The sequence below is a fragment of the Dipodomys spectabilis genome, unplaced genomic scaffold (assembly GCF_019054845.1).
Source record: "Dipodomys spectabilis isolate Male_0828 unplaced genomic scaffold, ASM1905484v1 ptg000210l, whole genome shotgun sequence".
NCBI classification, from domain to species: domain Eukaryota; kingdom Metazoa; phylum Chordata; class Mammalia; order Rodentia; family Heteromyidae; genus Dipodomys; species Dipodomys spectabilis.
This window is the reverse complement of record NW_024870887.1, coordinates 3685556-3796007: the sequence shown is the minus strand read 5'-3', so window position 1 is coordinate 3796007 and position 110452 is coordinate 3685556. Positions and strand designations below refer to the sequence as shown.

At 45.1% G+C, this 110452-nt stretch overlaps 5 protein-coding genes and 2 long non-coding RNA genes across 11 annotated transcripts; 4 read left to right on the top strand and 3 right to left on the bottom strand.

Moving 5' to 3' along the window:
• Positions 1 to 12115: 12115 nt before the first annotated feature.
• On the bottom strand, positions 12116 to 39097 carry Gckr (glucokinase regulator). Its single transcript, XM_042696689.1, has 19 exons — positions 38895 to 39097; positions 38220 to 38375; positions 37987 to 38055; positions 36910 to 36978; positions 35884 to 35957; positions 35116 to 35182; positions 34925 to 34978; positions 32831 to 32925; positions 29630 to 29735; positions 28031 to 28149; positions 27030 to 27128; positions 26737 to 26834; positions 26321 to 26397; positions 25612 to 25708; positions 25329 to 25426; positions 25153 to 25236; positions 18501 to 18650; positions 13300 to 13434; positions 12116 to 12515 (listed from the first exon to the last, which is right to left on the bottom strand). The coding sequence occupies exons 1-19, from the start codon at positions 38952 to 38954 to the stop codon at positions 12345 to 12347; spliced, it is 1878 nt and encodes a 625-aa protein (XP_042552623.1). The 5' UTR covers positions 38955 to 39097; the 3' UTR covers positions 12116 to 12344.
• On the top strand, positions 25203 to 28765 carry LOC122122556. Its single transcript, XR_006150168.1, has 3 exons — positions 25203 to 25283; positions 25472 to 25473; positions 28631 to 28765. It is a non-coding gene; the product is annotated as an uncharacterized LOC122122556 (long non-coding RNA).
• Positions 39098 to 41317: 2220 nt separating the features above from the next.
• On the top strand, positions 41318 to 44619 carry Fndc4 (fibronectin type III domain containing 4). 3 transcript variants are annotated; one of them, XM_042696688.1, is made up of 7 exons: positions 41318 to 41599; positions 41853 to 41997; positions 42084 to 42199; positions 42423 to 42627; positions 43098 to 43187; positions 43806 to 43930; positions 44122 to 44619. In XM_042696688.1, exons 2-7 carry the CDS (start codon positions 41877 to 41879, stop codon positions 44155 to 44157), a joined length of 693 nt encoding a protein of 230 aa, XP_042552622.1. In that variant the 5' UTR covers positions 41318 to 41599; positions 41853 to 41876; the 3' UTR covers positions 44158 to 44619. The 3 variants fall into 3 exon arrangements, with proteins under 3 accessions (XP_042552622.1, XP_042552621.1, XP_042552620.1); XM_042696687.1 differs by having other exon boundaries at positions 41318 to 41688; positions 41851 to 41997; XM_042696686.1 differs by having other exon boundaries at positions 41318 to 41693.
• A 2115-nt stretch (positions 44620 to 46734) lies between these two features.
• Positions 46735 to 87172, top strand: Ift172 (intraflagellar transport 172). 2 transcript variants are annotated; one of them, XM_042696792.1, is made up of 48 exons: positions 46735 to 46880; positions 49852 to 49995; positions 50188 to 50300; positions 50958 to 50997; positions 51293 to 51358; positions 51723 to 51802; positions 52013 to 52100; positions 53736 to 53950; positions 56030 to 56153; positions 56538 to 56633; positions 58644 to 58805; positions 59136 to 59189; positions 59660 to 59763; positions 59937 to 60022; positions 65870 to 65982; positions 66722 to 66889; positions 69023 to 69159; positions 69658 to 69765; positions 70949 to 71033; positions 71303 to 71395; positions 72500 to 72577; positions 72798 to 73046; positions 73228 to 73306; positions 73529 to 73649; positions 74289 to 74433; positions 75093 to 75182; positions 75477 to 75574; positions 75723 to 75858; positions 75940 to 76056; positions 76384 to 76526; positions 77432 to 77525; positions 77656 to 77720; positions 77915 to 78095; positions 78320 to 78429; positions 78539 to 78668; positions 81253 to 81351; positions 81524 to 81633; positions 81996 to 82059; positions 82266 to 82352; positions 82591 to 82707; positions 83473 to 83583; positions 83748 to 83867; positions 85315 to 85410; positions 85584 to 85643; positions 85727 to 85825; positions 86068 to 86221; positions 86743 to 86834; positions 87035 to 87172. In XM_042696792.1, the coding sequence occupies exons 1-48, from the start codon at positions 46842 to 46844 to the stop codon at positions 87122 to 87124; spliced, it is 5250 nt and encodes a 1749-aa protein (XP_042552726.1). In that variant the 5' UTR covers positions 46735 to 46841; the 3' UTR covers positions 87125 to 87172. The 2 variants fall into 2 exon arrangements, with proteins under 2 accessions (XP_042552726.1, XP_042552727.1); XM_042696793.1 differs by lacking the exon at positions 85315 to 85410.
• Positions 87173 to 87260: 88 nt separating this feature from the next.
• On the bottom strand, positions 87261 to 88797 carry Krtcap3 (keratinocyte associated protein 3). Its single transcript, XM_042696796.1, has 7 exons — positions 88689 to 88797; positions 88370 to 88554; positions 88236 to 88295; positions 87916 to 88122; positions 87686 to 87820; positions 87474 to 87586; positions 87261 to 87369 (listed from the first exon to the last, which is right to left on the bottom strand). The coding sequence occupies exons 1-6, from the start codon at positions 88714 to 88716 to the stop codon at positions 87479 to 87481; spliced, it is 723 nt and encodes a 240-aa protein (XP_042552730.1). The 5' UTR covers positions 88717 to 88797; the 3' UTR covers positions 87261 to 87369; positions 87474 to 87478.
• Positions 88798 to 89007: 210 nt separating this feature from the next.
• Nrbp1 (nuclear receptor binding protein 1) lies at positions 89008 to 103054 on the bottom strand. 2 transcript variants are annotated; one of them, XM_042696794.1, is made up of 18 exons: positions 102940 to 103054; positions 99894 to 100123; positions 99437 to 99559; positions 99161 to 99262; positions 97947 to 98036; positions 97759 to 97799; positions 97297 to 97391; positions 95778 to 95861; positions 95549 to 95607; positions 95306 to 95404; positions 90939 to 91071; positions 90689 to 90794; positions 90499 to 90549; positions 90263 to 90398; positions 90028 to 90081; positions 89882 to 89945; positions 89637 to 89692; positions 89008 to 89555 (listed from the first exon to the last, which is right to left on the bottom strand). In XM_042696794.1, exons 2-18 carry the CDS (start codon positions 100101 to 100103, stop codon positions 89451 to 89453), a joined length of 1608 nt encoding a protein of 535 aa, XP_042552728.1. In that variant the 5' UTR covers positions 100104 to 100123; positions 102940 to 103054; the 3' UTR covers positions 89008 to 89450. The 2 variants fall into 2 exon arrangements, with proteins under 2 accessions (XP_042552728.1, XP_042552729.1); XM_042696795.1 differs by having other exon boundaries at positions 99894 to 100125; positions 102943 to 103044.
• Positions 94586 to 94983, top strand: LOC122122545. Its single transcript, XR_006150166.1, has 3 exons — positions 94586 to 94621; positions 94719 to 94721; positions 94922 to 94983. It is a non-coding gene; the product is annotated as an uncharacterized LOC122122545 (long non-coding RNA).
• Positions 103055 to 110452: the final 7398 nt, after the last annotated feature.

Here is a 110452-nt window from a genome sequence, read left to right as displayed (position 1 = left end):
ATATTTCAAAACTATTCTCCTGAATAAGGTCAAACTAAAGAGTTTGCAGCTATAAAAATTGAAGCGGAGAAGAGACAGAGAGGGAGTAAAACTGATTAGAATTCATCATAAACATGTGTGGAAATGTAACAATGAAATCCTTTTCTTTTTCTTTTTTTTTTTAGGTCTGGTCATGGGGCCTGAACTCTGGGCCTGGGCGCTGACCCTCAGCTCTTCAGCTCAAGGCTAGCGCTCTACCACTTGAGCCACAGCGCCACTTCCAGCTTTTTCTGCTTATGTGGTGCTGAGGAATCGAACCCAGGGCCTCATGCACACAAGGCAAGCACTCTACCACTGAGCCACCTTCCCAGCCCACAATGAAATCCTTTTCTATATTACTAATGTAAGCTAAATTTTGTTCATCCTCCATCCTTTTCCCTCTCCCCTTTCATTTCTTTCATCCCCCTGAACAGTCCCATAGAATCAGTGTGTGTGTGTGTGTGTGTGTGTGTGTGTGTGTATTTATATGTGCATATGCATATGCACATGTCCATGTTAGTAAAAATATAATATTTGAAAGGGTAATGAATATTTTTTTTTGTCGGTCATGGGGCTTGAAGCTGGGCCTGAATGCTGTCCCTCAGCTCTTCAGCTCAAGGCCTGCGCTCTACCACTTGAGCTACAGTGCCACTTCTGGTTTTCTGGTGGTTTATTGGAGGTAAGAGTTTCACAGACTTTCTTGCCTGGGCTGTCTTTGAACCGTGATCCTCAGATCTCAGCCTCCTGAGTAGCTAGGATTACAGGCGTGAGCCACCAGCACCCGGCTCAAATGAATTTTTTTTTTTTTTTTTTTTTTTTGTCGGTCATGGGGCTTGAACTCTGGGCCTGGGCGCTGTCCCTCAGTTCTTCAGCTCAAGGTGAGCGCTCTACCACTTGAGCTACAGCGCCACTTCTGGTTTTCTGGTGGTTTTATTGGAGATAGGAGTCTCACGGTCTTTCCTGCCTGGGCTGGCTTTGAACCGCGATCCTCAGATCTCAGCCTCCTGAGTAGCTAGGATTACAGGTGTGAGCCACCAGCGCCCGGCTTCAAATGAATATTTTTATATGTGACAGAAGAAAGTGGTATTATGGAGGACATTACAGTTTTGTTTTGTTTTGTTTTTTGTCAGTCATGGGGCTTAAACTCTGTGCCTGGGTGCTATCCCTGCCCTCTTCAGCTCAAGGCGAGTGCTCTACCTCTTGAGCCACAGCGCCACTTCCAGTTTTCTAGTGGTTTATTGGAGATCAGAGTCTCACGGACTTTTCTGCCCAGGCTGGCTTTGAACTGTGATCCTCAGATCTCAGCTTCCTGAATAGCTAGGATTACAGGTGTGAACCATTGGCGCCCGGCCAACATTACAGACTTCTGAAAAGAATTTTCCAAAACATGTAACATTTGCATCTTTTATGTAGTCTTTGTTTTTCAGTTAATAGCTAGGAACTTTCTCAAACTGAGAAATCTAGAGATTTAAGTCTTAGATGCAAGAAACCTTATAAATCCAAATAAGACAAAAACCAAATTTAAATATACTAAAGAGTAGTGACACTGGAGATATGGCTCAGTGATAGAAGCAACTGATTAGCAAGCGTGAGGTCCTAAATTCAAACCCCAAAAATGAAAAAAAAGGATAATCAAAGATATGTATACCATGCTTGATTGGTCTGTTTGCTAGAACTTCCAGCACACTATTGAATCAAAGTACTGAAAGCAGGATTTATCCCAATAATGTAAGACCATTCAATGAAAAAAATCAATATAATACACAATATTAATAAGATAAAGGAGAAAAATAGGCATAGTCATAGCAAGTGATGCAGAAAAGTTTTGACAACATCCAAAACACATTCAGAATTTTTTTTAAAAAATGGTGGCATTGGCGGCTCATGCCTATTATCTGAACTACTTGATCTGAGAATCACAGTTTGAAACCAGCTCATGCAGGAAAGACACTTATCTCTAGCCAGCCAACAAAAAAGTCAGAAGTAGAGTTGTGGCTCAAGTGATGAAGTTTTTGCTGTTAGCAAAAAACTCAGGAAGAGTTCAAGCAAAAATGAACAGCAGCAAATTGGGAATAGAAGGGCATCACCTCAGCATGATAAAAGACATTGGTAGTTGGCCCTTGTTTATGCCCTTTCATTTATATGTTGAATTCCTAGCCCTCTAAAATACAGGTATTAATAGATAGGTATAGAAGGAGATGATTAGATCACAAGGTACAATCAGTACCTTTAAAAGAGAATCCAGCCAGGCACCAGTGGCCCACACCTGTCATCCTGGCTACTGAGGAAACTGAAATCTGAGACTCACGATTAAAAGCCAAACCAGGCTGGAAAGTCTACAAGACTCATATCTCAAATAAACTACCAAAAAAGCTGGGAGTGGAACTGTGGCTCAAGTAGTAGAGCACTCAAGACAGCACTCAAGCCCTGAGTTCAAGCCCTAGGATTAGTGGGTGGGTGTATGTGCACACACACAAGAGATCCTAGATATGTCCCTCAGCCTTCTGAACACAGAATTCAGGTGGGACCACTGTGCAAATGGAGCTAAAACTACTTAACATTGTATTAAGAACTTCTAGCCAAGAAATTAAGCAAGAAAAAGAAATGAAAGACATCAGATTAAAACTACCTTTATTCACAGATAATGTGTATATACACACAATTGGAACTAATAAACCCATCTCCTTTATTAGCCTCAAAGAGAACATCAAAAATAATAAAATACTCAAGGATAAAATTAACCAAGGAGGTACAACACATGTATAGGATGATCTATAAAGCATTGCTGTAGAATGGAATGTAAAATGAAAAGCACCCTTGCTCATAATTAGAACATTGAACATTGTTAAAATGATAGTATTTCCCCAAGCAAGTAGAGATTCTGTGTGATTCCTATCAAAACTCTAATGGTCATTTTTTTACAGAAATGAAAAAGCTATTTCTAAAATTCATATGGAATTACAAGGTTCCCTGTATAGATAGAAAAATCTTGAAAAAATCTCTAAAAACTTTCCTGATTTTAAAACTTTTTTGACAAATAAAAACCCAGTTGAAGTACTGGCATTAGGATAGGCATGTCAATCACTGGACTAGAATTGTCAGTCAGAAAAATTCCCCAAGCCCCATGACAGACAAAAAAGGAAAGAAAGAAAGAAACCCTCACCAAAACATTCCCTAGGGGCTGGGAAGGTGGCTCAGTGGTAGAGTGCTTGCCTTGCATGCATGAGGCCATTCAATTCCTCACCAACACATAAGCAGAAAAAGCCGGAAGTGGCACTGTGGCTCAAGTAGTGGAGTGCTAGCCTTGAGCTAAAGAGCTGAAGGACAGCGCCCTTCAAGCCCATGACCGACAAAAAAAAAAAAAAAAAAATGCCTAATGCTTATAACAATTGATTTTCAGTAGGAAACTATTCTTCCACAAATAGTACTGGCATAACTGAATAGCCACATGCAAAAAAATAAACTTGAACTCAAAATGGAGCAAAGACCCCATGTATGTACTGAAACTATAAGACATGCAGAAGAACACATGATTGTGATGACTAATTTTTTGGTATCTTTTTTTTTAATTGTTTTTTTTGGGGGGGGTCCGGTCGTGGGGCCTGAACTCTGGGCCTGGGCGCTGTCCCTCAGCTCTTCAGCTCAAGGCTAGCGCTCTACCACTTGAGCCACAGCACCACTTCCGGCTTTTTTCTTTTTTTACTTATGTAGTGTTGAGGAATTGAACCCAGGGCCTCAGGCATGCAAGGCAAGCCCTACCACTGAGCCACCTTCCCAGCCCCAAATTTTTTGGTATCTTGGCTAGGCTAAGGTACTCAGTTTATTCATGTGCTGATCAATTAGACTTACCTATGAAAGTAATTTTTAGATATAATAGAAACAATATGCTTTAAAGCAGAATGCCCTCCATAATATGAGTTAGCATCATTCAATCAGCTCAAGAGCCATCATTTCCTCCTTAAGAGCAGAGACCAAAATTTCCTAAAGAGGAAGGAGTTTTTCCTCCGGACTACAACAATAGAAATTGCCTGAAGGTCTAGCCTGGTCCACATATTTTTGGATTCAAGACTTGTTAACACCAATGCTTACCTAGCTTGCTCTATGCATTTCAGAAGAACTTTGGAAGCCAGTTCTTTAAAACTCAATCCCTTACATGTGCTTGTGTGCACATGCATGCATATTATTATCAAGAATAATATGGTGTTTGTTCCAGGTACTTATCACAGAACTTCAAAAAACTGTGTTAGGGGTATCTGCCACCCTAATTAAATGCAAATGGGATTACTCCTGCTCCTCCTTTAGGAGACTGGAAAAACCTTGATTCTAAAATATGATTAAGAACTTACTAAGCAGGGAAATTTCAGGTCAATGTCTTTCATGGATATAAATACAAAAATCTCAAGCAAAAGGTTAGCAAACTAAATCCAATAATGTATAAAAAGTATTCTGAACTACATCATGAATGTTTATTCTATGACTTCACAGTTAGCTTATTATTATAAAATCTCAAGAGTAATTCATCACATTGATAGAATGAAGAAAATCTTGTCTATTTGAATAGAGGTTAGAAAAGCACCTACGGAAATTTAGCACCCCAAATTTAAAAATACAATTTAAAAATTAAAACCAAAAATAATATCCATTTATACCAAAACATTTAGCAAAACAATAAAAAATAAAAGGGACTTCCTTCATTTGATATAAATAATATTTCAAAACTCATACAGCAATGGGCTGGGAATGTGGCTCAGTGGTAGAAAGCTTACCTAGCATGCATGAAGCCCTGGGTTCAGAAAAAGCCAGAAGTGGTGCGCTAGCCGTGAGCAATTGAAGCTCAGGGACAGTGGCCAGGCCCTGAGATCAAGTCCCACTACTGACCAAAAAAAAAAAAAAAAAAAACTCATTATATAATATAGAAATGATGAGTTAGTGACAACTTTCTTCTACATATAAAAGAAGATTGAGAGTCAGGAGCCAGTGGCTCATGCCTGTAATTTAGCTATTCAGGAGCCTATGAGACACTTATCTCCAAAACAACTACCCTCCCCCAAAAAAGCCAGAAATGGAGCTGTGGCTCAAGAGGTAGAGTGCTAGCTCAAGACGCTCAAAGAAACTCAAGGACAGTATCCAGGCCCTGAATTCAAGCCCCAAGACCACACACAAACACACACACACACACACTCATACACACACGATTATGAAGGAAGGAAGGGAAAGAATGGAAAGATGGAAGGAGGGAGGGAAGGGGTGAAGAAGGGAGCAAGGGAGGAAGAGAGGAAGGTAATATTGTCCTCCATTCAATAGTGGCAGCATTCCCTGGGAGGTTGTAAAAAATGCAGAATCTCAACCCTGTGCACCCCAGGCTTCATAAACCTGAATCTGATTTTCAACAAGACCTCTTACACTATAAGTTTGAGAGGAGATACTTAAAGTGCAAGTCTAAATACATTCTTAGCTGGTTCTAAAATCCTTCCTGCCTTTCAGTTTCACACAGAATCATATTCAGCTTAACAAAGCCCTCAACCATGTGACCTCTGCCATACAATGTGACCCTTTCTCTGAGTGCTCTGATTTCCCAGACCATACAGCCTCATCTCACCTCAACATATCCAACATACTTCTTCCCAGGCTTTCCCCCAATCTATTTCTTCCTTTTGAAAAATCTACCATAACCCTCTATCCACACCATTCCTCTTCAAAATCCTACCCTTCCTTTGAGCAAAGCTCAAACCCTGATCTCTCCCAGAAGGCATTTGATAGATCCCTTATACTCAGTGCACATTTTCACTCATTTGTAGAAACTAGACTCAACAAACATGCATTCCCATGGGCATGTACATACACACATATGTATGCATAATTATATATATGGATAATCATAGAACATGAATTTAACTGAAGGACTACTTAGGAGAAGGGAAAGGAGAAAGGAAAAAAGAGTGAGTAACTTTAAAATATATTGCAACTGGGCTGGGAAGGTGGCTCAGTGGTAGAGTGCCTGCCTTGCATGTATGAGTTCCTAGGTTCGATTCCTCAGTACCACATAAGCAGAAAAAGCTCAAGTGGTAAAGTGCTAGCCTGAGCTGAAAAGCTGAATGACAGCACCCAGGCCCAGAGTTCAGGCCCATATATATATATATATATATATATATATATAGCAACTATATGTGGAAACAGCATAAAGAACCTCAATGAAAGCTCTTCAGTAGGAGGTTGAGAGGAGAAACAAGCTCTGCTGGGAGCAGCACTGGCAGACGGAGTTGAGCTAACCAGGAAGATGAAACAGTAGTGTGTTGGCATATATGAAAACTGAACTATGAAACCTGTTGGAATTATTCTAGTAATCCAGGAAGGGGAAAGGGGATTTATTGGAATATACTATAAATGTATGGAAATGCCACAACGAAATCCCTTCCTGTATAACTGTATAACAGATTTTTTTTTTTTTGTCATGGGGCTTGAACTCTGGGCCTGCGTGCTGTCCCTCAGCTCTTCAGCACAAGGCTAGTGCTCTACCACTTGAGGCACAGTGCCACTTCTGGTTTTCTGGTAGTTAATTGGAGATAAGAGTCTCACAGACTTTCCTGCCCAGGCTGGCTTTGAACCTTGATCCTCAGATCTGAAAATTTTTTAATGCAGAAGAAAAAACAATATTTTTTTGTGTATGCTAGTCCTAGGACTTGAACTCAGGGCCAGATTCCTGTTCCTTAGCTTTTTCATTTTAGATTGGTGCTCTACCATTTCAGCCACAGCTCGACTTTCTGTTTTTGGCTAGTTAATTAGAGATAAAAGTCTCAGGGACTTTTCTTTCTTTTATTTTTTTTTTGGGTCCGGTTGTGGGGCCTGAACTCTGGGCCTGGGCGCTGTCCTTCAGCTCTTCAGCTCAAGGCTAGCGCTCTACCACTCGAGCCATAGCGCCACTTCCGGCTTCTTTCTTTTTGCTTATGTGGTGCTGAGGAATCGAACCCAGGGCCTAATGCATGCAAGGCAAGCACTGAACCACCTTCCCAACCCTCTCAGGGACTTTTCTACACAGGCTGGCCATAAACTTTGATCCTAAGATCTCAGCCTCCTGAGTAACTAGGATTATAGACATGACCCACTTTCCAAAAAAAAAAAAAAAGATTCTTTCAAGCTGGATGCCATTCAGAGATAGAGTTGTTGCCAAATATGCCTGAAGCCTTGGTTCAATTCCCAATACTAGAAAACACAAAGTTAAACCTCCCTACCTCTCACGTCTTTATTAGTATTCACACCTATTTTAACTCATCACATTCTCTTTCCAGATGTCTTATCCTCAAACTCTTGAGAATGGGGATGGTGTTTTATCCTTCCTCCGTGTCTAGTTCTTTCTCAATGGCTGTTCTATAAAGGTGCTCAAGTTTCTTGAAATGAAAAGGCATTCCAGAGGCCCATAGGAAGATATCCATGGGCATTCTCTCAGTTCCCTGTTCCCCTCCCCCTAATTCCTCTGATGATCTAAGTTTTAAGTGTTTGCAGGCTTCCAACAGCAGGGAGTTTCAAGGGACACTCATACACATACCTCTGAGTCTGTCTTGGCTCTTGCCTGCCCCCAGTTCCAATAACTAGAAAACAGCATCCAGACCCCACAAACAAGGGAACCAAGTAATGGAATAAGGCTGAGATATGATGGCAATGGGATACCCAGCTCCCAAATTGGAGCCATTGCTCAAGCCCATGCCCCTCTCAGCCAAAGAGTTTTCTGCCTTTAGACTGAGACTCCATATGACATCACAATGGACACTGCAAGGTAAACCTGACAGGACCCAGCCAGTGTGCGCCCTTGGACCCATTTGTGGTCATGCTTGGGGGAGAGCTCTCTTATGACTCTTGCAGAGTTGGAATGGACACTTTATCATTAAGTAGCAAGTAAGCAGACAAAGTTTCAAAGGAGCAGGCCTTCAAAGTTGACTTATTTTGCCTATGAGCATTTTCTCTTGAACCAGTCAAAAGCAAATGGTGCTCCCAAAGCAGATTACAAGTGAATGTGCTTAATTTAAGTAATAAAGTCAAAGTTTTAGATATGTTGAAAGGCAGGGTGTCTTTATGGGAGGTTGGGTGGTGTCATGAGAACATGAATCATCTACAGGGTACTACTGAACCTGAAACCTTGTGGGTTTTCTTTAAAGTATGCCAATCCATTTATTAGTGGAGATCTTTTCTTTCTTCTTTATTTTGTTTCTTCTTTCCTTTGTTTCTTTGTTGCTTCTTCTTTTTCTGCTCTGGGTATCAAATCCAGAGTCTCCTACATACCAGACAAGCACTCTAACTTTGAGCTTCACCCCTAGCCATAATGGCTGTCTTTTAAAATGCTGAATGCATATATATATATATTGTCGGTCATGGGGCCTGAACTCCGGGTCTGGGCACTGTCCCTCAGCTCTTCAGCTCAAGGCTAGTGCTCTACCACTTGAGCCACAGCGCTACTTCCAGCTTTTTCTGCTTATGTGATGCTGAGGAATCAAACCCAGGGCCTCATGCATGCAAGGCAAGCGCTCTACCACTGAGCCACCTTCCCAGCTCCATGAATTTTAACTTATCAATATTTAAAATAATCAAAACTCCTAGCCTCTTACAGATAATCTGAGGCACTTTCAATATTTTTTTTTCTTTTTTTTTTTTTTTGGGTTCGGTTGTGGGGCCTGAACTCTGGGCCTGGACACTGTCCCTCAGCTCTTCAGCTCAAGGCTAGTGCTCTACCACTTGAGCCACAGCACCACTTCTGGATGTTTTCTTTTTGCTTATGTGGTGCTGAGGAATCGAACCCAGGGCCTCAGGCATGCAAGGCAAGCACTCTACCACTGAGCCACCTTCCCAGCCCACTTTCAATATTTTTAACTTCATGAACTACATATTAATTGTTGTTGTAGTCAGGAATTTTACTTGTAAATTAAACTTTATTTTGGAATAATTTTAGATTTCAGTATATTCAGCTTGAAATATGTGCAATATTTTGATCCAGCAAATAGAAATAACCGGAAGTTATTGCCTTCATCTTACACTGTCCAATGTAGTCTTCTAGGCTGGGCCCTTCAATCACTTCAGACCGTTTACTGTCTTGCATTGACAATGTTACTTTCTAGTTGGTTTTACCTTTGGATGTTTGCTTTCTCCAAATAATGTTAAAAGTTGCCACCTTCCTTTTTCTTGCTTTTTTTTTTTTTTTTTTTTTTGCTTATGGTGCTAAGGAATTGAACCCAGGGCCTCGAGCATGCAAGGCAAGTGCTCTACCACTGAGCCACCTTCCCAGCCCACCTTCCTTTTTCTTAAATTCTAGCAAAATCTTTAGCACTGTCTAGAGCACAGGTTCCACCAACAATGACCTAATTCTCTGATATAAGATTCATATAACAGTGCCACTGTGCACACATTCTCAGATTTTCTTCAGCTACTCATACATCCTCTCCTCGCTTCACCCCCACCCTGCCCCACAACCTTGGTTCCTCCCTTGATTCTTGGCTTAACCTGTAATCTCCCAGAATAGTTCTGGCAGCTCTCTCTAGCCAGCTGCCCTAAGCCACTTCAGTTGTCTTGTACTAGAGTTGCTTACTTGTGTCTATAAGTTTCTAGGGGATAGTGACCTAACCTTGGTCATCTTTGTCACTTCTGAAATGACAGAAGTATATCTAACCTCGAATGCTTCTTCCTAACTCTACCACTGAACATGGCTGAATCTAGATGAGGATGCTAGGCCCTCTGCTTCTCCTTGCCCATTCATTGGACAAATACACTGAGAGGTAGAGGGCAAATACACTGGGGCTTGAACTCAGGGCCTAGGCACTGTCCCTGAGCCTTTTTGCTCAAAGCTAGCACTCTATCACTTGAGCCACAACACCACTTCCAGCTTTTTCTGAATAGTTTATTGGAGATAAATACCTCATGGACTTTCCTGCCTGGGCTGTCTTCAAATCCTGATCCTCAGATCTCAGCCTCCTGAGTAGCTAGGGTTACAGACTTGAGCCAAAGACACATGGCAAAGAGACAGATATTTAAAACACACACACACACACACACACACACACACACACACACATATACACACACACACATGTTAGCTGGGCACCCATGGCTTATGCTGTAACACTCAGGAGGCTGAGGATCAGGATCATGGTTCAAAGCCAGCCCAGGCAGGAAAGCAGCCCATGAGACTCTTATCTCCAATCAACCACAGAAAAAGCTGGAAGTGGTGCTGTGACTCAAGTGGTAGAGAGCTAGCGTTGAGCAAAAGAAGCTCAGGGACAATGCCCAGGCGTTGAGTTCAAGCCCTAGGACTAGCAAAAAAAAAAAAAGTTGGAATAATTTTAGATTTTAATATATTATGCTTAAAGCATAATGCAATATGCAAATATCTTCCATCCCATCATCTCATTTTTGGTCCAACACATGGTAAGCACACAGAAGAGTCCATTTGCTCAGTGAGAACACATAGAAGGGAAACAGAGGGTCTCTGCAGCATCCAGGCCTAACTTCAGCCAGGTTGAGTGGTGGGTTAGGACAAAGTGTTTGTGAAGAACAAATACTCAAAGGTGAAATACTCAAAGTGACTGAGAGTGGTGTTGGAGACAAGGGAGTTGGGTAAAGATCAGATACAGGAATGTAAGATGTGGAATAGGAAGACAGCTCAGAGACAGGCTGGAGGCCCACAGATGAATGGAGGGGCCCTATGGCTGCTTTCAAAAGGTTGATTCTCCTCAGAAAACCAAAATCTGGATCCTTAGCAGTCACCCTCCTGCTGAAAAGTCTCCCTGGTCTTCTTCATAGGAGGTTTTGTCTCCAGGAGTGTTTCTGGGTGTCTATTACGTGGACTTTTCTCTGCCACAAGGGGGAAGCATCTCTCTACTGCTGGGTATCATAGTCACAGACACTGAAGAACCCAGCTGAGCTGAGCCAGGGTGCCTTTGACTCGTCAAAACAAGCGACAGCTCAAGTTTAAAAAGTGAGACTGAGCCGGTGGCTCACACCTGTAATCCTAGCTACTCAGGAGGCTGAGATCTGAGGCTTGCGGTTCAAATCCAGCCCAGGCAGGAAAGTCTGTGAGACTCTTATCTCCAATAAACCACTCAGAAAACCAGAAGTGGAGCTGTGGCTCAAGTGGTAGAGCGCTAGCCTTGAGATGAAGAGCTGAGGGACAATGCCCAGGCCCAGAGTTCAAAACCCAGGACCAACAACAACAACAAAAAAAGTGAGACTGAGCCAGGTGACTCATACCTGTAATTCTAACTACTCAGAGGGCTAAGATCTGAGGATCATGATTCAAAGCCAGCCCAGGCAAACACATACACATACACTAAAAACAAAAACAAACAAAAAAAAACCCCAAAACAAAAAAACCCATGAGACTCTCATCTCCAATTCATCAACAAAAAGCTAGTAGAACTGTGGCTCAAATAGTAGAACATTAGCCTTAAGAACAAAAGCTCTGCGGGGGGGGGGGGGGGGGGGGGCAGGGAGATGGGAAGGGATGGGAAGGGGAAACAAAGGAGGAGGCAACAATGCTTGATAAGAAATGTACTCATTATCTTGCCCATGTAATTGTAACCCCTCTATACCATATTTTCACAATAAAAAAAAAAAAAAAAAAAGCTCAGGGTCAATGCCCAGGCCCTAAGATCAAGTACCTCCACCCAGTGTAATTTCTAGTGTTATTGATCTTACTACCGAGGGTGTTCAGTACCCGCAATGTTCCTTACATTCCTTCTTATAAATACGAAGCTGGAGAGATTGCAAAGGCCTCTGACCTCATGTGTGGGTAGACATGTCATTCATTCTGGTAGCCAGAATGAGAATCTATGAATGTTGTATCTAATCAGGATCACCTTCCTCTGGTGTCCTATGTTAGATACACAGCTTCTTCCCTCTTCCTGGAATTCTCTAAAGTCCCTGCATCTCGTGGGCTGTCTGTGTGAGCATCTTTGTGTGCATGTGTGCATACCTTTGTACCTGGAAACTACAGAGATGCCAGAATAAGGTTTGGGTCAGAGGGCAATGGAACAGGGCTGGGGAGACAAAGGGGCGGGGGACTCTGCTGCTGGACCCACATCTGGTCTACTGTGATTTACAGACTTCGGAAAGTTAATTTTTTCCAATACAGGACATTACATTTTATTTCTGAGATCAAGATAGGCCAGTGAAATTTAAAGATGAAACAAAACTCACTAAATCAAGTGCAAGAACTCTCCCGACACCCTGGGATGTTGGTGCCCCTGGAAACTGGGCTTCTCCCTCCCACCTCCTGTGCTGCTGGCACGAGTCTTAGGCTGGGTTAGGCAGAGCTGGGACCCCCTCTCATTCTCATCAATACCAGTTCACTGCACAGCAGGCTGTAAGGTCTCCAGAGTGTCGGCGCTGCGCTTCTGTCCTGGCCCAGCCAGGGCGCTCCTGATAACCTCACAGACTGAAGGAGCTGCAGCCAGGTGTGACAGAGCCTCGGGGATGGAGCATCGGAATAGGAGGCTCAGCAAGGCTAAGGGGATCACCTGTGGAGAAGAGACAGCGAGAACTTGAAGGCTGAGGACGTATGAGAGAATCCTGGAGGAGCTTGAGCACTCAGTGGGAGAGCCAGGTTGGATGTAAGAGCAGAAGGTGGTTATCTAGATTAAAAAGTGGGTGCCAAGCCGCAGTGGCGCGTGACTGTAATCCTAGGTGCTCAGGAGGCTGAAATCTGATGGTTGTGGTTTGAAGTCAGCCCAAGCAAAAAACTCTGTGAGACTTTTATCTCCAATTAACTACCAAAAGGCCAGATGGGGAGCTGTAGCTCAAGTTGTAGAGCACTAGCCTAGAACAAATGAGCTCAGGGACAATCCCAGGCCCTCTGTTCAAGCTCCAGGACTGAAAAAAATAAAATAAAATGGGAATAAAGGTGGGTTAAGAGCAGAAAGAAACTGTTACTCTGATCCATTGGAAAACTCCTGCTCATCCTTCTAAACCCAGTCCATTCAGATGCATTATACTTCTAAACTGACATGTTGCATTTAAACCCCATTGTACAACTACTTAAAGATCATAAATAAAATACCAAACCCAGTCCAAAGACCCTTTCTCACCCTTCTCCCTGACCCCTTTCCAAGGCAGAATGGAAGATTCCTTTTTTGGTACCTTTTCACACCTCTGTGTGGCCACTTGTCACAGTTCATCTCTCTCATGAATGGGGAGTTCCTTCTGGGCAGAATATCACCGGGCTTTGTGAACCCACTCAAGCAAAGTTCCTGATACATTGGAGGCACCCAGTAAGTGTCTGTTGGGTGACAGTAGTCAGGATACCTTTTCTTTCTCATGTGCAATGTGGACATGGCGGGAGATGGGAGCAGCTCGAATTTCATCTGACAGCAGCTGAGGAAAATGGATGGCTTGGAGAAGGCTTTCAAAGCATCGAGCCTTGGACTGTCCAGAGAAGCGCTGTGAAAGATGTGATGAACGTTTTAGTGTCAGGCTAGAGGATCAAGGGAACTGTGGAGTCAAGATCTGAGGGGCTGTGATGCTAAAGGCTGGCTGGAGATTCTGTAAAGAATTTGTCCTTTTAGGCAGCGCCATTATGCTAAAATAGAAAGACAAATGGTAAAAGGGACAGGTGGCTCATACCTGTAATCCTGGCTATTTAGGAGTCTCCCATACTTTGGGAGAAACATTCGCTAGACTTCATTAAAAAAAAAAGTCAGACAAAAACAGCCAGGATGAAGGTGTGGTTCAAGTGATTCAACACCAAACAAAGAAGCTGAGCAAGGACCAGGGTGCTCCTGCACCAGTGGGTGTTTGTTTGTTTTTTAAGGTTGGGTTGTGGGCCAGGATTGCATGATGACTGTGTAATACTACAGTTAATAGCAAATTAATCAGATTTTCTGATCATGTCCCAACAAACCCATAGATTAGTAAATTTAGACTGAACTTCCTCTCTCCAGTTCCTTTCTAACCACAGCCATCCTGCACACTGCTGTCAAGACAGTTGCAAGAGCTTCTTCCGTTTTGTCAGTGTTCTTTCCTCTGGCTAGCTCAGCACTGTCCATAAATACAAAGCAAGACACATATGTAATTTTTAAGTTTTCTAGTAGCTGCATTAAAACATGCTGAGCCAAGCATGGTGGCATATGCCCATAACCCCAGCACTCAAGAAGCAGCTGTGACAAAAGGATCATGAGTTCAAGATCAGCTTAGATGACACAGTGAGAACTTACCTCAAAAAAAAAGAGTCAATGGGGCTGGGAAGGTGGCTCAGTGGTAGAGCGCTTGCCTTGCATGCATGAGGCCCTGGGTTCGATTCCTCAGCACCACATAAGCAAAAAGGAAAAAAGCCGGAAGTGGTGCTGTGGCTCAAGTGGTAGAGTGCTAGCCTTGAGCTGAAGAGCTGAGGGACAGTGCCCAGGACCAGAGTTCAGGCCCCACGACTGGACACCCCCCCCAAAAACAAAGAGTCATATTTTTTTGGGGGGGGTCCGGTCGTGGGGCCTGAACTCTGGGCCTGGGCACTGTCCCTCAGCTCTTCAGCTCATGGCTAGCGCTCTACCACTTGAGCCACAGCACCACTTCTGGCTTTTTTTCTTTTTGCTTATGTGGTGCTGAGGAATCGAACCCAGGGCCTCGAGCATGCAAGGCAAGCGCTCTACCACTGAGCTACCTTCCCAGCCCCAAAGAGTCATATTTTATGAATAGATTTAAAGTTAACCCAATAAATTCAAAATATCTCAACCAGTAATCAGTATTAAAAACTATGAGGGAAGCCTGGTACTAGTAGTAGCTCATGCCTGTAATCCTGGCTACTCAGGAGGCTGAGATCTGAGGATCACAGTTCAAATCCAGCCTGAGCAGGAAAGTCCATGAGATTCTTATCTCCAGTTAACCACCAGAAAACCAGAAGTGGAGCTGTGGCTCAAAGTGAGAGAGCACTAGTCTTGAGCAAAAAAGCTCAGGGACACAACAGTACCCAGGCCTTGAGCTCAAGCTTTTGACTGACAAGATAAACAACTAAACTAAAATAAACCAACTATGAGTGGATGGGAGAGAACAACAGAAGGATGATATTAATCAAGATATTCATTGTACTCAAAAACTCATATGTTGGCCGGGCGCTGGTGGCTCACGCCTGTAATCCTAGCTACTCAGGAGGCTGAGATCTGAGGATCGCGGTTCAAAGCCAGCCCGGGCAGGAAAGACCGTGAGACTCCTATCTCCAATAAACCACCAGAAAACCGGAAGTGGCGCTGTAGCTCAAGTGGTAGAGCGCTCGCCTTGAGCTGAAGAGCTGAGGGACAGCGCCCAGGCCCAGAGTTCAAGCCCCACGACCGACAAAAAAAAAAAAAAAAAAAAAAAAACTCATATGTTGAATTGAAGTTCTTTTGTACAACTACTTAAAGATAATTTTGAAAAATTTAAAAATTAAACCGAGTGAAGCCAGGCATGGTGGTACATACCTGTAGTCCCAACTTGGAAGGTTGAGAGTGAAAGATTTCAAGTTGGAAATTAACAGGCGCCATAGGGGTTTCAGGACAGCCTGAAACAGTGAGATTGCCTCAAAAAAAAAAAAAAAAACCACCCAAAAACAAAAACAAAGACAAGAACAAGACTATGAATCAGATGGTTACAATATTTTTATAGTAAGTCTCTGAGATCTGCTATGTGTTTTATGATTATAGCATACCTCAGTTTGGGTGCCTAATTTGCAATGTTGAAAATGCAATCTTATAACCCGATTTGTTAAATTGAAGCCCCTTTCTACAACTACATAAAGATAATTAAATTTAAAAAAAGTTTACTTGTAGATTTATAGGTACAAATGAGGGAAACTATGCAACCTATGTTTCTTTGGGTCTGGGTTACTTCGCCTAATATAATTATTTCCAGGTCTTGCCTGGAAAATGATATCCTTACAAATGATATAATACCATTCTGATGGAAGAGTAGAATTCTATTGTGTATATATACCACATTTTCTTGATCCATTTGTCTACTGAGGGGCATCTGGGTTAATTTCATATCTTGGCTATTGCAAACAATACTGCAATGAACATAGTTGTGCTGGTGGCTTTAGTGTGCATTATTTATGTTCTATTGGATAAATGCCCAAGAGTGTAATTGCTGGGTCATAGGGAAACTCTATGTTTAGTCTTTTGAGAAACCTCCATACTGCTTTCCAGAGTGGTTGAACAAGTGTACATTCCAAAAACAGTGTAGTAGAGTTCTTTTAGCTACATCTCTACCAGCATTTGTTATTAGTTTTCTTAAGGGTCATTCTAACTGAGATGAAGTGGAATCTCCATGTTGTTTTGAGTTGCATTTCTTTTATGGCCAGATAGGTTAAACATTTCTTCCTGTGTCTACTGGTCATTCTTAGTTCTCTTCTGAGAATGTGTCTATAAATCTACAAGTAAACACACTGAATGGTTAAAAAAATATACTGGGATATGATAAATTATACGTATCTCCAGATATTCACCCAGTGAGACTAAGGGATCACAAAGGCTTAGTAGCTATGTGCATATGATCATATAAAATATTTACTGAAATGAACTCCAAGAAACAGAAATAAGAGATGTTTTTGTTGTTATTACTGCTTTTTTGTTGTCTTTCCTTTTGTGTTATTGGTTAGTTTGTCTTTGGTAGGGTAAGGGGAGAACAGAAAAGGTGTGACAAAGGGTGAACAACACAACTTGCGGGGAGACAGAAGGGAAAAACTTGGAGAGAGTGAGGGAAGGGGTGACATGGTCCAAAAAGGAATGTACACTTTGCCTGACTGATATAACTATAATCCCTCTATAAATCACCTTTACAATAACAAGAAAGTATGTTCTTTAAAAAAAAGACATTAGAAGAAAAGTTGGTTAAAATCTGAACTAAAGTCTGTAGTTTAGGTAAAATAAATAAATGAATAGTTGAAAAAGCAGCCCTACCCAGACAATAAAGTTGTATTTAATGAGAAAATTCATTCCTTTAGTTTTTACATACAAAAAACTTCAGATGCTCCAATGTTTACCGGCTCCATGTGGCTTGTTCATGATGGTACAGATCTGTCTGCACTTACCAAGTCCAGATTCCTGCCCTCTTCTGTCACAGTTTCTTTCCTTCCTCTTCTCCCCCAAATCCCCCAGTGCTCCCAGAAATGGCTCTGCTCTAGTCAGACCTGTGTCCACCCCTTCTCATGCCTAATCTTTCTGGGCTTTGGCAAATGGTCTAACAGGAACACCCTCTGTCTTTTCTCTAACCAAGTGATTAACACCAATCCCAGGTAAAATACCACAGATCTGTCACACCTTCTGATTGCTCTAGTGCAGATGGACCCCACCCACTTTCTTTATAGTTCCGTGGACTTTAGGAAGGTCCTTCCATTCTGAGAGGAGCATGATGGGTGCCCACTTATTGTGCACAGACCGATGCTTTTCACATACGTTTGCCAGACTGAGCAGATAGAAATAAGACAAGTTACTTTTGAATTGCAGATACATACTGAAAAATTGTTATATGTCTCAAATGCTGCATGGGACATGCTGATACTAAAACCGTGTTTCTTATTTATCTGAAATGCAAATTTAACTGAGTGTCCTATATTTTTGATTGCTAAAAATGGCACCCTTGAAGTCAAGGATAACAATCTCCAAGCCCATCCCCCATGCTCACGTCCCTTCCTGCTCCTCCTGCTACCAGTTTCATTTTCCTCTGAGCAACTCTTGCTTCTCCATGCGCAGACATAAGACTTGACTGAAGATCATGTCCCAATCCTTTATTAAACACTGCTTCTTATTAATTTTTTTGAGACAAGGTATCACTAAGGGATCTTAGCTAGCCTGATCCTCCTGCCTCAGCCTCCCTAGTATTGAGATTACAGGCATCCACCACCCACCCTGGCCCTGGACACTCTATTGAAGGTAAAACATAGGAATCAGGTGAGGCAGAAAATTATTATATAATTAGGTGAGGATAATGTAATCAGGTGAGGCAGATTATTATTATATAATCAGGTGAGGATTATTATTGTTTCAAGGATGTGTACTGTGACCCATCAAGCCAATAACAACTCTGCCCCCCTCAGGCATATTCAGGGAATTACAGAGATAGATAATCTACTGAAGTTAATAGGGGCAGGATGACAGGCTGGCACTACATCTGGGCCAATTTGCCACATCACACAGAAAATCAGCCTGGAAAATGAAGTCAATGATTAAATATACACATTGAAAAGGTCTGAAGGGGCTGAAAAGTTCTAGATTTCATCATCAGTGTGTCAGGCTGCCCAAGAACTGTTCCCAAGGCAATCACTTGACTTGTTTAGCTTTAACCAACAAGACCTTGTAGTTTTACAGAGACAACCTCCCCATGTGTTCAACACACAGACAGTAGGGTGTGGCTGGTAAGAGGAGGAGAGAGGCACAAAGAAAAACAGCCCATCCCTTACTTTTCTCTGCCCCAGCAAAAGGCTCTCCCATGGCATCCCAGGCTTTGTGGCCAGTTGTAGCTAGACCTACCAAAGGTGTTCCTACCTGCAACATGGCCAGTGCCCGCCAGAAGAGCTTGGAGTTGGCAATGCGAAGGTCTAGCATGTAGTTGTGTAGGATCTTCCCCAGAAGCACGTGGGCCCCGGTGCTCACTGTATTCAGTACCCACTTGGTGCTTAGCTCACGTTGGAACTTCTAAAAAGGGCAGGCACATAGGAGTATGAAAAATCAGAACATGGGAGCAAGCAGAATAGAGGGGCCCCATTATCAGACAGGAAACAATGGTGACAACCAGGGACCAAAGTGTAGACATCATTTGTTTGGCCAGCTCAAGGACCGCGTTACATAGGGCAGTGAAGGTGACCAGGGCTGTCCCAAGCAAGCCTGGCAGCTTCACCCCATTGTGGTTTTGACCCCTGGCTGGACAGATACCTTTGCTAAGTCCTCTTACAATAGGGCTTTTTTGTTAGAATTTTCTTTATGTTTCTTGGATACCGGACAAGGGAAGATGAGTTCTGAGACTCATCCACTAAACTGCAGGCAACTTAGGGCAAAGATGCTGTCTAATTCTGCTCCAGTATCCTAATCCCTTAAACAATGACTGACCCATAACTGTTCATCGGTATATGAGTTTTTATTTGAAGAATGAATTATTCTTTATTTTTGTAGTTCCTAGGTCTTGAACTCAGGGCCTGGGTGCTGTCTCTTTGTTTCTTTTTTCTTTCTTTTTTTTGTGTCCGGTCATGGGGCCTGAACTCTGGGCCTGGGCACTGTCCCTCAGCTCTTCAGCTCAAGGCTAGTGTTCTACCACTTGAACCACAGCGCCACTTCCGGCTTTTTTCTTTTTGCTCATGTGGTGCTGAGGAATCGAACCCAGGGCCTCAGGCATGCAAGGCAAGCGCTCTACCACTGAGCCACCTTCCCAGCCCTCTTTGTTTCTTTTGTTTAAGGCTAACACTCTACAACTTCAAGTCACAGTGCCACTTTCAGTTTTTTCTGAGTAGTTTATTGGAGGTAAGAGTCTCATGGGCTTTCCTATCTGGGCTGGCTTTGAGCCACTATCCTCAGATCTCAGCCTCCTGAGTAGCTAGAATTACAGGTGTGAGCCCAGTGCCTGGTTTTGAAGAATGAATTTTATGTAACCTTAATAACACCTCTGTGGAATAGTTAACTTAAAAATATATACATTTCTTTATTTGCCATAGTACCATGACTGGAATGAACAATGAGATGTTAAGCAGATTCTCTTAACCCCTCTTCCAATCTTCAGGATAGGTTTTCCTATTCTCATTTCTACTTAGGAGGAAACTAGAGATCAGAAGAAAAGCCCATGTAAGATCATACAAGAATGAGACACAGAACTAGCCCTGAAATCTAGGTTCTTCTGATCCATGATGAGACCACTTCCTACCCTGCCATCATGATCTCCTGCATGAATTTGTGAAAGCCTGTTGGAAATTAAAACGTTATATAAACACAAGGTACTGTGAGTGTAATTGCCACCTGACCCTGCCTACCTTCCCCACGTTGCAGCACTTATAACATCTACTATTGTGCTAACAGGCTAGCATGGGTCTGCTAAAGGTGTTGAGGGGATTCACGTGGTCCTTCCAGGCTAAGAACACACCCCACAGTCTAATGTGGGATTTATGTCATTACTCTGGAAGTCCTGAAAAAACTGTTCATCTAATCCCCAGGAGCCGTGCATCTTGAAACCATTTCACAAGTGCATGGCAAGGACATTGAGCGGGAGAACAGAAATCTGACCAATCAGCATGAATCTGGCTGTTGTGCAGTGTGGATGCTCTGAGCTGAGGGTCACATAGCACTGCAGGATCGAGAGCCATTAGATTTAGGTTGTATCACTAGCTATTTATACACTATCATCAACACAAAAGTATTTTAGTTTACACAATTCATTTTGAAGTTCATATGAAAAATAAAACTCCAATTTTAACCAGGAAAATTCTTTCTTTTTTTTTTAGGTCAGTCATGGGGCTTGAATTCAGGGCCTGAGTGCTGTCTCAGAGCTTTCTCACTCAAGGCTAGTGCTCTACCACTCTGAGCCACAGCACCACTTCCAGTTTTCTAGTGGTTAATTGGAGACAAGAGTCTCAAACGTTCATGCCTGGGCTGGCTTCAAACTGCAATTCTCAGATCTCAGCCTCCTGAGTAGGTAGGATTACAAGTATGAGCCACCAGTACCTGGCTCTGAAAAATTCTTTTTGTTGTTGTTGTTGTTGGTCCTGGGGCTTGAACTCGACCTGAGTGCTGTCCCTGGGCTCTTTTGCTTAAGGCTAGTACTCTACAACTTGCAGAACTTGAGCTACAGTACCACTTCTGGTGCTAGTTTTCTGTGGTTAATTGGAGATAAGAGTCTGACAGATTTTCTCACTTGGGCTGGCTTCAAACTGTGATCCTCAGATCTCAGCCTCCTGAGTAGATAGGATTATAGGCATGAGCCACCAGCGCCCATCAGGAAAACTCTTAAAGTACAATGAAAAGGATTCTACAACTATCATAAAGCCTCTATAACTAAACATATAGTGCCAGAATATCAATATCTTAGCTAGGTTAGTGGTACAGAATAGAAACTCTAGAAATGACCTAAAGTACACAAGGCCCTGTGTTCAATCCCCAGAACCATCTCTCTCCCTCTCTCCCTCCCTCCCTCCCTCCCTCACTCCCTCTCTCTCTCCCTCTCTCTCTCTCTCACACACACACATAAATGCACTGATGTGAATAAATATTTAGTGGATAACACATCTAGCATCCCAAATCATTTGGGGGTTGAAGGTGTGGCTCAGATGGTAGATCACCAGCTAATGTGCAAATGCAAGCTTCAGATACCAGTTCAAGTTCCAGCCTCAGACAAAATCTAAAAAATAATAAATAACTGAAAATGATAGGCTTAAAAATATATTAGGATGATTGGATAATCACTTGTAAAAACATATAACAGGATCCATGTCTTACCCCATTACACAAAGATAAACTCCTAATGAATTAAATACCTAATTTTTTTTTAACTAGAACAACACAGGTCATAGTCTGCTATTACAGCCTGGGGTTTGGGGGACAGGTAGTAAAGTTCTCTGAGCCTCAGAATCCAAATTCAGTAATGGAAAACTTGATAAACTCAGCTTCAGAAAAATTAGACTTTTCTTATGGTTAAAACCCAAAGAAAATAAATATAACAAAAATAGAAGGATAATATCTTTATAAAGAACTCAAAGACAAGAGATAAAAACCAAACTAAACTAAAATCTTATTAGAAAAACAAATAATCAAAAAGAAGACAAATAAGAAGCTGACTAAAGCCCCTGAATAAGGTGCAAGATGCCAGCTCCTGGGTAACAAATACAAGCTAGGGCTACAGCTTATCTGGAGAGCACTTGCTTAACACATGGCAGGTCCTGGATTCCATCCCAAGCACTGAAATTATTTTAAATAATAAATTCAATAAATGCAAATGAAAAGTACACAGAAGCATGGAGCATGGTGGCAGGCCTGTAATCCAAGCACCTGGAAGATGAAAGTAAATGAGTTATATGAGCTTTGAGGCCAGCTTGTAATATATAGCAAGATCCTGTCTTCCCCCTGCCTCCACAAAATAAAGAAGGAAGAAGAAGACAGAGAGAGGGAGAGAAGGAAGAAGGAAGGGAAGACAGGAAGGAAGAGAGAAAGCTAAGAAAAAAGAGAGGGAGGGATGGAGGAAGAACAGAGGGAGAGAAGGAGAAAAAGTGAGGAAAGCAGCAGCATTTCTCATCTATCAAGTTGACAGCTCTGAGCAGTACTCTCAGAAAAGCTGTATGGACCAGTGTTCTCATATATGCTGATATTAGAAGCAAAATGGGGGCTGGAATGTGGCTTAGTAGTAGAGTGCTTGCCTAGCATGCATGAAGCCCTGGGTTTGATTCCTCAGTACCACATAAACAGAAAAGACCAGAAGTGGGGCTGTGGCTCAAGTGGTAGAGTGCTAGCCTTGAGCATAAGAAGCTCAGGGACAGTCCCCAGTCCCTGAGTTCAAGCCATAGGACTGGAAAAAAAAAAGAAGCAAAATGGTACAATCCCTATGAAGGACAGTTTTGCAATATCTAACAAAGTTACACATGTGTTCACCCTATGATCCAACTCAAATGCTTCTAAGAATTTATCCCAAAGAAATACTTTTAACATTACAAACATAGGCACATTCATTGCATAATTTCTGGCAAGAGCAAACAAATGCCTTAGGAGATTGACCGGGTAAACTATTGGACATACGTGTGTGTGTATGTGTGTGTGTGTGTGTGTGTGTGTGTGTGTGTGTGTAGCAATGAGAAAGATCTGTGATTTGCAAGGGAGTAATTTTCAGAAATTCTTATTAAGCAAAACACACAAGATGTTCTATTAGTCTTTGCCTGAGGAGGAAGGCTTTTGTTGTTGTTTTCCCCCCTTTTGCTTTTGTTTCCTAAAAAGAAACACAACAAACAGTGTTCAAATACAAATGCAAATATGTCAGAGGGGGTCAAATTGAATGAGCTTTCCTTCTGAGCATCAAAACAAAGAATGAACAACAAAGAATGACAAGAATGTATAAAAACACATTGAACAACAACAAACTCATAAGCCCATAATGACATTAAACAAACAGGCAGATGGGGAGAGAGTGGAAAGTTTTCCTTACCAAAAAATGTCAATTAGGGAATGCAGCTGGAGGGATAGAAATAGAAAATCATCAACATAAAACCACCATAGCAGTCACTGATTCTACCCAGAATCCTTAATGGCTGCTTTGTAAACAGGTGAAAGATTGCTAAGCAGTAGGATGTGAGGAAATCCAATACCTTCACCCTATGACCAACAGTAGCCTCATGAACAAAGGAACTAATATCATTTCCTCTTGATGCCACTGAGCTGTTCAGGGCTCAGCCTCCCCTATGCTGTACTCTTGCCAAGAAGTTTAACCTGAAAATAATGGAAAAAATAGGCAAATCCAGAGTGAAGCACATTCTAGAAAATCAATTGGCCTAGACTTCTAAAATATCAATGTCATGAAAAGGGGGGAAAGGATCCAGGAACATTGACACCAGAGACAGGTGAATTCCAGTGGCTCATACCTGTAATCCTAGCTACTCAGGAGGCTGAGATCTGAGAATCACAGTTCAAAGCCAGCCTAGTCAGGAAAGTCCACAGGACTCATCTCCAATTAATTACCCAAAAGCTGGAAATGGAGCTGTGGCTCAAATGATAGAGTGCCAGCCTTGAGCAAAAAAACCCAAGCAAGAGTTCAAGGCCCTGGCTTCAAGCCCCAGTACCAGAATTTTTTTAAAAAAGATACTAGAAAGAGAATGGAGGGCTAGGAATGTGGCTTAGTGGTAGAGTGCTTGCCTAGTATGCATGAAGCCCTGGGCTCAATTCCTCAGTACCACATAAACAGAACAAGGTAGAAGTGGCACTGTGGCTCAAGTGGTAGAGTGCTAGCCTTGAGCAAAAAGAAACTCAGGAACAGTGCCCTGATCCTGGGTTCAAGCCCCAGGAAAGAAGAAAGAAAGAAAGAAAGAAAGAAAGAAAGAAAGAAAGAAAGAAAGAAAGAAAGAAAGAAAGAAAGAAAGAAAGAAAGAAAGAAAGAAAGAAAGAAAGAAAGAAAGAAAGAGAAAGAAAGAAAGAAAGGAAGGGAAGAAAGAAAGAAAAGGAAGAAAGGAAAGAAAGAAAGAAAGAAAGAAGAGAGGGAGGGAGGGAGAGAGGGAGGGAGGGAGAGAGGGAGGGAGGAGAAGGAAGGAAAGGAAGGAAGGAGAAAGAGAGAGGAAGGAAAGGAAGGAAGAAAGGAAAGAAGGAAGGAAGGAGAAACTCATCAGGGAGAGAAGGTCGTTAAGGTAGTGTGCCAACTGTGCCTGGTCACCATCCTAAAATTCCCAGTTGGAACAATGGATGAGGAACTATATCTCTTTAGGGAAACTACACAGTCCTGGGTCTGTCCAGAAGGGCAAGCAGTTGATGGGTGAGAAAACCAAGGCCCAGTTGCTTTGCCTCTTGGACCACATAGCAGAAGTAGACTAGCAGGGGGAGGGAAGGGATAGTAGGAGAAAAACAAAGGAGTGGGTAACAATGCTGGACAAGAAATGTACTCATTACCTTATTCACCTAACCCGTAACCCCTCTGTACAGAATCTTTACAATAAAATAAAATTTAAAAAAAGAAAAAAAAAAAGAAGTGGACTTGCACCAGATTTCCTGATGCTCATTTCTAACTAAGCTGCAATAAGCACATGAGCTGGTCATTATTTCTATGATTATGAGTAGTGCTTGCCCTGAATGGCAATTTCATTATTGAGCAGGGACTAAATCACTGGAACATCTGCACTAAATTCAGCGTAGCATTGAATGTCCAAAAAAGCATTTGAAGCTTTTGGATAGTGCTGATGACAATAGCATTGACCACTTTAACCTGTCCCAAGGGGCACAAGAGCATCTGTTAGAAGACTGATAGACCACCTTTCCCTTTTTGCATATCCCCAGAGAGAGCTGAACCCAGTATCCTGTTGCCTTAGAAACTTAGCTAATGACCTGCTAACTCAAGAACTTGCCTGGCTGGTGTAGTAGGGCAGGGAGCAAATAGTCAAGTGTTCTCTCTTCCAGCCTGGGTTTTTTTTAATTTCAGAAATCCCTCTGTCTTGGCCTCTCACTACAGATTTTACCTTCTCCTTCCCCATACCTGAACGAAGGTCCCTTCATATTCGAAGAAAAGCAGTGGCCACATGATGTGGATGATGGAAGGAAAGAGCTTCTTCAGAGGGAGCTGAGGAAAAAGGAAAGCACATGAGTGGCGTGTCCAGGAAGGCCTGGGTCTAAGGGCCACCCAGAGTCCCCGCCTCAAGGCTGCACCCTCACCGGCAGAGATTGCCCCACAGTGCTGTGCACCAGGGCCTGGATGTTGGCAGTCTTCTCTTTCACCTGCTCCACCAATGTCTGCACCTCTGGGAGGTTGTCTGGGAGGGAGTGGAGGATGTCAGAGTTGACAGGCCACAATGCAGCTGTCTTTCCTGTTTCTTGGCATCCAGTCAGGACACTCACCCCTGCCCTTCCCCCTGGGTACGTATCCTAAGACTCAGGAAAATAACAGCTCCTCTGAGTTACTCCACTGCCTTCCCATCGCTCCCATCCTTCCTCTCACCATCCAGGGTAAAAATGAAGATCACAGTGTCAATTTCCTTGAGGGAGGGCAGGATGGAGGTCAGGAAATCCTCCTGGGAGAAGGAGAACTGGGGACCCTAGTACAGAAGAAAATGGGAAAGTCTCTCTCAGGAGAGCACTCTATAGTAGACATATATACTAAACAAGACCTTAGGAGACATCATTTGACTCCAGATTTTTAAATTCAGAGTTCAAGCCAGCATCAGTGGCTCAGACCTATAACCCTAGCTACTCAGAAGGCTGAGGTCAAAGTTCAAGCCAGCCTGAGCAGGAAAGTCTATGAGTCTCTATCTCCAATTAATCACCAAAAAGCTGGAAGTGGAGCTGTGGCTCAAGTGGTAGAGTGACAGCCTCAAGCAGAAAAGCTCAGAGACAGTGCCAAGATCCTGAGTTCAAGCCCCAGGACTGGCACAAAAAAAATCAAAGTTCAAAAAGTAATATTCTGCCCATAATGATGTGGCAAGTCAGTGAACTGAAGCCAAGTTTTTTTTTCCCCCCCTTGGGTGGGGGGGGGGGTATAAATCCAGTGTCATCTACAATCTACTATCCCAAAGCCTTGTGACCTTTAATCCCCGCCCTATCTAAATTATTTATCCCATCATACTTTTCCATCCATCTCTACCTTCACCTCCTCTCCCACCCCTGTACACCAGTGATCTTCACAAGTTTCCCAAGTCCTGTCCTCCAACCTGATTTGTGAGCTCAGCCTTCTGGTTAAACATGTCACTGTGATCACCAATGAGAAAGCCACGGATGTCTCGGAAATCTGGAGTTAAAGAAAAGGGAGAGGGGAGTAAATGAGCTTTATAGGCATAGAAAGTTCTAGGCATTGGGGGCTGTCAGGGAAGTAGAAAATGGTTGTGGGGGGAAAGCACTAATCGACGTGGGAAGGCATAGCTAAGCATGGGAATGGGATGGAAGAGATCAAGGACTGAGTTGGGATGTAAAGGAAGAAACATCTAGTTCAAGTTCTAAGCTCTGAAATGCTGAGTTAGTTGGGGCAACATAAACATGGAGGAGCGTCCATAGGTGGAAATGTTTGGAGGGTGAATCCATTGGTTGAGGTCAGTTAAAATCAGGAAGAATGCCTGGTCTGGGGTCTCACCAGCACCAAAGGTGTGGATGCACTCTACTCCATCCATGATGGCAATGATGCCAAGGGTCTGCCAGCCAACCAAATACACTCGGCCTTTCTTCTCCAGGCTGAGAATAGATCAGAGGTCAGGAGACCAGTGATTACCATGACACTAGTCCAGAGAAGCACATAGAAGAGCACATGGGTAAATAAATCAGAAGCTTCCTGTGGCCCTTCAACAGATAGACCTATTGCCATTGCCATCTTACTACATCTCTCAGTCTCCCCTGCTGTCAGAGTGTCTCCCATGCATATCCACATACCTGGTGCTGACTTGCTTCATCAGGGTGGCTATCTTGGAGCTTTGACTGTAGGTCACCTGATGAGCTCGCTCAAATGTCCGAAGGATTTCAAGGAGGTATCTGGAAGAAAAGTCACCAGCTAGCCGAGTATAGCTGCCCATACCTGTAATCCCCAAAGTTGGGAGGCAGAGGCAGGGTGATCGTGAGTTCAAGGCCAGTCCTAAGGTACTTATGGAGTGACTTTGTCTCAAAAAACTGGGGACCGGCTGGGAAGGTGGCTCAGTGGTAGAGCACTTGCCTTGCATGCATGAGGCCCTGGGTTCGATTCCTCAGCACCACATAAGCAAAAAGAAAAAAGCCGGAAGTGGCGCTGTGGCTCAAGTGGTAGAGCGCTAGCCTTGAGCTGAAGAGTTGAGGGACAGCGCCCAGGCCCAGAGTTCAGGCCCCACGACCGGACCCCCCCCCCAAAAAAAAAAACAAAAAACCTGGGGATATTGGGAAGTAGCTCAATGGTTGAGTGCTTGCCTAATATAAGCTAGGCCCTGGGTTTTATACCCAGTGTGCATGTATGCTTGTGCATACACACACATACCCCAGCTCCTGGGGAGGCCCAGGGCCCCCTTAGAGTAGATGCCTCTCACTCTTAGACGGTAAGAGAAGGTACAATTCCCTTGAAACTAAGTTCTGCTGCTCTCTGGTGGACACATGGATGGAAAGTAGGGCCAGAAAGGCAGAAAGCAGGAGCAGAAAGGCTTCAGCAAGAAGAAAACTGAAGAGCAGAAAGAGAGCCTTGAGGGAGAATGGGATCTGAGTGTAGAGGAGAAGATACATGAACAGTGTGGAAGCTAGGCTAGAGGCCCTGGATATGGACAGAGGTCATAAGAGGATGGGCTTCAAACCTGTATGACCTAGACCATGTCCAAGCCAAGCTAGCCTGAGGCCATCCCAGCTTGAATATTCCCCCAACCACTCTACCCCAGCCCCTGCCAGACATGTCTCCCTCTGGTCCATTTCCTCCCTACCTTTGAGAGGTTGCAATACCCTGGTCCACAGTCTTGTGAGCTGCTAATAATAGGGTTTCCAGCAGGATCTTCGTGGCACTTCCACCTTTCATCCGGGAACTGCCACTCAGACCCTCAGGCTGAGGAGGCAGTGAGGAATCAATGAGGAATTGAGAGAAGGAGAAACAACCAGAAATTCACCAGTTAGTGACCCCTGGACATAGAATATGGTTGGTGACCTCTGGGCATAGAAGGTGGTTGGTGACCCTTGGGAATAGAATGGGGTTGCTGACCTCTGGGTACTCACTTGATTAGTGAACTCGCTATGTTTGTTCTAGTTAGTGAGCCCTAGGCAATACCTTGATTTGTGAGCCCTAGGTATTTTCTGATGATAATGGTGGGCCCCAACGTACCATGAGGAGGAATACTGGAGTGGGCATAACGAAGTCCACCCCTGGTCAGCTCTGTGCTACATTCAGGACTCTGAGAGTAATCACAGTGACTGAGTCTCTTGCCATTTGGGTCAAGGTTTTTTGTTTGTTTGTTTGTTTGTTTTTAAGAGAGTGTTCTTTCTGAGAACTTTCTCCCTGCCTCCGTCCACCCCCATGTTTTGTTTCACAGGCTTTGGCCAGACCCCTGGAGCAGCTATTGCAATGGTACAGATTTGTAGCACAATCTTTCCAAGATGACAGCAAAGAAAATGATTTTTTAAACAGTGACCAAGAAAAGAAGATTGAAAGCAAACAACTTACAGAAAGGATAGAGGGCTGGGAAGGTGGCTCAGTGGTAGAGCGCTTGCCTTGCATGCATGAGGCCCTGGGTTTGATTCCTCAGCACCACATAAGCAAAAACAAAAAAGCCAGAAGTGGCTCTGTGGCTCAAGTGGTAGAGTGTTAGCCTTGAGCTGAAGAGCTGAGGGACAGCGCCCAGGCCCAGAGTTCAGGCCCCACAACTGGACCAAAAAAAAAAAAAAAGCAAAAAGGATAGAGATATGAGAATGTGGGTGAGGAATCAACAGAACTCTTTCATAATATGGAATTTCCCCTGCCTATATCAAAAAAGGAAGATCAAGGAGGAGATAACAGATGTGCTCACCACTGGCAGAGGGAGGCAGGGGAAGTGCTTTTTGGCTAAGGAGAAAGTAAAAATAGATGTGCATAGTGAGACATAACTATAACCCAGAGGTGAAGAAAGGAGCAGTGGCCCCCAGCGGCTAAGAAGGCTGACCTTCTTAGATGGAGAAAGGCAGAAGAATGAAATCTCCTTCCATATTTTAGTCCCATATTTGAAATTTAAATGCATTTTTTAAAAGACTCAATGAGATATAACAATGGCCAGTCAAATCTGTCAGTACACAGATGGAAAATAGCTCACTAAACAGAGACTTCCCCAGGGCCCAGAAGTGCTTAATGATGACTGATTTGACAGACAGGGTGGGAATGATAGAGAAAAAAGGATTTCATTTAAAGCATGTTAGTTGCCACATACAATGCCATAGGAACTCCAACGAAATGAACAGAACCTAAGATCAGAGGCCCTAAGCAGGTGGCAAGTACTTCCCTCCCACATGCCTTCCCAGATGCTTGGAGGAGTGCGTGGAAAAAAGGAGACAGTCCCTACCCCAACTGCAGGATTGAGCACAAAAGCTTCCTGCTTCTCTTGCATTTTCTTCATGCGCTCTGCTACTTGCCGAAATGTTGAATTCCAGTCTTCAATGGGGTCATTTCTGGGGTACAGAGAAACACAGGAGTGCAATGATAGTCTGGCAGGATGTAAAGGAAGGGCTTCCTTTGGGAATCAGGATCCATGACCACAATGAGATCATGGTCAGGGGCCAGTAACTTCATAGAGGGATATGTAGTGGAAGCTCATAAGCCAGTGTGTCACTGAGCACCAAGGTTGGTGTTATAAATACATTCAGTGAAGTAATCCCAGAGCAAAGCTAACACTCAAGATTAAAGTTCCACCCAGAGTTCAGGCCCCACAACCTGATTAAAAAAAAAAAAAAGATTAAAGTTCCAGCCAGAGACCAGAACTTGATTGAATCCTGGTCCTAACAGATGCGCTTCTGTTGTGGTTGCACGAGCCTTGCCTTCTACAGGCCCTCAGGGGAACGCCTGTTATCCAAATGTCAAAATTGCCACTGTATTTTCCATCCTAGAACCCTTTAACAGCCCTTCCCAAGCTGGGTGCTGGTGGCTTACATCTCTAATCCTAGCTACTCAAGAGGCTGGGATCTGAAGATAAAGGTTCAAAGCCAGCCCAGGCAGAAAAGTTGATATGACTCTTATTAACCACCAAAAAAACTAGAAGTAGAGCTGTGGTTCAAAGTGGTAGAGCACTAGCCTTGAGCAAAAAAAGCCCAGGGATAGTGCCCAGGCCCTGAGTTCAAGACCAGTGCAGGTACGCAGGCACATGCGTGCGTGTGGGTGTAGGTGTGGGTGGATGCATGCCCACGGGCATGCGCATGCAAGCGCATGCACACGCGCGCATGTGCGCGCGAGCGCACACACACACACACACACACAGAGGCAGGGCATTGGTGGCTCGTACCTATAATCCTAGTTACTCAGAAGGCTAAGATCTGAGGATCCTGGTTTGATGCCAGCCAGGCAGGAAAGTCCATGAGACTCTTATCTCCAATAAACTACTCAGAAAAAGCCAGAAGTGGCACTGTGGCTCAAGCTGTTGAGTGATAGCCTTGAGCACAAAGAGGCTCAAGGACAGTGCCTAGGCCCTGAGGTCAAGCTCCAGGATTGGCACACAAAAAAAAAAAATCCTAGCCAGTTGTCAATGGTTCATACCATTGGCTAAGATTGGGAGGGCTTCTGAGGGCAGCCGGGACAGGAAAAATGTTCTCAAGGCTTCTGTCTTTCTTAAAGAAGAGCTGGATACAGCAATGTACACCTGTTATCTTAGCTACAATGGGAAGCACCTAAAATAGGCAGATTTCAAACCAGGCACTCGCCCAGGCAGGAAGCAAAAGCCTCTCTCAAAAATAACCAGTACAGAAAAGGGCTGATGATGTGGTTCAGCAGCGGTGCTGCCTCACAAGTGAAAGGCCCGAATTCAAACCTCAGTAATGTTGATAAAATAGAAATAACATGAAAACCAAGATCCCCAGACTTCTCTGGGCATCAAAATCTCCTAGGTTTTGTTCCTTAATAACCATCCATTTCCCAGTCTCACATTCACCCTGAAATTCAGATTCAGCAGTTCTGGAGCAGAGCCAGAAAAAAAAAAAAAAATCTCTGTTTTTTTAAAAGCTTCTCAGACGATCCTGAGGATGAGCCAAGTTAGGGAGCCACTGATTTAAGGAACAACTGGAAGATCTCCATGCCTACATTGTTTGGAATTCTTCATTTCACTTAGTCACAGGGACTGAAATTAGCATCCACTGCACAGATATATTTTTGGTTAAAGAGAGGCCTCTTGAAAATGATCAGATTTACACCTGTGTATCAATCAATCTATAAGTCTAGAGTCTGGAACTTGAAAGAGTAGTTCAGAACAAACCCAGCTTACCCACCTCTCAAAGACCACTGCTACCTACACAAAACTGCCTAAAACAATCAAAAAGCCTTCTTAGAAATCCCTCTAAAGACAGGAAACCCTCAGTGTCTTCAGGTAGTCTACTCAGGGGGCAAGTCCAGGCAGGAAAGTCTATGAGACGCTTATCTCCAATTAACCACCAAAAAGCCAGGAGTGGAGCTGTAGCTCAAGTTATAGAGCACTAACCTTGAATGCAAAAACTCAAGGACAATTCCCAGGCTCTGAGTTCAAGCCCCAAGACGCACCCCCGCACCCCCACCCCCACACACAATCTCCAGATATTTTTTTTTTTATAATAGATAGTCAGGACCACAACAAACTAACAAAAATATTTGGTTAACAAACTTCAAGCAACTCATACATAGATTTATATCTGTACCTTCTGAGATCATTTAAAAAAAGAATAAGAGGGAAGTGATCTTGTGGCTTGGGGCTCTCAGAAGGAAGGAGAAGCCAATTTGAGTAGTCAGAAGGGAGCAAAAGCATGTCTGGAATGATGGACAAAAAGAGCATGAAAGTACAAAGAGGAGTAGGTGGCCACTGGGGTACTCATTGATACTACTTTTAAAAGATTTTGGAGGGCTGGGAACATGGCTGAGTGGCAGAATACTTGTCTAGAATGCATGAAGCCCTGGATTCAATTCCTCAGTACCACATAAATAGAAGAAAGCCACAAGTAGTACTGTGGCTCAAGTAGTTGCATGCTAGCCTTGAGCAAAAGAAGCTCAGGGACAGTGCCAGGCCCTGAATTCAAGCTCCAGGAATGGCAAAAAGATATTGGAGACTAATGCCTATAACCCTAGCTAGTCAAGAGGCTAAAATCAGTGAAGCCAACTCAGGAAAGTCCATAAGACTCATCTCTAATTAACCACCAGAAAGCCAGAAATGGAACTGTGGCTCAAGTGGCAGAGCACTGGCCTTGAGTAAAAAAGCCAAGAGACAGCACTCAGGTCCTGAGTTCAAGACCCAGTACTAACACAATAAATAAATAAGCAAATAAGTAAATAATAGAAAAATGCTTGAGGATCACTCCAAATGAAATCACAGAACTTTCTGAAATAAGGAAAGGATTTTTTTTAAGTAAACCAACTAACCACCACCACCAACAACAAAAAAGCAGAAGTTTAAAGGGCCCCCATATTGAACTTCAATAGTCTCTGAGATTCAGCAAACAAAACTATATTTGTCATTTACTTTGTGATCGTACTGTAGGCTTTGACATGTCTTCTACACACTCTCGGGGCTAGCACATCATTATAGAAGGCTCACCTGGCCATACTCACTGGATTGAAACCGACCAGGACTGGCAAGAAGACAGCTGTGTTATCCATACAGTAGTCCATCTGGCCTGCTACAAAGGGAGCCTAATGGTAACCCAAAAGAAAGGCATGATGAAAAGGTTTATTCTGAATGCTGCAAAAAAGCTCATGTGTATCAAAATCTCTGGGAAGATTCCTGCCTGGCCCTAGTGGTTCATTCCTGTAATCCTCCAATAATTAGGAGGCTGAGACTGTAGTTTGAAGCCAACTCAGAAAAAAAAAAAAAGGTTGGGAAACCCTATCTCAACAAAAAAATTTGAGCCTGGTAACATGCCTGTCATTCCAGCTACAGTAGGAAACACAAATAGAAGGCTAGCCCAGGCAAAAAGCCCAGGCTATCTCAAAAATAACCAGAGCATAAAGGGCTAGAAGTTGTCTGGCTCACATGCTAGAGTGGAGTCAACTTAGCAAGCTCAATTGAAGCCCTGTCTTTAAACTCTAGCACTGCAAAAAAAAATGGTATCAGTATCTAGGCCCAATTAAGACGTACTGGGGGATTGAAATGTGGCTTAGTGGTAGTGGTACAGTGCTAACCTTGAGCAAAAGAAGCTCAGGGACAGTGCCCAGGCCCTGAGTTCAAGCCCCAGGACTGGTAAACAAACAAACAAACAAAAGATCCACTGGGTCCAAATGAGAAGCAGAAACACACTTTTAGTAAATACCCCAAAGGTAATACATTTCAAATAAGTTTCTCCAAAGAAATCCACTGCACAATAAAGTTAAAAAAACTATGGAACTAAGCCGGGCGCTGGTGGCTCACGCCTGTAATCCTAGCTACTCAGGAGGCTGAGATCTGAGGATCGCGGTTCAAAGCCAGCCCGGGCAGGAGAGACCGTGAGACTCCTATCTCCAATAAACCTCCAGAAAACCGGAAGTGGCACTGTAGCTCAAGTGGTAGAGCGCTCGCCTTGAGCTGAAGAGCTGAGAGACAGTGCCCAGACCCAGAGTTCAAGCCCCACGACCGACAAAAAAAAACAACAAAACAAAACTATGGAACTAAATGGCAAGTCCCTTGAAGACCAAGTCTCCTTTTCTTTCCACATCATACACTGCTGCCATCTAGATTTCTACTCACTGAATTCCTAGAATCAGAGAGCTATGGAGCTGGACAGGAAATGTGGGGTCACCTTGCTTCTCAAACTATTTGAGATTCTTGTTAAAATGAAGATTGAGTTTCAGAAGGGCCTAAGAGGCTGCATTTCTAAAGTCCCAGGTGATGCCAATTCTGTGGGTGCAGGGATCCTAGTTCAAGTGGCAAGGAATTCGTTCAGGGGCCTGCTTCTTGTGCAATGGGTTTGGTATGCCTAGGATTGAGTAAAAGAGAGGCCATAGACAGTCTGTGAACACACATGTCTATGTGCCAGTGAAACCTGATATACAAAAACAAGCAGATGGCTAGGTTGGCTGCCAGCATAGTTTGCTGACCTCTGAACTAATCTATCATAGTTTTGATGGATCGATACACAGTTATTAAGATAGGAACCCTTCCTCTTCTCCCTACATCCGAACTGGATTCAAATGAGTGGAACTAAAAATAAAAATTCCTGTGTAAATTCTCTGACTTTTTTTCTTTAGAGGAGGAAAGCAATGCTGAGGTTTGAACTCAGGACTTCATGCTTGCTAGGCAGATACTCTGCCACCAAACCATGCACCTAGCCATACTTTTGCTGGTTATGTGTTGTGTGTGTATGTGTGTGTGTGTCCCAGAAATAGGGCCTTTCTTCTTGCTCAGGTGTGTTCCTGGATTGCAGTCGGCCTACTTTAGGCTTCCTCTAGTTATTGTGTGATCACGGGGACATACCTCCATGTCCAGCTTCCCTCTGGTGAGATTTTAAAAAGTCTCTTGGACTTTTCTGCCAGGACTGGCCTTGAACAGAAGTCCTCCCAATCACAGCCTCCCAAGAAGCTAGGATTACCAGTTCCACGGATGTCCAGAAAGTTTCTCTTTGCTAACATCCTCTTAATTGATTGGCTTTCTATGTTGTTCCATTCTCATTCATGTCTCCTTGTAAAGGGAATGCTGTCAACCCAACTTCACACTTACGGAGAGTCCCACTGAAATGCCGATGACAATCACCTTCTTCTTCCCTGCAGCTACCTAGGAGAAGAGGATAGGAACAAACCTGTGTGTGAGGGCAGCAGGGCCCGGGGGAGGCACAGGCTTGGCTGAATATTGGGTCTGTTGGGGAAGGAGGAGACAAAGATCTCTGGATGAGCTTAGTGTAATGAACAGACCTTCTTCAGTTCCTCAATCCCATGGAGGGCACTATCTTCAGTCCTCTCCCTAGAAGCCACTACAGACCTAAGAGGGCAGACACAGAGTCAATGGCACTGGCTAGGAAGCAGGCACTTATAGTTCATTAGAGAAGGTCACACTGAGGGCTGGGAAGGTGGCTCAGTGGTAGAGCGCTTGCCTTGCAAGCCTGAGGCCCTAGGTTCGATTCCTCAGCACCATATAAGCAAAAAGAAAAAAAAAAAAGCCGGAAGAGAAGGTCACACTGAGAAGAGGGAATGAAGGAAAACCACCATAAATGAGCATCTACTGTTTGCTGGGAACCATGAGAGATACTCCATAGAGTTGATCAAAACTCAAGTACCTACAAAGGCCAGTTAGGAAACATGACTATAGGAAGGGGGCCTAATGTAAATCAACAAAGAATGGTGGGAGGGCTGGGAAGGTGGCTCAGTGGTAGAGCACTTGCCTTGCATGCATGAGGCCCTGGCTTCGATTCCTCAGCACCACATAAGCAAAAAGAAAAAAAAAAAAAAGCCGGGAGTGGCCCTGTGGCTCAAGTGGTAGAGCGCTAGCCTTGAGCTGAAGAGCTGAGGGACAGTGCCCAGGCCCAGAGTTCAGGCCCCATGACCGGACCCCTCCCCCCCAAAAAAAAAGAATGGTGGGGACTGAAACATTTTCATTATAATCTTTGTCCAATTCAGTTTCCAAAAGAAGAAAAAAAGTACATATTCAGGCCAAACAAAACATTCACTGTCAAGCTGACTTACCTATCACCTCCCGCAATGAGATAGGTGTAAAGAGGTTTTTGTCCTAGGCCTTTCATTAGCTGGTTAAAGGAGACCTGTAGAGAGGGAGATGTGAAGAGGAAATGGCAGTGAAGGAACAATTCTCTTGATGATCAGTTCCTAGGGTAGAAGTGGTATAACGAATTAGGCAGTGCTTTACCCAATTGTACAAGGAATCTGCCACTTGAAGATGCACTTGGATTCCATGCTGTTTACTTGCAGTGTACAAAACTGTTGATATATAGAATAAACTGTGTACTGCAACAATAAAGATGAGATATACCAGCCAGGCACCAGCAGCTCACACCTGTAACCTACTCAGAATCCTTTCCTGCTACCCCATGCAGGAAAGATCGTGAGACTCTGATCTCCAATTAACCACCAAAAAGCTGGCAGTGGAGTTATGGCTCAAGTGGTTAAAGTGCCTTGGGCAAAAAAGTTCAGGGGCAGCATCCAGGCCCTGAGTTCAAGCCCCAGGCCTAGGGGGAGGGAGGGAAGATGAGATGTACCAGGCACTAATGGCTTATACATGCAATCCTACTCAGGAAGCTGAGATCTGAGGATCAAGATCCAAAGCCACCCTAGGCAGATAAATTTGAGAGACTCTTATCTCCAATTAACCTGCAAAAAGCCAGATGTGTGGGTGTGGCTCAAGTGGTCACTCAAGTGGTCGACTGCCAGTATTGAACGCAAAACCCCAACAAGAATACAAGGCCCTGAGTTCAAGCCCTGAAACTGGCACTAAATAAGTCAACAAGTAAATACACAACTTGAAGATGATTCATTAGGAATGTGCTAGGATGTAGAGATATAAGCAATCAAGTGGTAGGATTCCAAAAGGGTCAGGAGAAGTAGAACTCTACAGTGGGTTTTAGAGGAGAGTGTGAGGCATGGAGCCCAGGTCTAGTAAACAGTAGACTTGGGGACTTATGAGGGTAAATTTTTGATTGGGGGGGGGGATTAGTTATAGAAGGGGGAAGGAGGAAAATAAGCTATCAGTGTACTCACCGACATAAGGAATGCCATGCGTCCAGAGGTGCCCCCTCCACTCAGCACCACCAGCCCCCCATCTGGCTCCTGAGGAAGGAAACATGTCTGTTTCACAGGCCCAGCTCAGGAGGAAGGAATCACGTTATTCATTTTGTTGGTAATGGAAATTGATTTGGAGGGAGTCCAAATCCTCCTCCATCACAAACTTGAAAGAGCACAGGCCGTGTGATATAGCAAACCCAAAGACTTCAGTTTGACTCTCATCTCTGATTTAGCTACTTATTCAATCCTTTCCTGATTTTAGGAAGGATGAACAGCCATTTTATCAACTAAATAAAAATATACAATAAAAGCAGCATTGGGCTGGGAAGGTAGCTCAGTGGTAGAGCACTTGCCTTGCGTGCATGAGGCTCTGGGTTCGATTCCTCAGCACCACATAAGCAGAAAAAAAAAAGCCAGAAGTGGCGCTGTGGCTCAAGTGGTAGAGCACTAGCCTGGAGCTGAAGAGCTGAGGGACAGCACCCAGGCCCGGAGTTCAGGCCCACGACCGGACTAACACCCCCCCCCCCCAAAAAAAAGCAGCATTATCTAGGTACATTTGGGCAAGCTACTGTGATTAGCCTGTTTTCATGGTCAATTATGAAGTATTATGCAGTTTTATATCCTGGTGCTGGTGCCTCATGCCTGTAATTCTTAGCTACTCAGAAGGCTGAGATCTGATGATTGAAGTTTGAAGCCAGCCTGGGCAGGAAAGTCCTTGAGACTCTTCTCTCCAATTAACCAATTAAGTGAAGCTGTGGTTTAAGTTGTAAAGTGCTAGCCTTGAGCAAAAACAAAAACAAACAAACAAAACCCCCAGGGACATTGCCCATGACCTGGGTTCAAACCCCAGGACAGGAGCATGCGCGCTCGCATCACACACACACACACACACACACACACACACACACACACATTATTATAATTATTATTGATGGACCAAAAAGAGGGTGTAACAAAGGATGGAGAACAAAAGAGAAGGAGAGAGAGAGGCAGGCAGGCAGGCAGACAGATAGACAGGAGAACACAAGCCAGAAGCAAATAGGAGATTGTTACCTTCAGCACTTCCTGAACTTTCCCAGCCACTTGCATCATGGTGGTCAGAACTGATTCACTGTACAGTCGCTGTAGGAAACAGGCAGGACTCAGAAGCAAGAAAAGCAGGATGGTTGATTGGGATGGGAGAGGAGAGGACTATCGGGGCTTCCAAAATCAGGAGCCATGGTCTAGGAGAGGAGAGGTGTGGGGGGAATGGGGTTTGCAGTGTGCAGGGGACCGGGCTGAGTCACCTGGTATGCAGGTATGGCTTGCCCTTCCTCCTGGAAGATCTCAGCATCACACTGCCCCAGCAATTCAACAATTTTCTTAGCATCTGCTTTGTCCAAGTCCCGAGTCAGTGGATTTGACTTTTCTGTGATTGGTACAGCTGCCTCATACCCAGATAACTAGAAAAGAGGGGGGAACATGATTGGGGGCAGGAAGCCAAAGGCTGTTTCATGCTTCCTGAACCGGAGAGAGTGACGGGAGGCACATTGTTTGGACACTTGCCACCACTACACCACCGCTCACATACCACAGCCTTAGTACGCACTTGGGAAGGAAGACCATGAGAGAGGCTAAGAAGGAGGAAGGAGGAAGCAGAGACCTAGAGTGAAAAGAAACCTAACAAACAAAATGACTCTAGGAATCAAGAAGCAGCAAGTCCAAGCATCGTAGTTCATGACTCTCACCCCAGTTATGTGGGCACTGGGCAAAAACAGGAACTCTACCTGAAAAGTAACTAAAGCAAGATAAGGCTGAGGCTTAGGTAGTAGAGAGCCTGCCTAGCAAGCTCAAGGCCCTGAGTTCAAAGCCCAATTGGTCTCCATTAAGGAGACTGAATCAGGAGGATGATGAGTTCAAAACCAGCTCAGGGTACATCCCTGTCTCAAAAAATAAAACAAACAAAAGAACGGGGGTCTCACCTCCCACTCGCCAGGCTCCGGAGTCTCAATCACATGTTGAAATCGCTTTGTGCCAGGCATGGTCCTGTTGTACTGTGAACACACTGTCCTGTCTGCTTCTTCAGCCACACAAACTCCTCTGGACTCTGCTTCCAGTTGGCAGGGCCTTATCTGAGCCACAGAGATGATTAACCCAAGTACCCAGGCTTCTCTGAGTACCACCCCCCACTAGGGGTCACCAGGACCCCTCTCCCCCAGGCCTCCAGGGAGCTGCCGTCACATCCTGACTTAACAGCCTCTGCTTTGATCCCTAAAGAGAAGGAAAGGAGGTTAATTGTTGTCCTTCAGGCACAGGACTCTCTTCTCTGGAAGGCTTGGAGCCTGGAAGGGTAGAACAACAACTAAGGCCAGTGAGAACCTCTGGGCAAGAGTGCTGTGGAACTTGGATGCTCCAGGTCAGAGATCAAGGTCCTGGGGTCAGTAGAGGTCAGAGGACCCAAGTCATGACTTGATCACATGCTCAACACACATAGTCCCTCCCTGCCCCACTGGCCTATTTTACCCTTAGAAAGGAAGGCCTCAGAAGCTTCAAAGGCCCGAGTGTCCATACACTGAACTGGCTATCACACAGGAAAAACGCTGCAAAAATAGAAGTCCTGCAGAAAGAAGTAGAACCAAAGAATCTGCCCTAAATAACAATGTTAGCCAATATTCATTCTGAGCCAGATAATTTTCACATACAGTATCTCATTTTATACATCAATACCAAAAAAGTCAATCTTGACCACCTCATTTTTCAGGTGATGAAACTGACACAAAGATGTTAAGCTCGTTGCCTAAGATCAGACATGTGGCTGAACTGGAATTCACATCCTATTTCTTGAGATTTCAGATTCAGTCAAAGCATGAAGTAAGTACTTTATATTTACTGAAGGAGTGCAATAACTAGTAAGTTGTTGTAAAATAACAAGCATTCATTCACTTAGTTGTGTAAGATCCCTTATAAAGAGTAAAATAACAAGCATTCATTCACTTAGTTGTGTAAGATCCCTTATAAAGATCCTTCCGCATAAGCAAGGGAACTACACCGCCTGTGGCTTGAGCCTATAATCCCAGCTACTCAGGGGGCTGAGATCTGAGGAGGGTGGTTCAAAGCAAGCCCAGGCAGGAAAGTCTGTGAGAGTCTTCTCTCCAATTAACCACCAAAAAAAACCCAGAAGTGGAGCTGTGGCTCAAGTGGTAGAGCACTAGCCTGGTGTACCAAAATTCAAGGACAATGCCCAGGCCCTGAGTTCAAGCTCCAGAATGCCCCCCTCCACACCACCCCCCATACACATCCTCCCCAGGATTGTTTCCCTTCACAGGTGGGGAAACTGACACAGGTTGGGAACTTGACACAGATTAACCAATTTCTCTAAGAAATTCCACGGAAGTAAATAGAGAGCCAGGGCCACAGGTTTTTGCCCTCTAATTCTCGCTGTAAACCTAACATTCTCTTTTTTTTCTTCTTTTTTTGTCGGTCATGGGGCTTGAACTCGGCCTGGGCGCTGTCCCTGAGCTGAGTCTCCAGGCGCCGGTGGCTCACATCTGTAATCCTAGCTACTCAGGAGGCTGAGATCTGAGGATCCTGGTTCAAAGCCAGCCCAGGCAGGAAAGTCAATGAGACTCTTATCTCCAATTAACCACCAGGAAACTTTAAGTGGCGCTGTGGCTCAAGTGGTAGAGCGCTCGCCTTGAGCTGAAGAGCTGAGGGACAGCACCCAGGCGCAGAGTTCAGGCCCCATGACCGACAAAAAAGAAAAAAAAAAAGTTTCACGTACTTTGCTTCCCCGGGCTGGCTTTAAACTCTGATCCTCAGATCTCAGCCTCCTGAGCAGCTAGGATGACAGGCGCCCGGCCCAGACCAGCATTCTTAATTGCGGCTGCTCCAGCTCCCAGCACGATGCCAGGCACACGGGAGAGGCTCGGCGAATGCGTGCGGGACACGTGAAAGGGGTCGGAGGCGAAGCGGGTTATGAATGGGAAGCCGACTTCCAAGCTGACGCAGTCGACACGAGATTGTCAAAGCGACGAGTCTCTCCATCACGACTTCTCCTGGCCTCGGCCCCTCCCGCCTCCGAGGTGTCGGTCCTCCTCCCAACTTGGCCGATCCCCTCCCGCAAGGAGGGGCTCTCCCGGTGCCCCGGGACCCTAACACACGCCTGCGGCCTTTCCCCGCGGGCCCGCCGGCTCATCGGCTTGAGCGGGAGACAGAGGGGGACGGGGCTGGGTTGGAGGGGGGGGGGGAGGTAGCATTGGGAGGAGGGGCGTGGGAGGAGCCGGGAGAGAACCCGCTTGGGGGTGCGGGAGGGGGAGGGCGGCGCGGCGCGAGCCCCGGCGGGGCGGGGCGGGGCGGGGCGGCCGGCGCGTCCCGGCCCGGCTGCGGCGGAGCGCGCGGGGCCAGCTCTGCGGAAGGCGGCGGCTGCGGGCCGGCTGGCCCGGACGCTCACATTCCGCTGCAGGGACGGGCTCTGGCAGCCGCACTGCCGGTGGTGGGGGGACCCAGGCCGGCACCCAGCTTGCGCGGGCAACGCCCCCCCCATCCCGGCTTTGGGGACAGATCGCGCGGGCCGAGCGCGCTCTGGGGGACCCCCGCAGACCCGCGGCCCGCGCCCGCCGCGCCTCTGCCCTCCCTGCCCGCAGCTCGGCCCGCGCTGCCCGCCTCGCCGGGCCCGCGCAGGGATGGGGTAGGGCAGCACTACGGTCCTGGCGATGGGCCGCCCGCTGGGCGCCGAACAGCCCCCCGAGGCCTGACCGACCGCGAGGACCGAGGGGGGAGAGGTGGGTATGGCCAAGGGGGAACCGCGCACAGGGGGTGCCGGGGTTAGGCTGGGGGCAAGGGAGGAAAAGGCGTTGGGGGGGGGGGGTGGAATGGGCTGCTGGGGTCCCACTGAGCGTTCCGGGCAGCTCGTTGACCTCTCCAACTCCTGCCTCCTTCAGGAGCCCCGCCCGGATGACAAGTGGATGCCCCAGTGCCCACCAGCGGACTCGGTGGGGACCATGGCTTCGCTGATGCCCCTCTCCCCATATCTAAGCCCCACGGTCCTCCTGCTGGTCAGCTGTGACCTGGGCTTCGTGCGAGCAGGTGAGTGCAGAGGATGGCGGGGGGGGGGGGGGGGGTCAGCCGGTGTTGGAGGGGGGTGAAACCTGTTAACACCCTGGCACCCACAGACAGACCTCCTTCTCCTGTGAATGTGACGGTCACTCATCTTAGAGCCAACTCGGCCACGGTGTCCTGGGACGTCCCAGAAGGCAACATCGTCATTGGCTACTCCATTTCTCAGCAAGTATGAATCACCCTGTGCTTCCCCAACCTGTGTCCTTGGAGCTCTGAGCATGCCTTAGCCTTCCCTCGGTTCCCTTCACCCCCTCAACTCCCTCCTGGGGGGGGGGGGGGGAGTCTGATCTTTTTTTTTCCCCCTCTGCTCCCTTGGATGCTCCAGTCTCGGGTTGAGCCTGTGGCCAGGGACTGGGCCAAATCTGTTTTCCTCTCCTATCGTCCCACTGCAGAGGCAGAATGGCCCCGGGCAGCGTGTGATCAGGGAGGTGAACACCACCACGAGAGCCTGTGCGCTGTGGGGCCTGGCTGAAGACAGCGACTACACAGTGCAGGTCAGGAGCATAGGTCTCCGGGGAGAGAGCCCTCCAGGGCCCCGGGTGCACTTTCGAACTCTCAAGGGTTCTGACCGGCTGCCTTCCAACAGTTCCAGCCCAGGTGAGGGTGTGTGTTTGTGGAATCTGTGTCACCTGGCTTTGAACCTCTCATTCATACTCCTTCCCCCTCCCCACCCCCACCCCCCAGGCAAAGCATCAGTCTAGCTTAGATGAATAGAAAGATGATTTAATTCATTGTACTGCCAGAAAAGGAAGGAAAAACAGGTGGGCAGAGGACCAGCTATAGACAAGCTGCTAATGAATCTTCTGGGGGAAGGGCTTTTAGCTTCCTTTCACCCTGCCTCATATCACATCAGCTGCAGCCTGCATGAGTGAGTTCTGTTCGTGCCTCTTGGTTTCTAACCACTTGTCCACCAAAGGCTTCCTCCCTGAGAAGGGCTACCCTACAGCTTCAGGGGTGACCCTCTGATGGGTTTAGCCTGACTCCAATCTCCAGCATCTCCATCCTGCATGTGATATTGCTCTCAAGCAGGCCTCCTATATCCCAGCGTGTGTCTCTTCTCTTCTCAGGTGATATCACAGTGGAGGGGTTGGATGGAGAGCGACCACTGCAGACAGGGGAAGTGGTCATCATTGTTGTGGTGTTGCTCATGTGGGCTGGTAAGAAACTGAGAACTCAGCCGGGTGCCAGTGGCTGATCCTAGCTACTCAGGAGGTTGAGATCTGAGGATCACGGTTCAAAGCCAGCAGGAAAGTCCGTGAGACTCTTATCTCCAATAAACCACTGGAAAACCGGAAGTGGCGCTGTGGCTCAAGCAGTAGAGCACTTGCCTTGAGCTGAAGAACTGAGGGATAGTGCCCAAGCCCAAAGTTCAAGCCCCACGTCCAACCAAAGAAGAAAGAAAGAAAGAAGGAAAGAAAGAAAGAAAGAAAGGCAGGCAGGCAGGCAGAACTTAGGGAGTGGGACTGGGTGAAGATGGGAGATGGTGAAGGAGTCAAGAGAAAAGAGAGTGGGGAGATAGTTGTTGGGGAAGTGTGATCAAGACAAATGCAAAGAGAATGAAAGAAGGCTGCTGAAAGGTGGCAGAGAGAGATTGCATGCACAACAGAAATTCAAAGATTTTCTTCTTGGCTTTTCTAGAATTTGTGTGAGTATCAAGATTAAGGCTTGGGTTGGGGATTTAGCCTAGTAGAAGAGTGCAAAGTCTAGAGTTTGGTCCTCAGCTCTGGGAAAAAAAAAAAAAGGATTAAGGCTCAGGTGGTATTGTTTTCTTTCAGCTGTAATTGGACTATTCTGCCGCCAGTATGACATCATCAAGGACAATGACTCCAACAACAATCCCAAGGAGAAAGGGAAGGGACCCGAACAGAGTCCTCAGGAAAGGCCAGTGGGGACAAGACAGGTGACAGGAGGAGCAGTGAGGGTGGGAAGGGTAATGGAGGCAACGGAGCACTCAGGGGATGGGAAAAGACCAAAGAGGGCCAGAAAGAGGGAGAAAGGAAAAGCTGGGATGGAGGAAACCAGAGAGGAGCCACCGTGGCACCTATTACCTTGGTAGAATTAGAGACCCAGGCTGTTTTCTTTCTTTTGCAGAAAAAGTCACCATCCATCAACACCATTGACGTTTGAACAAACCAGAAGAGAAATGCACTAACAAGCTGGGGATAGGGATGGGGTCAGGGAGAGCCTAAGATGGTGATCTGTTCAAGACTCCCCAAGAGTACTGCACTCCCACAATCTCAGGCTGGTACCCATCCTCTTTTTCCACTGTGAGCAGGGCCAGAAGGTAGGTCTGTTAGGGACTGCATCCCTGGACCTAGAAGTGGATGTCAGATGGAATAGCTCCCCTCACCCCCCCAGGTCCAGGGGAAGTCACTTGTTCAACCTTATCCCGTTAGGTCCCACAAAGGGGCCCCATTTCACCTACATCAGGACTCTTGGCATCCCCAGATGTCCCCATGTCTTGCCTCTGGGCCTCAGAGAGGGTGGGTACTTGCCCTCCTCCAGTGAATAAGAGGAATTGCCTGGGCCTGGGGGCAGATGCTGCACTGCACTACTCCAAAGTCTTCCACGGAGCCTCTGGTGCTCCCCTGTCACTTGGCAGCCCCTCCAGCTGCTGGTGATCTCACCCCTCAGACATTTTTCCAATAAAGGTTCTTGGACAAACTGGAGCTGACTCTATGGTATGCTGAAGCCATCTCCCCACCTGTCTTTCCCTAGACTTTCCAAAGGCCCCTCACACCACCAACAACTTACAGAAGCAAACTCATTGTCAGGTATTTGTGTCAATGCATCAGCCTGAAGTAAGCGGAGATGGTTTAGGAAGAAGGGACATAGAAAACTGGAGCCCTAGTTTCTTTTACTTGTTGAGGAGGAGGGAGATGAGAAGAAAGATGTTAAGTTCGTCCCATGGAAAACCAAGTTGTAGCACATGAGAAGGCCAGTAGCTTTTATTTTTTTAATCTTTACTGCTTACTTCATTGGCCCAGCTCTTCATCAATAATTCTGACTCCTCTATCAACCTGGGCAAATGGTCAGAAAAGGAATGAGGAGCGTCTTGGGAACTCAGGAAACAGCAGCTACACTAATGGATCCCATTGTGTCGTGTGCTCTTATCTTGTGCATTCTTGTGTCTCTTTTCCCTGCTTTTATTTTCCCTTTCACGTTGCCTCTCTGTCTTTCTGTTCAGTCAAACTCAATAATAATTGTAATGCATAAATGAATTTATGTTCACATTCTGTCAACACGTCCAGAGGAAGATTCTGAAAATAAAACTGAGGGGTTGGGACTCCCCTGACAAAAGGATTATAATTTGAGCTCTGAGACCTATTTGTTTCCTGTGGAAATAGAGACTGCCCTTTACTCTTTCCTAATTCCCAAGAGGGAGCTGGTTGACAGTGAGAGAAATACCTATTTACTTTAACAACCACTGCAAAAGAGAGGCTACAGGACACAGGATCTGGAGAACACATGCTACACTCTCCAGAGGTCTTCTCAACCTTAGATCATTCAATAAGAGGCTTGCAAATAACTGTTAGTTTTTTTGTTTTGTTTTTCCGGTCATGGGGCTTGAACTCTGGGCCCGGGCGCTGTCCCTGAGCTCTTCAGCTCAAGGTGAGTGCTCTACCACTTGAGCCACAGCACCACTTCCCGTTTTCTGGTGGTTTACTGGAGATAAGAGTCTCATGGACTTTCATGCCTGGGCAAGATTTGAACCACTATCCTCAGATCTCAGCCTCCCAAATAGTTAGGATTACAGGTGTGAGCCACTGGGGCCCAGCTTTTTGTTGTTGTTGTTGTTGTTTTTGCATTTAACCTCTCTGGTATGTTACAACCAAAAATTCTGAAAGGAACCCCAATCCAAAGAAAAAACGAGACTAGTCTCAATCAAGTTCTAACCCCAGGAATCACAAGACTTAAATCAGGTGAGCCAGACTCTGGTCTGTCCTTGGCTCTGACCAATAAAATCATCCTGATCTAAGCAAGCAGTCTTAAACTCACCATTCATTATCCAATGTCCAAGTAGGGACAATTAGATAATCCTATGTTAGTGGTTCTAAAACTCTCCTTAGACTCAGAAAATCATTCTTGGACAGGAGTGTTACAAGGAGCATTCTGGCATGGAAATAGTGAGCTAAAACATAAGAAGAAAGATAAAGAGAACTCAAATTACCAGCTCAGGGTTGAATCCCAAACAACTTTTGTGTTAACTTGTTAGCTTGTGCTAACTTGGACAACTGGCCCTACTAATCTTGGCTCTTTTGTTATATAAAATGGGACTAATAACGATATGCCTTCAAAAAGTGTTTTGACATTAAACAATACAAGGCGTGCATAACACTTTGCATACTGCCCCGCAGACAGATACAGAGTATCCACTCGATCTCTCCGTATTAGCTTTGTGGTCCCAAGCAAGTCATACAACATATTTGCCCTCCTTCCTCCCACAGTTGGAAGCCTTTAAAGAGAGTGCACTCCATCACCCAAGGGCTAGAGAGATTTAGGATTTTCCTCCTGTAGGTCCTGGAACGTGCCAAAGACTTGTGGGCGAGGCTTGGTCTGGGGTTTGCATACAGCCGCGTGATTGGCCAAGGAGAGGATTCAACAAGCCCTCTGGAGGTCCGCCTTATATCGCACTGCGCTTGCGCACGTCCTGTTTGCTCCGCAGCGAACCTACGACGTGACCCTGGTGACGTGTGTTGTGCTCCCGTCGCGTGTGCGTCAGCGACTCGCGCCGCCGCTGCTTGGCGGGTTGTCCGGGTAACCGCGCGAGTCGTCGGCGTCTGGTAGCATCTGAGAGACAGGTGTGCGTCATGCAGTTGAAGCACCTGAGGACCCTGCTGAGCCCTCAGGTGAGGAGTCGGGTGCCTCTTTCCTCCCGCAGCCGCCGAGCGTTCCAAGAAAAGTGAGGGAACCGAAGTTTACATTGGAGGGCGTCCACTGTGTGCTAACACTGAAAGATTACAGTCAGGATCCGGACTCTCCTCGGTGGACCCCAATCTCAGTAGGCGAAATTGACCACTAATGACCGTAATGTTCATTACATTCCATCTAGCAGTCGAGTACCGGGCCCCGTGACTTTCCCTGCCTTCAAGAGCCTCCGAGGGAGAGACGCACCTGTGGGCAACGAGCATCAATCTAGAGAATGGAATAAGCTCTTGGGGTGCAAGCCCTAAAGAGGGAGGGAAGAAGACTGAATCTTCATTCTGATGAAAACCCATCACCAGATTCCAAAGATCTGGGCACTAGGAGAGGACCTGGAACAGGGTGCAGAAAGGGTGGGCTCTGAAGGTAGAACAGAATACAAGTCCTCCCTAGCTCCACCACTAATTTGACCGTAAGAACCTGACGTGTCTCTGAGCGCTCTACCCTGTAGCAATTTTATGAGACTTGGGGAAAAAATGAAATGATTTTTTAAAAATCGTTAAGTGAAAAGCAGTATGAAAATTGATGAAGAAGGGATAGCATTCGAAATTACCTAGCTAATAAAAATATCTACCATGATTAAGTGTATAATATATTACCAGGGCAGTATAATTAAAGATGTTAGGTCTGTGATTTATGGAGTTAGACAACATGAACTTAAGTTTTGGTTCTGCAGCTTACAAATTGTGTATGTAAATGTAGGTAAATTACTTAACTCTTTGGTGCCTTAAAGTTTCCCCATCTTTAAAGGAGGCACCTCCAAATTATGAGATAAATGAGATAATACATGTAAAGCACGCATCAAAATGCCTATTCTAAGGTGACTGATTGTTAAAGGTTAGCTGCTATTATTCTAATCCTACCTAATTTAGTCCTTATGACAGTCCAGTGCAATGTAACCTGTTTGAAAAAAGGACCATTAGTTGATTATGGGACTCAACAAATGAGAATGTGGTATTTTGAGAACAGAACAAAATCCGAACAAAAGAGTTGTGCTCCTTGCTTCAAACGCTGCCCCAGAAGTCTCTTAATTTTAAAATTTCCTTGCCTTAATGGAAAAATTGGAACTGGTATTCTTCAGTTTCTCAAAATAAGATGATGTCATGTTGCAGGAAGGGCCAGATACCCAAGGTTGGGCACTGCTATGAAGGAAGATGATTAGTCAAGGTGGATGACCTCTCAATCCTTTTAGCCTAATTTCATGGAGGATAATAGGATGGCACTGTGGTGGTATAACTATTTTCTGCTCTAGATTGAGGATTTGGGCAAAAAGCCTTTTGACTTCTGACTTTGGAGCTAAGTGGATTAAGAGTTAAATGTGACAATGTCTTAAGTCAGTGTTAGACCACAAGTAATTAATCAAATAATTGGAATGGAAGCTAAAAGTTTTCATTTCAAGAGAGAAAACCTTGAGAGCATGACTCAGGTGGTAGGATACAAGCCTAGGAAGTGTGAGGACCTAAATTCAACCCCTCGTCAGGAAAGTGGGGGTGGGGAGAGCAAAACCATAGAGGACTGGAGTTTGGTGGTAAGAAGGACAGCCATATAAAAATAATTCATTACGTTATGATCACTTCTAACTTGGACTTCTAAGAAGTGGGGAGTTAAGGCATTATTCATCTTAAGTCTCAGCTCTGCTTTACTCCCTATCTCAAACTTTCACTGTCTCTCCTTTCCTGCAAAATAAGTCAATACTCCTTATCCTGGCTTCAAAGACCCTTCCTGAGCTGGCCCTAATCAGTTTTTCCTGCCCTACCTCCTTTGTTCTATTCACCAGGCAGTTTCAGCTAAACTGAATAACTCTTGACTTGAACTTTTTTTTTTTTTGACACTTTCTTGACCTATTTTAGCTCTGGCTAATTCTACCCCAGGTAACTTCCCACTGGCACCTATTCTTCAAAGCTTAGTTATGATCACTTAGGCATAAAATTCTTGTGGGCTTCTCCAGATTATTATCTCACTTTGTATGTACTTCTCATGTGAGACTTCAACTTTGTACCATCTTATTAGGTACTGAAAAGGATCTGTTTTACTTCTTGTTTCTCTTTCAGTTCCTGCCCAGGTCTCCTTTCTTCAGTACCATATTAACTATTCACATATAAACTACTTGAAAAGATTAATTGAATGAATTACTAAAAACTAAAATGTGTCCAGCTGGGAAGGTGGCTCAGTGATAGAGCTTACCTTGCATGCATGAGGCCCTGGGTTTGATTCCTCAGCACCACATAAGCAAAAAAAGCCGGAAGTGGTGCTGTGGCTCAAGTGGTAGAGCACTAGCCTTGAGCCAAACTGCTGAGGACCAGCACCCAGGCCCAGAGTTCAGGCCCCACGACTGACATAAAAAAATAAATAAAAATAAATAAATAAATAATAAATGTGTTCAGCCAATTGAGTTCATTTAAGTATCAGGCCTGGGATATAAGAGAACAAGAAGGTCATTTCAAGGATATATTGGTACATTTTTTTTTTTTGAGGGGGGGTCCGGTCGTGGGGCCTAAACTCTGGGCCTGAGTGCTGTCCCTCAGCAATTCAGCTCAAGGCTAGTGCTCTACCACTTGAGCCACAGCACCACTCCTGGCTTTTTTTTTTTTTTTGCTTATGTGGTGCTGAGGAATCGAACCCAGGGCCTCAGGCATGCAAGGCAAGTGCTCTACCACGGAGCCACCTTTCCAGCCCCTATTGGTACATTTAAATCATGAATGTCTAAAAGCACATTGTTTTCAAGTTCAAGATCTGATGGCCTTAAAGACTAATGTGGGTAACAGCCATCTTTTTGCTTTAAGGAAAGAACTGTGACAGGCAGAAAGTAAACCAATGTCACATTAAAAGCAAAGGAACTGGAAATGCTTTTGGCTTTTTAGACTAGCACCTGCATTTATTTTATCCCTTTCACTGCAGGATGGAGCTGCAAAGGTCACCTGCATGGCCTGGTCACAAAACAATGCCAAATTTGCAGTCTGCACAGTGGACCGAGTAGTACTGCTGTATGATGAACATGGAGAGCGGAGAGATAAATTCTCCACCAAGCCAGCTGACATGAAGGTGAAGAGCATTTATATCTATTTAACCAGTTGATGAGTCCTTAGAAACCTGGAAAACATGGAAACCTGTCTCCTAGCCATGGCCTACTGTTTCTTTTCTCAGTATAAATTTGTTGGCTTACTAGAGTACATGTGTATTTTCTTCTCTTTTTCATGTATATTCATTATTTCTTCCTTTTGTTTTTATTCCTAGTATGGCAGAAAGAGCTATATGGTAAAGGGCATGGCATTTTCCCCTGATTCCACTAAAATTGCTATTGGACAGACTGACAACATCATCTATGTCTACAAGATTGGAGAAGATTGGTGAGAATAGAGACTGGGGGATGGGATGGCCCAGGGGCATAGGAAATGTCTCACTTGGGGAGACATTCTGTTGTCTAAAGTTAGCAGAAGGGCTGGGAAGGTGGCTCAGTGGTAGAGTGCTTGCCTTGCATGCATGAGGCCTTGGGTTCGATTCTTCAGCACCATATAAGCAGAAAAAGCCAGAAGTGGCACTGTGGCTTGAGTGGTAGAGCACTAGCCTTGAGCTGAAGAGGTGAGGGACAGTGCCCAGGCCCAGAGTTCAGGCCCCATGACTGGCCAAACAAAACAAAACAAAGTTAGCAGAGTGTTCTGAGAGCTTGAGCACCATGTGTATATAATCCCAGCACTCAGGAGGCAGAGGTAGAAGGATCATTAGTTCAAGGCAGCCTAGATTATATTATAGGATCGTGTCTCAAAAAATAAAAAATAACCCATAAGGCCCCCTGGAGATTCTGGATGTAGTTTCATGTTTCATCCTTGCTATTGTTGGCTTCTCAGGCTTCCTCTTAGGCTTCTTTTCAGGTTTGCTACAGAGGGATAGAAAACACTAATGGTCCAGGAAAGGTTATCTGGTCTTTGTTCCCTTCCCTCAGCATCCTTTAAGAACCTATCTACAGAAGTGGTTTTTAGTATGCTTTCCCTCCTTTTATTTGGCAGGGGTGACAAGAAAGTCATCTGTAACAAGTTCATCCAGACGGTAAAGTTCAGACCAGACCCTGGGAGCTTAAGATGATCAAATATGTATCAGTGTAAATGGAACCAGGAGTTACATTTTCTCACATCTGAATCTAATTTCTCCTACTGTAATGATGGAGTTGCCTGACTTCTCATCTTCATCTGCTTTCCTCCTAAGAGCCTAGTTGTGTCCCCTCTTTCATTCATTCATTCCTTATAGAAAACAAGGGTGGTAGCATGTGGTGGGGTGTTTTAGTTGTTATAAATCCAATCCCACACAGGTAGGATTATTCTTTTCACCATTTCTTTTGGGACAGAGTGCTGTGACTTGTCTGCAGTGGCCTGCAGAATACATCATAGTCTTTGGACTGGCTGAAGGCAAGGTAAAGTAGGGAGGGGAGACACAGGAGAGCTAGTAGGTAAGGATAATGCATATGGAAAGAGAAATATGGTTCATCTATCTTCTCCTTTAGGGAAAAACTGTATACTTGGAAGAGAATGCATAGCAATTTGATTTATGTGTTTTGAGTTTTTATTTCTTTGCTAAAGACCCAGATAAAGTTGAAAGTAGCTTAACTAAGCCAGATATGGGTGGTGCATACCCATAATCCCAGGACTTGGGTGGCTAATTCAAGGCCAACCTGGGTTATATAACAAGACAAGAGAGAGAGAGAGAGAGAGAGAGAGAGACAGACAGACACATACAGAATGGCCTAACTAAACTTGTGTCTATTTTCCCATTTTCAGGTACGTTTAGCAAATACAAAAACTAACAAATCTTCTACCATCTACGGGACAGATTCTTATGTAGTAGCACTGACAACCAAGTGAGTAAGGAAGAATGTATCACAAGGGCTTGGAAAAAGCTACTAGGGACTCTGGACTTGGAGTCCATAGTAAAAGATGGGGAGGCCTGGTAGCAGGAAACCCACAGGCTGGGTAGAAAGGAAAGGAAAGGAAACTTTATATAGAGATAGAATAATCTCTTCCTCTATTTTTCTCTTTTCCTCTTTATTTTTTTTTTTTTACTTTTTTAGTTGTTCGGGGAAAGGGATCCTCTCTGGTCATGCAGATGGTACCATTGTTAGGTATTTCTTTGATGATGAAGGCTCTGGAGAGTCCCAGGTATGAATAAAGGATGCACTGGGATGGGTCAGGGAATTCTAGAAGTCCTCATAGAAGGAGTTGGAACATCTAAAGCGTTATGATTGAGGCACTAGGAGAGGAGACTGAAAGAAGTGAGATCTCAAGGAGGGAGACAGTTGAGAATTTGTGTTTAGAAGTCCAGAACTTATTCATAGGAAGGAATGGTTCCAGTGAAAGGGACCTTGAGACACAAGGAAATAAAGAGACTCTGAGGAGAGCTTTAGAAAATTATCCCCAATTATGTAAAATTATATATGTATATATATATATATGTAGAGAGAGAGAGAGAGAGAAGGAGATATGTGTACATACATGCCAATTCATAGAAAAAAGTTATTTACTCTGGAAAAGGAAAACCATGAACATAAAAAGGAAACTTGGATGTTTTACTGTGTATAATTCCATATTGTAATTATTTACATTACAAATCACTGGTAAAACAATTAAATTTAGCACTCCTTAAAAATAAATCTTGGGGGGCTGGGAAGGTGACTCAGTGGTAGAGCGCTTGCCTTCCATGCCTGAGGCCCTGGATTCGATTCCTCAGCACCACATAAACAAAAAGAAAAAAAAAGCTGGAAGTGGTGCTGTAGCTCAAGTGGTAGAGCGCTAGCCTTGAGCTGAAGAGCTGAGGGACAGCACCCAGGCCCAGAGTTCAGGCCCTATGACTGGACCCCCCCCAAAAAAAGTTAAAATAAATAAATAAATCTTGGGGTTGGAGGCATGGCTCAGTTGGTAGAGTGAAAGCATCAGGTACCCAGTGCAAGCCCCAGTCTTAGACCTAAAAAAAAAAGAAAGAAAAATAAGAAGTCATATGCTCTCTGTTAGGCTAATATGGGAGATATTCCCCTTGGGATGGCTTTAATGTGCATCACTATTTCTTTTTTGGTGCTGTTCCTGGAGCTTGAATTCAGGGCCTGGACACTATCCCTGAGCTTTTTTTGTTCAAGGATAGTACTTGAGCCACAGCTTTACTTCCCGCTTTTTGGTGGTTAATTGGAAATAGGAATCATGGATTTTCCTGCCTGGGCTGGCTTCAAACCATGGTTTTCAGATCTCAGCTAGGATTACATGTATGAGCTATCAGTGCCTGGCTTACTATTTTGATGTTTCTCTATAGCACAAAGTCAGCAAGTGCAGCTATGTCGTGGGGGGGGCGAGGTTTGCGCGTGCACACATGCAAACATGCACACATGTACACACACCCACATGTTCTCATAATACAAAAGGTAATTTGTGCAGTCTTCAAGATTAGGATATCGGGCTGGGAAGGTGGCTCAGTGGTAGAGTGCTTGCCTTGCAAGCATGAGGCCCTGGGTTCGATTCCTCAGCACCACATAAGCAAAAAGAAAAAAAGCCGGAAGAGGCGCTGTGACTCAAGTGGTAGAGCACTAGCCTTGAGCTGAAGAGCTGAGGGACAGTGCCCAGGCCCAGAGTTCAGGCCCCACAACCGGACCCAAAAAAAAAAAAAAAAAAAAAAGATTAGGATATCTAGGTGGGAAAATGTTAGAAGAAAGATTTATACAAGGTGGTTGGAGTAGGTATATTAGGTACTAAGAATGAAGCATTTCTGGGACAGATTACTTGAAATGTGATTGAAACCCTCTATCTTAGGGCAAGTTGGTTAACCACCCGTGCCCACCCTATGCCCTAGCTTGGGCAACCAACAGTATCGTGGCTGCTGGCTGTGATCGGAGGATTGTGGCCTATGGAAAAGAAGGCCATGTGCTGCAAACTTTTGATTATAGCCGTGACCCTCAGGAACGGGAGTTCACCACAGCTGCAGCAAGTCCTGGGGGCCAGTCTGTTGTACTGGGAAGTTACGACAGGTGGGTATACTTTCCAGCTTCATCTTCTGCCTTCTTTCCCTTGGATCTCTGCTTTAGCCAAGTTATTATAAAGCAGAGTGGAAATCTGGATAGATTCAAGTGCATATTGAAAGGAATTCTCAGGTAGTAATTCATGTGCTTTATTCTTCATACTTCTGCTGTCATTGGCCCACTGGCTGCTCTAAAATACTTCATGCTCTTGTCTTATCTCTGTGCCTTTCCTTGGAATCCCACAGCTGAATTAGTCTGTATTTTCTTTGGGTTCTTAGACCACTGACTTAGAGTTGGTTTTGTGTGTGTGTGTGTGTGTGTGTGTTTGTCTGTTTGTGGGTCTTGATCTCTGGGCCTGGGCACTGTCCCTGAGCTCTTCAGCTCCAAGGTGCTCTACCACTTGAGCCACAGTGCCACTTCCAATTTCCTAGAGGTTAATTGGAGAGAAGAGTCACACAGACTCAGGCTGGCTTTGAACTGCTGACCCGTCCAGCAGGTTCAGTTATTCGTTAAGCTCGAGGAGGCACCTCCTAAAAACCAATGGGGGCGAGAGAGAAACGAGACCAAGCGCATAAAGAAAGACAAAGTCCGTCTGAGTCACGTCAAGGTCTGCTTTATTAAAGTGAGGCAGGGTTTATATACCCAAAAGGACAGGGGAAGGGAGAGAATGAAAAAACTTTGCAGAAGCAAGGGTGAGAAGTCCCGGGGTCAGGGATGGGTCGTGCTTATCCTTTGGCCATTGTGCTAATCTTAAAGGTACCTCCTGTAGTTTCTCTAGGAGACATTTATGGTTAGCCAGGCGCCGCTTGCTTAGGGCTGGAGATAAGAGAAATGTTTATGGTTAGTCAAATGTTGCCTGCTTAGGGCTGGAGGAATATTTATGGTTAGCCAAATGTAGTTTGTTTAGGGCTGGAGGAATATTATCTTTCCATACACTTTCTTGGCTCCCAACAAACTGCGATCCTCAGATTTCAGCCTCCTGAGTAGCTAAGATTACAGGCGTGCACCACCAGCCCTGACTTAAGAGTTGTCACAGTATATTATACTTGTTGCTTCTATCTGGCTATATTGAAGAGTACTTGAAAAGATAGCTGATACTTAACTTTTTATCTGCAGTGCCTAGATTGGCATGAGGTATATAATATATACTCAATACTTGGCCAATTAATGAATGAGTGAACAATAGAACTGCAAATATACACTAGTGTTTGGTCCCTCACTTCTTTGGAACATGCCTTACCCCATCTTTGTCTTGTCTTCTGTCCCCTTCAGTCTAACATGGCTACACATGTTCCCTTCTTTTTTCTCTGATTCCTACCATTTTGTTTTACTTTTTTCCATATTTCTGTCCTCCTGACAGTTCATTTGGCTTGCCTGCCCTAATCTTTTCTCCCATTAATCTTTTTTTTTTTTTTTTTTGGGTCCGGTTGTGGGGCCTGAACTCTGGGCCTGGGCGCTGTCCCTCAGCTCTTCAGCTCAAGGCTGGAACTCTACCACTTGAGCCACAGCGCCACTTCCGGCTTTTTTCCTTTTTGCTTATGTGGTGCTGAGGAATCGAACCCAGGGCCTCAGGCATGCAAGGCAAGTGCTCTACCACTGAGCCACCTTCCCAGCCCCTCTCCCATTAATCTTAAACTATTTAATTTTGCCTTTATTTTCCCAGTGTCCTTGGCACTGTTTTGTTATCCCCTGCTAGACTGTCTAGGTTACTTGTCTCTTGTATTTACTTCCTTCCCTGATATAGCAAGATGAATTCCCTTCAGTTACTTATTGTTATGTGTGTGTATCTATGTGTTTTTGGGCTGGCTCTGGGGTTTGAAGTCAGGGCCTGGATACTGTCCCTGAGCTTTTTTGTTCAAGGCAAGCTCTCTACCACTTAAGCCACAGCTCCACTTGCAGCTTTTTGTGGTGGTTAATTGGGGATAAGAATCTCATGGACTTTCCTTCCCCAGACTGGCCTTGGACTGTGATTCTCAGATGTCAGCTTCCTGAGAAGCTAAGATTACAGGTGTAAACCACCAGCACCTGGTTCTAACCTATTCTTTAATCAGCTTTCATCTCTTTTAAGAGCTAAATATCTTATTTTAGACTTCGAGTGTTCAACTGGAGTCCACGAAGAAGCATCTGGGAAGAAGCAAAGCCCAAAGAGATCGCCAACCTATACACAGTCACTGCCTTGGCCTGGAAGCGGGATGGCTCACGACTTTGTGCTGTATGTTACTTGTAGTTCCTGTCTGGATTGATAACAAAGTCCTGCCTATCCCAAATCACTCTCCCATGACACTAGAAAATCTCTTTCTTTCTGACTCCAACCTTAAAATCTGATGTTAAAGGCAAGAAAGAGAGGTTGACACTTTATTCGAAGTCTAAGGGAGGGGGTTGTATAGGTAGGGCTGATTTTTCCCTTCCTATTCCAACATATGAGGTGCTCTGAGTCCTGTAATTACCACCCCTTTTCTTCTGAACTTTCATCATCTGCCAACACTCTTATTGTTAGCAATTGTATAGATTCTAGAGCCTAGTTAAGGATATCTCTGCATAACCTCCCTGTGCCAGTATATTGTGTATTATTTTTATGCTGTACTTTGCTTCCAAGGGCACACTCTGTGGTGGAGTGGAACAGTTTGACTGCTGCCTCCGAAGGAGTATTTACAGGAACAAGTTTGAGTTGACATACGTGGGACCTAGCCAGGTGAGTAGCTGAGGGTCTGCTGCCCTGAGATCCTGCATGGCTCACTCATTTTTATAACACAGTTCTGCCTACTGGGCCCAGCTGCAGTGTCAAATTTAACCTTCATTCCTCTGGCAGAGCTGTTCAGGTGCATGGAATGTGTCAGAGATATTCCCTGGCAACTTTCCTGCCACAGTTCTTCCATCCTATTGTAAGAAACTGTTTAAGTAACAGGTTTAAGGAGTATAGATAGACATTGCCTCTTATATCTTCCTGGTTTAAACTCTACTGCCATCCACTGTCCATTGAGGATATTGATAAATAGGATTGCAAGTGAACTCTATTGTTTTAGGACATCTGAAAATGCAAGCTAATATCTCAGTTCCTGAGCCCATTTTTTTTTTTTTGGGTCCAGTCATGAGGCCTGAACTCTGGGCCTGGGCGCTGTTCCTCAGCTCTTCAGCTCAAGGTTAGCACTCTACCACTTGAGCCACAGCGCCACTTCTGGCTTTTTTCTTTTTGCTTATGTGGTGCTGAGGAATCGAACCCAGGGCCTCATACATGCAAGGCAAGTGCTCTACCACTGAGCCACCTTCCCAGCCCCCCATTTTTTTCTTTTCTCTATTTCTTTCCTTATTTTCTTCCATTTACTAGTCATTTGTTCTTTCATTTTTTTATTATCTTCAGAAACACCATTTCTCTATCATATGTTAACACTACAAGGAACAGAGAGAACAAAGATAATTGTGTGTTAGCCATTGCTAATCAAAGTGATTAGCATTAGCAAAGGACATAGATAGTTTAAAAAGTAATAATAAAGGCTGAGTATTCACTCAGTAGTGAAGCATTTGCGAGTCTCTTAACACTGAAAAAAAAAGAAAAGAAAAGAAAATCCAGCTAGGTGCCAAGAGTTCACACCTATAATCCTAGCTACTACGGAAGCTGAGATCTAGTATTTCAATTCAAAGCCAGCTCAGGCAGACAAATCCAAGAGACTTTTATCTCCAACTTATCAGCAGAAAGCAGAGGCATTGTAGAGCACCAGCCATGAGCAGAAGAGCGGAAGGGGAGTACAAGGCCCTGAATTTAAGTCCTGCCCCTGCCCCTCCATGCCAGCAATCAATCAATAAATCAATAAATAGAAAAAAAAAAGAAGGAAGTCCAGCTTGTCACAATAGTTTGTGCCTTTAATCTCACCACTTGGCAAAGTGAGGATCATGAGTTTGATATAGGCCATGAATTCTAAGCCAGCCTGGACTACATAGCAAGATTGTCTCAATAAAATAAAACAAGACAAAAATGAAATAAGCTTGACATACATAATACCTTGTACCTTTAGCCTATCTGGGATTGTGGTTCTAGGCCAGCCTCAGGTAAAAAGTTCAAGAGACCCCATCTCAACAGAAAAGCCTGGGCATATAGCATTTTCCTGTCATGTCAGGTACATAGGTAGTATAAATAGGAGAAGCACAGTCCAGACCACTGTGGGTTAAAATGAGACCCTATCTAAAAAATGACCAAAGCAAAAATGGTTGGAGCTATGGATCAAGAGGTGGAGGACCTGCCTAGTAAGCATAAGCCTCTTAACTTTAAAACCCCAATATATCAAAAGAAATAATAATAGTAGTATTTAACTCCCACTTCCTACATAGGAAAAGAAACTGTATCTCTCTCTTCTCCATTTCTCCCTACTTTAACTTTCACTAAAATAAATATTTGCTAAGACTTCAAAAAAAGACATAATAATTATTAGATATAATATAAAGAGCTAAGGAAATATAGTGCATATTTGGCTTTATCCAGTGGAACCTTCAGATTCATGTATTATAAGCAGCAAAAGAGAATATGGGAATGTATTTCATTAATAGTAAAGTCCTCTGTAATGTAAGGCATGTTGACAGTGTCCTAGAACAAATGAGTAAACAAGGTATTAGCTGTGTTCACTAGTGTGGAGGTAGGCAGAGGGCTCGGCACATTCACATTCCTTTGAGCTGTAGCAGTCTAAGGAAGTCATATTTGTTCCTTACCAAGGTAATTGTGAAGAACCTATCCTCAGGGACCCGAGTGGTGCTCAAGTCACACTATGGCTATGAGGTAGAAGAGGTGAAGATCTTGGGAAAGGAACGTTATTTGGTGGCTCATACATCAGATACACTGTTGCTGGGAGACCTGAACACCAACCGCCTTAGTGAGGTAAGAACCAAGAATAGAAAGGTGGGGAATGAGGCATATTGGCTTGCTACTAGTGGGGACCCAAAATGCCTAGGCATAAAACCTTCACAGGAAGCCCTAACATTCAAGGGTTGCTTTCAAGAATGAGAGGTTTAGAATCCTGGGGTATGAAACTCCATAGTTGGACTCTTTTTATGTCATCTCCCAGAAACATAAGGATCAAGGCAAAAATCTGACAGTGTCTTTTTGATGCACTATAAAATTGATCTTCCTGACTTCCTATTGACATTCTCTTAGCCTTTTCTTAGATAATTATTCCTTTTCCTATGGTTTTCCCTCCTCTCTATACAGATAGCCTGGCAAGGATCTGGTGGCAATGAGAAGTATTTCTTTGAAAATGAGAATGTGAGTACAACTTGAGTCATGGTCACCATTTTGATGAGCCCCTTTCCTGCTTCTGTAACAGAAGGAAGGCAAAGCCAGGCACTGGTGGCTCACACCTGTAATCCTAGACACTCAGAGGCTGAAATCTGAGGATCACAATTCAAAGCCAGCCCTGGCAGGAAAGTTTGTGAGACTCTTATCTCCAATTAACTACCAGAAAACTAGAAGTGGTGTTGTTCAAAGTGGTAGAGTGCTAGCCTTAAGCACAAAATCTCAGGGACAGTGCCCAGGCCCTGAGTTCAAACCCCATGACTGACAAAAACAACAACGACAAAAGGATGGCAAATGGCAAGGGATGGGAAGATAGCAGATGAAGAAAGGGGAACGTGGGACAGATGGAGAACAGAATAAGAAGAAAAGTGAGAGTCACCTTGATCTATAGCACCCCTCCCCGCACTGTTTTCCTTGCCTTCTTCCCCATTCTTCCCTAGGTGTGCATGATCTTCAATGCTGGAGAGCTAACCCTGGTGGAATATGGGAGTAATGACACGTTGGGTTCTGTACGCACTGAATTCATGAACCCTCACCTCATCAGGTAACTTCACAAAGTTCTCTGAATCTTGAAAAATACAAAAAAAAAATCCTTTTGGGTTTTTAGGTCTAGTGTCCCCAGGTTAATCTAAAAATTTCACCCCGTATCATAGTACAGAGCCCTCAATAGCGACTTTAGTTCATTTTGCCTTACTTACCTCAGCCTTTGTGTTTCAGTGTCCGTATTAATGAGAGGCGCCAGCGAGGAATGGAAGATAATAAGAAATTGGCTTATCTAGTTGATATTAAGACTATTGCTGTAGGTAAGACTCGTTATTTTTTTTTAACAAAATGCAAATACATAACAAAATGTAAATACATAACAGGATGTGTTCAGTGGGGAATACAAGAAAATGAGAGGCACCAGGTGAGTATATATCCCCACTCTTACAATAAATATATGAGATATTTAAGCCTATATGAGTGTGCCCATACCTAGACATCAAGGTGTAGATATATAGATGCATATTACATAGGTCTGTCCAGATAATTATGTTCACTTAGGGCTAATGAATTGTGAATAGTAGAAAAGAATTATTAGCAAATTTATGAATTTTCCTGTTTAGATTATAGAATCATACTCTTTAGAACTGTTTGGGTATAGTTTACCATCAGTATCATCAATTTTATCTTTATTTAACATGATCAATTTTCCCTTCCATATTAGTTTTTTTATCATGAAATATTTCAAAGAGAGAAAAATAACAGAGAATAGCTCAGTATTCTCTAAAAAGTCTAGGGACTAACTCATCCATGCGGTGTAGCAATAAGAGTGGGACTCTGCAGTCAACCATCCCATTATATATTAATATCAAGTACAGAATGGTTAATGCTCTATTTGCTACCTGTGAGATCTTTCCTAAGTTACTTAACATTTCTATCCTCCAATTTCTTCATTCCTACCTTAGGGTAACAGAAATAGTATCTATGATACATGACAAGAACTTAGACTAGTGCCTCGTACATAATTAGCACTTAATAAATATTAGCTCATAATAGTAATGATACTCATTTCTAATATTTTGTTATGTTTACTGTGGATTCTTTATTTCTCTTCATTTTTTTTTTTTTTGGTTGGCCATGGGGCTTGAACTCTGGGCCTGGGCGCTGTCCCTCAGCTCTTCAGTTCAAGGCGAGCGCTCTACCACTTGAGCTACAGCGCCACTTCCGGTTTTCTGGTGGTTTATTGGAGATAAGAGTCTCATGGTCTCTCCTGCCCGGCCTTTATTTCTCTTCTTGATGGCATGTGACATGTTGATTATCTGCTTTTGAAGCAATTCCATTCTCTAAGGTTTATTATGTAGAATGAAATTGCTGAATCATGAACGAAATGTTTGTTTGCCTTCAGCTTCACTAAATATTTCCAAATTACTGTCCAAATGGGTTGTGTCAATTCGTACTACCTCAGCAGTTAAGAGTTTCCATTATTCAACATTCTTTCCAATATTTGAAATTACCTGACTTCATGATTTGGCTTACTGATGTATATGAAATGATATTTTATTCTATTGTATTTCATTTATTTATTGAACATTTGGATTTCTTCTGCAAATTGCCAGTCCCTATCCATTACCCATTTTAAACTCAAGCTGTCTCTTGTTATTGATTTGAAGTTCTCTACATATGCCTTTGATAGTTACTTGCATTGCGGATATTTTGCCTCAGCCTGTGGCTTTTATTTTTCTTTCTTTGGCATCAATAATGTTCAGAATTACTTTTAGTGTTATCTATTTTATCGCTTTAAAAATAATTTGTGATTTTGAGGTCTTATTTAAGAAAGTCTTCCTTATTCCCTCTGATACTTAACATTTTTTGCAATTTTGCTTTCCACCTGGAATTTATTTTTATATATAATGTGGGTAGGGATTTAATTATATTTTCCATATGTTTAACTTTTTATAAAGTCAATTCTTCACCCACTAATTTTTTTTTTTTTTTGTCGGTCGTGGGACTTGAACTCTGGGCCTGGGCACTGTCCCTCAGCTCTTCAGTTCAAGGCGAGCGCTCTACCGCTTGAGCCACAGCACCACTTCCAGTTTTCTAGTGGTTTATTGGAGATAAGAGTCTCACAGACTTTCCTGCCCGGGCTGGCTTTGAACCATGATCCTCAGATCTCAGCCTCCTGAGTAGCTAGGATTACAGGCATGAGCCACCAGCGCCTGGCTTCACTCACTAATTTTTAATGCCTTCTCTGTCATAATCAAGTTTCTGTATTCCATACACATACACACAAACACACATACACAAAAGCTTTTTTTTTGTCGGTCATGGGGCTTGAACTCTGGGCCTGGGCACTGTCCCTCAGTTCTTCAGCTCAAGGTTGTTTATTGGAGATAAGAGTCTCATGGATGGGCTGGGAAGGTGGCTCAGTGGTAGAGTGCTTGCCTTGCATGCATGAGACCCTGGGTTCGATTCCTTAGCACCACATAAGCAGAAAAAGCCACAAGTGGGTCTGAGGCTCAAGTGGTAGAGTGCTAGTCGACAGCTGAAGAACTGAGGGACAGCGCCCAGGCCCAGAGTTCAAGCCCCATGACTGACAAAAAAAAAAAAAGAGTCTCATGGACTTTCCTGCCCAGGCTAGCTTTGAACCATGATCCTCAGATCTCAGCCTCCTTAGTAGGATTACAGGCATGAGCCACCAGCGCCTGGCTCATAAAAGCCTTTTTAAAGATAGTTTTATATTACATATCTGAGCATGGTGGCATATGTCTGTAATCCTAGCTTCTGAGGAGGCAGAGATCAGGAGAATTGCGATTTGAGGTCAGCCCAAACAAAAAGTTTCTTGAAACCCCATAAAAACCAATAAAAGCTGGCAATGGTTGCATGCACCTATCATCCCAGCTAAACAGGAAAGATAATTAGGGGAATCCCAGTCTAAGTGAACCTGGATATAACCTTGAGACCCTACTGGAAAAATAAAAGCATAAAGATCTGGAGACATGCTTCAAGTAGTAAAGCACTTGCAAGTATAGGCCCTTAGTTCTAAAGCCCAGTGCCACTAGAAAAACAGTAGTTTTATATTATATGCATATTATGGTTTGCATAGGGTAAAATTTAGGCAATGGAGGTGATTCAGAAATGTAAGTATCTGAAACAAAAGTCTGAAATCCTAGTAATAATAATAAACTAAAAGACTTTAGTCAAAATCATTCACTCTGTCAATCATATTTTTGATGTTTGTAAAGTAAGTGTTCTGTTAGGCAGGGGTGCCAGTGGCTCTCACCTATAATCCTAGCTACTCAGGAGGCTGAGATCTGAGGATCACAGTTTAAAGTCAGCCCGGGCAGGAAAGTTCATGAGACTCTTATCTCCACCAGAAAATCAGAAGTGGCACTGTGGCTCAAGTGGTAGAGCACTTGCCTTGAGCTGAAGAGCTTGGGGACAGCGCTCAGGCCCAGAGTTCAAGCCCCATAACTGACATAGTGTGCATAGACATATATAACTTTGTGTAGTTTCAGAATTCACAGGGGTAAGGTTCTTGCAGCTCTAGCCTTCTATGATTCTACTTATAGTTAGGCATTAAAACATAGCTAGATCACTTTGCTTTTTGTTGTTGCTGGGCTTGGATTCTGGGCCTGGGTGCTGTCCCTCAGCTCTTCAGCTCAAGGCTAGTGTTCTACCACTTGAGCCAAAGCACCACTTCTGGTTTTCTGGTGGTTTATTGGAGATAGTCTCATGGACTTTTCTGCCCGAGCTGGCTTTGAACCATGATCCTTAGATCTCAGCCTCCTGAGTAGCTAGGATTACAGGCATGAGCCACCAGCACCCGACACTTTGCTTGCTTTTTAATTAGAAAATTCAGCTGGGTGCTGGTGACTCACACCTGTAATCCTAGACTTAGGAGACTGAGATCTGAGGATCACAGGTCAAAGCCAACCTGGGCAGGAAAGTCTGTGAGACTCTTATCTCCAATTAACCATAAAACCAGAAGTGAAGCTGTGGCTCAGAATGGTAGGGTGCTACCACTTTGAGCAGAAGAACTCAGGGACAGTGCTCAGGCTCTGAGTTCAAGCCCCATGACCAACAATCAATCAGTCAATAAATAAATACATGTTTAAATTTGTCTTATCATTTATAGCTATTAGCCAACATTTGGTCTCTCTATAATGAAGTCAAGCACCTTATATAACAAAGCCAGGCACATTGCCCATTAATGATTTGTATCAATAAAAAGGTGCAGATGAGCTTTGATCAGGAGACTACCTGAATGCATCCAAGCCAATCTTGATAGTCTACTTTAAGTGTAACCATTTCTCACATTGTCTCCCAAGATTTAAACCATATTTATCCTTCACATGGACCAACTTTATTCATGCAGTTGTATTTATTTAGTGCTGGTCCTGGGCTTGAACACAGGGTCTGGGGCACTGTTCCTGAGTTTTTTGGCTCAAGTCTAGTGCTCTACCCACTTGAGCCAGAGCTCACTTACAGATTTTTGGTGATTAATTGGAGAGAGTCTCATGGACTTCCCTGCCTATGCTGGCTCCAAATCATGATCCTTACAGATCTCAACCACCTGAATAGCTAGGTTTACAGGCATGAGCCACTGACACCAGATCTTCATTTTTTATTGTTATTTTAAATGTTATGTACAGAGAGGTTACAGTTATGTAAGTCAGGTAAAGATCACATTTCTTGGAGGAGGCAACAATGCTTGATAAGAAATGTACTCATGGGCTGGGAAGGTGGCTCAGTGGTAGAGCGCTTGCCTTGCATGCCTGAGGCCCTGGGTTCGATTCCTCAGCACCACATAAGCAAAAAGAAAAAAGCCAGAAGTGGCACTGTGGCTCAAGTGGTAGAGCACTAGCCTTGAGCTGAAGAGCTGAGGGTCAGCACCCAGGCCCAGAGTTCAGGCCCCATGACTGGACCAAAAAAAAAAAAAAAAAAAGAAAAGAAATGAACTCATTATCTTGCCCATGTAACTCCTCTGTATGGTGTTTTCACAATTTAAAAAAAAAAAAAAAAGATTACATTTCTTTTTGGACAATGTCACTCTGCCCCTCGCTTCTTCCCAGTTCTGGTCTTTTTTAGCCAAGGCTAGCCTTTCATCTGTGGGCTTTCCTGCCTTACCTTCAGCCTTTCAAGTGCTAGGGTTACAGGAGTGGGCTACCATTCAGCCCCACCTAGCTTTAGTCAGAAACTTAGAGCTAGGAATGTAGCTTAATGGTAGAGTGTTTGCCTAGCATGCATGAGGCCCTGAGTTCGATTCCTTGGTACCACATAAACAAAAAATAAGATTTCAGCTGGGTGTCAGTGGCTCATGCCTGTAATCTTAGCTACTCAGGAGGCTGAGATCTGAGGATCTTAGTTCAAAGATCTTAGTTCAAAGCCAGCCTGGGCTGAAAAGTCCCCATGAGATCTTATCTCCAATTAACCAGCTGAAAACTGGAAGTGGTACTGTGGCTCAAAGTAGTAGAGTGCTAGCCTTGTGCAAAAGAGCTCAGGGACAGCACCCAGGCCCTGAGTTCAAGCCCCAGGACCAACAACAACAAAAAAAGAACTTGTTTTGTCTGTGGGCCTTCCCCACTCCCACTGTGCAGTGCTCTTACACCATAGGCACTCAACTGTTCAGGCAACTCTTTGGAAGGAAGATGATCATCAGGTCACTTTATTTATCAACTTTCTCTCACTAACATGCAGCAACAGGCTTATCCTTAATGTGCTAAGTGCTGCTTTTCAGAGAATTTCATGAGTAGCAAAAGCCATTTGCTCAGAACTTCTCAGCATCAGAGGCAAATGCAAGTTACAGAGAGGAATCACATTTCTTGATAGGGCTGGACTTTAGTATACTACATGATTAAACAAAGCCACCTACAATTCTAGATAAGACCCGGTTTTCTTACAAATCCTAGCTGAATTATTATATATTTCCTGCCCTACTGATACACTCTGGACTGGTACAGCATTCTTAAAGCCCAACAATGATGTGGGGGGAGGGGAGGAGTATGGGAAGGGATGGGAAGGGGAAACAACGAGGAGGCAACAATGCTTGATAAGAAATGTACTCATTATCTTGCCCATGTAATTGTAACCCCTCTGTACGGTATTCTCACAATTAAAAAAAAAAATGATTGCAAGACCAAACCTTTCTTACCTTCTCTTCTTTCTAGTGGATCTGATGGGTGGCTACAACATTGGTACCATCAGCCATGAGAGCCGTGTGGATTGGTTGGAACTTAATGAGACTGGGCACAAGCTCCTCTTCAGGGACCGGAAACTTCGTGTAAGAAGAATTTCAAGCCTTAAGCCCTGTCTAGTCCATAAAGGATGTGAGACAGCTGTTACCAGGATTAGGGATGTCAACATGGGCATCATTTTTTGGCTCTATATGTCTTTGGCATAGCAGAAGGTACAGAAGGATCAATATTCTTTGAGTCTAGTATCACAACATGTCCCCTGATGGTAACAAAGCAAGAGGAGATTTTGAAAGTTGATTTCTCTTTTACTATTAGCAAGTCTGTGTCCTCGTGCAACATCCTCGCTCTGCTGTCCTTCTCGTGCTTAGTTGACCTTTGCCCAGAGCTGTTACTCTTCAGTGACAGTTACCTGATGGTATTGAAGCTGGCTTGAGCCCCTTTATTGATTCTCAATATGGTATTGCCAAAGAGTTTAACCTTGGAGTCAAAGAGAAGTCTAATGATTGCTCACAGTGAAAGTTTATCACAAGTCTCCCGACCATCTAATTTGTCTAGGGGCCTTACATAGTAATCCAAGTTGGTAACTCAGGTCCAAAGTTATTCTAAGAATGAAAATCTGGACTTCACTTAACTTCAGTTGCTTCAATGTGTACCTTTGCTATTTTTAGTCATCTCTTGTTTGGCCAGGGTACAAACTCACTATAAACTTCAAAGTTTGCAGGTGAATAAGCTTTGAAATTCAGCATGTCCTGACTGCTAGGAAGTGGTCTCAGTCATAAGGTACCCCTACTTCCTTCTCATTGTGCTCTCTGCTTCTTTCTTCAGTTACATCTGTACGACATTGAAAACTGCTCTAAGACAATGATCCTCAACTTCTGCTCCTATGTGCAGTGGGTTCCAGGAAGTGATGTGCTAGTAGCTCAGAACCGGAACAACTTATGTGTCTGGTACAACATTGAGGCACCTGAGAGGGTCACCATGTCCTCTATAAGGGTATGTTAACCCAGGGGACCTCAGACATGGTGCCAAGCAAACTACAGCCCTTAGGGAGCCTGAAGGTTCCTTGATTTTCTCTGTCTACCTCCCGTATTCTCTGTAATGGAGTTGGCAAGTGAAGCTTAGACTCCTTCCCCGTGGTGGACTAGACTCCAGAATCATCTTTATTCAGATTCCTAGAATATGAGTAACCATTCTAGTGGTCCTAGGATTTCATTGAATCCTACGTAGAGTTCTCTCTATGCTGTAAGATAGGTTCTTGGTAGGAGTGAGATTCCATGCCATATTCACTGTTAGAAGCCACTCAGAATTCCTTTTTTTCTCAGAGTGCAGATGACACCCTCTGTAATGTGCTTGCTTTCTCTTCCTTCCTTCCTTCCTTCCTCCCTTCCTCCCTTCCTTCCTTCCTTCCTTCCTTCCTTCCTTCCTTCCTTCCTTCCTTCCTTCCTTCCTTCCTTCCTTCCTTCCCTTTCTTTCCTTCTTTCTTTCTTTCTTTTCTTTTCCTTTGCCTGTCTTCCCTCCTGAACATCGCTTTTCCTCCCCTATTCTCTGGTCTCCATCAGAATTCTAACTACACACATGTTACATTTTTTAATCTGTCTTCATTTCCCTCTTTTTTTGGGGGGCGGGGTGGTGGGAGTGCCTGTCCTGGGGCTTGAACTCAGGGCCTCTTGCTCTCATTTAGCTTTGTCATTCAAGGATGGTACTCCACCGCTTGAGCTACACCTCCACTTCTGACTTTTTTTTAATAAGTTTTTATTGTGAAAATACCATACATCACTTCTGGCTTTTTGCTAGTTAATTGGAAATAAGAGTCTCTTGGAATTGTTTTCCCCAACTGGCTTTGAACCAGGATCCTCAGATTTCAGCCTCCTGAATAGCTAGGATTACATAAGTAAACTACCAGTGCCCAGCTTTTCATTGCCTTTTTAATTTCTCCTACATATTTCAATTTTTTATTCCATACTACATTCTGAATAATTTATTCAGCTTCATCTTTTAGTTTTTAATTTATTTTTCATCCTTGCCTAATCTACTACTTAAATCCATTGAGGCTTTACTTCAAAATTTTAATTTTTCATTTTTTTTTGTCAGTTGTGGGGCCTGAACTCTGGGCCTGGGCGCTGTCCCTCAGCTCTTCAGCTCAAGGCAAGTGCTCTACCACTTGAGCCACAGTGCCCACTTATGGATTTTTCTGCTTATGTGGTGCTGAGGAATCAAACCCAGGGCCTCATGCATACAAGGCAAGGACGCTACCACTGAGCCACCTTCCCAGCCCTGATCTTCCCATTTTTAAGACTCCTGCATAGCTAGGATTACAGGTGTGAGCCACTAGTGCCTAGCTCTTTAGAATATTTAAAGCCTAAAATAGACATAATTTCCACCAGAGTTGGTTCATGTTCACTTTAGCAGGAATCAAACTCTTGTTTGTGCTGGTCCTGGGGCTTAAACTCAGGGCTTAGGCACTGTCCCTGAGCTCTTTTGCTCAAGGCTGTTGTTCTACCACTTGGAGACACAACTCTACTTCCAGTTTACTGGTACTTAATTGAAGATAAGAGTTTCATGGACTTTCCTTCCCAGGCTAACTTTGAACTGTGATCCTTGTATCTCAACCACTTGAGTAGCTAGGATTACAGGCGTGAGCCTCTGGTGCCGGCATGAAATCAAAACATTTTAAGGATCCATATTTCTTGGTAGAGTGCTTGCCTAGTATGCATGAAGCCCTGGGTTCAATTACTCAGTATCACATAAACAGAAAAAACTCAAGTGGTAAAGTGCTAGCTTTGAGCAAAAAGTTCAGGGACAGTACCTAGGACCTGAGTTCAAGCTCCACGACTGGCCAAAAAAAAAAACAAAAAACCTATCTATGCTGGTACTAGAAGAAATGGATTTACACTTTGTCAGTGTACCCCAAAGCATTGTTGCTGTCATAGTTAAGAATATACTTTAACCCTAGAACATTGCCACAGATGAGTTTTTTTTTTTATCTGCTTGAGAGAAACCAAGACTCAGGGAAACAAGGCCTCAGTGTATGAGTGCTAGAGTCAGGTGAGGGTAAGGTCTCTTCTACACTGATTTGGTAGAAACACTAATTTGGAATTTGGGTGGGGTGGGAACTGACTTTTACAGGGTGATGTTGTCGGTCTGGAGCGGGGCGGGGGAAAGACTGAAGTGATGGTCACAGAAGGTGTGACTACGGTTGCCTACACACTGGATGAGGGCCTTATCGAGTTTGGAACAGCCATTGATGATGGCAACTATATCCGGTGAGCGGCTGCTAATAACCATTGCAGGAATGGGTGAGTCGGGGTCTGAGAGAGGTGCACCTGGGTGGCTTATAAAACTAACTATATGCCGGGCGCTGGTGGCTCACGCCTGTAATCCTAGCTACTCAGGAGGCTGAGATCTGAGGATCGCGGTTCAAAGCCAGCCCGGGCAGGAAAGACCGTGAGACTCCTATCTCCAATAAACCACCAGAAAACCGGAAGTGGTGCTGTAGCTCAAGTAGTAGAGCGCTCGCCTTGAGCTGAAGAGCTGAGGGACAGCGCCCAGGCCCAGAGTTCAAGCCCCACAACCGACAAAAAATAAAAAAATAAAAATAAAAAAAAAATAAAACTAACTGTATGTAATCATAGTCAGGTGGGCCAGGGAGATGACTAGACAGTTGTCTGGCTCCTACCTTTCTCTTTGACTAGCACCACTATTCCTCTGTGTCTTCCAGACCCTGCCCTCATTCCTTATGCTTTGCTTTTCTCCCTTTCCAGGGCAACAGCCTTCTTGGAAACCCTGGAAATGACCCCGGAAACAGAGGCAATGTGGAAAACCTTGAGTAAACTGGCTCTAGAGGCAAGGCAGCTACACATTGCTGAGAGGTGAGGCAGACTTGTAAAAGTGAGGTGCCAGGCAGCTAGGAAGGCTGACCTGTGAGTGGCTCTTTTGTGGGCTGTTCCTATTCAGTGTTTAGGCACGGCTTCCTTTCCACCTGCCTGAAATATGAAAGCCATGGTGCATGTATTCCAAACACCTTCCATCCTAGATCACAAGAGTCTTCTACTAATTTTGTTTCCATTTCTTGCAACTAAGTCCTCCTTAAGAGGTTTTAACACCCACTCCCTTAATTCTATATATGGATGTGTACATTCCATGGATGTGATACAAGACTTAAGTTCAAACCTTGGTTCCACTTAACCAACTCATGTAACCTCAGAGATGTTATTTGTCCATTTCAAATCTGAGTTTTGATTTTATCTGGGTAAAATAACAATAGTAGTGTTTACTTCATGGGATGGCAAAGAAGAATGGAAGTGATAGATAGTGAAGAACAAGTGAGAGAATCTGTACAAAGAACATAGGATTGTAAGTTCCCCACATGTAGACTACAGAAAGTCCTAATGGCTCTGTCTTCAAAACATATTCCTCACCCTACTGTCTGCCCACTAGTGCAGACCACTGTCATCTCCCATTTGCAGTAGGGCAAAACCTTTTAATTAATTTCACTGGCGCTAGTTTTGTATTCCTACAAGCCATTCATCCCAAAGCAGACAAGGAAGTTTTTTAAAAAATTAGATTGTATCATGTTGTGCTCCAGATCTACCAGTGGCTCATTGCAAGTATTTGGCCTCCTCCTCATATCAGTTTTCTATATACCCATTCATCTCAGCCACACTGGCATCCTCGGGCCCTTGAGCATGACTTTTCCCTACCTTACCATGACTGGCTCCTTCCTGTAGTCAGGTCTTGACTCAAACATTAGGTGCTCAGAAAAGCCTTCTCTGACTACCAACTTAAATGGGCCCCTCTGTCACTGATGACAGTATCACCATGGTTAATGTTACTTTACATTCTACCACATTACCTTTGTTTACTTCTGTTTGTCTCTACTAGGATGAAAGTTCTCTGAGAGCAAGACCCTCTTTCTTATTCCCTTTTGGGTCTCCAGTGATAAGAACAGTGCCTGGGACAGTAATAAATGCTCAATGTATATTTGCTGAACCAATCACTTAATGCTGTTCCTATAATAATGTCACTGTTGCTGTCATTGCCTCCATGTTATAGGTGCTTTTCTGCTTTGGGCCATGTAGCCAAAGCTCGATTCCTGCATGAGACCAATGAGATTGCAGATCAGGTGTCCAGGGAATATGCAAGTATCATCCTCTTAACTCATTCAGTCTCCCAAGCTGAGATTTCTTTTAGTATTACTTCCATGTTTCCTAGTTTTCTACCCATTCCTAGTGTCTTCTGCTTGCCTACCCCTCCTCTTCCCACAAGTTGGAACATTTTTTACTTGCTTGTGAAACTCCAGACCTCTACACTCCATAAAAGCTTTTAGCTTCTCAAGTCTATTAGCTTTCAGTCCCTATAACCTTCTTGTCTCGGCCCAGAATAGCCAGATGTCCTTTTGCCTTGAAGGGTGGAGAAGGAACAGACTTCTATCAGGTCCGAGCACGTCTAGCCATGCTGGAGAAGAACTACAAATTGGCTGAAATGATCTTCTTGGAACAGGTAATAGAGAAAGGCAGGATAAAAGAGAGAATCTGGGAAGAAAGAAGGAAAACTCAGAGGATGAAAGAGCACTGGTCAGCTGAGCTTCTAAAAGTTGGAGGAGAATCTTGGTAAAAGTTTGGGGAGTTAGTTTCTCTCCTTCCTTAATTTCCTTATCCTGTATTAGTGTTTTTGTAGGCAAACTTCTTCCTTTGGGCTTCAGTTACTTCTTTCTTCTATTAACAGCTCCCTCTGCTCCACAGTTTCTTTTGGCAATTCCTTTTTTTTTTTTTGGCTGGTCGTGGGGCTTGAACTCTGGTCCTGGACACTGTCCCTCAGCTCTTTAGCTCAAGGCTAACGCCCTATCACTTGAGACACGGAGCCACTTCCAGCTTTTTTCTGCTTATGTGGTACTGAGGAATCGAACCCAGGGCCTCATGCATGCAAGACAAGCACTCTACCACTGAGCCACCTTCCCAGCCCTCTTGGCAATTCTTGTAAATCTGGTTCTGTGGAGTCCCAAACTTACACAGTCTGAGGAGCCTTCTTTAAGAAGAATTGCCTTGGGCCAGGCATCGGTGGCTCACACCTGTAATCCTAGCTAGTAAGGAGGCTAAGATCTGAGGATCACGGTTCAAAGCCAGCCCGGGCAGGAAAGTCTGTGAGACTCTTATCTCCAATAAACTACTAGAAAGCCAGAAGTGGTACTGTGGCTCAAGTGGTAGAGCGCTCACCTTGAGCTGAAGAGCTGAGGGACAGTGCCCATGCCCAGAGTTCAAACCCCATGACTAACAAAAAAATGAAGAAGGAGGAGGAGGAAGAGGAGGAGGAGGAGCAGCAGCAGCAGCAGCAGCAGCAGCCTTGGAAAAAAATTCTCTCTATATATAAGAGCCCAGAAGCTTAAGCTTTTTTTTAGATTCATGTAAACCACTTCTGGAGGTCAGTGGTAGAGCATGTGCTTAACATGTGTAAGGCCCTGGGTCCAATACCTGGGCATTGCAGAAAAGGAGAGAGACAGAGAGAATGATTGGTCTACCTCTGTGCAGTAACTAAAGGATGAGGCTTCTTCACCATGCTGAGCAGGGCTCATTGACTTGATTCTCTGTCGTCTTTCCCTCTGTCTAGAATGCTGTAGAGGAGGCTATGGACATGTACCAGGAGCTGCACCGTTGGGATGAGTGCATTGCTGTGGCTGAAGCCAAGGTACTGCTTCTGTCTTCTCCATACTTGTCCAGAATTTAGTTTCACCAAGAGGTTTTGACTTCTTATCAAGGAATTGGAATACGTCTAGGACCTAATTGTTGAGGAATTAGGATGACGGTGACTTGGGAAGATCCACTGTTTCTGAGGGATTGGAGAGGCAGGGTTAACAGAAGGGCAAGGAGGAGGAATGTGTGTCCTGGCTCTCTCCATGTGTGTCCAGGGACACCCATCCCTGGAGAAGTTACGCCGGGATTACTACCAGTGGTTGATGGACACACAGCAAGAGGAGCGAGCAGGTGAACTACAGGAGAGCCAAGGAGATGGGCTAGCAGCTATCAGCCTCTACCTCAAAGCTGGACTCCCTGCCAAAGCTGCACGACTGGTGCTGACCCGAGAAGAATTGCTAGCCAACACAGAGCTAGTAGAGCACATTACCACAGCCCTCATTAAGGGGGAACTGTACGAAAGGGTATGGCTAACTTCCTTTTCCTAATCCTCATCTCCAGGGCTTTGAACACCTCTCCCACCCACCTCCAAATGAGTCTTTGAGTGTATAGCCCTCCCTGTCTTCCAGAATTCCTTCTTTTTTAAGAACTGATTCTTGATTCTTTGTGTTGTAGAGGTTTCATTGTAGTAATATGTGTTAACAGGCAGGTGATCTCTTTGAGAAGATTCGAAATCCACAGCGGGCCCTTGAATGCTATTGTAAAGGCAACGCATTCATGAAAGGTACGAGCTGCCCCCAAGCCATTTTTTTTTTCTGTTGTATACTTTTGCTCAGTCAGCCCCCATACCCCCCAAACTTCTTTTTGGGTATCCATTTAGGTTGACTGGCTTTAGTTTTCCTGCAATTCTCCACTTCTCACCCATTCTCTATGCTTCATTTTCCTCTGCAATTATTCTGAGTCCCATCCCTGGAATTCTGAACCAAGTGCCTTCTCTGTCTGGCAGCGGTAGAGTTGGCTCGATTGGCCTTCCCAGTAGAGGTGGTGAAACTGGAGGAGGCCTGGGGGGACCATTTGGTGCAGCAGAAGCAGCTTGATGCAGCCATCAATCACTATATTGAAGCCAGGTATGGTAGCATGGAAGTATAATTGAGATTTGGGTGTGATAAGAGAGGTGGAGTCAAGAGAGGACACTTCAGCTTAATACGGGGCAGAAAACATCTGGCCTATGGCCATAGAAAGCCTGAGAAATCACTTAATATGTGATATAATAGATACTTCTTGTCTGTTGCCTGTGGTATCTCTGTACTGATAACTTTTTTTTTTTTTTTTTTTTTTTTTTTTTTGTCGGTTGTGGGGCTTGAACTCTGGGCCTGGGCGCTGTCCCTCAGCTCTTCAGCTCAAGGCGAGCACTCTACCACTTGAGCTACAGCGCCACTTCTGGTTTTCTGGTGGATTATTAGAGATAGTAGTCTCACAGTCTTTCCTGCCCGGGCTGGCCTTGAACCGCAATCCTCAGATCTCAGCCTCCTGAGTAGCTAGGATTACAGGCGTGAGCCACCAGCGCCCGGCCTGTGCTGATAACTTTTCATGGCTCTAAAATGATGTTATAAATGTACAAAATGCTCTTGGTAGAAAAAAAATTTCCCTAGCCCCAGGCCTCAAGAAGAGATCTCAAAATGTAGATTGGAGTGTGTTTAAGGGGTCTCTACATCCATTCGTCTTCCTCTTTCCTCATACATATTTATCTTTCCTAACTATGCCAGGTGCTCCATTAAAGCAATTGAGGCTGCCCTGGGTGCCCGCCAATGGAAGAAGGCAATTTATATATTAGATCTACAGGACCGGAACACTGCATCTAAATACTATCCTCGTGTGGCCCAACACTATGCATCTCTGCAGGAGTATGAGGTGAGCAAGAACCTTCTCTGCAGCATGAGACAATGCAATTCAGAATAGCAAGGAGAGAACCCAAGACAGGAAGTGGAGGAGATTCCAGAACAGCCAGCTCACCAAATTCTCTCTGAAATGGAAAGAGCAGTTTACTTCCCCAATTGCATCCAGCATGACACAGACACCCCTTCTAAATATATAAAAGTGATTGCCACCTCTCTTATTGTGCCAACTCAAGTGATTCTTCATGAGTAATTCCAGCATAGCTGGAGAGAGGAATCTTCTTGCATTGCAGAAATATGGGGCCCTTTAGATTTTTACTGTATCATCTTTATTCTGCAGTACTAGGGTTTGAACTCAGGACTTTGTGATTGCTAGGCAAGTACTCTACCACTTTAGCCATACCCCCACACACCTTTTTTTGCTTTGTGTTATTTTTTGGATAGGTTTTTTTGTTTCTGTCTGGGGCTAGCTGATCCTCCTACATAGGCCTTTTACATTGCTGGGATTACTGAGCTAGTCTTTTTCCTAAACAGCAAAAGGTACAATTCACTCATACTCATCTTTACTTCTCTATTATTCATGCTCTCTAATATCTCAGCTGAGGTTTATTTCTTCTTCTTATTAGTTAGCTTAACTCTGTTGCCCTGACCTTTTGTGTCTTATACCAACTACAGATTGCTGAGGAGCTCTATACTAAGGGAGACCGGACCAAAGATGCTATAGACATGTACACCCAGGCAGGAAGATGGGAACAAGCCCACAAGGTAAAGCCTATCATTCTGGAAAGCATATGGACTTAGGAGCTGGGCAATCTGAACTGGTTTTGCTCTTGTACTATCCTCCAGTTAGTGGGGACAGAAAGAGTAAGATAATGGAATATATTTCCCCAATTACAAGGCCTCACAGAAAATAATTCTCTGTAACTTACGGAGTTGGCCTTCTGTACACTAGTGGAGTGTCAGTACCCAATCTTCCATGATAGTTGGAAGAGCTCAAAGTTCCCAAACAGGCAGGTTTCCTCAGAAATTGGCACTCGAGGGCTCTGTGTATCTGTACAGCTGGCAATGAAGTGTATGAGACCAGAAGATGTGTCCGTGCTGTATATCACCCAGGCCCAAGAAATGGAGAAGCAGGGCAAGTACCGTGAGGCTGAAAGGTAAGTGTGGCCACACAGGTGGTTTGGAGGGAAGTGAGGCATCAGAGATAGGAGGAGGAGTGGGGTCTAAGTATTTGTGGCCTCTGCCTAGAACTAGTGACAACAGGGCTGTAGATGTAGAGGTCCCAGGTGTATCTCTAATCCCTAGGCTGTATGTGACGGTGGAAGAGCCTGATCTTGCCATCTCCATGTTCAAAAAGCACAAGTTGTATGATGATATGATCCGCCTGGTAGGGAAGCACCACCCAGATCTACTCAGCGACACACACCTTCATCTAGGCAAGGTGAGCCCTTCTCCTGGCACTACCCATCTCTCCCCCAACCAGGCTCCATCTCCCACTTCATCCAGTCTCACCTTCCTGCAGGAACTGGAGGCCGAAGGCCGACTGCAGGAGGCTGAGTATCACTACCTTGAAGCCCAGGAATGGAAGGCAACAGTAAACATGTACCGATCCAGTGGACTCTGGGAAGAAGCCTACCGGGTAAGGAGGCTGTGTATAATGGGTACATGCCTTCCTCTTTTCCACTTTCAAGTGGCTAATTCACAACTGGCCATAGCATCTTTGAAAACAGAATGGTAACCACAATCTGTTTTGTCACACCTATATACTCAAGTTTTTCTTACAATTTTAAGAGTTTGTGGAGTTCCTAAAGCTAATCTTTGGTCCCTAAGCACTTCAATCTAAGTTAAAAGACCTGAAACTTCCCCTCTTCTATTGATTTAGAACAGCTATCTACTCCTTAAAGATGAGGTCAGGAGTTCAGAGATGTGAGCTGTCAATGAAGGTTATTGAGTGACTGCTTTACAGGTGGCCAAGGCTCATGGAGGAGCTAATGCCCACAAACATGTGGCCTACTTGTGGGCGAAGAGTCTGGGAGGAAAGGCTGCAGTTAGACTGCTTAACAAGCTGGGACTCCTAGAGGCTGCTGTTGACCATGCTGCTGACAACTGGTAAGGCCTAAAGCCTCTTTTCCACCAGCCCCATCCCAGCCAGAGCCTTTACATAAGGAAAGAAAACTGATCTGTAACTGAAAATATTCCTGAAAGCTGAGACAAGGATGAAGAAATAGGGTATGGGAAGATCCTTGAAAGGACACTCATAAATCAGCAAGAATAAGTTAGTAACTCTGTTCCTATCTGTGAGGGACCCAGACAGTGTTTCAGCATTGGCTGTTTTAAGAAGGACAGAAAGGGAGCAGCTTGTGAAGGTAGAGCTGCACCATGCCAGTGACTTACCACTAGGTAAGAGCAATGGGATTCTGTTAAATGCAAAGTCCATGTTTCTTAAGTAGATGTCACAAAGGCCAAGAGCAGTCACATCACTGTTTTTGGAAAGGTCATTTTCTGCTAATGTAGCTCATGCTCTGGAGGAAGTGTAGGAGCAGCAGGAGTCCCCCTGAGGGAGAATACAGGCTTGTCCAGCCATCTCTGGGTCCACCATGACAGTGATATGAGCATCCTAGGACTGCATGTCTGTCTTCCTTTGCATCTGTATCACTTCCTGTTATCATTAATTTTTGTTTTTTGGTCATGGGGCTTGAAGTAGGGGCCTGAATGCTGTCCCTGAGACCTTTTGCTCAAGGCTAGCACTCTACCACTTTGAGCCACAGTGCCACTTCTGATTTTCTGGTAGTTAATTGAAGATAAGAGTGTCACAGACTTACCTGCCCTGGCAGGCTTTGAACCATGATCCTCAAATCTCAGCCTCCTGAGTAGCTATGATTACAGGCGTGAGCCACCAGTACCCAACTTGTTTAATCATTTTTAAATCCCATTTTCTTCCTTAATCCTTGCCCTCTCTGTTTTTTCTTGCCTTCTGCAGGTATTAAGTAGGCAATGCTTATCTTTCATTACAGCTCCTTTGAGTTTGCTTTTGAACTCTCTCGGCTGGCCCTCAAGCACAAAACCCCTGAGATTCATCTCAGATACGCCATGTACCTAGAGGATGAGGTATAGATGTGATTCTGACTCTCCTCTTCTGTCCTCTAGCCTCTGTGTATCTTTAAACGCCCATCTCCTCACTGGCTGCAATGCCAGCCTCCCCCTTATTACATGTTGCTACTTTTATCTCTCCCTCTAGGGTAAATTTGAAGAAGCTGAAGCTGAATTCATCAGAGCTGGTAAACCTAAGGAGGCAGTCCTCATGTGAGTTACCCCGTAAATCCCTTATCCTGTCCTCTCAGTCACAGCCCCCCCCCCCCCCCCCACCTTTTACAGTTATCTTTGCCTTCATTCAAACTTAGTACCAATAAGTCTGACACCCTGTCAGTGCCATGGCTGTCTTCCATGTTGAGACCTCAGTCCTATATTTAGTGCTGCTTTTGCCCCATCTGGGACAGGTTTGTTCACAACCAGGATTGGGAGGCGGCTCAGCGTGTGGCCGAGGCCCATGACCCTGACAGTGTTGCTGAGGTACTTATAGGGCAGGCCCGTGGAGCCTTGGAGGAAAAGGACTTTCAGAAAGCAGAAGGGCTGCTCCTCCGGGCCCAGAGACCAGGCCTGGCTCTCAATTATTATAAGGTAAGTCACTGTATTTTGGGTCATGAGGGGGAAGTAAGATGGAATGAAAGGCCATCTGGAGGGCCATACCAACTCCTAGTAGTGAGAAAAGTTAGGGAGGGAAAAGGACAGGCAAAAGGAAGGATAAGAAAAGTACAAGGACCCAGGGATCAGTGGACCCTGTGTGACAGAGGGAAGCTTCCATGCCTCCCCTCTGCCTTCATGATAACTGAAACTCTGAGCAGGAGGCTGGACTGTGGAGTGATGCTCTAAGGATCTGCAAAGACTATATGCCTGGCCAGCTGGAGGCCCTGCAGGAAGAGTATGAGCGGGAAGCTACCAAAAAAGGGGGCAGGTATGAAGCCAGAAATCCTGGCAATGCTGGCAGGGCTTGGGAGGTCTCCAATATACACAGGGTAGGCCACAGTGCCCCTTCCTGATTCTGATCACTCTGCTCTCCACAGAGGTATGGAGGGACTCGTGGAGCAAGCTCGACAATGGGAGCAGGCTGGAGAATATAGCCGTGCAGTAGACTGCTACCTCAAAGTGCGGGACTCAGGAAGTAGCAGTCTGATGGAGAAGTGCTGGGTGAAGGTGAGGGCACCAAGCTCTTCCTAGTCCTCCTTCCCCTGGGTGCATTCACACTCGGCTTGCTTTCTCAGGCATTCATCTTTATCCTCCTGTGTCTTATTTTTAGTCAGGTAACAGATAACTTTTGTGTGCCCCCTGTTGGCTAGTGTCAGAATCTATGAAAGGGGATGTAGCTAGGTACCAGTGGCTCACACCTGTAATCCTCACTACTCAGGATGTCAGGATCATGGTTTAAAGCCAGCCCAGGAAGGAAAGTCCATGAGATTTATCTCCATTTAACTACCAAAAAGCTAGAAATGGTGCTGTGGCTCGAAGTGGAAGAGCACTTGCCTTGAACACAAAAGCTCAGGGACAGTGCTCAGGCCCTGAATTTAAGCCCCAGGACCTACAAATTTTTCTTTATATAAAGGCGTGGGGGGATGTAAGATGGTAACAACCAGAAGTTAGGGGAAGCTAGAATAACAGTAAACAACTCAATTAATTAATATTGTATCTAAGTAAAGACTAAAGTGAGTTCAAAAAGGGGGAGGATCTCTTGGAACTGGAGGGGATCTGTAAGGCTTGGTGAGGGGGGAAGAAGGTCTTAGAGCTAGGACAGCTCCAAACCAATGGCCAGATGGAAGCCATGGCAAGAGCATGGGCTCCTCCTCCTCCTCAAGAGCTCCTGAAAAGAAGCTAGATGAAGACAGGCCAGTATGTTTCACTCAAACAAATAGTATTAGTCAGGTAAAAAAAACTGAGAGAATATGAATGAATACCCACACATGTGTGTGTAAGAACTGGTTTACACAATTACAGAAGTGGCCAAGTTCCAAGATCTGCAGGGTGATTGGCACATGGGAGCCCCAAGAGAGCTGTTGGTGCAGTTCCTATTTGAAGGCCACATGCTCAAGACCCAGGACATTTCAGTGTTTCAGTTCCAGTCTGATGACAGGAAAAAACAAATGTCCCAGTTCAAAGGCATTCAGGCAGGAAGAATTCTGTTACTTTGGGCAAAGCCAACTTTTTTGTTCTGGTCACATCTCTGATTAGATGAAGCCTATCCATATATTATTATTATTAGCATTGTACAGCTTTCTGTGCAATGTTAAGTTCATCCAAAACCATTGTCACAGAAATACCTGAAGTAGTATTTGAGCAAATGTCTGTGTATCATGTGTCCAAGTCAAAATGACACACAAAATTACCATCACATACATAGTTACATTTTAATATCTTTGCAAATAGAGATGCCTGTGTAATTTAAATGAAGTACCTCAGCTACAGTGAAATTTGGTATTGAGAGTCTTGAAGGGGTGAGAATGACTGGCCTTCTAAATTAAATGTTGGTGTGATTATTTCCCTGTAAGATGTCCCTTAGGTTGCTTAAATCTTCTCATTGAAGAAATTGAAACAGGTCTGGGAATGTGGCTTAGTGGTAGAGTGCTTGCCTAGCATGCATGAAGAAAATGCTGAAAATGCTGGAAGTTGGCACTGTGACTCTCAAGTGGTAGAGTGCTAGACTTGAGGAAAACAGCTCAGTGACAGTGCCTAGGCCCTGAAAAAATCAAGAGCTCAAGTCTAGTCTGGGCTACATAGTGAATTTGAGGACAAGCTGGGTGCTGATGGCTCATGCCTGTAGTCCTAGTTACTCAGGAAGCTGAGATTGAGGATTGTGGTTCAAAGACAGCCCAGGCAGGAAAATCTATGAGATTCATCTCCAAGTTAGCACCAGAAGGCTGTAAGTCACACTCTGGCTCCAATGTAGAGCACTAGCCTTGAACAAAAAGAGCCAAGGGACAGATCCTAGGCCCTGAGTTCAAGCCCCACAACCAAAAACAACAAAAAATAATTTCAAAAGTGAGAATTTAATTTTTTATTTAACCTAATATATCTAAAATATTCTTTCAACCTATATTCATTAAGCTTAACATTGAGGTATTTGTCATTCGTGTGTGTGTGTGTGTGTGTGTGTGTGTGTGTGTGTAAAGAAACTGAAATTTAGTCCAGAATTCCCTGGACTCCTCTTTCTGTGTACTATGATACCAAGATTTTATTTTTTGTTTTGTTTTTTGTCGGTCATGGGGCTTAAATGTTGGGCCTGAGTGCTGTTCCTCAGCTCTTCAGCTCAAGCTGAGCACTCTACCACTTGAGCCACAGCACCACTTCTAGTTTCTGGTGGTTAATTGGAGATAAGAGTCTCATGGACTTTCCTGCCCAGGCTGGCTTTGAACCATGATCCTCAGATCTCAGTCTCCTAATTAGCTAGGATTACAGGTGTGAGCCACTGGCACCCAGCTTAAGATTTTATTTGTTACACAGAACTTGAGAAACCAGTTTGTCAGAGATGGCTGAACCAAATGCAGTGACATTAGACAGCAAAGAAAGTGTCTTAAAGCGTCACAGTGAGCTGAGAACAGAGAGGTCCACTGATAGCCAACTAAACACTCTGATCTACCAGGGTTAGACTGGGAGGGTGGAAGGTGAAGGAGTCTGTGAGAATATTGGCCTCTGGAAGTGGGGGGGACACATGAAATGGGTGGGACTGAGGAGTTCCAGCAGTGTTTGTTTCTCCTGCCCATTCCCATCTGCTCACCAAACTACTCAGGCAGCTGAACTCTCCATCAAGTTTCTGCCTCCCCAGCGCAGTCTGGACGTTGTTCGAGCTGTAGGACCCCAGCTCATTGGAATTGGAAAGCACAATGTAGTAAGTAAAGTGCTGGGAAAAGAAAGGATCCCACAGACACGGGTGGAATGGTGACATCACACTCAGATATGTAAGGGTGGGCCTTGTGGCAGGTATGACAATGTTGTGGGCAAACAGGAGAGTTTGCCAAGGGAAGACCAAGGAGTTTACATGTTGATATCTCACTATGCAGGCTGCAGAGCTTTATCTGAACCAGAACCTTGTAAAGGAAGCAATCGATGCTTTCATTGAGGGTGAGGAGTGGAACAAGGCCAAGCGTGTGGCTAAGGAGTTAGATCCCCGGTAAACTTATGACCCCTTCTCACTGGGAAATTCTCCTTTACTTCCTTTTGCAAAGACTGGGAGGATGTCTTTTTTTTTTTTGGTTGGTGGGCTTAGGCGCTGTCCCTGCGCTCTTTAGCTCAAGGGGAGCCCTCTACCACTTGAACCACAGCGCCACTTCCGGTTTTCTAGTGGTTTATTGGAGATGAGAGTCTCACAGACTTTCCTGCTTGGGCTGGCTTTGAACCATGATCCTCAGATCTCAGCCTCCTGAGGAGCTAGGATTACAGGCCTGAGCCACCGGCACCTGGCTGGGAGGACATCTTTATGGGAGGGCATGGCATCCCAGGACCACGAAGTTAGAGATCTCTATATCTTCACAGGTATGAAGACTATGTTGACCAGAATTATAAGGAGTTTCTCAAGAACCAGGGCAAAGTAGACTCGGTGAGACTTGCAGAGTTAATTTGAAGCAAGGACTATAACCAAGTAATATAGTAGAGAACTTGCTTAGCACATGTGAGGCTTTGGGTCCGACTCCCAGCCCACAAATATAATAAGAGTAAAAGCTATGTGCAGGAAGAGGCACTAGCAATGGTCTCCTTCTTCCCCAAGTCACCTCTCTCCTGAGCTGTCTTTCCTTTGCTCCACAGTTGGTGGGTGTGGATGTGGTAGCTGCTTTGGACCTGTATGTGGAGCAGGGTCAGTGGGACAAGTGCATTGAAACAGCTACCAAGCAGGTACTTCTCTCTCCTTTCTACTCCCTGTCTTCAGATATGCCTCTCTTAAACCTAACCAAAGCCCAATTCCCAGTAATCCCTACTCTGTCAGAGAATGCAGTCTGTGCTCTGAAATTTGTACCAGCACTGTACATATCCATTGCCTCCTCAACAAATGCCTGGACTCACTACCCTACCCTCACTGCCTAGTTTTACTGATCGCAAATTCTCCCCCACTTTTCCTCCACCTCTGAAACAGAATTACAAGATTCTGCACAAGTATGTGGCTTTGTATGCGACTCATCTGATCCGGGAAGGTGGCTATGCCCAGGCACTGGCCCTCTATGTGCAGCATGGAGCCCCTGCCAATCCACAGGTACAGACCTTCTCCTTGAGGGTGAATGTTTCCACCCTCCTGCCTCTTCTAGAGCCACTATCCCTTGAAGGACTATTTTGGCAAAGGATTCTATCCTTAGAACATCATGCCCAGCATCCCACCCAGCCTTTCCAGAAATGCTGTGGCTACTTAGCTGATACACAGGGACCTAACTTTCCAGGAGAAAGTCTGCACACCTCTGAGTGCCCTTACTATTTTTTTCCAGAAAATAAACACTGCTCTCCTATTGGAAAATCATAACACTCTGCATATTACCCCATTAACACTGTATTCACAGTTGTATATTGCCCACACTCACACCAGCTGATAATAAGAGTTCCTCATAGCCGGGCACCAGTGGCTCACACCTGTAATCCTAGTTCCTCAGGAGGCTGAGATCTGAGGATCGCAGTTCAAAGCCATCCCAGGCAGGAAAGTCCATGAAACTCTTATCTCCAATAAACCACTCAGAAAACCAGAAGTGGCACTATGGCTCAAGTGGTAGAGCGTTTGGCTTGAGCTGAAGAGCTGAGGCACAGCATCCAGGCCCAGAGTTCAAGCCCCACAACCGACAAAAATAAAATAAAATAAAATAAAGTTCCTCTTCTTTCCTCCCCTTCTCTAAGATTAATTAGCACTTTGTCTCCATTACTGCCCCATCTTCTGCACACACATATATACACACATATACACAACCTGTTTCTTTCTTCTCTTTCTCTTCTGGTTGAGCTTCTCACTCAGATCCTCTTCTCCCTGTACCCATAGAACTTCAACATTTATAAAAGGATCTTCACTGACATGGTCAGCTCTCCTGGGACCAACAATGCCGAGGCCTACCATAGCTGGGCTGATCTTCGAGATGTTCTCTTCAACTTGGTGAGGAAGTTGAGTCAACAGCAGCTTAAAAAGACTTCTTTCCCTGCCCCAGTCTCTTCTTTCATGCACATAAATATTTACCCTCAAATGTATTCGACCTTCCTCTGTTCAGGCAGCCATCAGTAACCACCCTTGAGCCAGGCTGTGTTTTCTTCTTTCTCTAGTGTGAAAACCTGGTAAAATCCAGTGAAGCCAACTCTGTAGCCCATGAAGAGTTTGAGACAATGCTGCTGATTGCTCATTACTATGCCACACGCTCTGCAGCCCAGAGCATCCATCAGCTGGTGAGATATAGCGCAGGGGAAATGAGATGCAGAGAACACCATCATAAGTAATCATCTTCACACCTATGAAGTTGAATGGATCCAAGTTTCAGATTCTCAAGCTTAGGCTCTTGGACCTCCATACTTCTCTTTCAGCTTCTCCTCCATCTAAATCAGTCTTTAATTCTTGTTTAGATGGATTCTTTTTGGAGGGGGAGGGAGGTGTTGGAATTCAAGGCCATGTACTTACTTGGCTTGATTAATTGGCACTCTATCACTTGAGTCATTCTTTCATCCTGGCTTTTTGTTGATCATTTTGTTTTTGTGCAGTACTGGGGCTTGAATGCATGGCCTGGACATTGTCCCTTAGCTTTTTTGCTCAAGACCAGCACTCTCTCACTTGAGTCATTTCTGTATTTTTGCTGGTTAATTGGAGATAAGAGTCTCAAGGACTTTCCTGTCTGGGCTGTCTGGGCTGTGATCCTCTTGAATAGGATTACATTTGTGAACCAACATTGCCCAGCAATGGATTGGCTTCCTCTACTGTTTTCACCATCTTAAGAGCTCTGTGGCCATTCAGCTCCAGCCTCACATTCTTTTCTATTTATTTTTGGCAGTGCTGAGAACTGGACATAGGATCCTATATACCAGGCAGGCACTTTGTCATTGAACTATATAGCCCAGCCTTGTGATATTTAAACATTTAAGTCCCATGATTTTTCTTTTTTTTTTTTTTTGTTGGTCATGGGGCTTGAACTCTGGGCTTGGGCACCATCCCTGTGCTCTTCAGCTCAAGGCAAGCACCCTACTGCTTGAGCCACAGCATCACTTCCGTTTTTCTAGTGGTTAATTGGAGATAAGAGTCTCATGGATTTTTCTGCCTGGGCTGGCTTTGAACTGTGATCCTCAGATCTCAGCCTCCTCAGTAGCTAGGATTACAGGAGTAACTGGTGCCTGGCTCAATGATTTCTTATTAACCTCCTATAATGTACACATGCTTGTGACTTGAGATAATTAACTGTGTACTCATTTTATGTACTTGCATAGTAAGAATTCTAGAAGTAGAAAGAACCTTATAAATTATCTAGTTCTAGGTATATTGTGCTGATGATCAAAACTAAGATCTAGAACAGCCTAAGATCCAGAGCAGTTTAGTATTGGGTGGTTTTTTGTTTTTTGTCGGTCATGGGGCTTGAACTCTGGGCCTGGGCATTGTCCTGAGCTTCTGTGGCTCAAGGCTAGCACTCTACCACTTGAGCCACAGTGCCACTTCCAGCTTTTTCTGTTTATGTGGTGCTGAGGAATCAAACCCAGGCCCTTATGCATGCGAGGCAAGCACTCTACCACTGAGCCACCTTCCCAGCCTTAGTATTGGTTTTCTAGTTCTGTCGCTTAGTTACAGAACCATTAGTGTGGTAGCTCAGTCACTATAGTACGAGAATCATAAATCTTTGCCTTTGATCCACAGCAAACTGTGGCTGCCAGGCTTTCTATCTCACTCTTGCGCCACACCCAACTACTACCTGCAGACAAGGCCTTCTATGAAGCAGGCACTGCTGCCAAGGTGAGCTGGAACAAGGCAGGGTGGGGCTAAAGAGATAAGGGATCACAAATGGGAAGATGAAGAAATCTCAAGAGCAAAGTTGAGTTTGGAGCTGATGTTAGAGGACATAAGCCTGGAATAGTCTCTCTGCATCCAAGCTCAGTTTGCTCACCTGTACCTTTGCTCTGCTGTAGGCAGTTGGCTGGGAGAACATGGCCTTCATCTTCCTCAACCGCTTTTTGGACTTGACTGATGTGAGTTGGGAAGCTGGGCCCAGAGGCTGGGAGTTTGCTTGTTACAAGCCATGCCTGTCTCACTGTTGTCCATTCTGCCACAGGCAATTGAAGAAGGGACTCTGGATGCCCTTGACCACTCAGATTTTCAGGATACAGACATTCCCTTTGAGGTGCCACTCCCAGCTAAGCAGCACATACCGGTAAGGAATAAGAAGCCCTCCCCTGTGGGAGCCTGTTGAGAAGGAAGGATGGCTTGGGCTACCATCTTTACAATGACCTCAGTCCTCACTATTCCCTCAGGAAAAACAGAGGTTGGTGATTGTATTCCTCAGCCTAAGGAGGATCATTTATGTCTGAAAGCTGTATTCTAGAATGAAGGCTTAGCAATCCTGCTGCCTTCTGCTGCCCTGCTTGAAGCTGTTGCTCCCTCTATCTTTCTCAGGAGGCCCAGAGAGAAGAGGTTCGAGACTGGGTGCTCACGGTGTCAATGGACCAGCGTCTGGAGCAAGTTCTACCTCGGGATGAACGTGGGGCTTATGAGGCTTCCCTAGTGGCAGCGAGCACTGGCGTCCGGGCACTGCCCTGCCTCATTACAGGTACCAGAGCCCCACAGCACCCCACAGGTGGATAGAAGGGAAAGCAGCAGGATCCAAAAACTGTTTCAGCAGCTAGTAATCCTGAAACTTGGGAGGCTAAAGCAGAGGATCATAAGTTTGAGGTCAGCCTAGACTATGCAGTGAAGCTCTGCCTCATGAAAGACAACAGGCTAGGCACCACTGACTCGTGCCTGTAATCCTACTACACAGAGGATCTGATTCACAGATATTAGCCAGGCTCAGGCAGAAAGCCTGAGAGACTCTTATCTCTAATTAACCAAAAGCCAGAACTGGAGCTGTGGATCAAGCTAGCCTTGAGCAAAAGAGCTGAGGGCCAGCGCCAGCCAGGCTAAGTTCAAGCCTTAGGTCTGGCAAAACAAAAAGCAAACAACAAAAAAACACTTTATTTTACTTTAATAACAAGTGAACAAGACAGAATCATCTCACTCTGCCTGCTCTTCACTTCCCTCCTCAGTTTCTTCCAAATTCTAATTTACCTTTTTTCTTTTCTTTTTCCACAGGTTACCCCATCCTGAGGAATAAAATTGAATTTAAGCGGCCAGGGAAGGCTGCTAACAAGGACAACTGGAATAAGTTTCTTATGGCCATCAAGGTTAGAGACAGTGACTTGATGAGGGCAGAGAGCGCAGCTCTAGAGGGGAGGGGTATGAGCGGAGTCTCACCAGAATGTTGGGAGAGATGGTCCAGAAGGCAGATGCAGATGCTAACCTGCTCCCCCTGCACCAAAATGGAGCTGGTGCCTCCACACCAACTTTAATGAGCTCCTCTCCTGTTTCTCCCCTTTGTTCACAGACCTCCCACAGCCCAGTATGCCAGGATGTGCTGAAATTCATCAGTCAGTGGTGTGGAGGGCTCCCCAGCACTAGCTTTTCCTTTCAGTGAGGAAGAGTCTGGGCCTCTTTCATTAAAAGTAATTGAGTAAGTAATTGAGACCACTATATTCTTTGATCATGGTCTTCTGATCACTGTGTGTTGGAAACAGCAACGTACCCTTTCCTTCAAAGAAATCATAACCGAGTAGAAGAAAAGATAAGTTTTTTTATTACAGTTATTTATATCATCCTGGGCTCAAGAGCTCCTTGTTTAGTGGAAAATACATGTGGACTGGGCCTCAGATTGGCACCTGCCTGATAAAGGAAGAACCAACCAGGTCAGAAGGCAAAGCAGCATAGCAAAGACTTAGCTGCATTGCAAAAACACTTCCCCGGGCCCCATCCTCAGGGCCCTTTACCTGTCCTACACCCAGGTTTTCTCTGATGCCTGGAGTTCTTGATATTGATCCAAGAGTTGCACATTTTCCTGCCTTTTACATTTAGGAGATTCAAGTTCTGTCAGTTCCTCCAGCTGCAGAAAAAGGTGCAATCAGTTCCCTGATGTCCAATGATATATCAGCTCCTTTTTAACAGTCTGTGGGATTGAACCCTTCCTGTTTCTCTTCCTTACCTGTTCCTGAAACCCTTCCTTCCTGCAGGGCCCAACACCACGAAGGGTGAGTGCAGCCACACAGCAGTAACCAGACAGAGCAGCCTCTGCTGCAGACATGAACAGAGAAGGGATCCAGAGAGCCAAGGCTGTATCCTAAAAGTAAAGGGAAGGATTGGGCTAGGAGCAAACAGAGGAAGTTAAAAGAGCAGGGTCACAGTTTTGTGGACAGCCAGAAGGAATATGCTCACATAGATTCTTGTGGGGTCAAAGAAGCAGTTGGTGTGCCCAGATCCCTGATCCAGCGGTATGGAAGGATCCAGCAGTCCTGGATGGCAGTCAGCAATAAGACGGCGGCCACCATTGGCCACAGTGAGTGACACAGCTAGGAGGAGGCCCATGGAGCAGGCAGCGGACAGGAGGAGGTTCATCAAAGCCAGTACCAACAGGGCCCAGTGCTGGCAGGGCAGAGGACCAGGGTGAATGAGCAGCCTGGGCCTGGCTTAGTTTCGTAGTGACAAGACACCTCACGTTCTCTATTTGAAGCTCCCGCTCCCCTTGCCCCTCTCACCAGTCCTGGGAGAAGAAGGTTCCTGGATGCCAGAAGGGCCACAAGACCAAGGGAAACGCTCTGCGGAAGACACCACACCTTTGGCCCGCTGGCTCTTGGCAGCTCCGCCCCCCAGCCAGCCCGCAGTCTCTCACCAGCAGCCCTGAGCCCACGGAGATGACATTGGCAGCGGTGTACTCCGGCGTGATGGCGCCACGGGGATTGGCCACGTGCCGCAGGACTGTACCGTGCAGCACAGCTCCCAGCAGGAGGTTCACATGGCCCACCAGGATCAGCGCGAGGCCCACGCGCATGAGCCGCCGAGGCCCTCGGGCGGCGTCTGTAACGTAGGGGGAAGGGCGGACCTGAGCCGGGGCGGCTGACCCGAGGGCGAGCGGCCGCGGACAGGGCCAATTGCGGCGTTTGGCCGGGCTGAGGGGGGTCAGGGACCTAGAGCAAGGTGGCGGAAGTTACCAAAGACGCAGAGGCGGCAGCACCTCATCCCGCGGGCCTGGCCGCGCGGCTCCTGGCTGGCACCGCCGGGCAGCTCTACCTGGGCCGGCTCCGCCCCCAGCCTTGGAGCTCGGCCCCGCCCCGCCATCCGCCTGGGGCTCCGCCCGGCGCGGCTTCCGCTACAACTACGCCTACCACCGCCCGGCGGCCAGCGGCCAGCCGCAGCCCGCTCCACCTGCGCCCCGCCCTCCCGCCAGCCACCTGGGGCTCCGCCCCGCGGGCCTGGGCTGGCTGCAACACCTGTGGGCACCAATGCGGAAAGGCGCAAGCACACAACCAGTTTAGCAAAAAGTAGAATTTATTACAGCAGCAACTGAGGCGAATCGAATGGCCCCCCCCAGGGCCACCACTGCAGCACCACCTCTCTCCCGCCCGTCCACCCCAGCGGGATCGTAGAACAGCTCCCCAGTGCCCGAGGGCCTCCTGTGCACACAGGCTGGGCGGGAGCCGGCAGGTCAGCTACTAGCAACCAGCTACAAGGCGGCTGCTGAGAAGGCCCAGGCCCACGTCTGTGCAAAACAAGTAAACAAAGTGCAGAGGGGAGGAAGAGAGGGGAAGGGAGAGGATGATGCTCAAAACCAGGGAGCCCCAGAGCCCTCCTGATTAATAAAGGAGAGAAGGGGCTTCACAGGGTAATACTGACTGGGGGGAGGGGGGGACAGGAGGGCTGCAGCACGTCCAGGGACAGCCACAGTGCAGATGGGGGCCTGGCCCGAGTGAGCTCTAAGAGGAGACGGTGACAGCGGCTGAGTTGAGAGTGCTGTTCCTGGCAAAATTGAACTTGTTCAGGGTCTCCTCAAGCAGGGAGGTCAGCCGGCTCTGGTCAGCCTGAAGAGAGAAGCTCAGTGAGATGGGGTTGAGGGAAGAGAAGGCAGGGGGCCATCCAGGCGCAGGATAGCAGGAACCCACCTCACTAATGAAACCCAGCTGCACCAGCTCGGCTGCCAACTCCGGTATGTTCTCATCTGACACAGAAACAGAAGAGAGGTAAGTTCAGAGTGAGAGAAGAGACAGCCCTTCGAATCGTCCCAGCCACCCATCTGAGGGGGAGATAGTCACTACATGGGAGTCAGTGTGTTACTTGTCACTGTCCCCAATCTTGTGTCCCTAGAAGGTAAGGTTCACAGATCCTCTAAGGGAAAGGAGAGACTTACTTGGCATCAGGTCACAGCTCAAGTGCCGGTTCAGTTTGTCCTCCAGCTTTAGCAGAAGCGTCAGCTAGAAAAGAGGACAGGAAAATGAGGATACCCTTCCCCATTCTCTGAGCACCAGACGGTGCAGCCCTGGCCCAGAGCCTTACATGGTGTTTGACTCCCTCCTCCACTGACTCAATGTTGCACTGCATCAGCACCACCTAGGACAGAGCAGAGAGAGTCACTAACTAGCGTACAAACCAGTCAGTAAAAATGACCAACCCCTGGAAGTCTTTTTAGCCTATAAGGCATGGTGCCAGGTGCTAGAAATGCATTCTGTACAGTACAAAAATCCTCCTATCCCCCCCTCCTATGAATGTGGACACACCCACGCAGTCCCACCTTGCGAGTCTCCACCTCAGCTGGCTCAGGTGTTGGAGTCTTGACAGAAGGGGGCACAACAGGTGATGTCACCTCCTCCTGCTGTGGTTGCTGAGGCCGAGGCAGCCCAAAGGCTGTCAGAGGGTAGATTCCATTCCTGGAGGGAGGTGAAAACAGGTCATATGGGCTTGCAAATGACTCAGGACAACTGCCCCTGCCTCCTCCCAGCAAGTCTGCCTTTCTCATCCTTCCCTCACCTGACATCTTCCAGGAATTTGTCTAATTCCAAAGCTGGTGACTGAGAGTACCTAGAAAAGAAAGATAATGGAAGGTAAGGGAACAAGCAAATGGCAGATTTAACCTTTCCCAAGGCATAAGAATTTATAAAGCCTCAAGGTGGTTAGTGAACACTTTTTCTTTTTCAGACCCTCTCACTCAGTTACTCACAAAGTCTGAATTGGCTCTCTTCCTGGTCCTGCAGGGATTTCTGCCAGCACAGCACTGGTGTCCATGTTTTTGGTGATCTCCTCCAAAGCATTCTCTGGAATCATGTCTGGGGACAGAATGGGATAGCATATTACATTCAGAGATAAGGAGTGACAGAATATCCTTTTGGAAATAGAAAACACATTCACTAGTGATATTTAGAAGGCCCTTGGTTGGAAAAAAAATCCCTAAAATGGTAAAGGAGACTCACGTTGGTGCCCCACAATGCAGTGGGCAGCAAGGAGTTTGAGTGAGGGTACTTCAAACAGTGCTGGGTGGAAGAGAAGTTCTCTGGCTGTTGGTCTTTGAGCAGGCTCAGGCTGCAGGCACTTCTGAATGAACTCCTAGAAGAGAACAATAAACTAGAGCAGATATCTAGAAACCCTACACTGTGCTCATTTCATCACTAGCACAAAGATTTGTACACTAGGAACTCAGCAGTTGCTGAGGAAATATACCGGGATTTAAAAATTGGTATTTGTTACTTAACTTTAATATTTTATTTTCTAACCACAGCCTTTCTCTTTTGTTTGTTGTTCTTTCTGGTACTGTGGTTTGAACTCACAGACTCAGGCTTATTATTCAGTGTTCTACCGCTAAGCCAAGCCTCCAGTCCTTTTTGAAACTGCTGATTTTCTAGGATCTTACTTTTTGCCCAGGCCGCACCTGTGCCTATGCCTACACTACAATCTTGCTACTTTACATTTCCTACTGGGATAGCAGGTATGCACCACCAAGCATTGGTTGACAAGTACTCAGGAACTTTTTGCCCAGGGTGGCCTGGGCAATTCCTCTCCCTACTCCTTCCCCTCAGCCTCCCAATTACCTAGGATTAGAGGAGTGAATCACCTTGTCCCACTTTTTGTTGTTGTTGTTTTGTCGGTTGTGGGGGCTGAACTCTGGGCCTGGGCTCTGTCCCTCAGCTCTTCAGCTCAAGGCTAGCGCTCTACCACTTGAGCCACAGTGCTACTTCTGGCTTTTCCTGCTTATGTGGTGCTGAGGGATCGAACCCAGGTCCTCATGCATACAAGGCAAGCGCTCTACCACTGAGCCACCTTCCCAGTGTGCAGGGCACTTGGAGGGTGGCAAAGACACCTGTGTGGGAGACTTGGAGGGCCTGCTAGTCTGCAATGGGGTGCTGCACGGCATCACCTCCTGGGGCCATGTCCCATGTGGCAGCCCTAACAAGCCTGGCATCTACATCAACAGTGTCAAATACACGTTCACTTTTTATCAGTATAAATTAATTGTACAATGAGGCTTCATTGTGATATTTACAACAGCATATAATAAATGTACTCTGATCAAATTTACTCCATCTATATTGCACTGCTCTTTATTAACCCTTGCCCTTTTCCTCTCTATTTTTTTTGTGCCAGAACTGAGGCTTACCCCCTGGCTTCCAGCTCTGGGCCTCGAATTCAGTTCTTTTACTTATGGCTTGTGCTCTACCACTTGTTATTTTGATGATGACTAATTGGAAATAAGAGTCTTGAGTATATGTCTACAAGAGTAATTCATATTGTAGCAGCAGTTCATTTTTTGACTCTGTGTCATATTCCATTGTATTACTGTACCATAGTTTGTCCATTCTAATGTTGATGGAAATTTGGATTGTTTCCAGTTTGTGGTCATTATGAATAAAAGTTACTATTAAAAAAAAAAAAGGCTTGAGGATTTGTCTGCCCAAACTGACTTCAAACATTGATTCTCAGGTCTCTGACTCCTCAACAGGTGGGATTATGAGCATGAGGCACCAGCAACTGGCCTCCTTTTCTGTTTTATTAGCCCACTCACTGTCAACCTTTCTTCAGTCTTTCTTGAACTCTAGGCCTGGGCACTGTCCCTGTGCTCTTCAGCTCAGGGCAAGAGCTCCACCACTTGAGCCACAGCGCCACTTCCAGTTTTCTGGTCTCACATGTTTTTCTGCCAGGGCTGTCTTTGAACTGCAAATCCTCACATCTCAGCCTCCTGAGTAGCTAGGATTATAGGAGTGAGCTACCAGCACCTGGCTCTTCTTCAGTCTATTAAAATTTACTTTGTCCACTCCAGTGACTGAATTTCCCATGCTTTCTCTAACCATTTTTCCTCCTTTTCTACTTCACATATGTTCCATGACAACCTGCTTTCTCACTTGAAAGAAAAAGGCTTGGAGATCAACAAGGTTACATATCTAATCTTACATTTGAATATCCCAATCAAATGTCTCACTCCACTCTATCCTCAAATCTTCCAATAGTTTTTCTTCTTTCTCTTCTGTTATTCATAACCCTTCCCTAATGAATTACTATTTATTTTTTGTCCAGCATAGGGCCTGAACTCTGGGCCTGGGCACTGTCCCTCAGCTCTCCAGCTCAAGGCTAGCACTCTACCACTTGAGACAGTGCCACTTCGGGCTTTTTCTGCTTATATGGTACTGAAGAATCGAACGCATGCAAGGCAAGCACTCTACTACTGAGCTACCTTCCCAGCCCCATAAATTATTTTTATTTGGACCTTTCAAGTCTAGCCTCTTCTTACGATAGCCTACCTGCTTTAATGCTTAAATCTTTTCAATCTGAAATCATTATTTCAAGGAACCTTCTTTACTTAAAACTAATAGAGCCGGGCACCAATGGCTCACACCTATATTCCTAGCTACGGTTCAAAGCTAGCCCGGGCAGGAAATTCCATGAGACTTTTATCTCCAATAAACCACTAGAAAACTGGAAGTGCTGATGTGGCTCAACCGTTAAGAGCGCTTGCCTTGAGCTGAAGAGCTGAGGGACAGTGCTCAGACCCAGAGTTCAAGCCCTACAACGGAGAGGAAGAAAAAAAAAAACTAATAGAAATACCAAATGAGCCAGGCACCAGTGGCTCACGCCTGTAATCCCCTAGCTACTCAAGAGGCTGAGATCTGAGGATCATGGTTCAAAGCCAGCCCAGGCAGGAAAGTCTGTGAGACTCTCACCCCCAATTAACCACCAGAAAACCAGAAGTGGTGCTGTGGCTCAAGTGGTAGAGTGCTTGCCTTGAGCTAAATAGCTACATTTAGCTCAAGGATAGCACTCAGGCCCAGCTCAAGCCCCATGACCAACCAAAAAGAAAAAGAAATACCAAATGACTAATGTAACTAATTTAAATTGATATGCTGCCAAGCATTGATGTCTCATTTTTATAATCCTAGCTACTCAGAAAGCTAAAATTTGAGGATCCTAGTTCAAAGCCAGCCTAGAAACACAAATCTGAGATTCTTATCTCTAATTAACTACCAAAAATCAGAAGTAGAGGATCGAATGGTAGAGCACCAGGAATTCAAGCCTAAGTACTGGCAAAAATAAATAGATTTGCTTTAAAATGTCAAGATGGTTGTCTAAGAACATATAGCAATTGCCTGCAGTTACCATCAATTGAGTTAACCTCCATGTTGATACACTTCAATTAGCATACAACTGTTAACCTCAGTATTACCCACCACTGTATCCCCCCTAGACCTGTATGTACATATACAGAAGCATGTTAGGCACCTCCAAGAGAAATTTTACAGCTTTGGCTTTTTCTCTGCTTTATGTTCTATTTCCTTTTTTTTTTTTTGGTGGGGGGAGGCGAGGGGAATCAGAATTATTTGTTTAAATTATCTTTAAGTAGCTGTACAAATGAGTTGCCATTTAACAAAGAATGTTCTCTTGGTCTTAATATACCCTGTTAAGGTTTGGTTAAAGAGGCCATATATGCTACATGAAGGCCTGAATTTGATTCCTCAGTACTACATAAACAGAAAAAGCCAGAAGTGACGTTCATGGCTCAAGTAGTAGAATGATAGCCTTGATCAAAAGAAACTCAGGGAGCCATGTGCTGGTGGCTCATGCCTATAATCCTAGCTACCGGAAGTGGTACTGTGGCTCAAGTGGTACAGTGCTCGCCTTGAGCTGAAGAGCGCAGGGACAGTGCCCAAGCCCCAAGTTCAAGCCCTAGGACTGGCAAAAAAAAAAAAAAGAAAAGAAAAAAGGAGGCAGTATATAACTGAATAGAGCAAGCACAAGATCCTGAATTGAAACCTTAGTACCAACAGCAACAAAAAAGAAGGTAGCAGGTTGCAAAGCTGGCTCAGTGGTAGAGTGCTTGCCTCACATGCATGAGGCCCTGGGTTCGATTCCTCAGCACCACATAAGCAGAAAGAGCCAGAAGTGGCACTGTGGCTCTAATGGTAGAGAGCTAGCCTTGAGCTGAAGAGCTGAGGGACAGCGCCCAGGCCTGCGGTTCAGGCTCTACAACCAGGGGAAGAAGAAAAAAAAAGAAAAAGAAGGTAGCATTTGAAAGTCAGTTAAGAAGGAGCAGTCAAGGCTGAGTGCAGGTAGCTTATGCCTGTAATCCTAGCTACCGGCATGAGATCTGAGGATGGCGGTTCAAAGCCAGCCCGGGCAGGAAAGTCCGAGAGACTCTTATCTCCAATAAACCACTAGAAAACCAGAAGTGGCACTGTGGCTCAAGTGGTAGAGCGCTCACCTTGAGCTGAAGAGCTGAGGGACAGCGCCCAAGCCCAGAGTTCAAGCCCCACAGTGGACCAAAAAAAAAAGGAGCAGTCCTCAAGACCCTTACCCTCTGTAATGAGTCTTCTAGTAGCTGGATGGCACTGCTGATGGCTTCCTGTGACACATAAGATGACTCTCCATTGCCCTGAATCTCCAGCACTGCCATCTACAGGGAAAAGGAATACAAAGAAAGAAGGCCTAAGAACCTCAGCCTTCTTGCAGTCACTACCTCAAGACCAGCACTTTCCTCAGCCTCCCTCCATGTCCTCTTTCCATCTTCCAATTTTACTCCTTCCCCCATTCTCCTCACCTCCAATGCACACATGCCAAAGGAGTAGATGTCCACTGCTGTCGTCACATTGGTAACTTCTAGGGAAAACAAAGAGGGCTTGGTAAAGCAGAGGTTGAGGGTAAGGAATGCCAGACATGCCTTTAGAAAAAAACAAAGATGTGCTAGTACAGTTGCATTGCCTACACCTCAGACTATGAGGTACAAAACTAGGGCATAAAAGATAGGACACAGAAGATGCCTTCCTTACCTCCATACTCTGGTGCAAAGAAGTGTAGATTCTTCTGCTCTTCCCGGCAAGTCTTCACATGATTGTTGATAGTGTCAGGAGCCACTGGGAGTAGGGGAGATACCCACAATCTGACCACCACCAACAAAGCATAGTCTTACTCCAGTAAGAGGCCCCCAGAGCCAAATTTCTCCTTAAGTCTCCATTCTTCCAACAATCAGAAACCATCCGAACACAGACCACACCTGGACATCATCTCCTCCTTTCTCAGGCCTACTGCTTCTCATCTAAGACTCCTAACTTAAAAAAAAAAACTTTGCACTACCCAAACACAGTGGGAGCTTTAGCTAGTCAAGGAACAACATGGTCAAAGGAAAAACTTGTGACTTGGTCATCTTCCCCAAGTCCCACAAAAAAAATGCCAACATTTATTTCATTCACCTATGAAATTAACATAAAAACACAGGCTGCCTTTCCTAATCTGGGACAATTAGGAGTCTTCAAGAACTTGGATAGAAAAGGTAAAGAAGCATTAGAATAGAACCAAGGAGTTAGTCTTCTTCTTATACAACTTTGCTAACTAAAACTCAAGAAAAGTTCAGAACTGAACCAATACCCTTGAATTGGCTTTGTCTTTAACCCACCAAAACTTTTCAGATCCCTGCTCTCTTACTCTTCAATGCTGCCTGCTATGGGGCTGGACAATGTACCAGGCCTAATTTGGACTCACTCTGATCATAAACAATGACAAGGCACAGAATATGGGAGCACAGTATGATTTAGGGAGCCAGCCTGATGATGAGGGGGAATATGAATCTAAAAGGTTAAGTGGCCAGCCAGGCAGAATCCACAGGAAACAAGCAGGTTATGGAGGGGCAAGCAAGTGGAGGGCTGGCAGGGCAGAAGCTAAGCAGGTATAATTAAGCCAGGACGTAGGGGAACAGGCCTTGCTCCCACGACTGCATGCACTGGGCAGCCGCAAAGGGAGCAGGAGCACAAACAGAGCCCAAGTGGGGCAGAGGAAGCTCTCACCATTAGCAAAAATCCTATGAAAGACTGTTGGGAACAGAGCAGCCCGTAAGCGGGAGGGAGGAAAACAGAGAAAAGTTGTAAGCGATGGAGCAGCCAAGCCCCAGACAAATGGTAACAACCACACAGACACAGCACACGGAAATGTACACCGCACACAGATACACAGCAAATGAAAGCACTCACAGCAGGCACATCCTGGACCTCCTCTGGTAGGATCTGACCCCAGGGATTGAGATTAGACCTCACTTCCATTGCTTGCCCTTTCCCAATCTCCTTTCAAATTCTCTATATTAGTCCCAGTTTCCCTCCAAAAAGGTACAAGATTACATACCCTACCCCCTCTCTACTAATTGGCCTCTCCCTATGAATTACCTCCAGCAAGGTCCTGTCTCTTGTTACTAGTCCATACCACAGAATTTTGCTCTGTTCTCCACCATGCCTTTCCTCTTACCCCCATGGTTCCCAAATTCCCGAGGCTCCCATGCCCAGAACCTCTCCCTCCCCTCACCAGAGCCAATCTTGATGAGTCCGTTGTGCTGGATGAAGATGGTGTCACAGGTCAGGTTCCCATGGATGATGGGAGGGTCACAGGAGTGCAGGTAGCTGTGGGGGCACTGGGCTGTTAGAGGGGCCACTGGGAAATTAAGGGCAGGGGGAACCCAAGGGTTAAGAGGAGCAAGGGCCAGGACTCCTGCTGGTCACCATAAAGATAATCCCCAAACTGTGACTCTGTATTATGCCTGATAATTTCAATAGTTGGATAAGCACTTAGAGAAAGAAGTAGGAGACAGTGTTGTTTTTGTTTGGACATTAAGAGGCGCCCTTTACAAGACCTATGGGGGGCCTAATTGTGACAGTATATGACTCAAAGAAAATGGGAGGCAGAATAGATCGGCAGAGTAGTGCCCCTGCAATCTGTTTGAACTAAATCAGGAATACACAGGAAAGAAACGAATCAGATACTACTTACCTGAGGGCAGAGAGGATTTGTGTGCACCAGCGCTTCCAAGCCTACAATAGAATTTGGTTCAAGGATTAGTAGTAACCCCTTCCCTTAACCCTCCGATAGATGCTCCCATCTATCCCTAACCAGCTTCACAATTAACAGTCTCCTTAAGCACCTCCAAAATCCAAAACTTTGTCTTCCCTCCTCCTTACCTTTTCATTCATAGTCTTGTGGTTCTTTTTTGTCTTCTTCAGAAATTGCTTCAGACTTCCAGATGACATGTATTCTGTGATAAAAATTACCTGGGGAAGTGAAGCATTTACTGTAAGGCTTTATAGCAGAAATGATTTCTTGCCTAGTGATTTTTTGCTTTTGGTTTTTTGGGTATTTAAAAAAATGTTTTGACAAGAAGTGGCACTGTGGCTCAAGTGGTAGAGAGCTAGCTTTGAGCTGAAGAGGTGAGGGACAGCGCCGATACTGAGTTCAACCCCCACGACCAACACACACACACACACGCACAAATGTTTTGGTGGTACTGTGCTTTGAACATAGGGCCTTGTGTTTGCCAGATGGGCAGACACTTTTACCACTTATACTAGATGCCTGTTAAACATGTGTGGGTTTTTTTTTCAACTTTCTCTCCTGTTCTTAGCATCCTTTTCGGGGCCTGAACTCTGGGCTTGGGCACTGTCCCTCAGCAATTCAGCTCAAGGCTAGCGCTCTACCACTTGAGCCACAGCGCCACTTCCGGCTTTTTTCTTTTTTCTTATGTGGGCCTGAGGAATCGAACTCAGGGCCTCAGGCATGCAAGACAAGCGCTCTATCACTGAGCCACCTTCCCAACCCCCTTAGCATCCTTTTCTTAGACTGAGTAAACAATGAAAACTCTAAAATAGGAGCCATAGGAAGAAGAAAGCAAAAGTTTACTCATTTCTTACCATTTATAGCAGGGCAAAAACCATGTGACAGGTGAATTCTTACTACTATAGCAGTGGATTCAAGTTCTATTTCAAAACTACATTTTCAGGTCTAGGAGGCATGGTTCAAGTGATAGAGTGCTGAGTTCAATCCCTAATACTGGGGGAAAAAATTATGATCAAAACTACCAAGTTTTGCGGGATGCTGGTGGTTCACGTTTGTAATTCTAGCTACTCAGAAGGCTGTGAACTGAGGATTAAAGTTTGAAGCCAATGAGACTCTATCTCCAATTAATTATCAAAAGCCAGAAGTGGAGCTGTGGCTCAAGTGCAAAGTGCTAGCTTTGAGCCCAAAATACCAGGGACAATACCCAAGCCCTGAGTTCAAATCCCAGGACCAGCACAAAAGAAAAAAGAAAAAAACTACCCAATTCTCTGAAAGTAAAAGGAGCAATAATGTACCTAGTTGCTTACAGAAAGTTCAGGATATAGTAGAGAAAAATTCTTACCCTGGCTTTGTTCTCTTTAATGTCAGCCCAGTACTTGTGAAATTTAACAATATTGAGATGTTCTAATTGAATCAGATTATCAAACACTGCACGGACTTTTTCCTAGAACAAGGGAGACAAATGGGTAAGAGTTCACAAATCACCCTAATGATCCTGAGAATCCAGAGGTGATCTAACCCCCAACACGCTCTCCCCCAGTCAGTGTCCCCACATGGACTCCTCTTTAAACACCAGTGTTCTAAAGCCCCCAGGCTACAGCATTTCACCATTACCTACCTCCTGCAGTTTGTAGTTCTTGCGCTCAGAGAACTGTACCTCATTCCACACAACTTCCACACCTTCCTCTGTATCCATGGCCAGGTATGCACTGTCAATACCTGGTACATTCCGCTGATTCACCTGAGAAAAAGTTCAAATGGAATTAAAGTTACCTCTCTATTTTATTAAAGTTGACCTCCTTATTTTAATACTCTGTGAGACCAACTTCTCCCAGTGCCCAACCTATTGAAATCTGGTCTGCCTCTTTGGATAGTCCTTCTAGTTCACCTTTTATTTTGTTTTTGGGTTTTTTTGGGGGGGAGGGGTCCGGCCGTGGGGCCTGAAGTCTGGGTCTGGGCGCTGTCCCTCAGCTCTTCAGCTCAAGGCTAGCACTCTACCACTTGAGCCACAGCGCTGCTTCTTCTCACCTTTTAAATAATTTATTCTCCCAAGAGTGATGCTTCCATCACCTTACCTCTTCTCGCCTCTTTTGCCAGCGCCCACATGGTGACTCTTCCAAGATCTCAGATTCATCTTCACTCTCTTCTTCTTCCTCGGGAGAAGCAGCTGAGGTTGTAGAGGTCACAGGAGGTGACACTGAAGTCAGGCCAGGAGCTGAAGATGAGGATTCTACCTTTGGGTCTGAGCCACTACTGAGTACTGTCTGAGACTCTCCCTCCGACATACTGGAATGAACACTCACGCCTGCAGTGGTTGGGCAAAGACAAAGGCAGCAGCGGTCAAAATAAAACTACAAAGATTTCGTCTTAACCTCATTTGTAAGCCCCAAAACACATACCTCCCTTGTTTCCTTTAACTCCAATATCAGAACTAATTCCTGTGTAAATACTGAAACATTAACTACTCTTGTAACTCTGAAGGAGAGCTACCTTAGCTGAAGATGACAACACCAGAGTGGCAAATAAAAATTTTAAAACAGTATAATATTCTTTAAAGGGATTATAAGTAAGGTTTACTTATAAGGTTATATAAGTAAGGTTCAAATGAACAGACAACTGGATGTCCCATTCCCTCTCAACAATTTGTCCAGTAAGTTTCCATTCTGAATACTCCTGGACCCCTACTACACTCTGCTCAAGAACTATGCCAAATAGCCACTATTGAAAACAGATGATTCTGTTTGTTACCTTAAGACAGCTCTAAGGCTACTACCCTCAGCCAACTTATCCAGCAAACGCCTAAGCTGATTTAGCCTAGCAGAACTAACCTTGGCACTCACTATCCCTTCTATAAGAGAATGAGCTTGCTAATCCATGGAGAGGCTACCCTTGACACACATGTTTGGCAGTGATGACTTCATCTTTGATGACTTAATCCTTCCTATGATGTGAGTATAGTGAGTAGGTACTGACTAACATTTTTCATTCACTCAATAAATGTTTAGTAAACACTTATTATAGATCACCCACTGGTCAAATGACTGAGATAGAAGAGTGAATAAATTAGATGCCTAGGGGCTGGGAAGGTGGCTCAGTGGTAGAGTGTTTGCCTAGCATGCATGAAGCCTTAGGTTCGATTTCTCAGTACCACATGCACAGAAAAAGCCAGAAGTGGCGTTGTGGCTCAAGTGATAGAGTGCTAGCCTTAAGAAAGAAAAAAAAAAATGAGATGCCTATACCTAAAGGGCCACAAATTCAAGGCATTAACTTTCCAGTCTTCATTTCATTCACACTACTCAAACTCTGAAGTTTCCATTCTATGGGGAAGTGTATTTGACATAGGTATTCCTTTCAATTGCAAACAACTCAATAATATTTCTACAGGAATATGACTTCTTCAGGAAAAAGCTAAATATTATCAACTGGGGCTAGAGTGTCACATGACAAGCAATGAATGTTATTGCATACAGCTAAGAACAACAGCTGAAAAGGAATTAAAACCGATGTATGCTGGGCTCAAGGAAGTAGAGTCCAATAAAAAGAGGATATCCTGGAGACTAAATTGTCATCTCCAAATTCAGAATGCCAGACGCCTCCAATCCACACCAGTCTTTCAGAACTTCTAATGCTCTCCTCTGCTTATACTGTCTAACCTCAACCTATACTGTTTAACCTAGGTCAGAAGATTTTTAAGACATTTAGGAACTCCAAAGAGCAACAAAGCACAAAACACATACGTTAAGTCTATAAGATCCTAGATCGGGGCTGGGAAGGTGGCTCAGTGGTAGAGCGCTTGCCTTGCATGCATGAGGCCCTGGATTCCTCACACCACATAAGCAGGGGGAAAAAAAAGCCGGAAGTGGTGCTGTGGCTCAAAGTGGTAGAGCGCTAGCCTTGAGCTTCAGAGCTGAGGGACAGCGCCCAGGCCCAGAGTTCAGGCCAAACGAACAGACCCCCCCCCCACCCCCAAAAAAGATCCTAGATCAGCTATATTCATTAAGCACATCCAAAATCGGAAGTAAAATTCCCAGCAAGATTACAATTTAAAAAAAAAAATAGTGGACTCAGTAATACAATAAAGGCAATAGCTAAAGGGATCTAAGAACCTTCTGGACCAAGAGCACCCCAGCAGAGGCCAAATCATCAATTACACAGGTGCCCAGGAATGTGCTTGTCTTCTCCCTCCCCAGTCTTGCCCAGGTAGGCAAAATGCGGGAAGTGCAAGGTCTTCCGCAGAACTCCTAGCGATGAATACACCTGCAACACTGGGGCTCTGCTTCCGAGGTACCCAGAGGTTTAAAAAAGCGACCACACAGGAAAAGTCCATATCTGTCCATAAGGGCAATCTCCTCGCAGCCTCCAGCCACCCTGAGGCGCTACGTTCCCAGCGGAGCAGTGTCAGTCACCCTGCAAAGTTGTTCTCGGGCACTGTCATAATTAACACAACAAGCGTGTCAACTCGGCAACAGCTCGCAGCCACAGGCTCCACACCCGCCCTCACCCCGAGTCAACCAGGAAGGCCTCCGAAGCCCGTAGAAGTGTGGTAGGAGCAAGCTCGGGGGAAGGAGGAGGCCCTGACGCTCTCACACTCCAACAGGTCGCGCAGCCGCGGTGTGGAGGCCAGCGGCTGCAGGCGCGAGTGTGCCCCTCCGGGCGGGCGGGCGCGCGCGCTGGGGGCCACCTCATCAAAGGCCGGCCCCGCGGCGCCGTCAGGCCCCGCAGGCCACGCCCCCGCGCCGCCGGCGCCCCGCCCCGCGAGCAGGCCCGGCCGGGTCGCCGCGCTTCCTTCCGCAGGCCACCAGGCCGCGACCGCCGCCCCGCCCCCGCCGCCGGCCCCGCCTCTCGCGGCTGGAGTTCCAAGCGAACGCCTGGGCCTCCCGACCCGCGCCCGCAGAATTCCGGGCGGCCGCCGCCACGCCGGGGAAGCCAGACGAGCGGGTCAGCGGTCAAGGCCGTGGCGGCTCCTCGGCTGCGGCAGGTCAGGCCGAGCGGGCCTGGCTGCCGAGTGAGCCGCGCCGCCCACAGTACCCTCCGGCCGGTCCCACTGTCCCAGGGCTCGGGCGCGGTCCTGCCATCGTCTCGCAAGCCCTTGCCTCTGGGACTCGTCCCCCAAGGGCTCACCTCCCGGCTCCGCGCCCGCAGCCTGCGCTTCAGCTCCAGCTCGGGTTCCGGGACCTCGGAGCACAGCGACTCCCTCACAGCTGCGCTCCACAGCGCAACCGAACTGCGGGCCCCGCCCTCGCGGCGTCCGGCCCAACAGATGGGCGGTGCCGCCGCGCCGCCAGGTTTCCATTGGACGGGGCGGTGAGGGGCGGTGCCCGCAGACGGGCGCTCGCAGGGCGGTGCTCAGCCGGGTCTCCTCCCTGTGCGCCGCCGGGGCCGACACATCGCCGAGGGGTGGGTCGTCTCTGTCTCTGGTCTCCGCTGGGGCTCGTCTCTGCCCACCGGTCCTCCCCGTCCAGGTGTCCCCAGTGATTCTGCTGGACGAAGGGAAAGACTTCTCCCTTTTCTCCGAGGCGCCATGACAGTCCTAATCGCATGAAAAGACAAAAGGAGCTCTAGACATAGCCTCCAATCCGAGGGGAGCCCATCGCCTTTACCAGTGGCGGAGGAGACAGACTGAGCAGGGCACTCATTCATCAGGAAGCTTTAAACACACACAACAAAACAAGATAAGAACACGATACTGAAAATTAATAGTTAACTATTTGCTAAAACTTTGCAAAAGGTTTTCACAGACTGCTGCACTAAAAAGAGTTCGGGTTACCCCACACCATAGATTATATTTCTGATTTCGGCCCATTCTAGTACAGTAGGTGTATGTGCTTAGTTCTGTATTTTTTTTTATTGATTTTCAGGAATCTCCCTATGTAGATAACGCTGACCTGGAATTCACTATGTAACCCAAGTAGGCCTCCAACTTTTTCTTTTTTTCTTTTTTTTTGTCAGTCGTGGGGCCTGAACTCTGGATCTGGGCACTGTCCCTCAGCTCTTCAAGGCTACCTAGCACTCTACCACTTGAGCCATAACACCACTTCTGGCTTTTTCTGCTTATGTGGTGCTGAGGAATCAATTCCAGGGCCTCATGCATGCAAGGCAAGCACTCTACCACTGAGCAGCTTCCCAGCCCTGCCCTCAAACTTTTGATCCTCTTGACTCAGTCTCTAGATTGCTGGGCTTATAGGAATGACCATGCCTGGACTCCTGTGGTGTGTGCGTGTGCGTGTGCGTGTGCGCTGTTACTTGAGCGCAGAGTCTATATGCATTGTACCTTAGCTTTTTCACTTAAGGCTGGCACTCTACCACTTGAGCCACAGATCCACTTTCATCTTTTTTCCTTTTTTTTTTTTTTTTTGTTGGTTGTGGAGCTTGAACTCTGGGCCTAGGCACTGTCCCTCAGTTCTTCAGCTCAAGCCGAGCCCTCTACCATCTGAGCCACAGTGCCATTTCCGGTTTTCTGGAGATAAGTCTCACAGACTTTCCTGCCTGGGCTGGCTTTGAACCGAATGCCTCAGATCTCAGTCTTCTGAATAACTAGGATTATAGGTGTGAGCCACCAGTGCCAAGATTGTTTGTTTATTGTGCTTATGTGGAGATGAGTCTCACCTACTTTATTGTCTGAGCTGGCTTCAGAACTCTATCCTCAGATCTCAGACTCCAGAGCAGCACACAGATGTGATAAGTAGCTTAGATTACAGGCATGAGCCACCAGAACCCAGTTTACGGTTTTAAGAGAAGACAAATACATGATATTGTGAAATTTTATGAAGTATTTGAGCAATTTAAGAGTGAAAGTTTGAAATAAGAGGAGAGTTTCAGGCTGCTGAAGGGTTCCCTATAAGTACTAGAAAGGAACTAGTTGAAAGAGAAAGGCTCATGCCTCCGGAAAAAGATTAGTTTTTAAAATAAACGTTGTAAGGTGAAGAAATGAGAAAATGAGTTTCTGTGAAGTTTCTTCTTTATCTCAGTCAGATTTAGAGATTTCTCCCTTTAAGGGCAATGAAATTTGGCAATTATGACTCCTAAGTTCAGTTGATTGATTGATCCTTTTTCCTCCATAATATATGTCTAATGGCAATGAATTTCCATCAACCAGTTTTGTCTTTAGTTTTCAATGAGTCACCCAGAATCTATCACCTTTATGTATATGCATGTGCATGGGTCCTATGGTTTGAACTTGTGGGAGCTGTCCCTGTGTTCTACCACTTGAACCACAGCTCCACTTCGGTGTTTTTTTGTTTTTGTTTTTTTAAAGTGTTAATTGGAGATAATAATCTCATGGGCTGTCCTGCCCAGGCTGGCTTCAAACAGCCATTCTCAGATCTCAGTCTACTGAATAGTTAGGATTACAAGTGTGAGCCACCAGTGTTCTACCACAATCTATTATCTTCTTTATTTTTTAAAAAAAATTTTGTCAGTCCTGGGGCATAAACTCTGTGCCTGGGCGCTATCCATCAACTCTCCAGCTCAAGGCTAGTGCTCTACCACTTGAGCACAATGCCTCTTCTGGTTTTCTGAGTGGTTTATTGGAGATAAGAGTCTCATGGAGTTTCCTACCAGGGCTGGCTTTGAACCTTGATCCTCAGATCTCAGCCTCCTGAGTACCTAGGATTACAGGCGTGAGCCACTGATGTGCAGCTTCTATAATCTTTTATTTCAACTTTTTCACAACCAATCTAAATTCCTTCCAAACATCTTTTAAAGAAAACCTTTTAACGATTTAGGATTTTTGTGTGTCGTGGGGCCTGAACTCTGGGCCTTGGGTGGTATCCATCAGCTCTTCAGCTCAAAGCTAGAGCTCTACCATTTGAGCCACAGCGCCACTTCCAGTTTTCTGGTGGTTAATTGGATATAAGAGTCTCACGAATTTTCCTACCAGGGCTGGTTTTGAACTGCAATCCTCAGATCTCAGCCTCCTGAGTAGCTAGAATTACAAGCATGAGCCACCAGTGCCTGGCAGTAATTGGAAAATTTATTGCATTTTTGCTCAAAGTTTTCTTTCTCAGTAAGAGACCATTACCATATCTCTAATCATAATATTCCTCTATGGATAGAATGGAAAGAAAGAGAAAGACAGACAGAGAGAGAGGAGAAGGAAGAAAGAAAGAAAGAAACAAGGAAGGAAGGAAAGAAGGAAGGAAGAAAAGAGGGAAGGAAAAAGCAAGCAAGCAAGCAAGCAGGCAAACTGGGAATGTAGGTTAGTGGGAGAGTGCTTGCCTAGCAAGCATGAGACACTGGGTTCAATTCCTCAGTAGCACATAAGCAGAAAAAGCCAGACGTGGTGCTGTGGCTCAAAGTGGTAGAGTGCCAGCCTTGAGTAAATCCTACATGATTTCTGAGGTCAGTTCCCAGGACTCGCAAAAAAGAAAAGAAAAGAAAAGAAAAAGAAAGAAAGGAAGAAAGAAAGGAAGAAAGAGGGGCTGGGAAGGTGGCTCAGTGGTAGAGCGCTTGCCTTGCATGCATGTGGCCCTGGGTTAATTCCTCAGCACCACATAAGCAAAAAGAAAAAAGCCGGAAGTGGCACTGTGGCTCAAGTGGTAGAGTGCTAGCCTTGAGCTGAAGAGCTGAGGGACAGCACCCAGGCCCAGAGTTCAGGCCCCACAACCAACAAAGAAAAAAATGAAAGAAAGGAAGAGAGGCAGGGAGGGAAGAAGAGAGAGAGGGAGGGAGGAAGAAAGAGGGAAGGAGGGAGGGAGGAAGGAAGAAAGAATGAAAGAGAAAAGAGAGAGGGCTGTGAATGTGGCTTAATGGTAGAGTGCTTGGCTAGCACGCATGAAGCCCTGGGTTCCATTCCTTAGTACCACAGAAAAAGTCTGAATGGAAGTGGTAGACTGCTATTCTTTTTTTTTTTTTTTTGGGGGGGGGTCTGGTCATGCGGCCTGAACTCTGGGCCTGGGCACTGTCCCTCAGCTCTTCAGCTCAAGGCTAGCACTCTACCACTTGAGCCACAGCACCACTTCCGGCTTTTTTCTTTTTGCTTATGTGGTGCTGAGGAATTGAACCCAGGGCCTCAGGCATGCAAGGCAAGCGCTCTACCACTGAGCCACCCTCCCAGCCCTAGACTGCTATTCTTGAGCTAAAGAAGCTCAGGGACAGTGCCTAATCCCTGATTCAAGCCCCAGGACAGGGGAGAGAGGGAGAGAGAAAGGGAGAGGGAGAGAGGAGGGAAGAGAGAGGAGAGAGGGGCGGGAAGAAAGAGAGAATAACCAATCCTTTCAGGGTTGGAGGTGTGGCTCTGTTGGTATTATGCTAGCCAAGGAGTGAAAGCATCAGATACTGAGTTGGAGTCCCAGTCTTGGATCTAAATAAAGAATGTGGGCCCTATCTTCCAATAGTATCTTAAACTGAAGACATAATTAAGATGTAACTTTGCTTAAAGCTTTGTCTCTCAGTGTATCTCTGTCTCCTCACCCCCTCCCCCACCATTTCTTCCTTGCTGAGGATCAAACCCAGGGCTTCATGCATGCTATAGACTTTTGGTGATTATTTACAATTCTGTAAGACCTCACACTAAGAGGAGTTTCCATTTCTTGATAGTTATCAATTATCTGACTTGTTCTAAAACATACACATCCAGGACCCTCCTTAGATCAACTGATTGTGAATCTTGGGGTTCACAGAGGGATGAAACTTGGGTTTCTGTATATCTAAGAATTTTCCAGGTGGTTGTGATGTGGTATTCTGATTTCTGGCCTGGCATAAAGCTGAAGTGTGGTAGCCATCACCTTAACCCATATTCTGCACCTTCCTAAGGATGATCCATTCCCTTGGGACATTGCCTCACACTCAGCCTCTGAGCTTCACTTTTTTTCTTTTCTTTTCTTTTCTTGCCAGTCCTGGGCTTGAATTCAGGGCTTGGGCGCTGTCTCTGAGCTTCTTTTGCTCAAGGCTAACACTCTACCTCTTGAGCCACAGTGCCACTTCTGTATATTTCTGGTTTGTTTGTTTTTTTCCCAGTCATGGGGCTTGAACTCTGGGCTTGGGCGCTGTCCCTGTGCTCTTCAGCTCAAGGCTAGCGCTCTACCACTTGAGCCATAGCTCCACTTCCGGTTTTCTAGTTGTTTATTGGAGATAAGAGTCTCACAGACTTTCCTGCCCAGGCTAGCTTTGAACCTCGATCCTCAGATCTCAGCCTCCTGAGTAGCTAGGATTACAGGCATGAGCCACCAGCACCCTGCTTCTGGCTTTTTCTGTTTATGTGGTACTGAGGAATCCAACCCAGAGCTTCCTGCGCACTAGGCAAGCACTCTACCACCAAGCCACATTCCTAGCCTGAGCTTCACTTTTTACATGAACTTTGGTGAATCCCAGCATAAGGAACTAAGTCTGCTTGTAAGAAAATCATAAAATACAAGCAGGGCTACTGGGGAATTCAAGAATTAAAAAAAATAAATAAATAAAAAAGCCAGACTGGGGATTTAGTTCAATGGTGGAGGACCTTCCTAGTCCTCTAAGACTCTGGATTTGATTTCCAGCATCTGAGTAGCAAGGATCATAGGCATAAGCTACATTCTAAAATATGTTTGGTGAGGATATAACTTCATAAGTAGAGGAACATCTTATACATAGACTGAATAGAAAACAAACGATTCTCTTTGTAGAGAAAGATTATGTGGGCAGGTATCTTGGGCTGAATAACATTCCCCAAAGGTATCTATGTCCTATGTCCTGGAATTTGTGTTATGGGGCAAGAGGAAGCATGCATGTGTTTAAGGATTCTAGAGAGAGTGCATTATTCTATATTATTAGGGTGGTTTTTAAATGCAATCATAAATGTTCATCTAAGAGAGAGATTCAACTACAGAAGAGAAGGAAATGTAACTAGAGAAGCAAGAGCTTGATGCTCAGGAATGCAGGCAGCTTCTTGAGGCTAGAAAAGGTACCAAACCAAACTCTCCCTTACAGACCCCAGGAGGATCCACTGTCAATAGTGCGATCCGTTCCAGCTATCTAGCCTCTAAGAATGTGCAAAAAATAAATCGTGATGTTGTCAGTCACCAAGTTTGTGCTGATTATGATAGCAGCCATAGGAAACTAATAAGTTTTTCCATGGAAGAAAGTTGACTTGGGTTCTAAAGGGTAAGTAGAAATTCAACCCTAAGTTAAGAACAGTCCAGGGAAGACTAAAATCTCCTTCGATCTGACTCTTCTAATATTACAAGACAGAAACCTGGGCCATAAAACCTATATATTTTCCAGATAGCATCTTCTATTTTTGACTGGGGCCAACTTTGGACTATGAGCCTCTCAATTTCTTTTTTTTTTTTTTTTTATTGTGAAAATACTGTACAGAGGGGTTACAATTACATGGGCAAGATAACGAGTACATTTCTTATCAAGCATTGTAGCCTCCTCCTTTGTTTCCCCTTCCCATCCCATCCTCCTCCCCTCCCGCCCCCCCCCACCGAACCCCCCCCCCCCCCCCCGCCACCAAAGTTGTAAAGTTCGTTTTTGACATCATAACTTGTACGTCTCATTATTGCAATGGGTCCACCTGTATCCCTATTTAAATGATTAGTTTTTTCCCTTCCCCTCCACAAATTATAACAACATCAAATACAGTGAAAGCAGGGGTTATACCGTGGGGGAGGGACATACAAAGCAACAAAGAAATAATCTTATAAATGTGTTGGAAACAATTGCATGAAAGAAAAAAACATTTGAATACATATCTTAGGATTCATTTCCCTAACATCAACTTATCTGTCCTTTTCTGCTTGACTCAGACATATACTAGTTATTGCAAATAAGGGAAACCATGGGACCTATGTTTCTTTGGGCCTGGCTTACTTCACTTAATATAATTTTTTCCAAGCCTTTCCATTTCCTAACAAATGGAGCAATGTCATTCTTTCTGATGGAGGCACAGAATACCACATTTTCTTGATCCATTCATCTACTGAGGGGCATCTGGGTTCGTTCCATATCTTAGCTATGGAAAATAAGGCTGCAATAAACATAGTCGTGCTGGTAGTTTTAGTGTGGTCTTGTGAACATTTGGGTAAATGCCCAAAAGTGGGATTGCTGGGTCATAGGGGAGCTCTATGTGGAGTCTTTTAAGGAACCTCCATACTACTTTCCAAAGTGGTTGAACAAGTTTACACTCCCATCAACAATGCAATAAGGTTCCCTTCTGTCCACATCCCCTCCAGCATCTCTTGTTATTAGAGTTCTTGATTATAGCCATTCTAACTGGAGTGAGGTAGTATCTCAATGTTGTTTTGATTTGCATTTCCTTTATAGAGAGGTTATATTTCTTTTATAGAGAGGTTGAACATTTCTTCATGTGTCTATTGGCCATCCTTCTTTCCTCTTCAGAGAAGTTTCTCTTTAAGTCTTTAGCCCACTTAGTTATTGGGCAGTTGTTTCTTTGAAGATTTGTTGTTGGAGGATTTAATTTTTTGAGTTCCAGGTATATTTTAGATATGAGCCCCTTGTCTGTTGTATGGCTACTGAAGATCTTCTCCCAATCCGTGGGCTTTCTACTGATCTTGCTAGCCATGTCCTTTGCCATGCAGAAGCTCTGAAATTTCATGCAATCCCATTTGTCCAACCTTTCTTTGATTGGTTGTGTTTCAGGGTCTCTATTAAGAAAATTTCGGCCTGTGCCAAGGAGACCTAGGGTTTCTCCGAT

Excerpts from the sequence above, each read along its gene's own strand:
- Gckr (XM_042696689.1), bottom strand. The coding sequence starts at position 38,954 with ATGCCTGGCACAAAGCGATTTCAACATGTGATTGAGACTCCGGAGCCT. Across the intron at positions 38,056-38,219 it reads AAGCCATACCTGCATACCAG|CGACTGTACAGTGAATCAGT; the intron begins GTGACTCAGCCC and ends TGTTTCCTACAG. Across the intron at positions 25,237-25,328 it reads CTGTGGGGCAATCTCTGCCG|CTCCCTCTGAAGAAGCTCTT; the intron begins GTGAGGGTGCAG and ends CTTTTTCCTCAG.
- Ift172 (XM_042696792.1), top strand. The coding sequence starts at position 46,842 with ATGCAGTTGAAGCACCTGAGGACCCTGCTGAGCCCTCAG. Across the intron at positions 77,526-77,655 it reads CCATGTACCTAGAGGATGAG|GGTAAATTTGAAGAAGCTGA; the intron begins GTATAGATGTGA and ends CTCTCCCTCTAG. Across the intron at positions 81,352-81,523 it reads GAATTGGAAAGCACAATGTA|GCTGCAGAGCTTTATCTGAA; the intron begins GTAAGTAAAGTG and ends CTCACTATGCAG.
- Nrbp1 (XM_042696794.1), bottom strand. The coding sequence starts at position 100,103 with ATGTCGGAGGGAGAGTCTCAGACAGTACTCAGTAGTGGCTCAGACCCA. Across the intron at positions 97,392-97,758 it reads CAAATCCTCTCTGCCCTCAG|CTACCTGCACTCCTGTGACC; the intron begins GTAAGTAGTATC and ends GTGCCCCCACAG. Across the intron at positions 89,693-89,881 it reads GAGCTGTGACCTGATGCCAA|ATGAGAACATACCGGAGTTG; the intron begins GTAAGTCTCTCC and ends TTTCTGTGTCAG.
- Fndc4 (XM_042696688.1), top strand. The coding sequence starts at position 41,877 with ATGCCCCAGTGCCCACCAGCGGACTCGGTGGGGACCATGGCTTCGCTG. Across the intron at positions 42,628-43,097 it reads TTCCAACAGTTCCAGCCCAG|GTGATATCACAGTGGAGGGG; the intron begins GTGAGGGTGTGT and ends TTCTCTTCTCAG. Across the intron at positions 43,931-44,121 it reads GGCCAGTGGGGACAAGACAG|AAAAAGTCACCATCCATCAA; the intron begins GTGACAGGAGGA and ends TTTCTTTTGCAG.
- Krtcap3 (XM_042696796.1), bottom strand. The coding sequence starts at position 88,716 with ATGAGGTGCTGCCGCCTCTGCGTCTTTG. Across the intron at positions 88,123-88,235 it reads ACCTTCTTCTCCCAGGACTG|CACTGGGCCCTGTTGGTACT; the intron begins GTGAGAGGGGCA and ends CTGCCCTGCCAG. Across the intron at positions 87,821-87,915 it reads TTGACCCCACAAGAATCTAT|GATACAGCCTTGGCTCTCTG; the intron begins GTGAGCATATTC and ends CTTTACTTTTAG.